General features: G+C 37.9%; 1 protein-coding gene across 1 annotated transcript; it reads left to right on the forward strand.

Moving 5' to 3' along the window:
• The first annotated feature begins 27,026 nt into the window (after window positions 1-27,026).
• Tacr3 (tachykinin receptor 3) lies at window positions 27,027-117,832 on the forward strand. The gene is made up of 5 exons (XM_051165628.1): window positions 27,027-27,677; window positions 61,204-61,392; window positions 63,567-63,717; window positions 115,199-115,395; window positions 117,467-117,832. The coding sequence occupies exons 1-5, from the start codon at window positions 27,172-27,174 to the stop codon at window positions 117,777-117,779; spliced, it is 1,356 nt and encodes a 451-aa protein (XP_051021585.1). The 5' UTR covers window positions 27,027-27,171; the 3' UTR covers window positions 117,780-117,832.
• Window positions 117,833-144,179: the final 26,347 nt, after the last annotated feature.

A 144,179-nucleotide genomic window follows, 5' to 3' on the forward strand; every position in this document is an offset into this window, starting at 1 on the left:
CTGGTGCTATCTCAGAAAAATGGGAATAGGGTTTCCTCAAGACCCAGCTATTCCACTCCTTGGAATATACCCAGAAGATGCTCCAGCACACAACAAGATCATTTGCTCAACCATGTTCATAGCAGCCTTATTCATAATAGCCAGAACATGGAAACAGCCTAAGTGTCCCTCAGTAGAAGAATGGATAAAGAAACTGTGGTACATATACACTATGGAATACTACTCAGCTATTAAAAACAAGGAATTCCCGAAATTTGTGGATAAATGGATTGAGCTAGAAATGATCATGAGTGAGTTAACCCAGAAGCAGAAAGAATCAAATGGTATATACTCACTTATATCTGCATACTAGCCCAAGGGGCATGTCCCACGAAAGCCTTCCCTTACCAGGAAACTGGAACAGAGGAGAGGACATCCTATTGGGACTCTAGGTGAGAGAAGCATGGGAGAATAGCAAGGTAGAAGGATCCAGAGGGTCCTAGAAACCTACAAGTAGAACAATATGATAGGCAGATTTGGGCCCAGGGGTCTCACTCAAACTAAGGCACCAGCCAAGGACAATACAGGCGGTAAACTTTAAACCCCTACCCAGATCTAGCCAATGGTCAGAACATTCTCCACAGTTGAGTGGAGAGTGGGATATGACTTTCTCACGTACTCTGGTGCCTCACATTTGACCATATCCCCTGGAGGGGGAGACCTGGTGGCACTCAGAGGAAGGACAGCAGGTTGCCAAGAAGAGCTCATATACCCTATGAGCATATACAGGGGGAGGTAATCCCCCTCAGAAACAGTCATAGGGGAGGGGAATAATGGGAAAATGGGGGGGGGAGAATGGGAGGATACAAGGGATGGGATAAACCTTGAGATGTAACAAGAATAAATTAATTTAAAAAATTATACTGTAAAAAGTGGAAATTATAACCATATATGCTTATGGTTAAATAAAAATCTGTGGTGCAACCTCACTTTTTACACCACTTCTGGGGCTCAGAAGACAGGTACTTAAACAGAAATTAAATTTGGCTTTCTTTCCCCCATACTACTGTTAAAGTTCTGCAAGATGAAGCCAATGGGGAAATTTTTTCCAGAGGCATAATACAATGAACATGTATCTTCTCTATGCCCAGATAATGATGGTAGCATGGGGAGAAAGCCCACTAAGAATAAAACCATTAGCGTGAAGGCTTTTATTAGACATTCACCAATCAAACCAGTACCCATGTACAGGTCATTACTTTATAAAATACAACTTTTAATACTATACTCTAATAATACATATAAAAAATGAGATTAAGATGAAACAAAAGATAGTTTCTGCTATAACCTCCCATGTACAGTGAATAGTTTTCATCACCACATGAAGATTATGACTTCGTTGGAGGCCACAGGTACAGGAGAAGGCAATGATTAAGTACATACATACTAACTTAAATGAAATGATGTTTACTTTCAATGCCACATAAAGTGATCATTTATAGGCACTTCTAACAAGTAATTTTTTGTACTTTCATGTTTTTATATTTCTATGTTTTATATAAAACATTTCAAAACCCTAAAAGAACATTGAACATAAAGATTCAACTTTTCTAGAGTATTGGTTTCCCATTATCTAGAAAGCAATATTTTCTTAAAACTTTTGAGATGCAGAGGGAGATAGAGATAGATAAATAAAGAGAGAGAGAGAGAGAGAGAGAGAGAGAGAGAGAGAGAGAGAGAGAGAGAGAATCTAGAATACAAGTTTATAAATCATATATCACATTTATTGTCTTAGTCAGTGTTCTGTTGCGGTGAAGAGACACCATGACCATGGCAATTCTTATAAAAGAAAACATTTAATTGGAGCTTGAAGTGGAAGTTTCTGCTTCCTTTTAAAACTCAGTTACATAATATCATGTTTTTCTGGAAACTGTCTTGTAAGAGGATATGTGATGCTTTGCTAAAAACAGACATGTGAGAAGGCTCATGATGTTTAGAACAATATAGACAGAGCCCTGTAGGCAGTTAGATGATGCTTTAGCATTGCTACGCTTTCATGGAATGCTTTACTAGTCTTTGCTTTGCTGAGAGAAATGTCCCAGAGAACTTCTCCTGGTGCTCTGGCTGCTTCTGGCTGCTCATTCAGTGGAGCCCTGCTGTTTCTGCTGGATCACACCACCACTACAGCCTCATGCTGCTGTTTGGCATTTACTATTGGACTGGACTGCAGTTATCCTGACAATGCAAGGTGGACCTGGCCCAAGAAACTACGTCAAAACATGTGCGCAACCCCTTTTTTCTATTAACATTCTTTCTCCCCTTCCTCTGCTTGGTGTGTTAGAAATGAAGTTGAAGTGTTTATGAATAAATAAAGCAGATTTTGAAAGACCTAAGCTTACTGGTGGCACTCAACCACGGCTTAGACATAATGGGTAACTTTGCTTCAAGTGTAGCAGAGTAGGTTTTGATGGGCTGTCAATGTTGTTTAAGGAGGTCAGTAAAACAGAAGCTGGTTTCACAGAGGTTTTTTAATTTTTGCTTCATAGTCTTCAAATACACCACACTGAAAAAGAGTGGGGCGGAAACTGAAAACTCAGAAGGTTCACTCAATTCCCTTGTGTTAGAAAGGATTGGTGAGTTGGCTATTCATTTAAAGAGCTTGTGGATAGAGGTTGAAGTGCTTGGCTTGCAGTTCAGAGGTTTAGTTCATTGTCATCATGGCAGGAAGCATGGCAGCACACAGGCAGACATTACTCAGGAGAGTACCTGAGAGTGCTACATCTTTATCCACAGGCGGCAGAAGGAAGACTGCTTGCCACACTGGGCATTTTAAAAACCCAAAGCCCAAACCCAGTGGCACCCTTCCTCAAACAAGGCTATACCTCAGAATCCACTCACTAATGACCAGGCATGCAAATATATGAGCCTCAGAGGCCATTATTATTTAACCTACCACATTTATATATTGACCAATTTCCTAGACATCACAAACCTGTAATTTTCCAGTAAATATGAGTCACCAACAGAAACCTCTTCAGAGGGACTTTTTCTCTGTGGGAAACAGACAGGATTTCATTTCCAAACAATAATGGCTGATATAAAAATGCCTAGATAGTATAAAACATATTAAAATATAAATTGAGCCATGACTAAGTTATAGAATAACTTCTTATATCTGTGTATTTTATATCATTTTACTTGCTTGATTTACTCAACATCTTTTGAACCAGTAAGTCACTAGACAGAGAACACATTATTTATTTACTGACCTCTCAATGAAACTGAAGGCAGAAAATGAGGTAATGATGATCATGAGCCACACAGGCACTGGCTGAATCCTGGCCCTGACTGTACCATTTCCAACTACTTCACTGTTCCTCAGCTTTCTCATTCAAAAATTAGAGATATTAGCCTGGAGGTGGTGGCACATGCCTTTAATCCCAGCACTCAGGAGGCAGAGGCAGGCAGATCTATGTGAGTGTGAGTTCCAAGACAGTCAAGGCTCCAAAGACAAATGTTTTTTTTCCAAACAACAAAACAGAATAACAACGAAAAACCCACCACAAGCAACAACAACAACAACAACAAAAATGTAGATATTAATATTAATTACACATAGGAATTTCTGTCATGTTAATGTAAATACTCATGAAGGACTTTCATGTTTGGGAAGGGAAGTTAATCTTAAAAAAAGACATATAAGGAAAGTAGGGCTGAAGACATCTCTCAAAACATATAAACCTAGTAACAAAGGCACTAACCAAAAAATGATAATGAATTCTCAGTACAGGAGGGGACTCAGCAAACAATTAAGGTATATGAATGTCCCAACCTATCCTAATATTCTAGTCACATGCAGCATGAGCACTTCAGTAGCTAAAGCAGTCTGTCAGCTATGTATATGACATGCAAAGATGCATAAATCAATATCATATACTTAATAGTTCATGCTTAACCAAATATTACTCTATCTAACATGTTATAGATAGTAGGATATGATTTATGTCTCAAAATTAATTATATTTGAAACTTAATCAAAATCATCTTTTTAATTGTAAAAATAGCTTTTATTCACCTGATGTAATTGTCATCTCAAAAAACTTACTTCTGAATAACTGGTCGCTTTCTCATTCTTTCTGAACTCTGGCTGGCTTGTTCAACTCAGCTCCTCTGGCTCAAAACTCCTTTCCAATCTGACTGCTTCAAACTGGCTTTCCTCTACATCTCACCAAAATGCTCTGCTTGGAAAAACAGCTTCTGATCTCCACGAACTAAACTTCACAAATGCAACTTGCTTTACTCCTAAACTCTACTGTAGTCTCTTCTTTCTTAAGTGTTTGTCTCTGACCCTCACTTCTTCTCCATTGTCTGTTCCTCTCCTTCTTATCTGGCTACTCTTAAGTAGCTCTCTTTCTTGTCTGTCCTCACAAGAGTCAGGTGTATCCAATCTCTGACTCATTCCGTCAAATCTTTCTCTAATTCATCACTTTGTACCTCAACTAGATGTCACATTCAAAAATGACTGCTTCCTTCTGTAAACTAAGCTTACATTCATTGCTTGGGATTGAAAGTATGTACTAAGGGTATGCCTTTATTCCATCTAAAGGGCTTAAGGTTGTTTATTAAGGGTGCGTCTATATTCTAGCTGGAACGTATAGACCTAGGACTTTGATTGTGATCCCTTGTCCTAGCAGCTATGTTGGTGGATTAAAATTACTCTATATCTTCCCCCTTTCAGATTAAGCTAGAAATAATTGTACGCAGTTTTACTATTGCAACAGAAACAATTATCAATCCCATAAACTTAAGAGTCCAAATGTCCTTATGAAGATCCGTTAATGTGATGAGCCTTCACAGCTGTATTCCTGATCATTTATCCTGTAGCAAATGTCCACTTCAGTATCAAGGTTTTCCAGTCTGCCAGTCTGATGAATGATCTATCTATTTTCAGCCATTTTGTTGAGCTGTCCCAATTCAAGGGGAATCAGCTTTCTGCTTCATCTGCATTGCTGTCTTTCTGCGTCTCTTCCTTCTTTGAGTGGTGTGAGCTTCTCTTATTCCGATCGGATCTTTATCAGTTTTGATGGAACACATAGTCTTTCATCACCTGTGGAATTATAGGCAAAAGCTCTTTCCCAGTGTAACACATTCCCTGACCTCCATTCTGATGTTACACTATCTCTAAACTTTACAAGTTGATCTAATTGATTACTTTTTCTTTCTATAACCCAATGTCTTTCAGTCAATCTTATTCCCCCTTTCTGCTTATCAAGGCACAATTATATATATATATATTTTTTTTTTTTTTCGGTGAATCCACATATATCAAGAGCTAGTATTTTAGCCGGTCATGATGGCACAAGCCTGGCCTACAAAGTGAGTCCAGCCAAGGCTACACAGAGAAACCCTGACTCAAGAAGAAGGAGGAGGAAGAGGAGGAGGAGGAGGAGAAGGAGAAGAGGAGGAGAAGGAGGTGGAGGAGGAGGAGGAGGAGGGAGAAAAGAAAAGAGCTTACTTTTTTTTTTTTTTAAATCTTTTAAGTTAGACACTAAGGCTCTCACATTCCATGCTGGCTCCATACCAGCAAGGCAAGCTTTTTACCTATTTAAGTACAGAAACAATCAAGCCATATTACATAAGAAGTCAATATACACTGTCAGTTAAAATAGGTATCTTTTTCTGAGATTGAAATAATATTAGTCTGAGCTCCCCATTGTTGTAGTATATCTCTTCCCCATAGTTTTATGGCTATGTCTGCTACATAAGGTCTTAATCGTCCTATTTGGCCACTGGTCCCACACATTTAATTGGAATGATGCTCCAATCATACAAACTGTGTAGATATCTTCTGAAGGGGCCAATGTGGATTCCAAGATTCTCATGAGATTATAGTTAATCAGCTTCTATATCCACAAAACCTTCAATTTCAATAGCATTTAATTTTAATTTTAATTTTAATTTTGGTCTCTATTCATTGATGACAGTTTGCCAAAAACCCCATCTTCCAGACTTCCAAATCCTCCTGTTCTTTTCATTGGAGCTGCTTTGCCTTCGACATATTTAAGCACTAAAAGATGAACAATCCTAGAGCCTGCTTTAAACTGCATACTTTTCTTTATGTAAGCCACAATCCCAATCTCGCCTTTGAAGTCTTCATCTATAATTCATGTATACACAGTGACTCCTTGAGATGTTAGGCTATATCTTCCTCAAACCATTCCTACTGTCTTTGGAGTTAGAGGTTCATGAACTCCAGTGGGTATTTTATAGCATTAAATTTTTGGCAACAGTATGAACTCTTTACTCATGGCAAAGTCTAGAGCAGTGCTTCCTTCTACATGTAGCATGCATTAGATCTCTAATACCTAGTTTTGTTTTCTCTAATTGCTCTGCAGATTGCTGACTGGAGATAACCAGCTTGTGTTGTTTGTTGCTATGGTACAATTAAACCCCTTTAGAGAGTTTCTCATATTTAAAGGATTATCTTATGGAGACTTTCCCATAAGTAATGGATTACCTTGCATATTTCTTGCTGATCTGCATTCACAAGTCCATTGCCTACTGTCACTACACCTTCTACAAATTATGGAAGGCTGAAGTCTTCTAGTAAAGTCTCTAGGAATGCCTTGCCTATAATCCCTTTTCAAATGACTTCATCTCACAGAATTAAAACAATAGATATTTTGATATCTAGGATTATTGGTCATTGCTTGTTCAATTTATATAGTCATTTCAGTCAATATCAGCAATAGCTCTAATCCAGCTTGAAAGGCCTAAGAACTATTGTACACTCTGAATTTGCATTTTCATAAGCTAAAATGTTAATTAATACCCATCTTGTATCTGGATCTGATAGTTCTCTGTCTACAGTGGATATTAATCTATGTAAAAAAAAAAAAAACAGCAAGTCTCTCTGGCTTGGTTTAGCTTAATCTTTGAGAATGACATAGATGCTTTTCCTTGTCTCTACACCATATCCCAGGCTATTGAAGCTACTAAAGAGCATTGTATAATAGTAGAATCATCAAATTGCATCTGCTTTCTTAAATAAACATATTGATCTTCATGTAACAGTTGATCTTTTACAATATTAACGGCTTTAGACCTGTTATGATTTTTTAATAATTTCAGCTTCTTCTCACCACTATGTCAGCCACTGTGATTGAGAACCAGATTCCAATACAGCTGCTGCCAAATCTTTCCAGTTTGGGAGTTTAATCAGGTTCTAGGTAGCCTAGGCATTTAACATCTGTCTCACATAGGGTGAGTGAATTCTATAAATTATTAATGATTCTTTAAAATGTTTAAGATATTGTATTTTAATAGGATTACAGGCTAGTTGCTCATTATGAGAATTTTCATCATTTTCTGGTGTTTGTTCCCTATAATTGGAAAAGCTAGTGGGGGTGCTTATTTTTCCTCAATTTCATTAAGAGGTGGTGCTGTAGGTTCAAGGGCCTGTCTATTTCAGTTCTTAATTTTATTAGCTATGATAGGTTCACAATTCAGCACTTCCTATTTTCTTACTTGCATTGTCTCTTGTTTCTCAAGCTGTTGTATTATTATAGCTAATTTTTCTTATTGTACATCTATTTTTTCTTGTCGTACAGTTACTATTTCAACTATTTTTGAGATGTCCTCTCTTCTTATCTGTTTTTTTTTCTACTTTTTAAGAAATAATATATAAAGATTGCAATTGAAAGTAGGGAGAAGGGTTACTCCGGTGGTCACAGTTGCAATAAGAATAGTGCTGACTTTTTCAACTAATGTTCTTATCCCCTCAACTTCTACCTTTGCTATTAAGGGATCTGAAATGGAGTTTCCCATCATGCAGCAAAGGTCTGTCTATATATTTGAAATTCTCTTTGGGGTGGTTTATTATGATTTGTTGTCTCAGGGGCTTCTGCATCATTCCCTGCTCTGGGCTCGAGGACCCTGCAGCTCCTGAGTCTCCTGAGTCTCTCTAGGCATCCAGCTGAACTTGAAAAACTAATCTCCTCTGAGAATTTCTGTCAGATGTGTTCTGTCCTCTGTGATGTTTCTGTCAGGTGTCCTCTGCTTTATGCAATGTTGGTGGGCTTTCTTCTTTCCCAGTCACATTAATTTTTTTTTCTTCCAACCAAATTGAGTACCAGAAGTAAATATTAGTTTTATTTCCTCAGAGGAAGATACAGGATAAGAGGCATACTAAAGCTTTACAAATACATGGCTTCAGATGAGCCAAGAGCATTTCTATCTAACTATCACTAAGGCTAGGCGTGGAAGTGTATAGCCTCCATACTATCTAATTTTCTGCCAGTCTGAACCTTGATGTTTTAAGCTCTCAACATCCATCTGCTAACCTAATCCTAGAATGCTTCAGTCTCTGAGACTTACTGCTATATAAACTCACCCTTTTTGAACTTCTGACTGCTTCAATAAAGATGTTCTGGCTCAAACTTCTAGTTCTTTCTGAACTCCCCTGGTTCAATTCAGCTGCTCTTGCCCAAACTCCTCTCCAAACCAACTGATTCAAATTGGCTTTTCTAAGCTTCTTACTGAGTTTCTTTGCTTGGAAAAACTGCCTTTAAACTCTGTGAGCTGAACTACACTAAAATTAACCTCTCTCTCTCTCTCTCTCTCTCTCTCTCTCTCTCTCTCTCTCTCTCTCTCTCTCTCTCTCTCTCTCTCTCTCTGTGTGTGTGTGTGTGTGTGTGTCTGTCTGTCTCTGTGTGTGTGTGTGTGTGTGCGCGCATGCATGCACATGCGTGTGGGTTGCTCTTAAGTAGCCTCTCTTTCTTATACTATTTTCATGAGAGTTAGGTGATTCCTATCTCTGACTCATTCTACCTACTCTTTCTCTGATTTGTCATTTTGTCTGCTCCTCAATTAGAAGTCACTTTCAAACATCTTTGCTTCCTTCTATAAACTAATCTTACTTTCATTGTTTGGGATTAAAGATGTATACTGAGTGCGTCTGTATTCCAGCCATAGCATAGTGTAATCCAAGGCATGTCTGAATTACAGGCAGGCAACATAGTCCTAGAAGGCCTGTAGATGTGATCCCTTCCCAAAGCAGCCATGTTTCTGGAATAAAATTCCTCTATATGTATGTGTGGATATAATCTTTTATGGTATATGTGCATGTAGAGATTGTAATAATGAAATAGGTCATATATAGCCAACACAGTGGCTCTTAACCGGCTCTAGATCATGGTTTCATCCTTAAATAAAGGTTTCTTTGGTCCTTCTTTTGTTGGAAATACCTCGAATCCAAGGATATCCTTTGCTGATTGTTTGTCTATTTGACTTCCAGCAAAAGCATTGTCACTGCTGTAAAACCCAAGTCCTTGCTGCTCCACTAAGTCCCTAGCCCATTAAATAGGGACACTCTTCTTCAGTGAGTTTTCTTTCTGGCTCAAGTCCATGACCTATGTATCAAGTGTTCTGGGAACACTATTTTTTTTTTTCAGATTGATGGAAGTTTATTTTATTTTATTTTTTTCTGATTAAATTTTATTTATTTTCTTTATTTTTATTTTATTTTTAATATATTTTATTAATTTATTCATATTACATCTCAATTGTTATGCCCTCCCTTGTATCCTCCCATTCCTCTCTCCCTCCCATTTTCCCCTTACTCCCCTCTCCTATGACTGTGACTGAGGGGGCCCTCCTCCCCCTGTATATGCTCATAGGGTATCAAGTCTTTTCTTGGTAGCCTGCTATCCTTCCTCTGAGTGCCACCAGACCTCCTTTTCCAGGGGACATGGTCAAATATGGGGCACCAGATTTTGTGTGAAAGTCAGACCCCACTCTCCACTCAAGAAGCATGGGAGAATGGGGAAATAGAAGGATCCAGAGGGTCCTAGAAACCTACAAGAAGAACATTATGATGGGCAGATCTGGGCCCAGCGGTCCTGCTCAAACTATGGTACCAGCCAAGGACAATCCGAGCATTAAATTTCGAACCCCTACACACATCTAGCCAATGGGCAGGACATTCTGGGAACACTCTTACAGACGTGTGTGTGTGTGTGTGTGTGTGTGTGTGTGTGTGTGTGTGTGTGTTTATGCACTTTGTCAGTTGTCTCTTGATCCAGTAAAGTCCTTAACAGAAATTAAACTATTAAATTTTCAGCTTGTATTTGCAGAGAAGGAGTTGGCCTGAGTAATCCATCTCTTTACCAACACAGAATAAAGTTAAAGGCTGTCTTCTGCCTTGGATAATGAGAAGCTTGGGTTCAGTTCTATTATTCTATTATTATTTTGATCATCTCCCTGGAAGTTAAAAAAAAATCATGCTTTATCACTCATCTCTTAGCTTTTATTTAATAAGATTTCTCTTGAAATCCCATGGCTTTCTAAGTCCAGAAAATGCAAAATTTTTCAGAACTATCTATAAGCCAAGTCATTATAGAATGGCCTGAGTGCACATCTTTGTATGTCATTCATTCTTCCTACCAACTTTGGTATTACAAATGGGGCTCAGAAACACTGTCTGTCAAGTTCTTTGTTTATTCTACATTCTAGAAAAATTATGAGTTCTACCAGTTTGTTCCCACTTGGTAGACACTCACTTAGTCTTCATATAATACTGAATTACATGTGCCAATATACTTTATTTATGGCTATCTGGAATTGATGCTATTCATAGATTTTATTAAAAGCTTTGCTATCTTCTTTTCCCTCACTTGTTTCAGGGGAAGAAGACCAAGGTAATATCTTTGGACCATTAATTTTTACCCAATAATGCTCTTGTTTTATTTTAAGAGAGTTTTGGTTTTGTTTTGCCCTTTGCTTTGCATGACTTTTATTTTCCTCCTGAAGATGATCTGACAACAGAATAAAAGAACATTGTTTCAAGTCTCACTCAGTTACAAATTGAACTTCACATCTGAACTGTTTTATTGATAGTATTTATTTTATTAGAGAGATGACATAATAAAATTATTAATGTTCTGGGCTCCTCTGCCTAATGTTGGGTATCATTCTGACCCTTATTATTTTATAGACAGTATACAAGAATTTGGCCATGTTATTTAATGTCCTTATCTTCTGCTTTTGTCTAAAAAATTGGAATGTAGATGACACAAGAATGAATTTAAAGCTTATAAATGTCATGCTTAAAATACCCATTATACATACAATATGCTCAATGAATGTAACTTCTGTTTTCATCAGACTAATTCTCTATGGGTTTAAGCATTCTATACTTAGCATGCAGTGTGCAGTAGAGGTTTAATATAAAAGATATATGTGTTAATATAATCATCACTATTTTATTGAACCAAAAACTGAACTAAAAAAAAAAAGTAGTTCTAAAAAAATAAGAGAGTGAGAGTCTTCAGTTTAACCTGAGCCTGTCAGTGTACAAAGATTATGTTTATTACCGCCATCCATAAAGAGTAAAAACAAAACTATAAAAAGATGATATACTTGTTGGTTGGTTGGTTATCTCTGAAGAATAACTTTCTGAAAATAAAGCACTAATTTTTCCTAGGTATGTACTGCCTTATTCTTGTTAATTATGCCGAGATATTCTTCAGAGAATACTAAAAGTAATATGACAATGCCATTAAATGTCACCTTATTAAATTAGCACATTATGTAGTTCTCATAAGACTTTAAATTAAAGAAAACTTTAATATTGCATCAAATATCCAAGTATTTGTGGTGTCTTCCTTTGCAAAGGGGGAAATCTATACCAGAGGGGGGAAAGCTGTAGATTTAAAGTATACACCCAGTTTTCTGAGCTCTCACTGTTCTGGTCCGGTCACCTTAGCTGTATATCTTTGCTTCCCATACATATGTTTCAGAGAAAGCAATAACTATATGGATGATAATTGATTTGACATGATATAAACTTAGGAAGTGATTCACAAGTAAAAGAAAGACAAAAATAATCAAAGAAGGATTAATGCCAGATTCCCTTTTTAGAAAAATTGTATACTTTAGTGAATGGTTATTATAAAATAATATCAACAATTGTTTCTTGTAGCAGAAACCTCTGAGGAAGTAATTATAGTCTCACTTCCATGGGAGATTCACTTAATGGCTCTTAAAAAACCAATATTTCCAAAGATTTAATTTCTAATATTCTCAACCACTATAATTTTGTACATTGCTATTTTGAAACTTTGCAAAATTTTCTCAGCCTATTGGAAAAAATATATATACATAGCTGTTTTAAAGTCACTACTTAAAATACAAACCAAGATGAGTACATGAATTGTATCTTTTCCTGAGCTTTATTTGAGAAAATATACATAGGAATTAGTGATGTTAGCATCAGTAAAACTGATAGTAACAGCCATACTGCCTGTTGTCACTCAAGAATGTTGACTAAAATCAAATGATATATGATGAATTTGCCACAGAACCCACAGCAAACTCAGGCGCTAAAACACCACCACTGGAAATAAAAATTTAAAAATTATGTTAACCATTATATTAAAAAACTGTTAATAATTTTTACTCTTATTATCAAAAGAAGAAAGAGAGAATACAAGGAAGTCTAAGGTAGCTCTCAGGGTTCTAATGTGGGCAATTAATAACAAATTTCAAAGATTCTAATTATATTCTAATTTTATTCTACTATATAGAGGTAATATAAAAATTGATTTTCATATTTTATTCAGTTTGTTACAAAGACACATAGAGTATTTGAGTGCTACAGTCCATATTTGTCTGTCTATAAAAATGCAAATTTTGTATTCATGATGGCTAATCTTGGCTGTCAACTTGACACACATAAGAAGAGGGGACCTCTTCAGTATGTATCAGATTGGTCTATAGGCATGTCTGTGGATCATTTTCTTGGGGTCCATTCCACTGTGAGTAGTACTATTCCTGCACAGGTGAACCTGAATGTATAAAAATAAAGCTTAAAATGAAGCTATGAGTGAGCCAATAAGATAAATTCCTGCATTATCTCTACTTCAGCTCTGGCCTCCAGGTTCCTGTCTTACATTCTTGCTGTGGCTTCCCTCCCACTCCAAGTTGCTTCTGGTTGTAATGTTTATCACAACCACATAAACCAAGCTATAACATCGTTCTGGGAAATACAGAGAAAAATGAAAGAACATTCAATGAATTTACCTAGGTTCAAAACAAAATTTAATATGATCGTCTGTGAATTCAGTAAAGATGGCAGGTTTCTTCTGGGCTTCTTAGTAAGAGGACACAGGACCAGTAAATGAGAAAGCATGCTAATACCTTTAAAAAACCAAAACATAAAGGAATATATTTCCAATACAATTTTAGATGCAAACTAACTTCTGCAATTACTTGCAACTGAGTGTTAACTTCATCCACAAATGACAAACACAATGAAATAATATGCATTGCTGAAAGGTCATGGTTTGCTAAACTTTCTGTGCCTAAGATGCCCAGTGTTAATTTTATGTTTGAAACAAGAGATGGTATGCTAAGCACATAGTAATTCAATTAAAATGATTATTGTTGGTTCTATGTTACTCATTTTTATAAAATTAAATGTGTTATAGTTTATTTGGGAAGAGAAATAGCTAGATTAATAAATTTAGTGTGGTGTGGAAAGTAAAAAGTTTGGATATATATAGTAGAACATTATAATGAGCTGTGCTGTCCTGAGAATTTCCCTTTATAATCAAATACTTGAAATTATATTGAAATATCAAGAAATGTAGAAATATGGCTGAAAAGAGTCTTCAAAGAAGATCCAAAATTGTGAGTGCATTGAATACAAACAGAATATTCAGGAAGCATCTTAAGCAAGAAAAAGTCTCTTTTGGCTGACAGTTTGACAATACAGTACATCACAGCTGGCAAGTATTGCAGAATATTTGATCACATTGTAACCCTGAGATTGTGTTGTTTACTGGAAAAACCTGTTTCTAGTTGTGGTGTTGTTTAGCCTTATTAAATACTTTTAAGTCAAGAACTTTATGCTTGAATATTGTAAACAGGATTAAAGTCCACCATAGGTCAAGAGGCAGAACAAGCAGTCAGTTGACAGGGAGTGAACATAGAAAAAAACATAGAGTCAGAGGAAGTCAAGAGTACAGATAAAGAGGCACATAAGAAATAGAAGGGAGGGACAGTCAGTTTGAGGATTTTTTGAGTCAGCACAGAAAAGGAGCATACCTCCTGGGCACATCTGAGGAGGAAGGTCATGTGGGTGCTTTCTCTGCCTCTCTGAGATAGAAGGCTTTCACTCCAGAAAAAAAAAAATGTTTGATGAAATAAAGAGAATTCTGTATTGCTGGGGATTACAAATTTCTCCTAATAAAATGCAAAGAGGAGATTCTATCAATTATCTAAGATATACAATAGGCTTACAGAGTTCAACCACGGAATGTACAAATAAGATCAATCACAAAATCTTAATGATTTTCAAAAGTTCCTGGGAGATATTAACTGGCTAAGGCTCATAATTAGATTAACTACCCAAGAGCTAAGTAATTTGTTTCAAACTTTACAAGGTGATAATGACTTCAATAGTCCAAGAAAATTATCAGCTGAGGCTGAGAGAGAATTGGTTCTGGTAGAAAAGAAATTACAGAATTCACATGTGAGTAGCTTAGATCCAAAGCTTTAGTTATTTTTCTTTTTACTCATTCTCCTACAGGAATTTTTATGTAGAATGAAGTTAATATTTTATAATGGATATTCCTAGCACGTAAACAGAATAAAAAATTTAAGATATGTAGAAAAGCCTTCTGAATTAATTCTGAAAGAAAAAAACGAAAATTTGTCAATTATCAGGAATAGACACAGGAGAAATTGTGGTACCCTTTCCGAATGCTGAACTTTCTCATTATGGACAGAAAATGAACATAGGTAAAGGGTATGCAGTAAATTTTTGGGAAAAATAAACAAATATGCCAAAATTTTGTGATATCTGGGATATTTAAAAACTGAGACAAGTCTATAAAAAGAGAAGTAATTGGATTCTTCCTTGTTTAGTAAAAGGAATACCAATTTCTGGAGCACCTACATTCTATACTGATGCAAACAAATCGGGAAAGGGAGTTATAAATCAGGAAAAATAAATAAAGTTGCTCTTAAAGCCTTTATAATTCAGTTAAAAATTCAGAGATGTATGCCATTCTTGTGGTATTATTAGATTTTCCTGAATCTTTTAATATAGTCACTGACTCTCAATATGCAGAAAGAGTTGTTTTACATAATGAAACCACTGAACTTATTCCAGATGATTCAGAATTAACTTTGCTATTTATTCAACTACAACAAGTAACCAGAAAGAGAAACCACCCACTTTACATAACACATGTCAGATTTCATACATGTCTACCATGTCATCTAGCACAAGGTAATGGTGAAAGTGATCAGCTGTAAATAGGGAATGTACTAGAACCCTCTGAATTTTATAAGAAATATCATGTTACCCACAAAGGTTTGAAGAAGATTTTTTTCTATCACTTGGCAATAAGCTAAGGAAATTATAAGATAATATCCTACCTGGTTTTTGTTTTGGTGTGTGTGTGTGTGTGTGTGTGTGTGTGTGTGTGTGTGTGTGCACGCACGCATGTGCGCTTTGTATAACCAAATTTTATTACCTGTAGAAAGTAGCCCAAAAGGTACTCAAAGAAATAAAATGCAGCAAATGATATGTTTCACTTTCCAGAGTTTGGAAATTAAAGTATGTATTCAATATCATAGATGCATATTCAGGATCCAATGGGCAACTGCTTTACAATCTGAAAAGGCTGATTATACATATATTAGAAGTTATAGCTATTATGTGAATACCTGTGCAAAATTAAAAGTGGCAATGCTCTAGCACATGTCTCTAGTAAAATGAAACAGTTTTATGCACAGCATAAAGCATATTACAAGTATGTCACACAATCCTACAAGACAAGCAGTTATAGAAAGATCTAAGTGTATTTAAAAAGATATGATTAATAAACAAAAAGTGGTAATAAAGACCCTCACAGGTAGATTACATAATGCTTTATTAACTTTAATTTTTTAATACTAATGAGAAAGAAACAACAGGTGCAGAGAGAAACTGGATAGTAGAAAATATTGCTGAATTAAATCACCCTGTGTATTTTAAAGATGTGTTGTTCTCAGAATGAAAAGTAAAATATGGGTTATATTGGGTAAGAGGTTTTGTCTTTGTTTCCACAGGAAAATAAAAGCTGTGGATATCATCAAAATTGATAAAGATTAGATTCAAATAGGAAAGATCTCCTGAGTATGGAGAGATAGTAGTTCATCTTGGCCATTCAGTCTAAACTATTTTAGAAAGACCAACAAATGCCTGTCATTTGATCAGGCATATAAAAATAGAAAACAATAATATTTTCGAATGATAACTTACAAAAGGTACACTTGCCTTACTGGCACGAAATGAAACATGGGTTTTCTTAAACCCATTATCTTAATTCTTAATTAAGATGTTAGACTGTAGATTGCCATGTAGCTTACCTCATCTTGGACATAAGTTTTGAAAAAAAAGAATATTTTCTTGTTTGGTATTTAAAATACAGTTTTTATATCTATCATTTTTGCTGATTTATTCTGAATTTATTTCCTGGCAAAATTTAATATTCTCATCTTAATTAAACATGATGCCAGTCTGGCCACTATTTCATTATTTTCAGATACTTTGCCTTTCTTGTATGAGCTACATAAAATTTAAAGAAATTTAAAATATTTTAAGTAAATTCACAGGATTCCTACAGTTCAATTTTGTTTTTGTTTTCTAAATTTCTAAGAGATGGAGTGATTTGGAGCTAAGAAAAATATTTGATCAGGGCAGTGGTAACCCATGCCTTTAATCCAAGAAGAGACAGGGAAATAGTTGTTTTCTAAATTCTAGAGTGTCAGTGAGCAAGGTGGTATAGCACACCAGTGGTACAGCACACATTTATTTCCACCATCCAGGGACAAAACTCAGATACAGCTCCTAACTGGTATGTTTGCACACTAGAAAAATCATATGCCATATTTACAGATTGATATAAAAACCCTCTACAGGGTTACTTGAAAGGCAGCTAATTTCCAATAGGGACAGTAACAAACAGCTTTTGCGACTGCCAGGAAGTTCATCAGCATGCACACAAACCTGACCAGTATTGAACCAGATGATATCCTAATTATGGGTATCATATTTATTGGTGAATTGGCAACTGGAGACTCCTCATAAAGCAAAAAGGAGCTCACCGACATTTGCCTGTTGGCTTCTATTGCAAACACTTTCCATACATAAAGAAAAAATATTCTCTCTTTGAGCAACAAATCTGGACGTTTTACAATACATGGAGAACCTTATACTCAGTCATTTTCAACCGCCTTATGGTCATAGAACACTCCTTACAATGATGGATTGTGTTCATTCAAAGGCAGAGTCCTTTGCAGGCTTAGCCATGAAAGTAAAGGCATTACAGTGGAAATGTAGCTAACTGAATTCCTTCAGGAGCAGGATGTGGTAGCAAAGGAGACTGTGCATTTCCTCACTGAGGAAATAACTCAGTAATTTATAATCCCCATCCCTAGACTGCTCACCCCTCCTCCAAATGAGGCACCTATTGAACTGTGGGGGCAAAGGGAATGATCACAACATTTGGCTTATGCATAGTTTGCTGATGACTCATCACCCACTGCTGGAAACAAAACTAAGGGAAAACGGCAGCCTCCAAACTAGAGGATGGAATGGCCGGTACTGAGAAAGGAACCACAAAATCAGGGCAGCACTATTGGCTGTAAGACAAACAACTAAGAAAGTAAAAGGAAAATCTCTGTCTTCTCCAATTCGTGGTGCACGTGCAATGGCATAACTATATGGTCATCAAAATGTAAAACCACTATCTAGCAGATAAATGGCAAAGATATCTGGTCATGAGAGACCTCAATGGAAATGGCAAAACCTAGAAAGACTTAGCAAAGACATGAAATTTTATGGAGCTCATACAGGCGAGACAGAGAAAACATCTGAAAATAATGAAATAAAGGGGAAATTGGCATCATGTTTAATTAAGAAGGGAATATTGGGCTGGAGAGATGCCTCAGAGGTTAAGAGCACTGACTGCTCTTCCAAAGGTCATGAGTTCAATTCCTAGCAAACACATGTTGGCTCACAACCATCTATAACAAGATCTGTATCCATAATAAATAAATAAATCTTTAAAAACAAAAGAAGGGAATATTAAAATTTGCCACGAAACAAATTTAGAATAAGTCAGCAAAAAAAGATAGATTACACATTTGAAACTTTGAAAGTTTATCCCTAACACTAAAAATTAAGAGGAAATGGAGAGTCAGATTAAACCAGGACAACCCTATGAAAATAACTATTGTAAGGAGTCCATAGCCAGGTGGTAGTTAACTCCTTTAATCCCAGCACACTGGAGGCAGAAGAAGTCACATAAGAATTTCAATGATTTAAATTTAAAAGCTGATTGCAAAATTTATGCTGAAATTCAAAGTCCTTTGTGATCTAAAAACAAATACAATTAAACTTTGAATTTATATACAAAGAAAAAGAAATATAAGTATACTTGTCCACATATTCTGAGGTATATTTAGTTTCAATTTTTCAAAAGAATTTTTGAATTTTAATTGAAAGATAATACTTTTTCTGTTACCCCAAACAATTTGTCCTAGGAAAGATATAACCTGCCAAGATATAACTCCCTAGAGTTTTGTCTTTCCAGGAGAATGAAAAAATTCATTGTAAGAATTTGGAGACCACTGGACAAACAAAACATTTTAATAAAGAGGATGCATCATCAAGAGACTATGTCCCAAGAAAAAGAGTAAACTGGCCAAGTTTTATCACTGCTCTCTACAGACAAAAGTGGCAAGTGATCTCTATGCGGTTCCAATTCAATTAAAAATTAAAGCTGTCTCTGGGGTTGGAGAGTGGCTCTCCTCTTCTCTAAATTCACACATGCTTGTTAAATCCAAATTCTCTGTTTCATATCAAAAAAGCCACCTGGTTTGGGCCTGAGGCAAACCAAAAATAAGTGACTATTCTATTGCCACTAATCTCATATGCTTTTGATTTTCAATTGACTCTCTAGAACCTTTGTTAAGGTATAAATATCATCGTAAAATCTATTATATATATATATAAAATCTTTCTGTCATAGTACTAGTAATCATACAGAGTACTAACCGGTTCTAGAAATTAGTTTGCTGTATGTGTGTTCAGGTTTATTAGTTCTCTCCCTCCCCCCCCCCATATCTCTCTGTCTCTCTCTCTCTCTCTCTCTCTCTGTCTCTCTCTCTCTCTCTCTCTCTCTCTCTCTCTCTCTCTCTCTCTCTCTCTCTCTCTCTCTCTCTCTCTCTCTCTCTCTCATAGAATGGATATCACCTGCATTTAGGGTAGGTCTTCCCACATCAGCACAGACTAGAAACACCTTCACAGATATTCCCAGAAACTTATTTCTAGATGATTCTAGGTCCTGTCAATTGACAGTTCACATTAACCATTTTAGAATCATTGTCAGTAGTTTTACATAGTTAGAGAACCGTGCCAGAGATGAGTTGATAAAGTTAAAGACTCAACAAGTGGCCAAATGTTGAATAACCTTGTTACTCACTTCTGAAACGTTTTGGAGAGATAAATGTTTGCTCTGGTTTATTTTTAGAAAGACCATGGTAGAGATGAGGGAAAGTGCAGCAAAAATCCATTATAAGCCTATAATGGAATCCACAAGAGAAGTAAGAGCATTTGATCTGTGGAAGAAGCAATGGAGTATTAGTTGTGCTTATTTATTGCTGCGATAAAATACCAGGACGAAAAGCCATCTGGGGAGGAAAAGATTCATTGACATACAAATCCAGGGTCATGTCCATTGAGAGGCAGCGAAGGAATGCATTGTCCCTCATGCATTGATCACACTACTTTCTTAATATCATTCAGGACCATATGAGGAGTGACACTGCTCCAAGTGAGCTCCCACACCAATCACTAACAAAGTAAATGCCCTACAAACCTGCCTAGAGGCCAACCTTATAGAGATAATATTTTTAGTTAAAAATCCCTCTGCCCAGATATGTTTAGGTTTGTGTCAAGTGAACAAAACCAAACAGCACAGATATGGAAATGAGAAAACAGATTTTTAAAAAAAGGTCCTACAAGGAACTTTAAATCTTTTATACTTAAATACTGGATTTATGGCAAAAGGGAAAAAGAAGAAATATCAAAGAATCTAATCCAATTCCCAAGATTTTAGTTTGAATAAGTAAATTTGTCTAGATTTATTCCCTTATCAATATGGAAAAATAAGAACAGATTTAAGGCCTTAAAGATGACTAAATTTAGATCTTGAAGATAAGATGACAGTACATCTGAAAGAGCATTTCCACACGAGACCTGAGTATACAAGAATAGAGAAGTTGTTTTGATAGACCTTACAGATCACAAAGCAAAGACATGGATTTGCACATGATATGCAATATAAGCAAGAATTCATACAACTTTGCAAACACCAATCATAAATGATAGAGGAAACAAAACCTAAAATTATATTGCTTAGACAGTGGGAAAGAGGAAGAAGATGCCATCATAAATGTGCAATGTCAATAAGAAAGCAATAAGAATTCTCTTGTGGGTAAAAGTGTCAGGTGGTGGATTGTTACTGCAACAATCTCTAGAAGTGGCTTTGGAATCACACCATATTTAGAGGATAAAAAGGGTTTGGAATATGTGATCAAAAATTTCCCAACCTTCCTGAAGGAGCTAAGAGAAATATACTGTCTCTGTTTCTTTCTTGGTTGCTGTGATAAAATATTCTTAGCAAAGAAACTTAGGGAAGAAATGGTTTATTCTGGCTCACCAGTCAAAGGACCAGTCTATTGCAGGAGGGAAACCAAAGCATCAGGGCTTGAGGGAGCTGCTTTCATTGCATCTGCAGTCAAGATGTAGCCAGGGAGGAACGTATGCATCCTGCTCCACTGACTTCCTCCATTTTATATAAGTAATGCTCAGGGAATGGCCCTACCCACAGTTAAAACTCCCCACATCAATTAACATAGTGAAGAAAAACCCCCAAAGATCTGTCATGAGGCCCATCTCTCATTCTTATGGTATAAATTGTAATTGCTGTAAAGTTTGCCTTTCACGGTAAAGGCATGTAGGCACATTGAAGGAGACTTCAGTGGGTGTCAGCAGACAATGAGAGATGTTATTGGAAACTGACAGGAAGATGGTTCTTCTTCTAAAGTGGAAGAGAATTTGAAAAAACAGTGTTTTCTTTTATGTGAAAAGAAATCACTTGTAAGAGATCCATGTATTTATTTATCTGAAGATATTTCCAAGAATATGGTGGAAAGCAGGGACTAGTTTCTCCTTGTCCCTTGTGAAGGCAGTAGATAAAATATAACTTGGGAGAGGAACTATTACACTAAAAAGAATGAGGACTTTTGGAAATATTTATTGAATTTTGATCTGTCCATATTGTATAGCACAGCAAAGCTATGCTCCAAATAAAATATCAAAAGATAATTTTTTATTAATTTATTCATATTACATCTCGATTGTTAGCCCTTCCCCTGTTTCCTCCCATTCTTCCCTCCCTCCCATTTCTCCCCTTCTCCCCTCCCCTATGTCTGTGACTGAGGGAGACCTCCTCCCCCTATATATGCTCTCAGAATATCAAGTCTCTTCTTGGTAACTAGCAAAAGATAAATTTTTAATAGAAGTCAAGTGTGTGAGACTTGTAACCTAACCACCTCATCAGGAAAAGTGCAAGGACACAGCAAAATTGAAAAGCTACTAAACCTGAGGATTTTTACAGGTAAGACACAAGAAAAGGCCAACTGTGGGTTGTGAGAAAGCTCAAATCATGGGTTATCCTTCATAGAGAAGGAAACTGTCCAACGATGTCTGATAGACCAATGGTGCTTCCAGCTCTTTTTGTGGGCAGGGAAAACCCATCACCTTCTTGCATGAAGAAATAACAAACTTAACACAAAAGCCCCAGAGGCAAAAACCAAAGAGCCTTGGAAGCCAGAGATATAAGAGCTGATATGGCTAGTACAGACCCAGAGGCTGGAGCATCAATCCATAGATGTCAAATGCCAGACCATAAAATGTAATAGATTTGTTTTGTTGGGTTGACCTGGCATTGATGTCAGGCTTCTAAATCCTTCTCTTGTCTGTTTTGGGAAGGGAATACATAGCCTATGCCTGCTTCTCTGTTCCACTTTAGAGAAGGATAACGTGAACGAAAGGAATTGGCCACATGAGAGACTTGGACTCATATTTTCATGCATGCCTGATTTAGATAATGAAGGATGGGGTGTTTCAACTACTACTTAAACAAGATTTTATAGCTAGTGTTGATACTGGATTGGGTAAGACTCTGGAGCACGCTGGAATGAGATGAATCTGTTTTGCCCAAGTAAATGACATGAATGAGGGAGAATAAAGACTAGTGTAGACAGAATTGAGGTCCTCTTCCTCCCAGAAATCTATGCTGAAGTCTCAAAGCCCAGTACCAATAAATACGATCTTGCTTCTTTAAGCTTTTGGGGAAAAAGAGTGGTTAATATGAGATATATGGTTTCAAGATTGACCTTACTCAAATGAATTTATATCTTTATATATAAAAACAGGAGAATTTGGGCATTTTTAATCAAACTTTTATTAAAAGCAGAAGAGAGATAAGAAAAGAATAAAATCACATCTGAGAGTACGAGTGTGGGTTTCTCAAAGGAGACTAAAAGAAAGAGAGAGATGCCTGGTAAATAAAAAAGATATGCCAGATCCTCTGTGTCTGGGATGCCTTTATTCTTTGGTGACTTCCATTTCCTCTCAATTTTACTCTCTTTCTGCCTCCTTTTCTGCAGAGTTGCCTGAGCCCTGAAGGGAGGAATTGATGGAGACATCTCATTAGGGGTGAGCACTCCAAAGTCTCTTACTGTCTGTACAATGTTCTTTCCAATGACTGCAGGAGGGAGCTTCTCTCATGATGGCTGAACAAATAAGGTATTTATCTATGAGTACAGCAGAATGTTATTAGAAGCTATGTTATTGCTATGCTCCTTTAGGAGAACCAGTAGTATTTGGAATTACCCTATGTCTCTAGTCTATCTAGTCTCAGGTTCTTAGCTACCCAAATAGTGTCAGGCATGTCTCACGAAGTGGTCCTTAAAACAAATTAGACATTGTTTGTTACTTCCACAATCTTTGTGCCATTACTGCATCAGTGTATCTTGCAGGCAGGTCACCATGTAGCTTGAAGGGTTTATAGCTGGATTGGTGTTTATGTTTCTCCTTCAGTAGTGTACAGAGTATTTTTCCAGTACCATGATCTGAACAATAGTCCATAGAGGTGAAGCCTCTATGTAGACACCAGTTCAACTTCTCCATGTTCAATTAGTTGTGTAAATGTTGGCTTCAACAACAGGGCCTTACCAAAGCTTTGTGGAGAACAGCCTTGGGAATAGGCAGGAGGGGGAGGGGTTTTCCCATGGTATCCCTTTGTTTGGTCAACAACTAGATTAAATGTAATCTATTTCTGGGACTGGAAGCTTCATTTGGTGACAAATGATGTTCAGTTGGTACTCTGTCTTCCCATTATTGATTTATTCCATTTAGATTGTTTTCATATATGTATATATATTTTAGGAACCTTCTACTGTATTAGGTTTCCATGTGATTCCCTCAAATGGCCCTTAGTTTTAGCTGTCTCTTCTTATGGTTCTTCCTTCCCTCCCTTTTATCTCTCCATCTCTGTTTACTTCTGCCATCCCAGTACCTGCTCGTCATTTATCCATATCTATCTAGTCTATTTCCCCTTCCTAGGGAGATCCATCTCTCCCACCTAGTCCTTACTCTATGCCTAACCTCTGTGATTATTCAAATTGTAGCTTGCTTATCAATACTTTAAGAGCAATCATCCATATACATACTGTATTTGTCTTTCTGGGTCTGGGTTACCTCTCTCAGGATGGTTTACCTAGTTCTATTCATTTATCTGCTAATTTTATTTTTTTAACAGCTGAATGGAGTTGTATTGATTAACTGGCTATGTTTGTTGCTATTCTATTGCTGTGATAGAACACCAAGACAAAGGCAACTGACAGAAGAAAGAGTTTATTTGGGGAACACGCTTCCACCAGAGAGTTCGGTCCATAATGGCTACATCAGCAAGCAGTTAACACTGGGATGGGAGCTGAATGCCTAGAGCTAAGGGTTAACATTTTTTTTCTTTTTCTTTTTTTTTTATTAGTTTATTCTTGTTACATCTCAATGTTTATCCCATCCCTTGTATCCTCCCATTCCTCCCCCCCCCCCATTTTCCCATTATTCCCCTCCCCTATGACTGTTCCTGAGGGGGATTACCTCCCCCTATATATTCTCATAGGGTATCAAGTCTCTTCTTGGCTACCTGCTGTCCTTCCTCTGAGTGCCACCAGGTCTCCCCCTCCAGGGGACATGGTCAAATGTGAGGCACCATAGTACGTGAGAAAGTCATATCACACTCTCCACTCAACTGTGGAGAATATTCTGACCATTGTCTAGATCTGGGAAGGGGTTTAAAGCAAAATAAAAGGATACAGAGGGTCCTAGAAATCTACAAGCAAAAATAAGGGTTCACATTTTGCAATGCAAACAGGAAGCAGAAAGAGTGCACTGGAAAGAACACGTGGCTTTTGAAGTGCTAAAGCTGGACTCTGGAACCATAGTTTCTCCAGCAAAGTCACACCTCCTAAACCTGCCCAAGCAGCTACCAACTGGAACCTACGCATGCAAATATCTGAGTATATGGGAAACGTTTCTTTCAAAACACCACACTGTCCACCAACAGAATTCATTAGCTTGGTGGGAATGGACCTGAACTCAAAAATCAGGAAAGAATTGATATTATTGCAGAGCAATTCTGATGTAATAGCAAAGAAAACTGTGTAAATTATGGACCAAAAGATAATGAGGATCTGAAATTAATAAGATACAAATATTTCAATGTGGAGGAAATAAACTGAATATACTGAAAAGGAATTATATGCAAAAGCTGTCAAATATAAGGTTCTTGACAAAGACATGAATCTGGAATTTACACAAATTCTCCTTTCCAAACAGGAGCTAGCCAGCAGCATTAGCTCAAATCCTATCTTATCATATGTGACACTCTGGCAACCAGTTAAGACAGGCTATAGCAACACCGGCAATCTATTGTTAACAAATAGCCCTAGCCCATTTCCATTGGATATTATAAGCAAAACGTGGGTAGCAAATAAAGTGTAGAAGAAATATACTCTAGATATAATATTTCATAATGAAATGTACAAATGCTTCTTGACCATTCACAGTAAGTAGTAAATATTCACACAAATGATAGAAAGGTTTATTATACTTATGTAACTAAAGCATTTTATTTTGTAATATGTAAAACCTATTACGATCTCAAGCCATGCTCTCTCCTACTCTGGCCATCCATCATCCTCCTATTCTGTACAGTATGAGGTACACACTTGTCATGCATACATACACAAAGGTTTTAAATCACAGCTCCTGCTCACGTAGCTTGCTTTTGATGTTCTACCACTTACTCTGTGTTTCTATTCCTTCTTTAAAGACTGTGACTTGTGAAGTTCTTAAGATAAGAGAAGGAAAAACATATTTAAAAAAAAAACAGGTGAGTTTAGACAACAGCAGGACTCAGAATCTGAAGCTACTCATGTCTTCAAAAATCCTTTAATCAGGAAATCATCCTTAGCTATGAACTTTATTTTTTAAATATAAATGTATACACATATGTATGTATGCACATATATACATATATATATGTATACGTGACATTCTGTATTTTAAAAACTTGTGCAATTCTCAAAAACTAATATACTAAGAGAAGTTGAAAGAATCCTAAAAAGACCTTTGGTTTTAGCATCCTTCCAATATTTTTTGAGTCTTTCTTTGTCCATCTAAAGACAATGTGCTGCTAGACTACAGGCCCCGTCATAGCTGCCTACTTTCATGCTCCATCGCCAGTACCTGGCATGGCATGGCATGTGGGAGGAAGTGTTCCCACCTGAATCCTTGGACATGTGCTCAGAGATTAATCAAGAAGTTTTGTCTTAGAACCCTCTGATCAATTTCCTGTAACGGCTGCGTAAGCGCAGACCACTGTCTGTGCTTTCTGCTCCAGAAAGAACCTGCTCAGCAGCTTTCACCAAGCTAAGAAGTGAGACCAGCAGGTCTCCCTTGGATGGAACGTTCGTGTCCTGAACACAAACGAACGCGTGCATTCCCAGTGATGACTGGGTGTTGTTGAGCCCTGGCAAAGAGACCTGAGCTGCACCGATTGGTTTTAAGATCATTTATATTCCTGGTTTGCATTCTAAGTTCTGCAGCATTCTATTCTTCTGACAAGACTCCTCCAGGAGAGAGGTGTGGGTCCATTTAAGGAGATTTCCAGTGACAAGAGTTAGGAGACTTTGAAAGCAAATGGGTGGACACTGAAAGTGGGAGCAAGGAAAAAGAATCTCGGACTGAAAATACAAACAGGATCCAAACGTTGAATTAAGTCTTAAAGCTGGTGACACAGAAGTATAGTCGGCTAGCTCATTCCTACACAGGGTCCCCCAAATTTACCTGTCATCTTGTCTTTCTACTCACTGGTAAATTGTCAGTTGTTTCGGGAAAATTGGTCTCACTGTAAAAGTCTGAAAGAAAAACCCTAAAGTTAAAAGCGAGAAGACAACATTGGAAAGATTTTGCTTCCAGGGAGAAAGCACTTTTTTCCCTTGCTATCAGCCAGCAGCTGCCTGGAGAGAAACAGAGAATGAATAAAACCCAGAATGTGGGCTACAGAAGCAAAGAGCGGGAGCTTATAGAGTGGGGAGCCAGCCGCCCGCGGGTGCGGGAAGGGGGACGGGCAGGGGGGTTGTTCGTCAGTCTTGCGACCCAAGACGTCACCAAGGCTGGGGTGTCCTGGAGACTATAAAGCACGCCTTCCGCTCAGATCCCAGCACTCCAGCTGCTGCCTGGGAGCTCCTCCCCGGCAGGACCCAAGCTGAGAGAGTCTCTGGCTCTTTCCTGGCCAGCAGAGAAGCAAACTCCCAGGACTAAGAGAGGCTCCTTCTCCGCCTCCTCTGCCCGGTCACAGGATCACAGGGGGCGGTACCATCCCTACCTGCTACTAAGCAGTATCTAAGAGCGCAGTGCCCAGGAGGTAAAGAACTTCAGGGGAGCCTGCTCCTGCTGGCAGAGGGACTGTGGCAGGTCCCAGACTGCAACCGCTGGCCATGGCCTCAGTCCCCACCGCTGAGAGCTGGACCGACGGGGCGGCAGGAGTGGGGACTCACACAGAGAACTTGAGTTCCGCGCTGGGGGTTACTGAGTGGCTTGCACTCCAGGCTGGCAACTTCTCCACTCTGGGGATGCCTGTGACATCCCAGGCACCGTCCCAGGCCCGGGCCAACCTCACGAACCAGTTCGTGCAGCCGTCCTGGCGGATCGCGCTCTGGTCGCTGGCCTATGGCTTGGTGGTAGCTGTGGCAGTCTTCGGAAACCTCATCGTTATCTGGATCATCCTGGCCCACAAACGCATGAGGACCGTCACCAACTATTTCCTGGTAAACCTGGCTTTCTCCGACGCCTCCATGGCTGCCTTCAACACCTTGGTCAATTTCATCTATGGTCTTCACAGCGAGTGGTACTTTGGCGCCAACTACTGCCGCTTCCATAACTTCTTTCCCATCACAGCAGTGTTTGCCAGCATCTACTCTATGACAGCCATTGCAGTGGACAGGTGAGAGGAGAAGGGGAGGAGAATGGGGGCGGGGGAGAGGGGAAGGGGCGAGGGAGGGACAACCAGGGAGAGGGGAGCACAAAGGGGCAAGCAGTCAGTATAGCTATAAAAGAAATGACAGCCCAAGGGGCTTTAAAGGTGTGGAGGCTGTGAGCCAGTTTCTGCTCCCATGACCTCTCCCACTTCACCCCTGATTCCCTGGGATAGGACATCCAGAGGGACAGCAGAAGGCCGATGACTGCTGTGAAAAATCTCTCATTCCAAGAAGGCAATCAGCTAAAATGACTGAACTATTGTTTAGAATTTGTGTTCATTGGAAAATTAAATTTTTTTGCCTTCTTTTTCTCTGTTGTTCAGTCACTACTATGCAAGCTTAAAAAAAAAAAAAAAAAAAAAGCTCAAAGAGTCAGTCACCCATCCCTCTTCCTCTTCTTTCTAGAGTCTTAGTCTTAATCACTCTCTGTTCTCAAAACCAAACCAGCACTCTCCTGCCTTACCTGCCAGGGTGCAACAGAGGCAGCAAGCTCTTGCTAAAAGTCTTGTCTGTTTCCATTATGCTCCTGATTAGACATAATGTCTAATAATCGAATGTAGACCTCTGTGCCTGGAAGCATGTAACTGAATTTTTCAGAAGATATAAAACACTACATTAAAATAATAAGTGATTACAAAATAAGATACATTACTTCATACATTCTCTCTCTTCCCTTCCATATATATATATATATATATATATATATATATATATATATATATATATTAAAGCACTACACTTAAAGAATAAGTAGTTACAAAATAAGATACATTACTTCATCTCTCTTGTACATATATGTATATGAAGTAATGTGTCTTATTTTGTAATCACTTATTCTTTAGATGTAATGTTTTGTATCTTCTGAAACACACACACCCATATATGTGTATAATGGAGAGAGAGACTCATCACCTAAAGTGGAAATTCTGAAATGCTTAATTAAAGCCTATTGAACCTCAAATATTTGTTACTATTCTCAAGTTTTTACAAATCCTCCATGCATTGGCTTTCCCTTATAGAACACTAAGAACTGTACATGCTTGGGGAAACACTGATGAATCCTTCTCTGTTAGTGAAAGCTGGTTACATTTAAATTCAATATTATGATAAGCATGAACAGAACATAGCCAGGGAATTCTGCATTCAGCTTAGTGATTGGCACTTGCATGGACCTTAATGCCTATTTTAACAGACTCAAGAGTGTGTGAAAAGATTGCCTTTTATGTTAACAGAGTTGTAAAATCAAAAGGACTAAATATTAATTATTATTACACTCAGATATAATTATGAGAAAAAAATATTTATTTTCTTGAAATATTGAACAAAGAGGTTTTAGTAGTATAAAGCTATAGAGATATTTCACTTGCCTGGACCACAGTTTTCACCTGAAGGAGCAATAATTGTATGTCTCTAAGTAGGCTAACCAAGTGTAAACACGTGTTTTAAAGGTCTTCAATGCTGTACCTTGTCTCTCCCCTCAGGCTCTGGTCTTCTACACATTGTACTGGGAAGGGGGATAAAATTGAATGCAAAGACTGAACAAAATCAGCCCAAAGTTTGGAAAGGTGAAATTCCCCTTAACCCTTGCTTGCCCCACAGAGACAGCAACAAATGCTTCCTTAGGTTTGCAAATCATCCTATGCTGTTTTGTTCTGGTTTCTTTTTAAACAAATTTCTTGTATGTAAGTTTTTATCATTGTGCTGGGGAAACGGGTAGCATATAAGGCCACAAAATGATCATAGTCTTCTTGAAGTGCCAACAAGGCAACAAACAATTTAAATTCTAGTGCATGTAAAATTGGTTTAGGAGGAGGAAACAATTTATTTTTGCAGTTTGATCTGGTCAACATTTCTGCTATGGCTTTGGGGTTATCTTAACTATTAATGCAGAGCTATTCATTATATTGAATGCTCTGAAATAATATGGTTTTATCACTTATTCTTTTTCATTTTTTCAGAGAAAACATCATAAAGCTAACTCTAAAACTTACACAGGGTACATCCTGCTATGAAACTGAAGTGAGCTCAGTTCATGTGTTGCAAATCTCTTTACTTAAAAGAATACATTTATTTGAGCAGACAGTTGATGTAAAAACCATTCATGTGGGATGGAAAACTCCATTTGAGATAATTGTAGAGCGAAGAGTACAACAGTTAGTAACACAGTTAGTAACAGTGACAGTTGCCATCATTCCATGTACCCTTTCAACAATGATACCTTATCAACTGCAGACCAGAGGAGCTGCCCGTGTAGTGTTTGAAGCTCTATCATAAATTAACCCTGGCACGATTAGTCCTCCTGTGGTTGCAGGAGCATCATGACTTCTCAGGTTACAGTTACACGGATGGACTGCTACATGTTGCTGACAGAGTCACTATCAGTACATGTTCACAGAATGTATCGTTTCCTGTATAATTAATGTTTTATTAAATAGCAGTTAAAATTAAATAAACTGAAGCTGCTTCTCATTAATAAAGAAATCTGTCACCCAGTATATCCAACCGGTGACCGTCAGGCTTCGTATTGCATATGTGGCTCAACACTTTTGTAGCTGACCATCAGCATCTCATCGTGATGTGAAACTGGCACCCGCCAATGTAACTTAAACACCAGGCGTTTGATGGTACATCCTCTCCACCTGATATATTATAAACTGTTTTATGTGATCCCTTTCTGAATGGAGAGCAGACTCACTTCAATCTGTTTCTCTACATAAATGTAAACTGTGGAAGAAGAATGAGGTTTGATTTAGGCATGTGACCTCCCATAAACTGCAGCAAATGTTTGCAAGCCCCTTGCAGCCCTTAGAAAACTCAGGCTTCAAAAGGGTTATTCCTTTAGTAAGCAATTTACAGTAATGGCCACACGTCTATTCAATAGAAAAAAAAATCATTGTGTCTCTTTGAAACACATTCTGTGCTAGTAGAATTATTTGTTTTATATTTCCACTCTGTAAATAACTCCACCAAAGACTTGAATGTGAACTCACAAGTATTAGCTTTCTACTGACATTAATAATATACTTACTACATTATTAAAAATTCCTGGAAACCTGTTTTGTTGCCTGAAAGGCCATTTACCTATATTCATTGCCATCTTGTTACGCAGACTCCAAATTCAAAGTAGAATTACCTGCCACTACGGAGTTGTAGTTCTCCAAATATGCATTTCTGAAATAAAATATTTGGCTATAACACACATCCTTAAGATGTCAAGCCTTTCCAAGGTCATGCTGAGGAGCCAAGATTCAAATAACTTCAGATTGATTGAGTCTGTGCTCCTCTGAGCCTCTACGCTATGGTGCCTGGAGTGTTGGTTAAAGCAAAATTGACTCTAAGACTGTTAGGATCTAGCACTTATTTATATGCCATGTGTTGTATGAAAGCACATAACAAGTTCTTTGTTACCTGTATTTTAGTCTAGTGTGTAGGAGGTAGAAAATTACTAATATAACAGTATAATAAAATGTGATTTCAGCTCACTTATTGCATACAGCACTTGATTTGGGGAAATAAATAAGCAATATATTCTTCTATTTTCTAGGCATGTATTTCTGAAATTAAGTTAAAAATTCCAAGAAGTTTTATTACTGTAGTAAGGGATTGTCTCTGGGTACATGGCCTTGTTTGATCTGAATATTCAAATAGCTTTATAAAAAATTTAATTCACTGTTTCCTCATGATAACCCTTAAGGATATAATTTCATATGTTTCATGTAACTGTCCAAAAACAGTCACAACAGAGAATAGTTTATATTCTTTAGACTCAGATACAATCCAAATTCATAATTATTGAAAGGTATGCTTAAATGAATAAAAAAGTGTTTATTGAAATAAATGAAAAAATGAATCTATTTCCTGTCTTCTGTTTTTAAAAGTGATCTTCTGTTTTACTGTTTCATAAATTGTTTTGTAAACCACTGTATAAATAAATTCCTTCAAATTATTCATGAAGTGTTTAGGGAGAGCTTTTAAGATAGAGGAACAAAGGCAGTATTGGAAAACAGTGAAGAGTTGGTCTAAAATCAGACTTTGAGGGTATAAAAAATTTTATATTATTTCTAAAAAATAATATAAGTTTAATATATTTTTGTAAATATTTCTAGAAATCTTTTTGTCTATCTTAATTGAAATCCCTGAGCCAGTGTTGCTCTACTCCTGGGGAAAGCCACTCTCTGTGAAGTTACAGTTCTTTATCATTATCCCAGTAACAGGTGAAACATTTAGTTCATAAGATGAATTTGATGATGTCAACATAAGACCAATCACTTCACATCATCAAATTATTTACAAAATAGCTCTTAAAGATATGCTTTGGGAAATATTACCTTTAGGAAATATAAACCTTTGGCTCTTGTAGTTCTTTTTTAAAGGATTTTAAAACATCTTTTTAAATGTAAAAATTATTGGTCTACAATAGTTAATGGTAGAAGTTCTGTTACAGTGCCAATTTTTAACAGATTTATCTCTGTGTGTCTGTGTGTGTGTGTGTGTGTGTGTGTGTGTGTTACAAGTGTTCATACAGGCATGCAGGTGCTCACAAAGGCCAGAGGCATTGAATTGTTCCCAGATTCTGGGAATTGAACTCAGTAAGCCTTTAGCTCTGAGCCAGCCATCTCACCAACCCCTTCAATGCCAATTCTTATAAAATTAACCATCAGTGCATACTGAAAACAATAAATACATGTGTATTCATTAGATGAATATGTAAGGTCAGCAGAGCTTAGCTACTGCTGTGTTATATAATTAGGAGACCACTCATAATCCTAGGAAGCATATGCGCCCAGATAAACCATAGTAAACAAATACTGCTGAGGACTGGTTATGTAGCTGTTCTCCTATAGCTTTTGAAAACAACCTCTTAGCATATAATATATCAATATATCTCAAATGTAGAAAGAAAAGAGACAAATAGACCATTTACAAAATAAAATTAAAATATATAACAAGCATCAATCTTATCCATTGCTTCTACTCAAAACTGTGTTTCCTTATCAGCGATTTTGCTCAGTAAGTAACTCAAACCTGATTTCTTTTCCTGTTTCTGTTAGAAGAGCCACATGATCAATCCCCACAACCATGTCGGTTCTCTCACCTTCCAGACTATTCAGCAGGTTCATCTAGGGCCTCCGCCTGCAGGTCTCTCCTCAGTTGCCAGCTCACCTGGCCCCTTCCTTCCACCTGCAAAAAAACAACTGCATTTTAGGCTCTTCTGCTCCAAATGCTGAGTCTGTTTTTTACTGCTTATTTATTTATTTTCTTGTGTTTCTACAAATTATCTCATCAGATCTTACATTTATCATGTTGGAACAAAGTGGGGAGTCATTGTTTGTGTTTTGTTGTTTTATATACAATTAGTTTTCTACAGATTATACGTGGCACAAGATACCATGCAAACACATATAGACAAATTTAAATTAGTTAAAAATTGAGAGTGGATAAAAATACTGTATACATACATAAATACTTATTTGTCTCTTCTAATTTTATACAAACATAAAATATGAATGAGATAATGCAACATTGGGGCAAAGGGTCCTATTCCCTTGAGAAACTTCATTATCTGTTCTGTCATTCAACTTCATATCTGAGACTTTGTTGATACTCTAATGACCTAAGTTTCTTGATTGCCACATACAAATAAAAGGAAAGAAATTATTAACATGGCTGACATTGCCCATACACACAGTGCACACATGCGTTGGGTGCTAAAGAATTGGTTTTAAGGAATTCATTGTATGGATCAAAAAGACAATACATTTTTAACAATATTTTCATTAACATGAAAGCACATTCTCCTGGCCTGGTCCCTCACCTCTCATTTGGAAAAACGGGCCCTGCACCTCACCTGAGCAGCACAGTGGAGCTGGCCCTGATGGTGAGGATGTGGATGAGCCAACACTGAGATCATGAAAAACATGCTCTTGCTGGCTGCAGCATTGGATGGGCCAGCATGGGAAAGGCAGGAGAGCTCACACCAGTGGTGTGGGTGCTGGAGATCTTGTGGACTGGCCAGCTCAGGTTGGACCACCCCAATATCTACCCCATTGATGAACTGCTGGAGTGCATGAAGGGGCCTGTCCTAGAGATACAAAACTACAGGATCTCCATGACACAGGGCAGCAACAGAGTATCCACAAGGAGTTCAGTGAGGTTCCTGTATTGATAGTGCAACAGAAGCCAGAGACCTCATACCAGATCAATGACTCATGGCAATGAACATTCGTAGGCAAAGAAGTGTGGACAAAAATGGTATACTGTGGGACACACTGTGGCACACAACTTCCACAAGTTTCCCCTGTCCTGGGGAGGTTGCAGGGGTGGAGAGCAGGCATGAAGGGAGAGAGAAATGAGTGGTATTGTGGTGCGTGATTCATAAAGAACTAATAAGTGTTTTAAAAAGCACATTCCATATAGGTTTTAACTATCATGTAGCTGAGTGACAAAGTCATAATACCAAGCAGAGCTCAATGAAACATTGCTGGGGTACTTACAGTTTCTGGATGATCTTGTCTGACCCAAGGTCAAATGCAAGAAAGAATAAACTACTGTTTTCTCTAGAAGTATTTGTCTTGCCTTCAATTTGAACACAGAATGACAAGCAGAAAAAATCAAAGCTGTCATGCATGGCCAAAGCTTTGCAAATCTTCTTCACTCTGGTCCCTGTCCTGTCATCCTGATTCATCCATTTTCCCACTGTAGTACTCAAATCTGTTTTCATAGTTCATTGTAAGAGTCACATTCAGAGTGAAAAATAACTGTGTGTGTGTGTGTGTGTGTGTGTGTGCTGATGTAAGTCAGAGAAATGGGCATCTTCACCTCCATATCCAGTCAAATTTGAGTTTTCTTTGTTTGAGGCATGAGTCCAGTTTGTGTTTCTTTATTAATCTCAAGAGTTGGACCTGTCTTGGAGTGTGGTAAACTGACCAGGGCTCACATCATTAAAGAAAACTGATCAACACAGAAACTCACAACTGTCCAACGTGCAAAGAATCAGATACTGTATAATCTTAGGCTCCACAGAAAATATGCACACTGTTCCCCTCCTCCAAAGGCTCAGAGATCACTGCAGACAAGGGAACAGAAAGACCACAAGAGGCGGAGATAGATGATGGACCACTATAAAGAAACAGTGTCTTCTGGACACAGCTGCACACACGACCTCACAAGTCAGACCTAATTCAAGCATGGAGAGGAAAGTGGGGCACCACTTCCCTCCATAGCCAAAGAGCCATTGCCAACTGCTCACTATTGGCAAAGAACTTACTTACTCTAAGAGTGTAGTCCCTGATAAATCAGCCACATGCCAAGTGAGGACGGCCACACACCGAGGAATATCTGGGCATCACAAATTGCCCTTAATGGTATGAAGGGTGACCAGTGAGAATCTGGGAAGAATTGCAAGAGGGAACATGACTATGATCAAAATTTAATGTTTTAATTTTCCCAGCAGCTGTCGAATCCCAATAGCTCCTCAAATAGGGATGGGATTTCACGCTCACTTCTCCACCTCCCTGCTGGGACTTGAACTTGTACAGAGAGCGCATATGCTGCCAAAATTCCTTGAGTTCATCTGTGCTGCTGCAGTATCATGTACAGAAAGTGTCCTTGAAAGTATCCATAGCCTCTGCCTCCTACAACATTTGTACCCATCTTCCTCTAAATTCCCCGAGCCTTGAAGGAAAAGAGACTAAGGACATCCCATTGGGCACTAAGTACCTCACTGGTTCTTATTCTTTATACGTTGGCCACAATTTTAATGTCATCTACTGCAACACATCTCTCTGATGAGGGCTGAGAGATCCTCTGATCTATGGGTATAGCCGTAAGTCTTTAGGAGTCTTCTTAATACAATGTCCACTTAGCCGAATAAGAGTAATAGGTTCTCCCATAGGGCCTATGACCTATCTAACTGCTTTAACAATACCCATTATGGGCTCCACTACATGGACTGGGCACCAATCCCAACATGATTGGTTACTCCTAGAACATTCCTGTGCGAATGCACCAGTAAACATGCCTTGTTGACCAGTTATATCTCACAATGAGGTTAATAATCGTGTTGCTTCTCTGGTGGTAAACTTAGCACCTGCCAGTACCATGAAAGAAGCCTCCAAGTGAGTACCAGATGATTTCTTCAATTCTGTGACTCAAGTATATGGTATCTTCAGTGAGAGGGTCTTTCATCGGGTTCTGAAGGATGACTAGGAGTATTGACAATGGGCTATAATAATTGGGGACTATATGGGACCCCAATAACCAACAACTCCAAAATAAGTAATCCATTTCTGGTACCGTGGTTTTCGTTTGTTAGGATGTGTTTTCTAGTTGGGATATCATCCTCGCACTGTATGGTAACTTCACTAAAACTCTTTTTATATGTGTATATGTATGTATTTTAGAACCTTTCTACAGTGCTAGTTTTTTTTTTATATCACTCTTTTAAAAAGATTTTTTTTAAATATTTCCAGGTGTGTGTGTGTGTGTGTGTGTGTGTGTGTGTGTGTGTGTGTGTGTGTGTGTGTGTGTGCTCTGCATAGGAATATGTGCTTGTGAGACCAGAAATGTCAAATCCTCTGGGTTCCCTGTAGAGAGGGATCTAATTCAGGACTCTAGAAAAGCAACATGTGCTCTTAACCACTAACCATATGACTTTTTCAAAAGGCCTTTAATGTATTTGTACAGTCCCATATTTTCTCCTCCTAATCCCATCCCAATTTAACTCTCCTGTTCCATTGTCTTTAACCCTTCACACTACTGTGTTTTGTTACCCCTCTCTTAAGACAACCCCCCATGGTCTTTCATTAATTTCTTGGCTTCTGTGGGCATTCCAAATGAAGGTTCAAAAATATTTCCAAGAGTGAGAGAAAGCATATCTCTTTGTATTTGAATTGTTTCACCTGGAATGATTGTTTTCTGCTCCATTTATCTGTGAATTTCTTAATTCCATTTTTCTTAACAGATTAATAACATCATGGGCTACCAGCATTCTATGCATAAATTCCACTCCTGTGAAGTTCAAATGTAGCCCCTAGTCTGCCAAACAGACAGAATCAGTTCTTATATTAAGGTCGTTGGTCTGAGCTTTGTGTGGATGATAGACATGAACAAATTTTCATTCTTCTACGTGTACCTATCCAATGTGACCAGCACCATTTGTTGAAGATATTCTCTTTTCCCTACTGTGTATTGTTGGCTTCTTTGTCAAAAATCAGGTGTTTTAGCTACTATGCCTTGTTTTCTTTTTTTTTTTTTTATTAATTTATTCTTGTTACATCTCAATGTTTATCCCATCCCTTGTATCCTCCCATTGCTCCCCCCCCCCATTTTCCCATTATTCCCCTCCCCTATGACTGTTCCTGAGGGGCATTACCTCCCCCTATATATTCTCATAGGGTATCAAGTCTCTTCTTGGCTACCTGCTGTCCTTCCTCTGAGTGCCACCAGGTCTCCCCCTCCAGGGGACATGGTCAAATGTGAGGCACCATAGTACGTGAGAAAGTCATATCACACTCTCCACTCAACTGTGGAGAATATTCTGACCATTGGCTAGATCTGGGAAGGGGTTTAAAGTTTACCTCTTGTATTGTCCTTGGCTGGTGCCTTAGTTTGAGCGGGACCCCTGGGCCCAAATCTGCCTATCATATTGTTCTACTTGTAGATTTCTAGGACCCTCTGGATCCTTTTATTTTGCTATTCTTGCATGCGTCTCTCATTTAGAGTCCCAATAGGATGCCTTCCCCTCTGTCCCAGTTTCCTGGTAAGTGAAAGCTTTCGTAGGACATGCCCCTTGGGCTAGGATGCAGATATAAGTGAGTATATACCATTTGATTCTTTCTGCTTCTGGGTTAACTCACTCATTATGATCATTTCTAGCTCAATCCATTTATCCACAAGTTTCGGGAATTCCTTGTTTTTAATAGCTGAGTAGTATTCCATAGTGTCACCTTGCACAAAACTCAAATCCAAGTGGATTAAAGACCTCAACATAAAACCAGAGACACTAAGCCACTTAGAGGAAAAAGTGGGAAAGAGCCTGGAACATATTGGCACAGGAGACAACTTCCTGAACAGAACACCAACGGCCCAGGCCTTAATGTCAACCACTAATAAATGGGACCTCATGAGGCTGAGAAGCTTCTGTAAGGCAGGAGACACTGTCAAGAGAACAAAGTGACAGCCTACAGACTGGGAAAAAATCTTCACCAACCCTACATCTGACAAAGGTCTAATATCCAAAATATATAAAGAACTCAAGAAATTAAACACCACCAAACCGAATAACCCAATTGAGAAATGGGGCTTGGAACTAAACAGAGAATTCTCAACAGAGGAGTATCAAATGGCTGAGAAACACTTAAAGAAATGCTCAACCTCCTTAGTCATCAGGGAAATGCAAATCAAAACAACTCTGACATTCCATCTTATACCCATCAGAATGGCTAAGATCAAAAATTCAAGCGACACCACATGCTGGCGAGGATGTGGGGAGAGAGGAACACTCCTTCATTGCTGGTGGGAATGCAAACTAGTACAGCCACTTTGGAAATCTATCTGGTGCTATCCCAGAAAAATGGGAATAGGGCTTCCTCAAGACCCAACTATTCCACTCCTTGGAATATACCCAGAAGATGCTCCAGCACACAACAAGAAAATTTGCTCAACCATGTTCATAGCAGCCTTATTCATAATAGCCAGAACATGGAAACAGCCTAAGTGTCCCTCAGTAGAAGAGTGGATAAAGAAACTGTGGTACATATACACTATGGAATACTACTCAGCTATGCCTTGTTTTCTATCAATACTATTCTGTTTTTATTACTGTAGCTCTGCAGTATAACTTGAAATCAAGATGGTGATACTTTTACCAGTTCTTTTTATTTTAGAGAGGTTTTGGATATTATGTTGGTATTGTTGCTGTTGTTGTCAAATTCAGTTTAAAAGCATTATTCCCAGTTTTGTGAAAAACTCCTTTAGAACTTCGATGGAGTTTGCACTGAATTTGTATATTGGTTTTGGTAGGGTAACCATTTTCACAGCTTTAATCTTAGTAATTCATGAACATAAGAGGTCTTTCTGTCCTTGGAACCTTGTTCATTTTCTTTTTTAGTGTCTTATGGCTTTTATTGGATACGTCTTTCGCTCCATTGTAGTTTTTGAAACTACTGTGAAATTGATTATTTATCTGATTAACACTTAATATGTTTTCCATTTGCATATAGGAAAGCTAAGGATTTTTTGTATGCTAATTTTGTATTCCACTACCTTGCTTAAAGTATTTATTAGCCATGGGAGTTTTCTGGAGTCTTTAGAAGCATTTCTAGGGAGAATTAAATGCTTTGCAAAGGGGGCAGGAGAGATGGCTCAGACGTTAAGAGCACTGGCTGCTCTTCCAAAGGTCCTGAGTTCAATTCCTGACAACCACATGGCAGCTCGCACCCATTCATAATGAGATCTGGTGCCCCCTTCTGGCCTGCAGGCACTATATGCAGGTAGAACACTGTATACATAATAAATAAATAAATAAATAAATAAATAAATAAATAAATAAAATTTTAAAAAAGAATACTTTGTAAATAAGGATAATTCTACTTCTTTTCCTATTTGTGTTTCTTTCATCCATTTCACTTGTCTTACTGCTGCAGACACAACACCAAGCACTACACTGAACAGCATCCTAGTCCAGTTTCTGCTTTTTATGGAAATGATTTGAATTTTTCTCCACTTAGCATGATGCTATCTGTGGGTTTGTTGGATGACGCCTTTATTATGCTGAGATGTTCCCACATATCCCTAGATTTTCCAGGACTCCTTTTGACAAAGAGATTTAAGACATAGGTATAACTTCCAGCCTTGTAGTAAAGTTCTGAGGGCTTAGAAGATCCTCTCCTCTGATCTTCAGAAGTCTGTGGATGTCTCCCTGGATTCTGTAGGCCCTAGGAGTCTGGGTCAGATTAAACACTGTGTTGGTTCCAAGCACTTGGTAGATATGTTGCCTGATAAACAGGCAGAAAAATTGATCTGAGTGATCTACCTGGATTTCTGGTATCAACTGTACTCACTATCTGTATTGAGAGTGTCAGTGACTGACAGATTTTTTTATTTTCTTATGTATACATTTCTCTATTAACAGTGAAGGTAAATGTAACTTTTTGTAAGCAATAGATTATTTTCCCACAGATTTACAAGAAACTGAAGGTTCACATGCTTCTTGTTACCCATTCTGAGGCCAGTTTACTCCTAAAATGTCAAGCAATGACACTGGCTTCGCATTTTGGCCTTTACAACAAAGATTGACTATGTGTGTCCATTCCTAAATACTTCTGAAATTTCGCCATTAAGTAATGATGGGCTGGAGAGATGGCTCCTCCAGAAGTCCTGAGTTCAATTCCCAGCAACCACATGGTAACTCACAACCATCTATAATGTAATCTGATGCCCAATTCTGGCATGCTTGTGTACATGCAGGCAGAGCACTGTATATGTAATAATTCTTTTAAAAAAGATAAATGATAACACATTGTGTCATATTTCCATTTGTTCTTATATAGATATGGTTCAACTGTTGGTTTAATAATTTTAAGGGGAAACAGACCAAAAAAATTAAGAAAAAACTTCTTACTAGACATATAATCTGGCATTTAAAATGAACAGCATTATTCATACACATGTCATAATCACTGTCATTTTCATTATCATCATCATTACCATCTCACAACAAGATTACTGCTCATAATGTACAAAGGCTTAGCACGTTCACTAGTTTTATTATCTCTCTTTCTACTTCTATTGGCTGCTTGCCGGGGATTGTTTCTCAGTTTGCCCTGTACATTTTTTGATACGGCATGTAACTTCAAATTATATTACTTTACTTTATTTTCACACTAAATCTAATAAACTTATACAACATGGTAGATTATGCTTTTAATTCCTTAGATTGGGAGGTTGAGGTAACAAGACTGTAATTCCCAGGTCAGCAATGACTATCCTGAGTTTGAAAACATCCTTTTGCTACGTAACAAGACACTGTATTCAACAAAAAGTCCAGTTAAAATTTATTTTGATTGCTATAAAAATCTAGGCTGTTAAATATATGAATAAAATCAACCCCATCAGTTCATAGACTATTTTCATCATCACAAAAGAACTACCTTCCATAAGTGTGTATTCACATCCTGAGCTTTCCCTAAACTCTACCAGTGACAAATTCATCATCCATCACTTGGTCTTTCTGTGAAAGGGTCATATCAACATAAGCATTCGGTGGTGATCATTGAGGTGGGTACTTAGGCTCACCAGACCATCTCTGGTAATATCTAAGTGACTGAGTACTTCACAGGGATAGTCACATTTTCTTTTCTATTGTGTCCCATTGTGGAGCTGTCCTGGAATCTGTTCATACACTCTCTGTGGGGCACTTATGGTTTCCTAATTATAAGAAATTATCATGAGAGCTGCTATGAGCATCTGTGGACTTGGGTCAACTATTAATTGAACAGAATGTTGGATTTTTATTTCTGGGCCATCCATCCATACTACCATACTTGGAGTCATATGCTCTGTTTACAGAATTCTTAATAAGTTTCAATATTTTCTCCCATTTTAAGATTTTTTTTTTTCACTTCTAGAACCTTTGAATTCCTACCTGACTTTAGGATGAGCCTTTATATTAAAGAGTTAGATTTGGGAGATTCATAAGAATAGTATATATGTTCTGATCAATTTGGAGGATGTTGTCAGTTGACAAATTATGAGCTATCAGCCCATATTCATTTCTTGTTTTTCAGTTCACTCAGCTCTTCTTTGTTTACTTGCAGCAGTGTTTTGCACTGTGTTTCTTTCTTTCTTTCTTTTTTAGTTTTTATCTTAAGTATTGCTTTTTAAATATTATATTAAATACCATTTTTTTCAAGCTTACTGTCAGGTATTTCATAGTTAGTCTATATTGACAACATGTCCTAATGCTTGTCTGGTCTGATATCAGTGTAGTCAGTCTGGTTCTTTCATTTTTCCTCATTTATTCCAATGTTTTCATGGACTCCCTTTTTCCATTGCTTTATTCTCAACCCACAAGTCTATCTAGTTCACATGGATTTGAGGCAACATCTGTTGCTTTTCTTTAAGCCTGAAGAGCACCATTTAGCATTTATTTAAGGTGGATATGTTTCAGCAAATTCTCTCTGTCTTGTCTATCTGATAATTTCTTTTCTTTTTTCTTTCCTTCTTTTTTTTTTTTTTTTTTTTTTTTTTTAGAATTTCTTTAATTAAGCTTGCAGTGTATTTTGTGTTTTACATTTAGGTATATGCTTTTTTTAGTTACTTATTTAATAAAGCACAAGGTTGAGATCAGGTTAAGTATTTTTTACATATAGATGCCCAATTGTTTCAAAATATTTGGTGAAAAACCAATCATTTTTCACTTAATTGCCTTTTCACCTTTGTCAAAAATCAATGAGCCATATTTTCAAAGGACTATTTCTGCACTCTTGATTTTGCTTCATTGATCTTTGTCTATACCAAATCCCACAGTCTTGATTACTGCAGCATAGACCAGGTCTTAAAATTTGAAAGTGTGATTTGTTCTACTTCAATCTTATTTGAACATATTTTTCTGTCCTACTTCTTTGTCTTTTCATATACATTTCAGAATGAGCTTGTATACTTACAACAAATTGTACCTTATAATATTTATATTAAATCACTTTGGAGACTAACATTTACATGCTAAATTTTCTAAACAGCATCCCTCTTCAGCATATTTAAGACTTTTCAAGACAATATTTTGTATTTTTCAAAGAAATAGGTCCTGTGTTTTTTGTTAGGTTTGTGTGTGAATGTTTTTAGTTTATGAAATGATATTTAAAGTTTCTGTTTCAAGTTGTTGATTGCTAATATATAAATGTCATTATTATTTTGTTTAGAGACTCTTGATGAGCACACTAGTTTTAGGTACAGAATTTCATGGATGTATTTGTATCATTGAAAGTATTTTTTCATGAGAATAATATATTAATTTTTCCTTTAAATAAATGTGTCTGCCAATGTTTATTCATAGCTTATTGTACCATAAGCACCATGTTGGATAAAGGTAATAGAAGTGAACATTCTTGCATTATTAATTTTATTAAATATTATTACAAATATATACCATAAACTACCTACAGCAAGAAGAACAATGAAACAATCAGGAATAATATAAATGTTACATTCATAGTGTTTTGGCTTCTTGTATTTGGCAGCCTTGAAGAAAACATCATTCCTACCTTGGTGAGTCTAAAATTCTGAATGTAAATCAATATATATCATATCTCATCTTTGTCAACTTAAAACATCTATCTAGACCTAAAAACATCTTAACCCCTAAACAACTAAGCTTAATTGTAAAACTAAATTATCTGGTCTTCAACCTGATCAGAGACTTAAGAAGGAGTAAAATTAATTACCTGAGTATATAGGGGGTGCAGGTTAGCAGCTTTCCAAATGAGATGACAGAGACAATTTGCTGCCTGAACAGTAACACAAAATTCTCTATAAGGTTGGAACTTCATCTTCAGCCTTCTGGCTCAATATATTTGACAGACATATTTGTGAGGTAGTAACTATTAAGGACTTGCTTACTCTGTCTTGGCAGTTTGACTATCAACTCTGCCTACTTCCAAGCTTGCCCATTTTTAGGCAGAATTCTGTCTGTGGTAGAAAGGAGGACCTTTTCCCGAATGGCTGGTTGGCCACATTTGAAGCCATCTCCATAAGGAGGTTCTTTGATTCTCATTATCGTCTTTGAGGTAGGCTGGGTGTTGCCAGGAATTAATGTATCTCATTGTAAAAGTATCTTTGAAATAATAAAAAACATCTTTAGATGCCATATTCCATATGTCTCTGAGATTTTTGAAGACCTTATCTAACTATTTTATCTTGTCTTTCTAAAGAAGCATACCTATCTGTTACACCCAGGATGCATATTCTTGTGATAAAAATAGACTAGTAATTGATATGACCATAATTTTATCAACTAACAATTCACTTGTATAACTTACTTATCCTAAACAGCCTGCAATAGCACTTTCAAAGTATTGGAAGTAAACCTTGTATTATAATTGAGTTCTTTGGGTACAATACTGCATATTAGAGTAGAAATATATAAAATGTGTGTAAAGAATAATCTTACATTTGAATTCTATAACCATGTATCTAAAATTAAACTTATTTTGCATCTATGTACAAAATTCTATAACAGTGAATTAAAAAATGACCTTATGAGTAATAATTAAGGCATTAAGTTGTGGAGTAGATTCATTAATCTACTTTTTGTCCTATAATACCTACATATTTCTATATTACCCCTTATTTATTTTCAACCTCTATCTCCAAACCTAAGAATGAAAGATAAAGGAAAGGCGAGACATCCCTGAGTCCAACCTTGTTTTCTCTAAGACCAATAATAACTTAAAACTAACTCTCAGTGAAAATGAACATCTATCACCCAAAAAGCAACCCCAAAACTACCCAACCACCCTTATGGGAAATGGGGCATCATTCTCTTAAGGTTTTTTTCTGGCTGATCTGGGATGCATAATACCTTTACAGAGGCTCAAATCAAATTGGGTAAAATGGTTAAACAAGCTAGGAATAGCATTTGTTGTCCTTTTCTAAATGTTGAGCATTTTTCTTATAGTAGGGAAATGTACAGCATTTTATTATTTAAAATGTTAGAAAATTGAGATCTATAGATTCTCTAGAAGATTTAAGAAACTATTTTATATTTTAATGTGATAAGAACTTATGCATTTTTAAATCTTATTTGCTAAGTTGTCTGTATCACTTGATATGTTCAAATGGTTAGTTTAGATTAAATTGATTAATTGTTTTTCAAGACTGGGTTTCTCTGTATAGCCTTGGCTGTCCTGAATTCACTTCATAGGGCAGGATGGGGCAAATAATTCTGGGAATAGAGTCCTGTTATGTGCCTAGGAAGAAGAGAAAATTGTCATAAGTTACCAGCCCCACACAAACAAAATGTAAAAGAACCATATGTGGAGCCACTGGAAAACACTGTTAATCAGTGAGGCTTACTGGACCCATCCTTAGGATAGAAAAAAGGCAAAGATGTATGACAGGCCCTGCTAGGTTTAGAGGATCATGACTGTTATGATTCAAGTTTATATCTAACACATCTGATCTAGTTTTAGGCTTATGAGATTTTTTTGTTTAGTTTTAGTAAAAGGGAGTTTTATGCGATTTCTTTAAGTAGAGGACTATGAACAGAGTAAAAATCCGGCCTGTCTTGTCTTTTGCATTCTCCTAGAAGCAACTCAAAGATGAGGACTTGAGCTGATAGTTTTCATTTGGGAACTCATGCTAACGGGTAGATACTTTCTTAGTAGTACTGACCTCATGTGGAAAGAGGACCCTGAAGAAAGTAGAATCAGAGAAAGAAACAAATTCTGTAAATGCAATGAGAGCTTCTGATTAAATGTGGTATAGCTCACATATCCTTCTCACACTCAAGGGAGGCAGTGTCATGACAAGCTTGCTGAGTCCATTTTTCACTAGTTTAAGGAAATACTTCAAGGGTTCATAATAATTTAATTGATAGTGAAAGTGCAAAATCCAAAGTGGACGTCTGCAGGTTCAGAATGTCAATTCTAATTGTATGGAAGTTCTTGAGATGTACATAACACAGAGAAAGTCAGGATCCCTTCTTAGGATTCTTAGTTTCAGTAGTAAAATAACTTACGGTGGACTCAAACAGACAAGGATAATTTCCTGAGGATTTAAAAGCAAGCTGTGGGGGATTACCTCCCCCTGTATATGCTCATAGGGTATCAAGTCTCTTCTCAGGAACCTGCTGTCCTTCCTCTGAGTGCCACCAGGTCTCCCCCTCCAGGGCTGTCCTTCCTCTGAGTGCCACCAGGTCTCCGCCTCCAGGGGACATGGTCAAATGTGAGGCACCAGAGTACGTGAGAAAATCATATCCCACTCTCCACTCAACTGTGGAGAATGGAACAGTCATAGGGGAGGGGAATAAGGGAAAAATGAGAGGGAGGAAAGAATGGGAGGATACAAGGGATGGGATAGCCATTGAGATGTAACAAGAATAAATTAATTAAAAAATTATCTATTTGAAGAGAAAAAAATAAAAGCAAGCTGCAAAGGCTTGGCTGCTGTGAAGACGAAGTAGGTGAAGAGGGAAAAAGCCATACCAACTAAGCTGATATGGATGTCACATCCGTGATAGACAAGCAGTCACATGGTGGGGAGGAACGCTTTAGAGAAACAGTAAGAAAACCCAAAGAGTTAAAAGTGTTTTAGAAATATTTGGGAAATCATGATTATAAAAGAGAATATTAGATTTTCTGCACAATTCATGCAGACAAACCCTTATGTGTTTGAAGTCCATATGTCACTGCTAATTGATTTTTAAAATCATTAGTAAACAAGTCTTGAGGAGCTATGGGTCTTTCTTAATAGTGTAACTTTCACTAAGAGTGTGTAAAACCCTGGAATTGATCCCCCCAAAACCACACAAACACATGCATACACATATGCAGAGTTGAATTCTGAGAATAAATACTGTTTCTAGATGGAACATGTCTGTCAGGTAAGGGTAGGGAGGGAGCAAGAGAATGACACACACACACACACACACACACAGAGAGAGAGAGAGAGAGAGAGAGAGAAAGAGAGAGAGACAGACAGACAGACAGACAGACAGACACAGAGAGCCATATAAATAATTAGAATTTATATTAGGGCTTTGTGTCTAATTTCATAATAAATGTTGGTTTGTAGTTTTATTTTTTCTATCTTTATCTGCCTCTGGCATCTGGCTAATATTAGCGTCAAAACTGAATCATACAGAGCCTCTAGTTTTCAGTTCTGTTGCACTATGCCTCGCATTTAGTTGTAACTGGTCTTTGCTATTTTATGGGTACGTCTTCTTCTTCTCAACTCCCCTGAGTGACCACCAACCACCGACCCTGCCTCTCAGAGCCCGAGCCCAGAGATTCCCAAAATTCCAAATGTCATACAATCACAGAAACTATCTGCAGCTGGCAAAATCATATCTCTGCTAGAGCATGCGGCAAATCATAGTCAGCTGCTGCAGACAGTCCAAAACAGCGCCACATCCCCTAACCTTTGATTAAAACAAAAGCATATTCTTATAGTATTTCTGTGTTTTTAAAAAAGAACCAAAATTTCAGAATTCTTACTACATTCAGTGTTATTTTTCTTTTAAATTTTTATAGTGTCCAAAAGTGAAACCATCCACTCCTAGATGAATAATTATTTATTTAATTAATTTATTCATATTACATCTCAATGGTTATGCCCTCCCTTGTATCCTCCCATTCCTCCCTGCCTCCCATTTTCCCCTTAAACCCCTCCCCTATGACTGTGACTGAGAGGGACTTCCTCCCCCTGTATATGCTCATAGGGTATCAAGTCTCTTCTTGGTAGCCTGCTATTCTTCCTCTGAGTGCCACCAGGTCTCCCCATTCAGGGCACGTGGTCAAATATGAGGCACCAGAGTACATGTGAAAGTCAGACCCCACTCTCCACTCAACTGTGGAGAATGTCCTGTCCATTGGCTAGATCTGGGTAGGGGTTTGAAGTTTACGGCCTGTATTGTCCTTGGCTGGTGCCATAGTTTGAGCGGGATCCCTGGGCTCAACCCTGCCTATCATAATTTTCTTCTTGTAGGTTTCTAGGATCCTCTGGATCCTTCAACTTTGCCATTCTCCCATGCTTCTCTCATCTAGAGTCCCAATAGGATGTTCTCCCCTCTGTCCCAGTTTCCTGGTTAGTGAAGACTTTCATGGGGCTGGTTGATCAGTGGAATCGAATCAAAGACCCAGATATGAATCCACACACATATGGTCACTTGATTTTTGACAAAGAAGCCAAACCCATTCAATGGAAAAAGGATAGCATCTTCAACAAATGATGCTGGTCTAACTGGATATCTATGTGTAAAAAAATGCAACTGGACCCATATTTGTCACCTTGTAGATGAATATTTAAATGAATAATAAACATGGATATTGTTTGGAGTGAGCCTCTATAATATTAAAGGAAGTACTCTATTTCTTCTAAGAAAATATCTACAATATTCTCTTATGTTTTCAAATACATCTCCATATAGATATCACTTATATGTTTATAATTTTATATGTCACTCACTCTTTATGGATTTTCCATTGCATTATCACCTTCAGGTATTTTTCCAGAATCAGCTTTCAAATTCATTGATTTTATTCTCTTGTTTTGTTGGGTCTGTATCGATTTCCACTCATTTGATTTCCTTTCTTTTCTCTTGCTGAATTTGATTTTCTCTTCCTGTTTTCTAGTTTCTTAAACTTACGCTTTTCTTTAAAAGCTTTTCTTTATTTCTATAATACTGAGCCTTTGGTTCTAATTTTCATCTAGGTGTTACTTGAGGTGATCTCACTGATTTTCATATTTTTATATACTTGATACAAGATATTCTTTTAGATTACTTTGATAATTCTTTGACCCATTTTGTGGCAGGCAGACTTCAAGGCATTTCTCATTATCTCGGTCTCCTAGTAATATTCCCTTTTAAATTATCTTCTATTAAGTGATCAACCTTTGATTTGCATCTATCCAACAAACTATGGCAAATGCCATAAGTTGCTATCATGATAATTATCTAACATTATGACATGCAGACCACTAGCTGATATCTCTACTAGTTGCCTTTATTCTATTGATGATTTTAAAGAAACAAGTTCACATGAGGATTATGGCCACAAGGACATTTTACTGACATCCTTAAAAGAACAGACATAGCTGTTTTTGAGTCAGCATCCCAGATGCAAACGTGCTCAAAGCTGATGGGATCTACATAGAAGAACCATTGAAGTTGTCCACAGATGTCTGAATCCTAGAAATTATATCTTATTGACTCTGTCTCATTTAAATTACTGAGTTGATGACAATTTGTTGCACTACCTGAAACTGAGACATAAAGTGACAGTATGTTGCATATCAGCTGGGTTATAGCAGAGTTTTTCGTAACTCCCAAACTAAGAGATTTTTCTGTCTTGCAGAACAATCCTCCAAGCATCACAGTTGTCATATTCATCAAGATATCTGTGCCTACTTGAAAGAGACCTTGAAATTGAGTTTGTGCACTGTTGACATTCTACTTAGAAGGAAGGATAGAAGAGAATTACTGGACCAACTCTTGAGTTTCTCAGGACCCTGCAACCAATTGGATATGTTTCCATTGTAATGGCGTGTGATATTGTGGCCATATGGTTATGTTATAAGGCTATAAAAAGTTGAATACCCCTAGTGCAACACATTACTAATGTGTTTCTGGCTTTACAAAGTTAGGGAATATACAACTATGTTCAGTGTGTTACTTGATTATGTTTCTAGTTTATATATTCTCCATACAGTACTTTTTATTTTTGTCTTAGAATACAATCCTTCTACTTATTAAAAAAAATATGGTCTGGAGACTTAAATCAATGGTAGAGTGCTTATCTATCAGTGCTCTGGGTTTGATCCACATGCCATATATGCATGTGCACACACACACACACACACACACACACACACACACAAATATACACAAGAGAGAGACAGAGACAGAGAGATGGGGAGAGAAAAAATACTAATAAAAGTTTTAAAGGTTTGCTGTAAATCAGTATACAAAGTTACATGAAAACAGCCTTATGTATACAAATGGATAGTTAACTTTTACTGCCGTTTGGTGAGCAAGTACATTCTATAATTCTTGTAAGTTCAGAAATACAAATGCATATCTCAAAATGCATTTATGTCATTAAGAGACTCATGACTTTACAGAATAACTATGTGTAATAAATTTCCACTGGTGTATTTAGGACATGAGAGAGAAAATGTTTTGGATAAATTTGATAACATTTGTAAGTAAATCAGTTGAAAGACCCCCTCAACGTGTTAAAAAATAAATTTTAATGGGAAGAGCATAGAATAGTATGCAATGTGAACCCCTTTTGTGTTTTAACTATGTTTCATCCTCAGTTTTGCAAGTCAATTTTTAAATATCCTATTTTACCAGTTTGAAATGCAGACAAAACAGGAGAATCTGCTGTGCATAATATTTCATAAGTAAGTATAGCAAGAAAACAAATAAATTAAAGTAAAAAGTCTAAAAGGAAAAAGAATAAACTTAAAATGGAAGTATGAAGACTACCAACACATTAAAATCCCTTCGCAAGAAGTTTGCAGACTATGGTATCAAGCAGGTGGCAATACAGAATAACTGTCAACTTCCTAGTAGCCCTATTACACTATGTGAGAATACAAATGATACAGTTATTTGATCTTATTCTAGACACTTGAAAAGATCCTCACATGGTGAGAAAACAAAGCTGGAAAATCTATAGCCCTCATCAATAATTTCAGGTAATATATCAGTTAAGTAAAAGCTGCTATGAGCTGAGAAACTGGCCTCCTAATCAGCATTCTAGTGTTAGGAACAAAAGAAATGCTATTGTGTATAGAGCAATGATGAAATGCTCACTTAGTGATGATGAAATCTGACCTCCTTTTATCCACAAAGACAGAAAGGTTGGTCAGCAACCTACTCAAGGGTTCCTGTGGGCTGTATGTGATTCACAAATCCTCCCTCCTAGAAAAGGCGAAAAGCTTGGCTATCAAAAGGGAACTTGTATCAAACCACAGCTGAGTATCTGAAAGTTTTTAAGTACCTATAATTTATATTGAATAGATCTGGGAAGGGGTTTAAAGTTTACCTCCTGTATTGTCCTTGGCTGGTGCCTTAGTTTGAGCGGGACCCCTGGGCCCAAATCTGCCTATCATATTGTTCTACTTGTAGATTTCTAGGACCCTCTGTATCCTTTTATTTTGCTATTCTCCCATGCGTCTCTCATTTAGAGTCCCAATAGGATGCCTTCCCCTCTGTCCCAGTTTCCTGGTAAGTGAAGGCTTTCGTGGGACATGCCCCTTGGGCTAGTATGCAGATATAAGTGAGTATATACCATTTGATTCTTTCTGCTTCTGGGTTAACTCACTCATTATGATCATTTCTAGCTCAATCCATTTATCCACAAATTTCGGGAATTCCTTGTTTTTAATAGCTGAATGGTCAGAATATTCTCCACAGTTGAGTGGAGAGTGTGATACGACTTTCTCACGTACTCTGGTGCCTCACATTTGACCATGTCCCCTGGAGGGGGAGACCTGGTGGCACTCAAAGGAAGGACAGCTGGTAGCCAAGAAGAGACTTGATACCCTATGAGAATATACAGGGGGAGGTAATCCCCCTCAGGAACAGTCATAGGGGAGGGGAATAATGGGAAAATGGGGGGGGGGGAGGAATGGGAGGATACAAGGGATGGGATAAACAGTGAGATGTAACAAGAATAAATTAATAAAAATGCAAAAAAAATAAATAAATAAAAATAAATAAAAAGAAAAAAATTTATATTGAATAGATCAGGGGATTTTATCAAGCTAACCAATCACCATATATCTTAACTGCTTGAAACCTTTAAGCCACACAATCTCTAACACAGGTCTGTTTGATATCCATTTTACGGATAGGCCTGTTGGTATTTCAGCAGTGGCCTGAAAAGTAACTTTTATTCTCCTGGCTCAATTGTTGTCTGGGAGGCTAACTGCCACCTTCTGCTAACCTAAGCCTAGTCATGGAAGCTTCTAGACTCTGCACAATCTAATCTAGGCATAGAGTGCTTTAGCCTCTGAGACTTACTGCTGAATAAGCTCACCCTTACTTGTTCTTTTTGAGCTCCAGGCTGGCTGGCTCAATTCAGCTGTTCTATATCAAACTTCTATCCCAGTTGACTTATTTAATCAGGCTTTTCACTTGGTCCACAATTGTTCTGCTTGGCCATAAACTAAGGCCAAATCTACTCTAATCTTGCTTCTTCTCATTTTCTGGCCCTTTCCGTCTTCACTTGAGTTCTCTCTCTGCAACCCATCTCTATTACTGTCCTTGTAAAACTGCCCCTCCCCCGCATTACTCTATTAATTAGGTTTCCTTTCCTCTCTCCTGAGAGTTGGGTGTATCCTATTCTGTCAAATCTTCTCTGATTTGTCACCTTTTCTGTCACTCAATTAGACATCTCTTTCAAACATGGGTGCACCTTTCTACAAACTAACTTTTTAGCTTCATTTGGGATTAAAGGCCTGTATCACCATGTCTGGATCTAACTTTTTCTTTACCTGATACTTACTCCATACCAGTCTGGCCTTAAACTCAGACCCATTTGCCTCTGTCACATGGATTAAAGGCATGTCTGTATTCCACCCAAATCACACAGACCTAGAATATCTTCGGATGTGATATCTTTCCAATTATGTTCTGAATTAAGAGTCTCTACGGTGGTCCTTCTTATATTTGGAAATTTAATCCCTGTGGTGTACTGTGTCTGGACAATGAACGAGCTTGACCTTGTTTCTGATTACACATATCAATACCTTCCCAAAGGAGCCTCTATCATTTCACCCCTAATCTCCTCATTGACTGTCTCCTAACCCTTGTTGTAAAAGATTCCTTTCCCATAAATTTATGGATATGTCAACCACATAGGGTTTAAACTTCCCTGTTTGCCCTCCTGGTCCCACACATTTAATCCATCATATACTTTGTCTTATTTGAGATAACTGATAAATTCCTATAAGCCTTCTAAAGTGGCCATTCTAGATCCCAAGACTTTTGGGAAAGAATCATGACATCTGCTTCTATATCTGCTGAACCTTCCATTTTAACACCATTCCTTTGTAATACTAATTTGGGTATCATCAACCACTGTTTGACAGAGCACACATTGATCAGTACTCCCAAATGCCCCTGTTCTTTCTACTAATGCAGTTTTACCCTTGATGTAGGGAAACAGTAACAGCTGAGAAATTCTATCCCTTCCATCTCCTTTTTTACATATGCCATGATTTTAATTTCTTCCTTGTAATCCCCATCTGTCATACCTGGATGCACAATAAATCCTTGAGAAGTTAGTGCTATTCTTCCTAAGATCATCCCTACTGTCACTGAAGGCAAAGGAGCATAAACACCCGTGGTTATTTTGTAACATTTAACTCTGGGAGCTAGGGTGAGAGGTTGATCTGTGGCCAGATGCAAAGCCACACTGTTGTCAGTAGCACGAACGAGATCAGCAATGCTTAGTAGTGCTATTTGCTTCCCAAGTGCTTCCATCTCTACCAACTCTTCCAACATTCCTGTTGCACAGACAACTCTGCAATCCTGGGTGACACTTCCAGTTTTGTTTTCCAGCAATTTTCCCAACTTTTAAAAAACAGAATATAGGAAGACAGCAAAGCAAAAAATAGAAAAATTGCCTCTGTGAGTAAAACAGGAGAGAACCCACCAATAGTAGCTGCCATAAACGTTATGCTGACATAATGAAACAGTATTTTCATTCCTTCATAACCTGCTGTCTACAGCATTAGAAACCAAGTTTCCCATTATGCCTAGCCATATCTGGGTTCCACTTTTTAGCACTACTTTTAACTCTATTTTATTTTGGTTTCTTAACCTCTACCTCTCTCCACCAGTGCCCCAACACTAGGTAAGAGAGAAGAAAGGCTAGAAAGAAAAGGATGTAGACCTCGTTAGACTTAGCTACTTCTGGTTAGGGCTGCCAGGTTCTTTGTGGCAATAGCAATCTCAGTCCAGTTGTCAGAATATCTAACAGCCCAGCAAAACAGCAAATAGCAAACAGCAAACACAATAGCAGGATGAATCAGCAACCTTCTTCCTCCTCCGACCATCTCCTTGAAGCATTTCTCAAAGCATATTCTCTCTCTCTCTCTCTCTCTCTCTCTCTCTCTCTCTCTCTCTCTCTCTCTCTCTCTCTTTCTCTCTCTCTGTCTGTCTACCTATCTATCTCTCCCTCTCTCTCTATGTCCCTCAAATCATCTTTTTCTCCTCTTGTACTCTGGTACTTATATCCTTTCAGAGTCCTCAGAAGTAAACTAACAGCAGCTGGCAAAGACCATGCCCCTCTCGAAGCCACAGGAAGCAATTATCAGTTGTAGACAAACTAAAAGTAGGCCCATATCCCACACTCGGGATTAAAACAAAAACATTATACGACGGGGTTTTAAAGAAACCAAAACTTCCATGACAGGGAGCCTAGCATAACTGTCATCTGAAAGGCTTCACCCTGCAGCTGATGGAAACAGATGCAGAGACCCACAGGCGAACGTTAGGCAGAGCTTGGGGAATTTTGTAGAGGAGGAGGACAAAGGATTGAAGCAGCCAGGCAGGTCAAGGACACCACCAGAATCATCTGTAGGGGACTTACAGAGACAGTACCACCAGCCAAAGAGCATGTGTGGGTTGAACCTAGGCCCCATACACATATATTACAGGTGTGCAGCTTAGTTTTCATGTGGGTTCCCTAAAACTGGATCAGAGGCTGTCTCTGACTCTGTTGCCTCCTTTAGATCCCTTTCCCCTAACTGGGATGCCTTGTCTTGCCTCTATAGGAGGAGATGTGATATCTATGGGAGGCTGCCCCTTTTCTGGGGAGAAAGGAGGAGGAGACTAGGAAGAGGGGGAAGAGGAAGGGACTAGGAGGAGAGGGGAAACTTAGATCAGAATGAAAAGTAAATTAATTAATGAAAAATATCATTCTATATACTCTTAGCACAGTCCTCTAGAGCTGCCATTGCATTAGAGAATAAGATCACATAACTTTAAAATTGTATCAGAAAGTTTAAAATTATTTTATTTTACTTTGTTAAGCAAGCAAAACACAGTGTAGAAGATTCATATCCCTTCAAATTCACAAGAAATTCCACACTATGACTGTTATTGACCATTTTATAATTTATCTTTTTAAAAAAGTTCGTCTGTATTAAATTTGTATCATCCCCCTCCTTCCCACAATCCTCCTATGTCCCTCACAGTCCTCAAAGTCAAGCTTTCCTGATCTCTAATTACAATTGTTTTTCATACACATATATAATACAGAATATGTAACTATAACTTGTTTCAACTCCTACCTCTTGAAAACAAGACATGATGGCTGCCTTGGAGTATTGATTATGTGAATGAGTGAATGGGCGAAGGCAACTTTTAAAATCATTTTGTTAAAATATGTGCTCCCTTTAACTTTAATAGAACATGAATATATAACTAAGAGACAAAACCAACTACAGGAACAGCCTCCACTTCTAACCTTCATTCTGAGTTTTGATGTTTAATAGCTGCTTTCACCACTTACACACTTAAAGAAACATTTGTACCATCACAAGTTAAGAACTAATCAAATCTGGAAATTCTAATAACTGTTATTTTTGTAGGTTTAAAGACAAAATGTTGGGACAACTGCAGGCAGCTATTCATTTCAGAAAGGAATTTGATATATATAGATCCACATTAAACAACATTAAGGGAATTGATTCCTTCTACACCCAATGAAAATTCAATGTCTTCGGATGTAACATTATTGCATTGAGTCACTGAACACTAGAAGCACTTGTTGAAGTTGCATAAAATGTCTCATTAATCTTCATTTAAAAAGTGTTATTTTAAAAGGAATCTAGCTTAGAAGAAATTACACTGCATCACCCTGATTAAATGAATTTGGATTGAAGAGCTAGGGACTACATTAAAACCACATTTCTTTTTTAATCCTTAGACCAAAATTTAGGCACAAACATTTTCTTTCCATGCCAATGACAAGATTCATTACTTTTAGTTTTCACTTAAATTTACTTCCATAGAATTGTTATTTGCAAATATTAAATTATCTGTGTTTAGTGTTGTTTAGAATACTTATTGTTAAATCTTTACTACAATTATGTCGTTGAATTCTTTTTTAAATTTTTAAATTAATTTATTTATTAGATTTACACCCTGACCACAGTTTCCCAGCCCTCCTCTTGTCCTAGTCCTCCCTCCCACCTCCTCTTCATCCCCATCATTTTTAACATGATGTGTTATTTAATATAATATAAAAATTAAATAAGTGAATAACTGATTTATTTCTTCTTAAACAATATTTTAACTTACATGTTCACAGTCATGTGTGGTGTGGTGTGTGTATGCGTGTGTGTGTGTTTTAGACGATGCTTACTGACTTTATAATCGATCACAACAGGGCTGACATGATGGCTGAGCAGATAACTCTTGGAGCAAAAGCTCAATGGCCTGACTTCTATCCCTGAAATCCATTGTGGAGGAGAGACCTCACTCTCCACAGTTATCTCCTGACCTCTCTACATGTGCCTGAACACACACACACACACACACACACACACAGAGAGAGAGAGAGAGAGAGAGAGAGAGAGAGAGAGAGAGAGAGAGAGAGAGAGAAGCAGATGAGTGAATGAGTAAAATTTCTTAAGATAACATGTATAAAATTTATTATCTCATTCTTAAAATTTGGGAGATATTAAGGTAATTTAAAATACACAAGTTGACCTAGGAAGTACAACTTGAGTAAAGGTTGCTTATCTCTTAAATGATCTGTCAAAGCAGAAAGTAACCCTAGCATGCAAAAGTCAGAAGTTGAAATTTCATGACGCACTATACATCATTGGCAGCTGTAGTTAGATATTCAGGGCACATATAACATTGGGATCTATAGTCTAGAGCGTTCGTTGTGGTCATCTGCAAACTGAGAATAAGTGAAACCTATATTGCTTCAGGAACCTTTTCCTTACAGAATTTGTGTAATCAAGTAAGCATCTGGGGGTTGTAGTCTTCAGTGACAAACTTTCAGTGTGCAGAAAACACAGAAGTGTCAAGAAAGAGATTATTAAAAGTATTAGCAATACTTACAAAACAGAAAAGGCTGACTTGTGAAGAGTAAATAATCAAGTTGCATCAGAACATTTGATTTTCAAAAAACATCAAAGTAAATACTAAGACTCCCTCATTACAGCAGGAAAAAAATGGTAATAAAGACAGTCTAGTATTGGGGGTGGGGGAGGCAAACTGAGGACAGGTACAGACATCAGAGTCTAAAGAATGCATACAAGAATTGTTGCCTCTGTAACAGAATAAAAACTTGAAAGTGTGATGATGATGACATGCTAATTGGAATGCCAAATGAGCCTTACGTATGTATCTGTTACGACCACACTACAGAGACTAGTGTGCATGAGAATCAGGTGGCAGGGGTAGGGGTAGGAATGAAATGGGGACAACACATGACACACAGCATGGGGAGCAGCAGTGCCAGCTTAGCTAGGTGTCCAGAAGAGGCCAGTGTGCTCACATGAAAGGATGGGGTTTCTTTAAAGGAATATATTGCTGACAATTGTTAGAATAATATATTTCTCAATTTGACTCTTTAGTCTGTCAAGGTTCAGAGTTGTTTTATTCCCATGAGCTTAAGCATGTATTTTCTCTATTCATATTGGTGAGCACGTCACTATCACTGGGGCAAGATGCCAGACAGGAAATGTTAGCAGCAGAATCAATTTCCAACTGGTCTTCAGCAGTGAGAAGATGTTAGTGCTCTTTGTCCTGCTGGGTCTTCCTTTCGTATCTTGTTATTTCGTTACCTTCATCAAGCTGTTCGCTAAATGCCAAGGTCAGAGACCAGGCCTTGTCCTTGAAGAATCATCTCTATTCCAAAACAGAGCAGTCTCTACAAATCTTACTGTCTCCATTCTCTCACCAAGCAGTCTCCAACGTAAACCTAGATACTTTCTTTCCATTCCCCCATGTCTCTGTATTTCCAAATTCCCCTTTTTTATGACATCAATTATATTTAACTAGGACCCATTGCAGTCTACATCCAATATACAATATAAGCATAATTTAACTAGTCAATGGACTATCTTGGCCTTGCCTTTGTGGCATTTGTCACTTTGTAATTGATATCCAGTGGAGTCGTTTGTGTAGATTCTGCTGTGGTTTAGATACTATTTGTTGCCTAGAGATTGGTGTCTTAGAAGTTCAGTTCTCGAAACACGGATATTAAAGGGTGGTGGAACCTTTAAGTGTGAGCATAATGGAATGTGATGAAATGGAAGCAGCCCCTCAGTGGCTGCCCCCCATCATACCTGCGGTCTCTTCTCTTTCACAAGTTGTCCTTCCACAATGGTGGCCCACCAGGGCTCTCACTAGCTGCTAGCAGCACCCTGTCTTAAGCTCCAGCACTATAAGAAAACTAAACTTTTCTTCTTTATAAAACACCCAGATTTCGGTTGTTATATAAAGCAATAGGAAATGGATTAATCCAACATCTGTTGACAGGCTGCAAGCAATTGAAATGGCATTTATGTTCCCTGCTACATTATCATTTTGTTTGGAGTGCCACAATAGGCTTTAATTTGATGTTTTATTGAAAAAAAATGAATACTTATTAATAGGCTATAAAGGGCAAATATGCATCCTTTAAGTTTATAGAGCTGACAGGATGGCTCCAAAAGTACAAGTGAATTCAACCCCAAAACACACATTGATGCAGGAAGAAAAACAGACTCCATAGAGCTGTCTTCTGACACAAATAGTATACTCACATGATACAGATAATAATAAATAAAATAAAAAATTTTAAAGCTTATTAAAGTTTTAAGATTGCATACACTTTGTGAGAATGCAAATTGCTTCCACGTAATCAAAATGAAATAATAGTCTACCTATCAGGAAATAATTTATCTAAAGTTAGGGTTACTATACAAAAGGGTCAATGAAAAATTTAGACTTTGTTTTGTCTGTGTTATAGCGTCTGGGAAGTTCTTCAAGCATATCGAACCAGTTGCATAAAGACCTGAATGGCATTTTTAAACCTGCAGAGCCACCAAAGAAGACAGATTGTGACATAATTGAGTAATACACAGTTCGGTAGTAGAGCAAACTTTATTGACAACTGTGCCTGGCTCTGGAATCACCCATAAAGCCAAAACTAAATGTGCTGTGACACACACTCTGAACTGTAGAAGCAGCAGGAGTGAGAACAAAAACACGCCTGCCTACAGTTCTCGCTAGTGCATAGCTGGCTTCAGTGTTTAACGTCACACATAAATGCTTTGGGACTTAGAAAGTAAAAACGTTGTATACGGTGCTTTGTTAGGCTCCCGCTTATATCCATTTGCCTCCTCTTCCACAGGATTTATATGCATATTATATCCATAGTTCTATACATTTGGACTTTGACAACTACCAGAACACCCAGAGTTGAAAATTCCACTTCTTTCCATCCCCCAATAGAAGATAGACAAGAATTTTCCACTTTTGTGTAACTATGAATGATTTTCATTTCTTTAAACCTCAATTTTCTGTTTTATTAAAATCAACCTCGTGGTAACATTTACTGATGAGATTATTTCAGGGTTTAACATATGCGTAGTGGAGTGCCTGGCTATACTTAGTACTTGGTGATTGCTGGTCATGTTACCTCCAGCACCAAGAACATGAGGGGCGAATCTTAAGTAGCCTTCCATTCCAACTTTGAATTATATTATCTTTATGGTTCATTGTGTTTCCTTAGCATACTGTGCTATTTTTATAGTCGTGCTTTTCAGTTTTCTATTTTTAATCTTCAATAATGTATAACTGATATACAGTTTTGAATATATGCATATATATATTTAATGTATACACTTTCATGAGTTTGAGAGAATGTATTTAACCATGATACAATCCCTATAATCAAGTTACTAAATACATTCAACGCCTACAAAAGTTCTTTGTGCTTTTTATGTGTATAGAGTTTGTTTTTCACAGTAGAAACACTTAACATGAGATCTGAGCACTTAACACATTTTCAAGCTCCTAATATCACTGGGCACTATAAATTCTATGTTGTACAGCATATATGTAGGACATTATTGCTTGCATAAATTAAACTTTATGTCCAGTAAACATGGATAAGTAATCACCCATTTCCTTCACCTTCCACTATCCTATCTTCTACTTCTACAAATTTAACTATTTTAGATGCTTCATATTTGTGGAATCTTGCAGCAAAGTGAAACAATTACAAATAGAAAAATAAGATGTTTGTATTGAAGATTCTTATATATCTATTCTCTATCACACATACTGAAGTAAGAATCTTCCTTTAAGTAAATTATAACTAATGTTAATATTAATGGCAATTCATAATTTCTAACATATCTACTTAAAGACTCAATTTGCCTAATAAGTTCATAAACAACTAACGATAAACAATTGCATTCTCCTTACTCTCAAGGTTACAATGGTTAGTGTGTGTTTGGAGGTGTCTGGGTGTGTGTTCATGTGCAAACCAGTATTGTAATATTTTCTGCTTCACAAATTCTTTCTAAGCCTGAAGTATAATTTCTGAAAACCACAAATAAATAAAATTACACTTACAAAACACCAAATGGACCACAGTAAAAATGAGACAGTATTTTTGTGTTTATTGGTGGAAACATGAATTAAGTTGATCTTATAAACAATATGTTTTTCTCTAATCACTAGCCAAAATCTGGTAATTAGCCATATTTCACCCAATTTAGAGCTGAAATTGTTTTTCTGAGATACATGTTTACTATCTATACTGCTGGAATAAGATGACTTTTCTGCCCTAAATCCAAAGAGTAGACTTTAATAGCCATGTGTGAGTGTCCTATTTGGGCTGCTAGTGAACATTCCCAGACTAGGCTATGGACAATGATGTAATGAAAACCATGAATCTTCCCAGGATGCAATAAGATTCAGCTTGTTGGACAGCATGAAAGCCAAACATCCATCCAGCTTGATGCGGCCATCCTAATTGACTCCTGAATCCTTTTGCTGCTTTATAAGTGAGGGTGTAGGCTACAGCCTTCACATTGCGGTTTCCTGTCCTTGTCAACCATCTGATATTATTCATGTTACCTGACCCTTTTCTATCCAAAAGTTAAGCCAGCTGAGACAGAAAAGAAATGACAATTGGTGGCTGGGGACATAGCTTAGTAGCAAAGCACTTTGATGGCTAGCAGCGGTAAGGACCACATTTGACTCTCACCACTGAAGACAGAAAGAAAGAAAGAAAGAAAGAAAGAAAGAAAGAAAGAAAGAAAGAAAGAAAGAAAGAAGAAAGAGGAAGGGTGGGAGAGAGGGAGGGAGGAAGAAAAGAGAGAAGAAAGAAAGAAGAGCGGTTGTGATAGCATGCCTGTATTTTTAGGCATTCAGTAGATACCCTTTCTTTTCCATCCAGCAGACACTTATGAATTCAGATAGTGTGCTAGGCAGAGCACCAAGGAATCAATACTTCCACTTACATTGTTTCCATTGATCCTCACTGCACCCCCTAAGGCGTGGATGTTCTTATTTCTATTTTAAAAATAATGAAGCTGCCTTTCAAGCTGTTAAGCAAGTCTCAGAATAGAATTTGACCCTAGATCTGCAGATTCCTGAGAGCGTCATTACTATCTATCTCGCTGCCTTTAGGTGCAAAATCCTTATCTACCTGAGTACTGAGTCGCATCTATTAAAGCACTTTGAAGCTCTACTTTAAATGAAGAAAATGACAAAATGCTCTTGTTTATTTCACATAGGTATATGGCCATTATTGATCCTTTGAAACCCAGACTGTCTGCCACAGCCACCAAGATTGTCATCGGGAGTATTTGGATTTTGGCATTTCTACTTGCCTTCCCTCAATGTCTTTACTCCAAAATAAAAGTCATGCCAGGTCGAACTCTTTGCTATGTGCAGTGGCCAGAAGGTCCCAAGCAACATTTCACGTAAGTTAATTCTCCTTGATGATTTTTCAAGGTGGCCTATCAAACACTTAGAGAAATAAAGAGTGGGAAAAAAATTATGCAGGTAGGACACAGCCATTCCCCCTCATATATTACTTGGGGAAAGAAATGTGAAAGCACACTTCATGTGATGTGGTGGTTTATAAAGCTAGAAAGATTTTAGCTGGAGATTTGATGGTTTCTGTTGGAGAAGCAGTAGCATTTCCTAAAGGGAGGGATAAAGCTGGAAGCAGTGTGCCAGGGACAGCAGGGTGTTATTGACTGAGGAGCTGAGAAGTGGGGACTGAAACCCAGTGTGTTGATTGCTCCTTTAGGAAGCCTGGCTGCACTGGAGGGAAGTCCTGGCAGGTGTTTTAATTTTGTTTTGCTTTCATTTGTATGTACTTGTTCATTTCAGCATGAGTAAACCTGGATGCTAAATTGAAAAGAAATAGGTATTTGATAGAATTGAAATTTCATGTTTCAGACCTAAGAAAAGTGAGAGAGAAAACCAACATAATTATGTAACTGATTTTTTTTTCTGTTCCTGTAAATTTCAATAAAATTGTTTGTTTTCCTATTTTTAATGACATTTAAAAATAACAAATATTGCCAATAGCTATCAGGTTTTTTTTTTTTTTTTTTTTTTAAGACAGGGTCTCCCTGGTTAGCCTTGAACTTCAAGAGATATGCATGTCTCTGTATCCCAAGGGCTGGGGTAAAAGGCCTGCAATCACCTTTTAACCTTTTATTTAACTCTGCTCTCCCAGGAGTCCAGATTTTTTTTTTTAAGGGAATAAAAGATAGTTTACTCTGGAGCCATTTTGAGTGACCATGACCCATGAACACAGCATTAGGTTACTCCGAATTTCATGTTCCAATGTGAAAGCAGTTTCATGAATTTTTATTGTCTTAAGGAACAAAGAAAGTCATAAATTAAGGAAAATTTAAAATACATTGGAGGGTACATCAGAGAGGCAGGTGGACGAAACTTTTCTATAGGCCCAAGATGCTATCTGATGACATTCTTAGCTTTTAGGCTAGTGGAGGCTAGTAGTCTGCTAAATTAATAGATTCCAACTCATTTTTATCTATCAGCATGAAGGCGTTAGTGCAGACACAGAGACGGTCGAGGAATGGCTGTTCCAGAGGGCTAGAACTGGCCCAAGATAAGGAAAGTAGCCTCTGTGCCTGCAGCATTCCAACCTCCAAATTTTCTAATCAGTTAGTCATTCAAACATGCCTTTATTTAAGGTGTTTTCATTCCCAGTTCCCCTTCTTGCCGAAGCAGGAAACACCACTAACTGGAAGGCAGGCAGGATTATTAATCTGTGTGGTACCTGACTGTTATTACGAATAATCATAACTGTAGTATGGTATCATTATGGGTCACTTCCCCGTTGTCTTAAATTAGCACTTAGCTACCAGGAAGAAGGTAAGCAATGAGCTTTAATGTTTATCTTAGAAGACAAACCTCAGTTATAAACTTATTAATTAATTTAAAGTCTTAGAAAGACAATAGAAACCATGTAAAATTGTGTGCGGGCCAGAATAGTGTGCAATGTGCTCCCATTTCTCCCTAAGGGAATCGCTGTCATTTTGATGGAGGAATATGGAATCAGGATCAGAGTTGGAAACTTATAGAAGTGCGTGTTTAACATGCCTGGTGCTGATGTGCTTGTATGTAATCTACCAAGTTAATAAGGCAGTCAACAAGATGGCCATGGAGGCATGCATGCAGATCTTCTTGCCTGTTATTCTTGAAATCTGTTGTGGAATAAAATACACAGCGTGCCTGGCTTATGCTATCCTGTACCTTGACCTTTGAGGATCCCATTCAATAGTTTAGCTCAACAATCACTTAACAGAGAAGCAAGTGGTGCGGATAATTCAGCCTTGATTCTAAGTGAAGGGAAAAGGTAAAAACTTAAGAGCAGACTTAGTTTATAAATTTTCATTCATAAAATAAATTTCGGAAATGCGCAATTGAAACATTTGGTGCACGACTCTAGGCGGCAATGTTCATAAGCTATTTGATAAGTTGGCGAGATGAAGACATGTAGGCAAGATGAAAATAAGTGTTGGCATTTGTACTGTGATTTAAAGCTCAACAAACTCAAAGTCCTACACCGTTCAGTCCAGAGGATTCCTCAGCCCGTGCGCATATTTCTTTGCAGGTACCACGTTATCGTCATCATACTGGTGTACTGCTTCCCGTTGCTCATCATGGGCGTCACATACACTATAGTTGGAGTTACTCTGTGGGGAGGAGAGATCCCAGGAGACACCTGTGACAAGTACCATGAGCAGCTGAAGGCGAAACGGAAGGTATTGTCCATAGAGCTGACCTTGGTACAGACTGAAGGGCCACTTCCGAAAGGGAAGGAAGGACTGATTGGTGTCATTTCTTAACGCTGTGTTTTCATATCCCACTTCAGCCTTTCTGAATGCCTCCTTTGTTTGACGGGACTTTCCTTTTACATAACCTTTTTCTTGTTGACGGCATTCTGCAGAACCTCAGCCCCTGGAAGGTTCATGTCCCCAGTCAGAATCTTGTTGGTTTTACTTCTGCGGCTGCGGGTGGTTTTTATGGTGCGTGATCCGACTACCTCTGCTATACTCTGAAGTCTGCTCAAATTCCTCTTATCCCACGAAACATGGTTCCCTGAAAGTTAGGATGCTGGAATTTTCGCTTCCACTTTGCCTATTCTCCCTCACTTTCTTCTCAACCCTCACCTTCTCCCCCCCCCCCTTCTTTTTCCATGCCCCTACCTCTGTCCTCCCTATATTTCCTCCTCCGCTTTCTCTCTCTCCTTACCTCCTTGTCCCACCCCCGCCACTTCTCTACAATTCACTGAATGAGATGGAAAAATGTTTTTGATCATTTACCTTAAACATTAAGTCCCCTAAAAATTACTAGGAAACAGACTTTTGTTTTTTGCATCCTTTGATAAGCATTCCAGGCCCTGTTATGTATGCCATTTAGGACTGTTTAATTTATTTCTAGGACTGTTTAATCTATTTATTGGACTACTACCTACCATATGAGAGTCCCTTTAAAATCTTATTATAATCCTTTGTAATCAACTTTTTAAAAAAAATTTTTGAGATTATAATTCATTTCCTCCTTCCCTCCTTCCAAATCCCTCCCATGTATCCTCTTGTTCTCTTTTTAAAATTAATTAATTTATTTACTTTACATTGTGGTTATATCCCCCTCCCTCCTTTCCTCCCAGTCACTTCACCCCCACATCCTGTCCTAGTCCTTGGAAAAGTGGAGCCCCCTACCAACACACCCCAACTCACCAAGTCACATCAGGACTGAGTTATCCCTCCCACAGTGGCCTGGCAAAGCTGTCCCATCAAGGGGAATTAGTCAAAAAGTCCATGTCAGGGACAGCCCTGTTTTCCTTACTTGTGGACCTACATGAAATCTGAGCTGCCCATTGACAACATCTAGGTCCAGTCCATGCATGGTTCTTGGTTGGTGCTTCTGGGCCCTGGTTAGTTGGCTCTGTTGGTCTTCTTGTGGAGCTCTTGTCACCTCTAGGTCCTTTAATCCTTCTCCCCACTTTCCCACTAAACTCCATCTTACCTACTACTATGTCTATAAAGATCAATCCAATCTTTAAAATATTATGTAGCAAATGGCTCTGTTTTGATACCACCACATTCCCTAATAATAGCAAATGACTCTAAACAGCACTATGTCTAGTTAATATACATCACAACCTTTTATATTTAAAAACAAGAAGCATGATCTATTTCTAACAGATATGAACATACATATAATTTCATTCTATGTTTTTCAAAAACTCATCTTAAAAATGATGTGCAAAAACAATCAAACTATCCTTTTAACATTTGAAGAAAAACAACTGTAAGAGTCTGCTTCAACGATATGCTAATTTTACATGTATCATTATTTCCTTTGAAATTATTCTATTCATCATCATCATCATCATTATTGAGAAATACCACTATGTGTCACAGGCTCTATGTAGAAAATTAGAAGACAAATTTTTAAAAATCCAAGTCCATAGTTACAGATTTTAATTTTATTTGTTCTTTTTTTTTTTTAAGTGAGAAAATATATTAACAAGATAAACCATTATAACAATTCACAAATGATTGTCTTCAAGTTAAAAAGAATCACTTAGATCAATTTAAGGCTGAGAAGATGAACAACAAAAGAAATACAATCAGATATGGGAATAAATAAACATGTCATTCTTTTTTTCTTAAGGCATTTAAAGATGTATTATGGGTTAAAACAAAGAAAATGAAAAGTGCATTTTAGAGTTTATAAAATATTCCTGCAAATTCAGGAGACAGTGTGGAGGTAGTCATCATCTTTTAGGTTTCTCATACAAGTTAGCACTTTAAAAATTCACGGAAGGTTTTGTTAACTAAAGTCTCATTGAGAATAAAACCAAGATGAATTTGTCTCTTTTTCCCTTTGCCATTATTTGTGAAAATATGACATAAATATGCCCTTGATTTCATTGCCTATACTTTCAGAGTAGAAATACCAACCAAAACAGGAACATGGCTTTTCTAGAATATTTTAGAAGAGAGGACAATTAAAAGTACTTATCCTTTTATCTTTCTCTCATATTTTGTACTGACTGAAATAATTTAAAATGACATCTTGGCCATGAGTATCTTATAGCCAGTCATCTTGACCTTGGATTTTTTTTAACAGCTTATCCATGGTTCTAACGAGTGTCTGAACAATAATTCTCATTTTTCATTAATTTTAAAATAGATATATCTTAATTTCTTCTCATTTTAAAACATGGCTACTGAATTTAGTTTATCTAAAAAATATCAATTGTATATATTGTATATATAATATATACCTAGATTATTATATGTCTGTATTATGTTATATATACAAATATATATGTGTACAATTATTATGGATGTACATATAATAACTGCATATATAGTATATATTATTTATATAAGTGGATCTCTGTGAGTTCAAGCCCAGTCTGGTCTACAGAGAGAGTTCCAGTACCAGGACAACCAGGGCTACACAAAGAATCCTTGCTTTGAAAAACCAAAAAGAAAAAAAGAAAAAAGAATAAACACACTTTAAATATACTTAAATAAAACTATCTAGCCATGCATGTTGGCACCTCAAATCTCAGCACTCAGAAAACTAATCAAATTCAATGCCAGCCGGGTCTACAGTGAGTACAAGGACAGCAAGAATTCAAATGAAAGACTAGAGCGTTCTTTACATCTTCCTCCTATAAACTTTAGAGATGTGATATATTACATTCTTTGAAGAACAGCGAAGATATTGTATTTTTAAGTCTATGGGACCTAGTATGTTCAAGCCTTAAATGCTAGGAAACGTTCAGATAGACTGGGATTAAGCACCCCCTATATATACATGTATAATTCCTAAGTATATGTATGAACTCTGAGAGTCATAGCATTGGCCTGTAATCAGCCCTGGGTAAAAGAATTAGTCTTGGGAAATAAATTAATACCACCCCTACCCCTCCAAAATGACACACCATTAACATTATAGTGTTAAGCTGAAAGTTAGTGTCTATGTTTTATGGGCCTATGAAATTTAATAAGAGCTAAAGGGCATAGTTATATCAGAAGCTATACCTATAAAGTCTCTCAAACATGGCTGCTGAAGGATGAGCTGAACAAAGACAATGGCAATAGACAGACGTGCTAAAGTGGAAAGGGGAAAGCCCAGGAGACCTCAACCATGAGAGCGAGAGAGAGAGGGAGAAAGAGACAGACAGAGAGAGAGAGAGAGAGAGAGAGAGAGAGAGAGAGAGAGAGAGAGAAGTAGTCTTCCTGAGAAGAGCATACTAATTGACTATACCATAACAAATGGCCAGCCCTGAAAAGATACATTCAAGTAACGTTATAAGACTTAACAGGATGTATTTATGTAAAAGTAAAAGCTTAGCCAGATGTAAAGTATAAATAACAGACATATAACAAAATTGCTAAAGCTTGTCTACATTTTTATTGTGTGAACCCTGGGTGACAGTTGATTAATAATCCTGTCAATGTTCTTCGAGGAACAGGGACTATTCTGAACACTACTGTGATATGCAATTCAAAAACAGAAATGACACTTTTATAAAAGGCTTAAGGGAAATGTTTTTTTGCTAGTTGTCCCTCATTTGTATATCTTCATATCACATTCCTCATTTCCATGGATTTTTGCCCAAAAGTTTATTAAAATATCTGTATTGTTATTCTTATTATTTTTTATAGTAGACATGGTTTTCTGAATGGGTTTTCTTCTTTGTCATTGCCCATAGGAATTTAAAAACTTGTAGTAATATTCTGTTATTTTTAATCATAATAGAAAGATCTGCTGTTCAACACCTATATGTCTTACTTTTTAAATACATATAATCATATATATATAGTCATGTATAATCATATAACTATACATCAACTATTTTAAAGTAAATTTTCTAGGAAAATGAAGCTAAGAACTGAAAAACAGCTTTTGAAGTCTCTGCCATATATCAAAATGTCTTCAACAACAAGAAAAGATAAATATAAGAATTTTGAATAGAAATGAAATGATTTTTTATCAAATATTTTTTCATTCAGCTATTTTACAAAACATTTTTGTTTGGACTGGTGAATAAGTGAACACTGTTGGAATATGTTTGCTCCATATCTTTCTAAAGTTATGCAAATAATTTACTCCAGCAGGGAAAGATGAAACATGTAGTTTTTTCTTTTAAAACTGTTTTTGTTTTTTGTTTGGTTTTTTTGTTTTTTTGTTTTTTTGTTTTTTTTTTTACTGGAAAAGAAACAAAAACAAAGCCATAAACATCTAAAGTTTCTGACAGGACTGAATCACATTACCCTTCTATGTTTTTAATTGGGACAACGAAGCTTAAGAACAAATAGCTATCTGTGCACTGTGGGTAACGTCTGCTGTTCCTTGTGCTGCAAGCTGAGATAAAAGAACCCTTTGCAGCTAGGTTATGCATTGATGGCCAGCACCACGGGTCTAACCCCTTTGGTTGACTAGTACCCTGCCCTCCCAGGCTTGTAGAAAGCCTAGAAAAAGTTTCTTTGTTTCTTTTAGGTTTTCCAATAATGCTTGAGAAGTAAAAGTGTTTATTCCTTTATTAAAATATTTAAAAAGTAACACTATTAAGAGAAGTGGTGTATAGGTCTTGACCTTGCAACAATGACTTGAAAAGATTTCTCTAGATTACTCTCAGCATTTCACATTTGGCAATTACAGGTCCAGGGAAGACAGACTCAGATCGGAGCATCATGGATTTTTATTTAAAAATAATAAATCTATCAAAAAATAAACTTTTATATTAAAATATAAACGTGAAATATATAACAATTGCCATATTTATCAATATTTTATGATACACTACAACTGAACACAATGTGTTCTCGTGTTGGTGAATTAAAATTGAAAATAAGCATTGCTAAGACATTTAAAAAAAGGAGAGATTGATATATTACCTGCAACCAGCAAGAACACTGAAGTTATTTCCAAAACAATACTCTCCTTGGACAATGGAAGCATCAAGATTTATTCAGGAAGATTATATATATTCACATAAAGGTAGAGCTTGTCCTAATCATGCTCAGTTTAAGATCACAGAGACCGAAATGCTGTGGAGGAACGTATACTGTAATGACTTATTAATACAAAGAGTCTGCCCTTGAAAGCGCTTGCCTCAGCATGGCTGCAGGCAGAGTTGACAGCCAAACTCTGCTGAGACAGGGTAAGCAAGTCCTCAATAGTTCCTGCCTCACAAATATGTCTGTCAGATATATTGGGGCAGAAGGCTGAAGAGGATGCTCCAACCTTATAGAGAGTTTTGTGTGACTGTTCAGTTAAGGCAGCAAACTGTCATTTCCTCATTTTGTAAGCCGTTTACCTGCATTTCTGTGTACTCAGATAATTAATTTTATTCCTTCTCAAGTCTCTGATGGGGTTGAAGACCAGATAGTTTAGTTTTACAATTAAGCTTCGTTTTTTAGTGGTTAAGATGTTTTTAGGTCTAGATAGATGTTTTACGTTGATAGAGGTGAAATATGATAGATATTGATTTACATTCAAAATTTTAGACTCACCAAGATAGGAAAGATGTTCTTTTCAAGGCTGCCAGAAACAAATAGCCAAAACACTATGAATGTAAAATTATATAATTCCTGATTGTTTCATGGCTCTTCTTACTGTAGGTAGCTTATTGTATATATGTGTAATAATATAAATTATGTGTAAAAAAAGAAAAAATGAAAGTGCTTTCCTCACTTGGCCTAAGTCATTTTATTACTCATCAAGTCATGGATGGCTACCATTCTTATGGATGATAGGGATGCCAAGTGACTGATAGAGATGCCCTACCTCTGGGTGGTAGAGGTGCTGTGTGACAGTGGTATTCTACTTCTGTGTGATGGGCATAGTATATATTAGGAGCAATCTACCTCTGGGTGACACAGGGATGCTGTGTGATATGGTTATTCTATCTCTGGATGTCAGGGATGTTGTGTCAGGAGTCAAGGGACTGGATTCTCCTGATGCTAAATCAAGATAGGTGTCAGAATGACCCAGGGCAGCCTACTATCATAGCTGGAGAAGGTATATTTACGTGTATGTGTTTATATATATAAACATATATGTAGTAAAATACCTAATACACATTTAAAGTATTAGACAAACCATAAATTATCAGTAAATCAACATTGGTAATTCATGTACACTAAAACAGATTAAATGTGCCAGAGATTACAAGCCAACGCGCAATGAAGTGGTCAGCTGAAGGAAGAAGACACAGAACATAGTGCTATCTCTTATACTATGATGTATTATGTACTATCTTAAGATTTGCTAAAACACAAAAGACACTTCATATTTATATTAAAGCTATGTGAAAATGTAAACTAGAATAGTAGGATAGAAAGAATCATTTATTGCTTCATTTCATTATTATTTTACTTATTTTAGAATAGCTATAGGCTCTGGTACAAAGGAGTGAACATTTTGAGCCTTACCTGAGTCTTGTCATTTATTGCTGTCTCTTTACTCTGGTATGATGGGATTAAGGAGTCACACCTTGTGCTTTCAGAGAAGAGTTCATAATTAATAGGATTAAATAAATGTTGCCCAAATAGGATTAGGCTAAACCTGGCAGGGCCTTGTTTTCCACGTTTTAATATTCTTAATCTCCTGTTTTGTAGGGATAAAGTCTTACCTCTGATGAAAAAAGCTTTGGGTTTCCATGTGTCTGAAGGGGCAACATCATCTGAACTGAGATTTATTATGTTTTATTGTCAATTTAATTTTTACATCAGAGTATATGTTAGAGCTGTCTTGGTTTGGGTTTTTTTTTTTTTTTTTTTGGACAGGGCCTTTTATATAGGATTTTGAAGTGGTCTGAGATTGATTTCCCTTTGAAAAGGTGTCTATGTAGTCAATAGATAAAGTTTTAAGTAGCTTATGTGAGTTTCTGATACAACTTGGCCAAGGTAGTCTTATGTGTATGAAGTGTATCTTCATGTTACATGTAATGCACATTTTATACACGTCAACTAGTAAATTGTAGCTATTGTCTATGAAGTAAATGCAAGTCCATTGTCATCTTGAATAGGTAGAAATAATCTGAATCTGAAGATTAATAATTTTATAATAAGTTGAATGAATTGTGGGAAAATTTGACAACTGTCTAGGCCAATTTTTCATAACCAAATATTTTCTTTCCTACATATTATTTAATTCCTTCTGAGATAAGAGGCATACTGTAAACAGCAATCTCATGCCCAGAGAAATAGATTGGAGTCATGGAAGGACAGAGGACATACTTTAAATTCAAAATAGGGACACTTTCTTCAACTAGCATGTTTTCTAGTATATATAAAGAACTCAAGAAATTAAACACCAATAAACCAAATAATCCAACTTAAAAACTGGGACACAGAGCTAAACAGAGAATTCTCAATAGAAGACTATCAAATAGCTGAGAATATCATAAAGAAATGTTCGACATCCTTAGTCATCAGAGAAATACAAATCACAATGACTCTAAGATTTCATCTTACACCTACCAGAATAGCTAAGATGGAAAAAAACTCAAGTGATAACACATGCTGTTGGGGTTGGGAAGAAAGGGGAACATTCCTCTGTTGCTGGTAGAAGTACAAATTTGTGCAACCACTTTGGATGTACAATCTGGTGCTTTCTCAGAAAATTCAGAACAGCTCTACCTCAGGACCCAGCATACCACTCCTGGGCATATACCCAAAAGATGCTCCACCATACAACAAAGACATTTGCTCAACTATGTTCATAGCAGCTTTATTCATAATAGCCAGAATCTGGAAACAACCCAGATGGTCCTCAAGAATGGATACGCTCAGCTTTAATCCGAGCACTTGGGAGGCAGAGGCAGGTGGATCACTGAGGGTTTGAGGTCAGCCTGATCTACAAAGTGAGTTCAGGACAGCCAAGGTTACACAGAGAAACCCTGTCTCAAAAAACCAAAAAAAAAAGAAAAAGAAAAAGAAAAAAAAGAAAGAAAAAGGGAAAAAAAAAGAAGGAAAGAAAGAAACTATGATACATCTACATAATTTAATAATATTCAACTATTAAAAACAAAGACATCATGGAATTTGTTGGCTAATGGATGGATATGGAAAAGATCATTCTGAGTGAGGTAACCTAGACCCAGAAAGACATGCATGGTATATACCCACCTATAAACAAATATTAGCTATACAATACATGATAATCACACTACAATCCACAGACCTAAAGAAGCTAAGTAACAAGGAGGACCCTAGGGAGGATGCTTAATTTTCATTCAGAAGGGCAAATAGAATAGACACCGGAATCCACTGAAGAGAAGGAACAGGACTGTAGCCTTCCATAGAGATCCTCTGAAAAACTCTACCCAACAGGGGACTGAATCAGATGATAAGACTCACAGCCAAACTTTGGTTAAAGCATAAGGAGGAGTCTTTTTGGAAGAATAGGGGGATAAAAGGACACATAGGGAACAGAAGCTCCACAAGAAGACTAACTAGACCATCAAATCTAGGCCCAGGGGGGTCTGTGGAAACTGATGCACCAACCAAAGACCAGGCATGGAGAAGACCAAGGCCTCCTACACAGAGGTAGCCGATAAGAAACTCAGTCTCGATGTAGGTCACCTAGGAAGGGGACCAGGGTCTGTCTCCATCATGAACTCTATTGCTTGCACTTTGATCACTTCCCCTGAGTGAGGTGGCCTTCACAAGCCACAGAGGAAGAGGATGCTGGCACTCCTGAAGAGACTTGATAGTCTGGGATCAGTTGTAAGGGAGGATATTTCCCCATTTCTGAGGGCTAGGGAACAGGGATGAGGAAAAGAGGCAGGAAGGGTGAGACCAGGAGACAAAAGAGGGGGCCACAATTGGGATGTAAAGCAAATAAATTAATTTTTTAAAGGGGAAAAAATGATGTATTTGGCAGACATGTAGAATAGTTGTAGCCCTTAAAGAAAAGATATAAAAGGCATCACTCTATATTATTTGACAAAGAAAACCGAACATAATGGGGCTACTTGTGTCCCTTCTTCCACAGGAAAGAGCCAGTTAGTTGCTTTGCAGCTTTGGGGCTGTTTTGAGGTTTACTGCAAACTGTAAGACTTGCCACTGGTACAGTGGAGAGAAATGATCTTGGCCTCTTTCTGGATTGTGCCAGGAGCATGCATCACCAAGAAGGCATATCTGGAATCCACACAGAAAGTTAATGTTTTCCCTCTTCTTAATTTGAGTGTGTGGGTATTATTTTAGCTTTTTAACCAAAATTTTGGAATATGGAAAGCATTTCCCTCAGTGTGAAGAAGCTACTGTAGAATCAACCCAGTGTGAGCCATTAATTATAAACTTGTTCTTGCAGACAACCACACATTTTAGCATTTATCACAGGCTTATTCTGAATATCCATTTCGTTTGAATTTGCCTAACCTATGAGTTCTGGGAAATGATGTATTAGATGCTCTGATGATGCAGGCAGTAGAAAAATCTCATTGTCAAGCAAGGTTTTACTCTCCGGGTGGGGGTGGGGGATGTGGGGAAAGTGGTCAAGGACTGAACCAGCTATCTGCATCAGATACTGCTTGAGAGCCTTAGCAAGTGGGTGCAACTGCCCCATAATGTAAGGTAGCTATTAAAAAGCTCTTAAGAACATAGAAAGTAATGCTGTAAGTATATATATAGAGAGAGTATATATATACATACATATATATGTATGTATTTATATATACTCTATTTCCTCTCTGTTGTGTGTGCTTGTTGGCAGTCAGCATAAAGTATGTGTTTCCAAAACTGAGTAATATCGGTACCACTTTTACATTTATCTGTGGTAACCCATAACTCTTTGGAGAAAATCTAGATTGTGCCAAAGGAAACAAATGGGGAGCCCTGTGGCTGCATCAGTTGTATCTGCTGAGGAGGGAGTATGAATAAAATTGGCTCCCTTCCTTGTTGTAGTGTCCAACTGGCTTATGGATAGCCACTGATAAGGACACAGCCTTACTGGTAGCTAATGGGTCATTCCCTGGAAGCTGATGATTCTTTCTTCCCTTCAAGTTACCAGTTACCGGGAGGACACTGGAAGACAACTGCCAGAGGACATCTTACTCTTTTTTCTCTTTAGTCCACATCTGTGCTGTTGAAAGTCTCAGATGCAGTCTCTTTCAGCTGAGAAGACTAGTCTCTCTCCATGAAACTCTAGAAGAAATTTACTTTTGTTCTTTTTAAAATGTTATTATAATTTATACAAATTACATCCCAATTGTTAGCCCCTCCCTTGTATCATCCCATTCCCACCTGTCCTTCATCCTCTGCCCTATTCCTCTTGCCTAGACCTCTGACAGAAGGGGACCTGCTCCCCCACCATATGGCCACAGCCTATCAGATCTCATCAGGATAGCCTGCTTCCCCTTCCTCTGTGTGCCTGCCTGGCCTAGTCATCAAGGCCATCAGAGTTCATCAGGGGCAATCCCCATTCTTGTCACAACTGTATAGAATGAACTGGTCATTGCCTAGATCTGAGCAGGGTGTCTAGGTTCTCTGCATGCATTGTTCTTGGTTGGTGCAAAGTTTGTGCAGATCTCCCTGGGTCCAGATCTGCCAGTCTTGATGGTCTCCTTGTGGGATTCCTGAACCCTCTGGGTCCTTCCATCCCCCATTCTTCCATACCACTCTCAGCACTCTGTCCAGCAGCCAATCCCAGAATCTGTCCCAATTCCTCGTTGGGTGGGGTCTTTCAAAGGACATCTATGTGGGACTAATAGCCACTTATAAGTGTATATATACCATGTGTGTCTTTCTCAGTCTGGGTTACCTCACTCAGGATGATCTTCTCTACTTCCATCCATTCGACTGCAAATTTCAAGATTTCCTTGTTTTTAATAGCTGAGTAGTATTCCATTGTGTAAATGTACCAGTTTCTTTATCCAGTCTTTGGCTAAGGGGCATCTAGGTTGTTTCCAGATTCTGGCTATTACGAATAAAGCTGCTATGAACATAATTGAGCAAATGTCTTTGTTGTATGGTAGGGCATCTTTCAGGTATATGCCAAAGAGTGGTATAGCTGGGTCTTGAGGTAGAACTATTCCCAATTTTCTGAGAAAGCACCAGATTGATTTCCTAAGTGGTTGTACAAGTTTGCCCTCCCACCAGCAATGGAAGAGTGTTCCCCTTTCTCCATGTCCTCACCTGCATGTGCTGTCACTTGAATTTTTTCTCTTAGCCATTCTGGTAAGTGTAAGAAGGAATCTCAAGAGTTGTTTTGATTTGCATTTATCTGATGACTAAGGGTGTTGAACAGTTCTGTACATGTTTGTCAGTCTTTCGATGCCTTTTCCCAAGGAAAAACATCAACAGAACACATTTTACCATATTAATAGCTTTCTGTATATGAAATTACATGTCTCGATGTTAATTTAAAGTTTTTAGTAGCAATTGTTTATAGTGAAGGCCCAAGAAAAAGGCAATTTTGATTATCAGCTATGTCAACAATATGACAATAATATGTCATGTTTCCTAATAAGGCCTAATATATGTTGTTTCTTCTCTAAAGCATAAGAAGCTAGGGTTAATTGTGGATTCCATGTAGGAACAAATGGCTGGGTTGAGCTACCTTGCCTCAGAGCCAGGCAGTTGCTGCCTTTGAGCAGGACTGCTCTCTACTCAGGGTTAACCATTGCAAGCCCTGGCTGCAGACTTTCTTAAGGCATCTTTGCTTTCTCTGTCTGAGAATTCCACACTTTAATGAGCAGTCCCAGGGTATCTGAAGTCTGGCCTCTACTGACCCAAGATGCCTCACACAGATAAGTGAAAGGAAACAGCTTACAGTGTGAAACTCATTTTTTCAGCAAAATAATCAGATGTCTGCCTACCCATTTACATATGACTTATACACATGAGTCTCACCCAATAAAACTTAAGAATATTCTCTTAACTACTGTGAACAGAACTTTCTGTCTCTTAAATGGTGTGATCTCCTATCTGGATACAGGGAAAGCAGTGAACAGAATAACTTAAATATCTAATAATGAGATATACCCCAACCAACAACACAGGCAAAACAAATGCTAACAATTCTGAAGATATCTTTTTGGATTTGTTTGTTTTTGTTGTTTATTTGTTTTGACATAGGGCCTCATTATATATCCCTAGTTGACCTTGAACTCACAAAAATCTACCTATTTCTGCTTCCCGAATATTGAGATTAAATGTGTGAGCTTTGATGCCCAGAAATCCTTATTCTCCCAATAGGTCAAAGTTAATTTGTTTGTCAAATTTTTAAAAGTCGTATAAACTGGAAGGGTTTGTCTTAATGTAATAGTTTTAATTTATGTGTGTGATTATTTACCTATATGCAAATTTGGTACCATGCAAACTGTGAACACAAGCAGATATGTAGAAATAAGATACAATAGGCCTATCCACATAAACACATACAAAACACATTCTAAGAAATATATTTATAATCTTGTTAATCATTTTATGCTTTTAGACTGTTACTATCACTTTCTCAGTAGGTTAATATATCCTTTTCTAGCCCCAGGTCTAACCTAAAATCTAGCCTTTTCAAGGTTTAACGATCAGCTGAAATCAGGAAGAATATTTATCTCCTTTGTGGGGCACTAAACATAAACATGATTCGAAGCACAGTGGGAAGCAAAATGTCAAAAAGTGCTGATTGATATGTAGACTGCATGTCTTACATCTTAATTTTAAGAAGGAACCGAAGAAAGGAGTAAGTGTCTTTAGAAGCAGAAATTCATTTTGTAATGTGTTTTAAAATGATCAACCAAAATGCTGTGATCATGCTGTGGAGACTTACATGTAGACTCCTTTGATATAACTTGTGTTTAATCAGACATATAAAAATGCTTTTTTGGATGTTTATCAAATCCTTACTTTTGTATTACTTCTTTTATTGTTTTGATATTATGATATAGTACATCACTTCTCCCTTGCTTTTCCTCCCTGCAAATCCTCCTTTATACCTCTCCTTGTTCTCTTTCAAATTCATGGCCTCTGCTTTCATTAACTGTTGTTATGTACCTATATGTATATGTATACACCTATACATTCCTAATTACAATCTGCTCGTTCTGTACAATGTTAAGTGCATGTGTGCTTTCAGTGCTGACCATTTGGTTATGGTAAGCTTTTGTCTAATAAACTGTGTGTGTGTGTGTGTGTGTGTGTGTGTGTGTGTGTGTGTGTGTATGTGTGTGTGTACATATATATATGTACTCATGAAACTCAAAGTCAGTGATATGCAGAATTTTCAAACCTTGCAGTACATATGACTTGCTTCTTATTGTTACTTTTCTAACTCTTTTTTTTTTGCCTCAACACCATTCTCAAGCTTATATCGTGATCAACACATTTTATACATAAGCTCCTATCTATTTTTATTATTTCTTTGAAAATATAAATGTTTGCTCATATTCAACTCCCTTTCCCAACTCTTCCAAAATGCAGCCCCCTTCCCAACATATTCAATTTTATGTCTTGTTTCTTGTTTTAAACTCAAACTTAATTTGTGCTGTGGGCTTATTCCTGTATGTGCAGCCTTCCACTGGAGAAGAGTCAACATACCAGAGATTACATCTTAAAGTGCCCATAACTGCCAACAGCACAGATAGGACTTTTCTCTTTCACCCCCCCTCCATGCTGGGGTTCTAGTCTGGCATGAGCGTGCACAGGCTTTCTACATGCTGCCAAAACCATTGTGATTTCATATGCTCAAATACCCCACTGTGTCCCAAAAGCACTGCTTCCTTGTAGTCACATAACAACTCTGGCTCTTACAATCTTTTCACCCATATTCTTCAATAATCCCTGAGCCATGGAGAGCGGAGCTTGTGTATCGATTTCCCATTTAGAGTTGAGCATAATTTTCTTATTCTATGCACTCTGACCAGTTGAGGGTGTCTGTGGTAATTGCTACTGTAAGTAAAGGCCTCTCTAATGAAAGTTGAGGGCTGCATTAGCCTTTGTATCATAATAAGTCATTAGGAGTTAGTTTAATACTCTGTCCATCAGTCCATTTGGACTGATAGTATTGCCAGGAATAGGACAAGACTTAATTTCAATCAGAAAGTGACTGGTTACTCCCATGATGTTTGTGCCACTATTGCATCAGTGGGCATGGCTTGCCAGGCCTGTAATTACTGTAGCTTGCAGCTTTCACAGATGGGTAATATTTATGTTTGTTTTACTCCTCCAATAAGATACATAACAACTTCCAGGACTGTGAGAGCTGGCCAGTAGGAATGAAACTTCCAGGCCAGTACAAGCTTGATCTCTCCATGTCCTATGGGTCAGAATTGAAAGCCAGAATCAGTAACAGGTCACCTTTTTTGCAGTTGCTCAACAGTATGGTCCCACAGATGCCAAATATTAGAGACTATTACCAATGCTATTCACCACAGACTCAAGACTCCTAGTGATTTTTAAAAGCTTAAATCCTTCTAAAGTTTAATTCCTTGAGCAATTAAGTAGACATCCTGATCTACTTTAGAAGGATTTTAAAGTTTCTGAAGCTCAGATAAGTTATATTACAAGTGGTATGTGTCAGAACCAATAATTCAACTTTCCACAATGATTATAAGCTTCTGATTTTGTGTTTTCCCACCAATATTTATTTATCCATCTTTGGCAACAACTTAAATGTTTAACAACTATATAACTATATTCTAAATCCACAAATATATCTAAATATCAATCCATACTTCGACCTCTGTTTTATCACATATCTGACTGCTTATATTTTTAACAATACACTGGCTAATATTGTTTCACAATTTGTATCTGGCAAGTCAACATTCTACCCCATTTACTCGGTTTTGTGCAGGACTGTCTTAGATTTCTTTGCCTTATTTATGCATAAAAGTCTAATTAAAAGATTTTTAAGATATATTTAATGAGCTGAGCAGTGGGGGTGCATGTCTTCATTAATCTCAGCACTCAGAAGCGAGAGGTAAGCAGATCTCTGAGAGTTCAAGGCCAGCCTGATCCACAGAGTGAGGTCTAGGACAGCCAACACTACACAGAGAAACACTGTGTTAAAAATAAAAACCAATATGTATTTAATAGGCCTGGAGAGGTGGCTGAATGGCTAATAGTACTTGCTGCTTTTCTACAAGATCCTCAGTTCAATTTTCAGCACTCACATGGTGGCTCACAACCATCCATAACTCCAGTACTAGGTATTCAGAGGACCTCTTCTGGCCTTTATGGCTACTAGTCACGCAGGTGAGGACGTACATGAATAACGTCCACACAAACAAAATGAAACTAGATTTTAAGGATCCAGAGGGTCCTAGAAATCTACAAGTAGAACAATATGATAGGCAGATTTGGGCCCAGGGGTCCCGCTCAAACTAAGGCACCAGCCAAGGACAATACAGGAGGTAAACTTTAAACCCCTTCCCAGATCTAGCCAATGGTCAGAATATTCTCCACAGTTGAGTGGAGAGTGTGATACGACTTTCTCACGTGTTCTGGTGCCTCACATTTGACCATGTCCCCTGGAGGGGGAGACCTGGTAGCACTCAGAGGAAGGACAGCAAGTAGCCAAGAAGAGACTTGATACCCTATGAGAATATATAGGGGGACGTAATCCCCCTCAGGAACAGTCATAGGGGAGGGGAATAATGGGAAAATGGGAGGGGGGGAGGAATGGGAGGATACAAGGGATGGGATAAACATTGAGATGTAACAAGAATAAATTAATAAAAAAAATAAAAAATAAAAAAAAATAAAAATATATTTTACACTTTAAATGGAGGGATCTGTGCCTATGAATACAGGCAACACAGAGGCCAAAAGATGCCATCAGATACCCTAGAGTTTGAAATAAAGGTGGTTGTTAGTTGCTCAGGATAGATCCTGGGAACCAAACTTAGTCTTCTTCTCTCTCTCTCTCTCTCTCTCTCTCTCTCTCAGTCTCTGTCTCTCTATCTTTCTCTCTGTCTCTCTCTATGTCTCTGTCTCTCTTTCTCTCTATATATCTCTGTCTATCTTTCTCTCTCTGTCTTTCTATTTCTCTGTCTCTCTGTGTGTCTCTTTCTCCCTGTCTCTCTGTCTCTCTCTCTGTCTCTGTCTCTCTCTGTCTCTGTCTCTGTCTCTCTCTCTCTCTCTCAGTCTCTGTCTCTCTCTCAGTGTTAGTTTCTTTTTATAATTTTTTATTGAAAATAGATTCTTCTCTTATATAGTATATCCTGATCACAGTTCTTGCTCATTCTGTTTTTTCCAGCTACGCCCTACCTCCCTTGTCCCCAAGATCTACTCTCTCTTCATTTCCTTTTTACAAAAGAACAGGCCTCCAAGAGCTGACAGCCAAACTGGACAAAACAAAATACAATAATACAAGAGAAAAGTCCGTATATTGAGGCTTAATAAGGCATTTCAACAGGAAGAAAAGAATCCTAAGAGCAGGCAAAGGAGTCAGAGACACACCTGCTTTCATTGTTAGAAGTCCAAGCTAACAGCCAATACATCTTTCCAGCCCAATACTTATATTTCTAATGTGGTTATAAATAGTTTTAAAATATGAAATGTGTGAAATATGCTTAGTAAAGAGAAAAAAGGAAGCTATATTCATTTGATTTTAATATTATAAATTTAAATACCAATGTTTAAATATAGGTAATAATTCTCTATTGTCCAGTGCAATTCTAAAAAAAAAAAAAAGCACAACAATAAGTAAAATACAAAAGTTACTGCACAACCAGTGGTCATTGATTAATATTGATAATGTAGTAAGATAACAAAATCAGAAAATCTACCATTAATGTTTTATTAAAGTTCACATCTATTTATAGAGTTTGTTTGTAGGATTAAAATGTTTATCTTGTCTTTTTAATTAAAACATAATAATATTTATGGGTATTTTTGGTGACTGACATATGGGTATTTTTGGTGACTAACATATATGTATATAAGGAATGAATATATTGATTATATAATGGTTATAAAAATAGTATATTATATTAACATACTCAGTCTACTTCACTACTTTTATATACTTGCCTCTTTTGGATGTTTAGCAATTTTGAAAAGCACAATATGATACTTATGATATTCACAGGCTGCACCATAGAGCTTAAAAATGTATTTTTCTCTCCAATTGAAACTTTTGCCAACAAGCCTGTTTCCCAACCTCCTCTCACCTCCATTAACAACTACTCCTCTCTGAACTTCTACAAGTTTGACTTTTGCACAAACAAGTGAGATTATGTGTCATTTGCCTTTCTGTGGTTTCTTTATTTAACCTGGTACCATGTTCTATAGTTTGTTTTTTAATGGCAAACATAGTCCTTTCACCAGGATAAAAGCATTTCATTGTGTGTGCGTACTGCATTTTAAAACCACTTTTCCATTAATATGTACTTATGTTTCCTGCTCATCTTGACTGATGTGAACAACTTTGAAGTAAGGTAGGAATTCCAAGAATGCTACTTTTTAATTACGTGTGTGTGTGTGTGTGTGTGTGTGTGTGTGTGTGTGTGTGTGTATACATACTTCCAGAAGTAAAATTGCTAAATAATATGGACTACTAACTCCAGTTTAAGGTGGCACCAACATACTATTCCCTAAAATGGTGTGAAAATTCATATTCCTACTGACAGCATACAGGGTTTTCTTACCTCCACAATTTTCATTTTAATCTTTCTGTAATATTAAATGTGAGGTCATAGTTCACTGTGGTTTTGTATCACATTTACTGATGATTAGTGATACAATACATTTTATGATAAGAAAATAATCTGGGAGCATCATACTGGAATAAAAACATATGTGTGCCAGTGGGATGAATGATGAGCCCAGAAATGAACCCACACATGTATCTATCATCAATTCATTTCTGGGAGGAAAGGATGTTCTTTTCAAAACTGACTGATGAAATTATTTCCCAAGACAAAAACAGCAACAATAGAAGCACTGGATCCTTATTTAATACCATTCACAAAATCAACTCAAAATGGAGTGGAAACGTGAATGCAGGCCTGGAAACTGAATGTCCTCATGGGATCTGTAGCAGGAAAACTTCACAGGGCAACTTCTTTATTTTCTTCTAAAACACATGTAATAAAAGCAAAAATAGACAATAAGGACTTGGGTGAACTGAAAAGGCTTCTGCACAATAAAAGGGGATAGGTGGGGGGAGATGAAACATATATGCTGGGTGACCTGGAAAACTTTAATAATGTCATAATTTGGTGACCGCTTATAGTCACAGAAAGAGGAAAGGAAAATATTCTATTTTGCTGTTCAATTGTTAAGAAAATAAACACATCTCACACACACAAAGCAGAAAGCCTGAATCCTGAATCAGGAATTGTGGCCAGTATCTGCAATCCCAGTATTTAGAAGGATGAAAGAAGAAAATTAATTTGCCTTGGCTATGGAAAGCTGAGAGGGAAAGAGAGAGAGAGAGAGAGAGAGAGAGAGAGAGAGAGAGAGAGAGAGAGAGAGAGAGAGAGAGAGAGAGAGAAGAGAGGGAGAGAGGGGGGAGAGGAAAGAGAGAGATAGAAACAGAAGTAGAGGCAGAGGCAGAGACAGAGACAGATCACCTGTATAACAATCCAGCAGGTTTTCATGATAAGGAAGATGAATTTACTATAGGAGAATCCAGCAAGTTTGAAATAGCTATGTACAAGTGAGAGTATACACCACCTTACAGCTTCAAAAGAAAACCTGATGGTAACCTATAGACACAGGTTCATATTAACCTACTCTGTTCTCTGTTTAGAATTTTTCATAATAACCTCCTATCATACCTCTAAATTATATAGCAACCATGAAGACAAATATCTAGCCTACCAGAAATCATAAACACCAGTTCCTTCCTGCATCCTCCATCAGCCTCCAACTCCCTGAGCCTCAAATAGAGAAGGGCAGAAAACAATCATTTTGCTACATTATTTTTATTTTCTCACTATTTTGCCTTTTATTGATAACTAAGTAAAAGAAATATTTCCAACCAATAATTAAAATCCAGATAGAATTGTATTATAGAGATTATCAGATGGAAACTAGTTAAACAATATCCCTGAAAAAGAGACGAATTAATCACTAACAGATCATGCAGCTATTTGAGACTCCCATAGGTAAGAAAGTTGTACCACCTGCCTTGTATTTTTGGCCTGGTAATTATATGGCTTGTGTGAATAGCAGTGTGTTGTCTCTTAGCTCCTGATCCATTGCCAGCAGGACCTGCTTTTCTGCCTGTTTATTCAGCATGGTGATAAACTGATTGGTACTGACTAACAATATTTTCTTCAGCTTCTGTTTTTGAAAGATTGTTTGAAAAGCACTGGCTGAGTTTGAGGAAATCATTAACCACAAATAGAACAAGTATAATTAAACTATGCAAAAATTAAGCCCCAAGATAGCACTGGGTTCAAGAAACTATGTGGATATTTTTTAGTGCCTCAATCAACAATAAAATTATCACATTAAATTCATAGAAGTAATCTACCCCATGAGCCTCTGTTATTTTATTCATTTAGCCAGGATTATAAAATCTGGCTTTTTTTTCTCTCAGATGTTCAGTTCCTTTCTTTAATTATTTTGAGTTAAAATGATGCCATCTGCCAAATCACAGCTGGTCACATATGTCCTCTGACTTAGACTTATTACCAGTTTGAGATAATGATTTACTTAAGTTGGCTGTGCAATAAATGCTTAAAGTGTTTGGCTTGCTTGAAATTATGGTGTCAAGTAAGTGGAGAAGGAAAGACGAATTGATTAAGTGCCTTTATACCTCCTTTTATAGTGCATTATATTTAAAATTAATGTAATGGAAAATGGGGGTGGGGATGAGCTTTTAAAGGTGGGAAAGGGTCTGGAAAGACAGCTCAGTGGTTAAGAGCACACACTACTCTCACAGATAGCTCATTTGGTTTCCCGCACCCATATCAGGTGACTCACAACCAACAACAACTCTAGTTCCAAAGGGCCCAATGCTTCTGGCTCCCAAGGGCAGCTGCACTTGTGTGCACTTTCCCGCATGCAAACACACACTCCTACATGTAACTGGGAATAACATCTTGGGGCTGGATAGAGCCTCTGTGGTTAAGAGTGCTTGCTGTCAGTTCAAAGCACTCGGGTTCAATTTCTAGCATCCTAATAGCAGCTGACAACTGTCTGTAATTCCAGTTCCTGAGGATCCAGTATGGTCTTCTGACCTCCTAGGCACTGCACACCCATGGCCCACAGATATATATCCAGGCAAAACACCCATACACACAAAATAAAATATTTATTTTTAAAAATAAATAATAAAGATGAAGGAAACAATGACACTTCTATGTTTTAGCACTTTATACAATATATTCTCAAAACAAAATTTAATAAAACAGATTTTTTTTTCATAAACTTCATCCCTTTAATGCCATTGCCTGTAATTAATGATGTATTTTCTTCCTTGGAAGAACTGCCCGTTACCCCCTCTGCTCTCTGACACCCAGGAACCATATTTTAACTACTTTTGTCTATGCCATGGTTTCTAAGCGTTTTGTTTCCTGAATGAAAATGTTTGTTTTGTTGAGGATTTTCTATGCTGCGCCCAACAGAACTTTTTCATCTCAACAAGAGAGTTCTTCAGTGTTCTCCCAGCTCAGTTCCCAGACAAATGTGTGAGTGTGCTGTTCTCTCATTCCATCTCCTCTGCCCTCTCTTCTCTGAATCTCTTTACTTCATGCTGTGCATCCTTGATCCATTCCTCAACTCTATTTTTCTTCTCTCTCTGTCTCTGTCTCTCTCTGTCTCTCTCTGTCTCTCTCTGTCTCTCTCTGTCTCTCTCTGTCTCTCTCTCTCTCTCTTTGTGTGTGTGTGTGTGTGTGTTTGCATGTGTGTATTATATGTGCTTGTATGTGGTCTACATGCAAGCCATGGTGTTCATGTGGAGATCAGAGAATCATCTTGGGTGTCAGTCCCCCCTTCTGATTTGTTCTGAGACAGATTATTCTTTCTTCTTTGCTACTAAATGTGCAAGGCTAGTGGCCTGTAAGCATGGGAGATGCTCCTGCCTCTGTCTAATGTTTTCACAAATGTGGCTTTACCAGGTATCAGGGAGTTCAAACCCAAATCCTGCACTTGTGTGTTTAGTGCTTTAACCATTCACCAATCCCCAATCATCTATTCAAGTTTTTACTAAAAATTTGAACTTCTGATTAATCTATACAACTACAGCAAATCCTACAATAGTTTAAATGTGAAATTTGGCAATCCCAATCTCATAAAATTACTCTACTCACAAATAAATTGCCAAATACAGTATTTGCAGCTTCAGTTACCTTCAATCTGGATGAAGACTATAAAGGCAGAAACCGTGTTTCTCTATCATGTGTTGCACAAATCCTTTATTTATGTGATTACAGTTATTTACTCTGTTGCTTTTCAGATGCCTTTTGATCACTTGCTGCACTCTTATTTCATTTCAGCGGACATCAAAGAGATTTTCCTCTATAACTTTGCTTAGGTATTAGAGTCCCCAAGGATTCCTATTCCTTGCACATCTGCAGCTCTCCCCAAGTTTATGACTTTGTCAAATCATTCATATGCCTCCCAAGCCATCTTTAATCTGTTTGTATTTAGAAATCACGTGGTTTGATTCTCAGGAATTATCCTGAGATTACTTCTGTCTAGTTATTTTATCATTCTCCAAAAAAAGTGTGTCAGTCCTCTATAAACCTCCGAGATAGGATTCCTAAAGCCTCCTACTATGGCTATCTAAGCCCAGATGAGAAAAAATTATTTTTATTGGTACACACAAAGAACACACACGAGTTCCACACAGTGCATCAGCAAAGGAAAATAGCATCTTAAACCCACTGAAAATTATATATAGAATAGTAGCTTCATACCTAAGGATAGGAACTTGAGTATTAATAAGAAAAACAAGCCCTTCAACTGCTACCCATCTTAATTAAAAAGCAAATGAAATCCTTTTATGTAAATATGCTGAAAGCTAGTGAATAGTGGTCAAAATTGTATACGTCACAATTAATCCACTTTCGTTTGGCTTCCAAACGTAGCTTTATAAAAAGTGGGGAAAAACTTCTTGCTTGTGAATACAATCCAGTACTCTAACACCTCAACATCTTTGAACAATGAGGTTTCACGGAGTATTTCTTCAAACACTTCAGTGGACCAGAAATTTACCAGGAATGGCCCTGCACAGAGACCTCTCAATGGTGGTCTGAGGTGATGAACAAGTCAGCTCGTAAATATTTACAGCTCACTGTGACACTAAGAAGAGGCTGTCTCATTGCTGTTTTTACTGCCCTTGCTTTCCTAAAAGATTTCCTAGGGTTACAGCATATTTAAACAAATGACTCAAAAATGAGTAATTTTACTGTTCCATCCTCAAGTATCATAACTTAGACGAGAAGCTTAGTTCAGAAATGTCTTTACTAAAGTAGTTTCCATCAAAATTTTAATATGTACTTAAACCACAAAAACTGCTTTTTTATTGTAAACCAAAAGAAGAAATTCTATAAAATAAACAGAATGGGTTACAGTCTAACACATAAAACGATAGGTGTTTTTTGTTTTGTTTTGTTTTGTTTGTTTGTTTGTTTGTTTTTTAAGGAAAAGAACCTCGGTGTGTTGGCAGTTTAAGAGCATAAATCGAATTATGCTCTTATGTAGGTATGCACACATATTTCCACCCAACTAAAGAACAGGGTTATATTATTTGAATGGAAATTGTGTTTATATAAATTTAGCACAAGGAAAAGGCATTCATGTATTCACTTTCAATATGTTTTCCGAGATAGACAAGGACAGACAGATCCAGGATATGGTCTCACATATGTACATCCATCTTTCATTTTGACCTGGAACTCTTTGAGATTAGAACATCAGCATTTGCTCCATTTTGCTTTGAGCTAGTGAACACCCTTACCCATGGCTTGATGCGAATCCCTTCCTCATCTGCCTCCTCTCTCGGCCTCACTGCTCCACAGTAGAGCAGTTCTTGGTGAATTCCTGAGTAATTCTTTTTTAAATTTTTATTAATTTATTCATATTACATCTCCCTGAGTAATTCTTAGGTCCGAATTTTGCTGATACCGCCCAACAACCTCCATAAATCTAATGAACAGAGTTTATGTCCTATTCACCATTAGATGCGAGGCTAGGCTGGGGCCTCGCATAACTCACAAGTGAAAAGTTGATTTTTCTGATTTCACAGACAAAGCAACTCAGAATAGTGTGTGTGTGTGTGTGTGTGTGTGTGTGTGTGTGTTTTACTCCCTTAATTATTTTTTCACTGATGCCAAGGATTATAAGGTCGTAGGTAATGTTTTTCTTTCCTAATTACATTTTCTCCAAGATTAATGATAAACTCTTTCAGAGTAGGGATGCCCATTAAATTCATCCCTCCATATTCAAGGGAGAAATCATTTAAAAGTAATTATTAAATGGGAAAGCTTAGACTTGACATAGAGTGTAGAATATTTCCAAATGCTTCTAAATCTATCTTCTTAATAAATGACTCAACCGTGTTGTTCTAATATTTATGGCTCAAATGCATCAATATGTCTAAAGATTGTGATATTTTGTTCTCTGTAAACCTATTCATTTTAATAGTGAATTATATACCAATTATTATGTTTTATGAGTTACTAGCATGTATAAACTCTAATCAGAAGACTCATGATTAATAAAAACTTAACATGTGATTTTTCCCCAATTTAGGGATCTGAAGTTACTTTTCTTTTCTGTTGATGATTTTAAAAATGAGAAAAGTCTTATTCTGAAGGTATGAGAATTCTAGGGTCCTTACAAAAAAAGTATAAGATTTTTATGGGAACAATATATATTAATAAGTCCTTATTGTATATTGCATAATCAGAACTGAATGGAAAGATTTAATGCTTTGTATTCATTTCAAGTGTTTTTTCTTTAAGGATTTATATCTGGTTGTCTATTTTTAACAGTTTTTTAAATCTTTTTCTGAAATTCTTTCTACAGCAACATTAATATATCTATCTAGCTACTTAAAGATATATCTAAAGGTAAAACATACTCATTTTGTTGAGTGTCAAGTCATTTTTTATTTCTTTTCATGTTTAATAATAGGTAGTTAATGCATACTGCCTGACAAAACATTAAAATTCTGAGTCACATTGTTATCTACACAATTCTGTGGTTTCTCTTTAAGACATTGCTATTACCACTGGAGCAACTCAAATTTACTTATACTTTATGAGCATAACTGTTTTATGTTAGCTTTGCTCTCAATTGTAAGGTTAATCTTTTCAATCTTGACACAGTTTTGTTTCTAATGCACAGGCTTTCTGGGAAAAAAAATCTAAGTATTTTACTTAAATCCTTTAATTTGATAGAATTCACACTCTAAACTCTGTCTCTGATAAGGAATGAATAATGTTTTATATGTGTGTGTTGCAAGTGAAATGTGTTATATAATAGATAAATAGATAAAAAAAAAATAGATGAGACAGATGACAGACAGATAATAAGCAGGTAGTAAATTGAAAGATAACCATTTAAAGCAGATCCCTTTGTCTCTCTTACTCAGGTTGTCTCTTGTCATCATGGAAACTGTAAGTTCTTCCCTTACTCATAGTTTGACTGGCATTCAACAAGATTGGTAGTGTTCCTTCCTACAAGAGGGAAAATTTCTTATATTGGCTTTTTTGGGCTGTTTCAGTTGCTTTCTTTTCAGTCTCTGTTAACTTCCTTATAGTCTTTCAATTCTTTCCCTCTATCTGCCAGGCAAATATCTGTACTGCTCAGGGGTTAGTCAGAGCAGTGTCTCACCTTTCACTCGCTATAACTTATTTCATCTTCCTTGATATAAATATTATGTGTGTATAATGAAAAGAACATGAGTGGTTCAGTCCAGTTCCTCCTCTATGAACAATACATTTACATAGCCAGCTACAGACTCCATGTTTTCATACATATTTAAATATATATATATATATACATATGTATATATATATACATATACATATATATACATATGTATATATATGTATATATATATATCTGACCTCTGAATTTTAGTCTCCGTGCCTGATATGAAAATGCACTCTCCTTGCAACTACCCAAACACCAGTACGCAGCATTTCCACTCGCCAGATGGTGTAGTCATCCAGGAGCAAAGTTGGAAAGGAGTCCATCTGGAGTGTTTAACTTCTCTCTTAGCCTCATCCAACCCTTCACTAAGCTCCAGTGATTTTCTTCCCTAGGCTATCCCTCATCCCTTTTTCCCACCAACCTCACTGTGGTTCTTCTTATCCTGGATGTGTCTCCTGTCTGCCGGACTTTCAAAGAAATCTCCTCACCCATTGGGATGTTAAAATGCATATATTCCTGCAATCTGTTTACAACTTCTGAGTGGTTTTCTAAGGTATTTAACAAAGTAAGTCAAACACATTTTGATATTTGACAGTAATGTATAAGACCCCAGGGAATCTCCTTATACCATACTCTGCCAGCATTGTTTTGTAACTTTATCGTTCACACAGAACATCCCAGGCATGTTTGCTCCATCACGCTTTCTTCCATGTTATTCACCCTCACTGGTGTTAGGGCCAGCAGTGATGTGAAAGTCTTCTCTACCAGAACATTCTCCAGGTTTCCTCCAGGAGCTCTCATACTGTATTCTGCAATCTACACATGACTGCACTCTCTAAAGAATTTATCATAATTCTAATTGCATTCACATATTTACTAATGAATAAAAAATAAGGTATTTTATTAGGAAATTATTGTTCAAATAGGTTTTTTTCTTTTTAAATTCATTAACATATTCCATATTATTCATATTGCCTTTGTTACTTTAGAAATTCAGCATTAGTAAAAAGCAATTATGAGAAAAGTTAGTGGTTGATTTGTAGTATATGCTTTTCTGTAGCTTCAGACAGTTATTTTTTCCAAATGTCCAAATAACGCAGGACATAAAGATTATTGAATTTGAATGTAAAACATTTTATTTTGTTCACCTAAATAATTTTGGGGTTCATGCAGTGGACATGTTACAGACAAACAATAGCGATGCAGAGTGTAGCTAAACAGCAGTTCTTTCAGTTAAACTGCTCATGGCATGATTTGGAGAAAGCATATGGTCTTATTCAACAGTTATTTGTCAGCATCAAGGGGTGTGGTAATTTCTAGGGACACAAAGATGAATGAATGACACATCTATCCTCCTCTGGATTGGAGGAACAGAAACATTTTTCATGTTAGCAAATAGGTGTGGTAGCTAGAAAGCGTAAGAGCAATATGCTAAGTCTCCTTAGACATTGCCTGCCCTGCCTGAGAGAGAAGGAAGCAGTGCAGAAGAGAGGCCAGAAGAGACAGGAAAAGTACTTTCCTGTGGCAAGGGCAACCACAGGGGATTCTGGGGAAAAAATATGTGTGTGCACATCATGTAGCTTTACTTCACTGTAAAAAGAAATAAGATCATTATTAACACACCCTGCTGACTCAGTTCACAGGGCATTGGAGAGAAATAGACCAATCTAATTTTCTACTGAATTCAGCACAAGAATGACTAATCTTAAATATCCTATATTTGTGCAACTTCAAAAGGCAAACGAAATTATGGGTTTACGCTTTTAAGATGAAAGGCCAGCTTCAAAAGCACATTAAAAAATTAAACAACAACAATAAAACCTAGCCTCCCCCATAAAGAAAAATCACAAGGAAGCAGTACTTGGCTCGGCATTATATTTCAGACCACAGGATATTGATCACACTACATTTTAAAAAGAGAACTAGCGGATTCAAAATCCCTAGGAGAAAGAGATGTGATTTGGATGTTGTAAGCCTGAGCAGTCCACAGTCTTTTTCTTAATAATTATTTTTTATTTTATTACTTTATGTTTATAGGTGTTTTGCCTGCATGTATATGTACCCCATTTCTGCAGTACCCACAGAGACCAGAGGAGGCATTAGATCCACTTGAACTGGAGTTACAGCTAACTGTAAACTGCCATGTGGCTGCTGGGAATTGAACTCAGGTCCTCTGGAAGAGAAGCCAGTGCTCTTAACCATTGAGCCATATCTGCAGCCTCACTCCATAGTCCCCTTTTCTTTGCATGTTGGCCAGTTGCCATCTACTTAAATAAGAAGCTTCTCTGGTGAGAGATGAGAGATGATGTGATCTATTTGAGCAAGATGAGGAAATACAATTGTAAGAACCAGAACTCATAGGTAACATCATGAAAAAAAAAGTATTTTCCTGACACAAGGCTATAGTACGTATGAACTCAAAATGGTTGCGACAGCATGCACAAGAATTGCACAAGCTCAAGACAGACAGAATCCCAGCACAGGCAAGGGAGGTGTGCACAAAATTCCACCACTAGCTAAACATTTGTTAACTACTCTGAGAGAGTCAATTTTCCTTAATGATATGAGTTCTAGTAGGTGGACCACATCAGAAAAGACCCATTCTCCAGACTAGATGAGAAACACAAACTGGAATCCATGTGGAAAGAAAAACCAAAAAGAAAGAAAGCTCGACACTGAGTGGAAAAGGAGAGGAGAGGAGAGGATATTATAGGAGTAGTTAAGGGAGGCGTGAATTTCTTTTAAAAAACATTATATGAAGTTCTCAAAGAATTAATGATACTTTGCTAAGCTTGTAGACAGGAGCCTAGAATAGCTGTCTTCTGAGAGGCTTCATCCACCAGCTGATGGAAAGAGATTCAGAGACCCACAGCCAAACAATAGGCCAAGCTTGGGAGTTCTGTGGAAGCATAGTAGGGAAGGATTGAGGGAGCTGGAGGGGTCAAGGACACCACAAGAAGACTCACAGAGTAAATGAACCTGGGTCCATTGGGGGCTCACAGAGATTAAATCACTAACCAAAGAGCAAGCATGCACTGGACCTGGACCCCCTACACATATGTACAGATGTGCAGCTTAGTCAACATATGGGTCCCTAACAGTGGGAGCAGGGGCTGTCTCTGACTCTGTGACCTGTCTCTGATCCCTTTCTTCTAGCTGGGATGCCTTGTCTTTCCTCATTGGGAAAGGTTGAGCTTAGTCCTGCTGCGACTTGAGATACCAGGGTGGATTGGTACCCCTTGCGGGCCTCCCCTTCTCTGAAAATAAGGATGGGTGGAGTAGGGTTGTGTGAGGGTAGAATGGGGAGGAGAGAAGGGAGGGGGCTGGGGTCAGGCTGTGAAGTGATTAGATAGATAGATAGATAGATAGATAGATAGATAGATAGATAGATAGATAGATAAAATGCTGTTTTTAAATTTAAAAAATAGAACTAGGTGATATCATCATATAGAAAAACAATATGAGATTCTGACACATCTTGTCAGCCTAGGCTTTTTCTGCCCATCTAAGCAGTTTTGGATTCATAGATCTGTTCTTGCAGCTCCTGGGAGAGAGAGGGGGATGCGAAAGCTCTGCCATACTGCCAGCAGCAGAGAGGAGATCATAGCCTCTTCTCTATTGCACTGTCTGTTCAAAAAAAAAAAAAAAAAAAAAAAAAAAGTAAATGAAGCTCATTTTCCTTTTGTGCATCTCAAGCCCTGATAGCAACTATTTATCTGGGACTAAAGTTATCCTTCCAGAAAATCTTCTGTACGGCTTCAAGCAATAATGAGTATACGTGAGATTGTCAAGGGTTTACAATCTTATCCATATGCCTTCAGATAAATGAATGATGTGAAAATGCATTGTACTATATAAACACATAAAATATTGCAAGTGCAGTCTGTATTTCATGCTTATTACTCAGAGAAACCTGTTCACATTCATGTAGATTTAAGCTCTCCTTCAACCTTGAGCTGCCCACACCATCTCATCTACTTTTCCCATTCTTTACCATTTGTCTTGAACAAAATATCTCAACCCGCGTGAGACTTTTATTTGATATTCTTGGGAGAGAAATATTCTGTACAGTCTCTTCTACCTAAAGTTTTGATGACCATGATAAATGAGGGATGAAGTAACTAGGGCTTTTTCTAAAGATCTCATGAAAATGAGCTTTTGGGGGCGGGGGCTAGCTAATGAAGAATTGAGCCCCAGTGATAATAGCAAGGGCCTTGCATTTGGGATCTTGAAACATTACTGCACTTCCTTGTTTTTAACCCTTCCTTGCAAAAATAAAAATTAATTTCTCTGTCAAAGGTTTGACGGAAAAATTAGGTGAGCTCACACATTTGAAAGACTTTTAATGTATTTGTTAAGTTGGTATTTTCACAGATAGGTGTTATAATTTGCTCTTACTCTTCCTCCTCACACACTGCCCATACCCATCCCCTGTCTTAGCCAGTGTTCAGTTGCTATGAACAGACACTATGGCCATGGCAACTTTTTTAAATAAAAACATTTAATTGAGGTTTGCTTGCAGTTTCAGAGGTTTAGTTCATTATCCCCATGGCAGCAAGTATTAGTGGGACATAGGCAGACATGATAGCTGAGAGTTCAACATCCCGATATGAAGGCAGCAGGAAGGGGAGCCCTGGGTTGAGCACTTGAAACCACAATGCCCATGCCCAGTGACACACTTCCACCAACAAAGCCATGCCTCTTAATCCCTATCAAGTAGCATCATTGTATAGTGACCAAGCATTCAAATATATGAGCCCATAGGGCCACTCATGTCAAAAATACCACATCGCATCTAGTCTAGATTGCTGGTCCCACTACTCCCTAATAGTCCCTAATATGTGTTTTTTACATTATTGTCAAGAACTAGATAGCTGTAGCTGTGTACATTTATTTTTCAGTCATCTATTCCACTGTTCTACATATTTGCATTTGTGCTAATGCCATACAGTTGTCTTACTATGGCACAGTATAATGTAAGATTAGGTGTTGTCTATGACACCAGTAACACTGATCTTTCTGCTTAGGATCAAACTATCTATTCCAGGTTTTATTGATATTTGACTCCATATGTACTTTAGGATTTCTTTTTCCAGATCTTTAAGAATATAATTGAGATTTCAACAGCACTTTTATTGACCCCTTAGATTTTTTGTAAAATAACCACTTACAGTATTGGTTTTGTTTTACCAATCAATAAGATCCCCATCTTCTAATGTCTTCTATTTTCATCCTATGTTTTAAATGTTTATTATAGAAAAAATCTTTCTTCTCCTTGTTTAGGTTTTATTTTGTTTTGTTTTAGCAATTGGGAGTTCTTTTTCCTTTTATTGTTCTCTCATTGTTCATCATTAGTATGTAGAAGGATATTGATTTTTGTATGCTGATTTTGTACCCCGGTAATTTACTAAAAATATTTATCAGACTCAGGAGGGTCTTCTGTGGACCCTATAGGTATTTTAAAATATACAATAATATCATCTGCAAATAGGGAACATTTTCTTTCTTTCTTACATGCATCCCTTGTATTTCTCTGTATTTAACACCCTAACACTTTAAGTTCTGCAATTAGAGGGAAAATAGTGGATATAGGTCTCACTTCTTGATTTTTTTTTCTGAGATGCTCTGAGTGTTTCACCACTTAGTATAACATTCCCTGTAGACTTGTCACATGGAGCATTTCTTATGCAGAGTAGTGTTTACCCTACTCTTAGTTTCCTCATGATTTGTACCATAAAGGGATGCTGAAATTTGTCAAAGGCCTTTGCTGAAGATACTGAGATAATCTCATTGTTTCTGTTCTTGTGTTAATTTATGTGCTACTTTCCATTTATTGATTTGTATACATGGAGTGATAATAAATAGTTACAATGTATGGTGCTATTGTGTTCTTGAATTCAGCTACAGGATCTTTACTGAGAATTTCTGTATACAAAATCATCAGAGAAATTGGTCTATCAGCCTTGCTACTGTTGTTGTGTCCATATCCAATTTTAATAGAAGAATATTGCTGCCTTTGGAGAACCAGGTTGGAAGTGTCCCTTCCCTTTCTAATGTATAGAACACTTTAAGAAGTTAGCTCATCTTTAAAAGTATGGTAGAATCTGGGGGCAAACCTGTTGGTCACAAACATTGTTTCTTATTATCATTACTTTTTGTAGATATATTTATATTGTTCATGTACCTTCATTTGGTTTCCTATGTGTCTTTAAATTAATTTTTTCCGTATTTTCTTGTTTGGGGACCAGAAATATTCAATGAGCTCTTTAATTATTATCTGGATTTCATTGGTATCTATTGCAACTGCCTCCTTATCATCACTATTTTTTTCATTTCAGTTTTGTTTTCTCCGGTAGGTTTGGGTAGGGGCTTGTCAATCTTGTTTATTTCTTCATAAAACTTTTATTTCTATGCATTGTTCTTTTTGTCTCTGTTTCATTGATTTCTGCCCTAGCCTATCTTTTTCTTGCCTCAACTGATTGTGAGTTGGATTTGCTCCCGTGTATCTAAAAAAAAAAAAAAAGGTATAACACTAGGCTAATTGTTTGAGATTTTCCTGGCATTTTAATGTAAACACTCATAATGTAAAGCTTTCATCTTTAGAACTGCCTTACCTATACCACAATGGTTCTGATAAACTGTGCCTTCATTTTCATTTGATTCATGGATTTGTTTTTTAATATCCTGCCTGATTTCTTCAAAGATGTACTGGTCTTTCAGGAATGTTCTGTTCAGCTTCCAAGTATTTGTGTAGTTTTTCTTGCTATTGAATTCTGGGTTTTACTGCACTATGATCTAAGACGGAAGAAATATTCTGAATCTTTTGTATTGGTTAAGAGTTGATTTGTGGACAAGAATGTAGTCTGCTTTAGAAAAGATTCCATGGGCTGCTGGGAATATATATTCTGTCCCTGCTGCCTGGAACATCCTGTAGATATCTGTTAGGTCTTTTTGATCTATAGTGTAACTTCAGTCTGAAGTTTGTTATCTTTTACTTTAGAGATCTAACTGAAGGTGAGCATGAGTCAGGATTTATCTGGCTTTTGATTCCTATTCCTATTTGTTGCATAAAATTGGATGGCCCTAGCCTGGTCTACATAGAGTTACATGGCAGCCAGGGCCACATAGAGAGACCCTGCTTCAAAAGGAGAAAGAAATTGAAAGTCCCAATATTTGAAAGATATTTATGTTTTTATATCTTCATGACGGGTGATTCTCTTTTATTGATATGCAGTAGCCTTCTTTTCCTTTCTTGTGTAATTTTGGCAATAACTTTGGCTATTTTCCTGATACTAGAATGGCTATGTTGGCTACTTTGTTCTCATTCTCTTGGTAGATTGACATCAATTTTTTGATTCTCAGTCTGGGTTGTACTTACTGGCGAGGCTCACTGCTTGACAAGAACAGAGAGTTGGGTCTTGTTTTTCAGCCCAGTCAACCAATCTGGGGCTATATTGTTGAGCTGAGGCCTTTTACATTCAGAGCTATTGCTGAAAGATGTTCACTAATTCTTAAGAATCTGTTCATTGTTTTCGTAATCAACTGCTTCACTGTTTGTTCTCTGATCCATCTCCCCTGTGACTTATAAGCATTTGCTGCTACATTATGTTGGGGATGATGGATTCCTTCCTTGCACAGCTTTGTTAATATCCTCCTCTAGTGAATTCCATTTGTTCTCCTGCTTTCATGATGGAGTCTCTCCTCATCTTTGTCCATTATCCTCTTAAATATCTTCAGCATTACTGGATTGGTAGCCATGACCTACCTTAGTTTGTAATTGTCTTGACTATATGTATTACTCCATCAATTGTAATAGGCAGTTTTGATAAGTATTGCAATCTTGGTTGATTATTTGCTTTCAAGCCTTGAACTGTATTGTTTCATGTTTTCCTGGCTTTTAGAGTTACTGATGAGAAATCTGATATTATTCTGACTGTCATTGTAGATGAGTCAGCCTTTATCTTTTGCAGTTGTTAATATTGTTTCTTTGCTTTGTATTTTGGCACCTTGACTATGTCATGTAGAGGTTTGTCTCTGGACCTGTGTTTTGCAGATTCTAAATGTCTTTTGGGCTTGAATATTTTTTCCCTCTAGAATTTGGACACACACACACACACACACACACACACACACACACACATACATATATTCTCCATGACTTTTAAATCTCAGACTCTTTCTTATATCCCATGTATTCTTAGGTTTGGTCCCTTGATCATACTACACAGTATCTTAAGATGTTGTGGTCGTCATCTTCTGTTTCCAAGACACTACAAGGATGAGTTTCCATGGTGATTTTCAAAAGGCCCATAGGAACCACCTGAATGGTGTACGGAGCAAAGAGAGAAATTAGTACTGGATTTCATACAACCCCAAATATAATTGAAACTATTATTTGAGTTTAGACTGAGAGAGAGAGAGAGTCCTTTTTTGTACTAAACAGTATCTTCAGCAGTACAGAGGTATAAACAGAAATTTGTTCAGGAAAATATTAAGGAAGGAAATTAAATAGTAGACACTTAAATGGTGGAATGGAAAAATCCTTAAATAGACCATGAAATGAAAATATTAAAAATATTGCTGTCCCATTCTGAATTTTTTAGAGGAAAACCCTAAAAGGAAAAAACAGTGACTGACTCTCTATTTCATCTGTTACCATGTAACAAGCTAGCTCTCTCCTTAAGTAATGCGGAACTGTGATGCACACCTGTAAAACCAGCACTTGGGAGGCTGAACAAAGAGCAGCACGTGATCAACACCAGCCTGGGATGCAGAAAGACATGACAGAAACAACAAACCAAAAAGAGGCAAAGTACTTATCAAAAATGGTCAACCTCCTCCAGTAAAACATGCCCACTGGTGCAATAGTGGCAGGAACCTTTTGAAAGTAAACAACCACTTTCTTATTGGATTCAAGTCCTACTCCACAAATGAAAGCAATCCCTGACACCATTATCAGAAAAAGAACCCAGGGCTAGGCAGGTCATAGGCTCTAAAGCAGAACCTGTTACTACTATTTTGCTGAGTAGACATAGTATAAAACCCACTCTTTGTTGCTTATTATTATGCCCTTAGATTAACGCAGCTCTCAGCTTTCATCCGAGAAGCTTCTATTTGAATCAGATATTGATTAACATACAGACACATAACTGGCAAAAGCACAGAAAAGAAACCACCACAGAATCTTCAGCCCTGAACGGAGCATACACAACCATCCCTCTGGCCAAGGCTCAGGGATCAATGAGGAAGACAGAGTGAAGAGAATGTAAGAGCCAGAGGCAGTGGGTGTCTACAAAGAAACGGTGTCTTATGGACACAGCAGGGCAGCTGCATGTGTGGACTCAGGGCTTGTGACAGCATGCCGAGTCCTGTTTGAACCCAAGGCCAAATCGCAGCACAGAGAAGGGACCTGAACGCCAATCCCACCCTAACGATGGAACTCGTGGCTAGCGATTGTTACCTAATAGGTGGGAGAAGGGGAGTAAGTGATTTTTAAGAGTGTAGCTCCTCTGTTGAGAATTCTCTGTTTAGGATAAAGAAACTGTGGTACATATACACTATGGAATACTACTCAGCTATTAAAAACAAGGAATTCCCGAAATTTGTGGATAAATGGATTGAGCTAGAAATGATCATAATGAGTGAGTTAACCCAGAAGCAGAAAGAATCAAATGGTATATACTCACTTATATCTGCATACTAGCCCAAGGGGCATGTCCCACGAAAGCCTTCACTTACCAGGAAACTGGGACAGAGGGGAAGGCATCCTATTGGGACTCTAAATGAGAGACGCATGGGAGAACAGCAAAATAAAAGGATACAGAGGGTCCTAGAAATCTACAAGTAGAACAATATGATAGGCAGATTTGGGCCCAGGGGTCCCGCTCAAACTAAGGCACCAGCCAAGGACAATACAGGAGGTAAACTTTAAACCCCTTCCCAGATCTAGCCAATGGTCAGAATATTCTCCACAGTTGAGTGGAGAGTGTGATACGACTTTCTCACGTACTCTGGTGCCTCACATTTGACCATGTCCCCTGGAGGGGGAGACCTGGTGGCACTCAGAGGAAGGACAGCAAGTAGCCAAGAAGAGACTTGATACCCTATGAGAATATATAGGGGGACGTAATCCCCCTCAAGAACAGTCATAGGGGAGGGGAATAATGGGAAAATGGGGGGGGGGAGGAATGGGAGGATACAAGGGATGGGATAAACATTGAGATGTAACAAGAATAAATTAATTAAAAAAAAAAACTTTTTGAGAAAAAAAAAAAAAAGAGTGTAGCTCCTAGTAAATCAGACATGCTCCAGTAGAATACCAGAAGCCCACGAATATTCAAATAGGAAAAGTTTGACATTTTATAAAAAGACATGATATTGTGTATGTGGGGAAGACGGAGTGGATCTGGAGGAAGAACAAGAGGAGTGGCCTGATCAAAACACAACACATGAAATTCTCAAAGGATTAAAGAATTTTTGAAATATGATCCATCTCCTGTTCCTATTACAAGATTTTTAATTTATGCTCAATTATGTGGTTTACATATTTTAACTATATACACTCCGAATAATGTCTATTTACTACATGCTTATATTTATTAGTCAGATACATAACTTCAAAATAGATGGCACTTTTAAGCTATATTTGACATCTAAAAATTATTAAATGCCTCAAAAATAAGAGTCTGTCACAATATTTATCATATTTAGGAATTTCATCTAAAGTTTATTGTTGAAATTGGTTTTATTCTAATTAATACAGTACTGGTAAATAAATATATGGCGGTTGCTTTAAAATCATGGAAGTTGTGTCATCTGATTTCTGTGTCAGCTCTTTTCTGACAGCCAGCATTGTCAGAGGTGAATACCTAAGTGTGATAACTAAGAAACCTTCACACCATCTGAAGGACTCGCTCTTCCATCTGAGCTCAAGTGACAGATTCAATTTGACTTCTGAGTTGTATGAAAACCAAGACTAATCTGTCTCCACTCAGAAAAAACAAGCCTTTGGTGTGCTTGTCATTGCTTTTCTATACAGGAATTAGCATGGAAAAGGAGCAGTATGAGAAAGACCGTATTTAACCTAATAGAGGCCAAACTGATAGGAACAGATCCCTGCTCTATCTTAGACACTGCTCTAAGAAGCTCCTCAGGACATCTATGCTACCGATCCGTATTCCACTAACACCCTGTACAGAAATTTGCTTCCTATTTTACTTGAATGAAGCTACATAGGGTTCACCAGCATTTGAGATGCCTTCTCAGATAACCACAACAAAATACCATGGGATGGCTGCTTTAAACAACAAATTTATTTATTTTCTGACAATTTTTGAAGCCTGTAAATTTGAGACCAAAGTGTCATCAGGCCTGATTCTTACAAACAGCTACAACTTTCTCTTTTCACAGGGTCATTTGTCCCTCTGTGTATGCTAACTGTCAGATTGGATCAATGCCCACTCCAATGACCTCATTTCAGTTCAAATATCTCTTTAATAAGCCTCTGTGAAAATAAGATCATACTCTGGGTTACCAGAAACTAGGATTTTAATATGAATTTGAGGAGGCTTCGACGCAGGGCATATGACTCTGTGCTCTAGTTCCTCCAAATTCTGTCTTACATGCTAAATGCGTTTGCCTTGTCAAGTCTTAAATTTGAACTCATATATATAAGAATGCATATATATAGATAGATTAATAGATACATATATACAAAATGCATTTATCTTGTCAATTCTTGAATTCAATTTCATATTTATAGGTATATATACACATACATTCACATATGTATACACACACATATATATGTGTATATGTGTGTATCTGTATATATATATATATATATATATATATGTGTGTGTGTGTGTGTGTGTGTGTAACTTGCTTGAAATGTGAGTTGGACTAGAAGGAAGACCCATTCCGATATAACTTTTGTCTACATGTAAAAGTGTTCGTGAAGATAGGTTCTTTTAAAAAAAAGTTGTTGTAAAAGCTATACGTAAAAACTACGCTCCGAGTTAACACGTCCCCTCCAGTATGGAGGAGAAAACTCAATGAGACTCAGGAGGTAAACAAAGGTCACATGTCTAAAAGAACATAAAGATTCTTGATGGTCCCTGTCCCGGTATACAAAGGAATAAGCCCCTACTTAGGCAGCAGCTGGCCAGCTGCAGACAGAAGTTGTCACTGTGAGAAGAGACATCCTGGGCCTACAGATTGCTTCCAAGATGTCCAGAAAGCTTCAGGCTTGCAACTTTTGGGAGTCCTCCTTCACCTATGTGAGGGTGGGCTTTGCAAGACATACCTAATTTTTAGGCAGCCCTGTTTTGTGAGTAACCTTTCACCCATACTCCAGGTAGTAACCTCCAAAAACCTCATTGGTTCGACAACTTTGAAATTGGTACTATCATTATTTGGGGATTTCACAGGTTCGTGTGTGTGTGTGTGTGTGTGTGTGTGTGTGTGTGTGTGTGTGTTGCATCTCCCTAGGAACAGTCTGTCACACAACAGTTATGATGCCAGACAAGTTACCTGTTTCTAAAATACAGGGAGTGGAGGGGAGCAGAAAGGGCATAGGACAGACCTTTCCCCTCTCAAGAGGAGAAATCAGGAAAAGAGCAGGGATGGGCCCCCAGACTCTTCGCATTTTGACATACTTATTAAACCAGCACCCCGCTCTTCATGAACGAATTCCACATTTGTTTTTCTGAGTAGCGGAACGCCAGACTGGAAGATGTAAATGAATATATTCACTTTCTCAGAGTTCTGAGGGTTAGAAAGTTTGAAAGCCAGTAGGACAAACTCCGATGCATTTACAGGATTGAGCAAGAGTCTCTAGATCCGTGTGTCTAGGCTGGTGGTAGCCATGCTGCCCTGTTAGCCTCTGAACTGTGTTCCTTCCATTGTCTTAAAGGGAAACACACTCGTGCTACAGAAAAGCTCTGCTGTCCGACTGTAAAATGCCCTTTCTGCTGTGATTCCATCTCTGATCCCAAAATCATAGTTAACAGATTCTCTACTGCCCAGTCCTGTCCTCTACTGAGACACAGTTACCCCTGTGACCACTTCATCAAAAGATGGTGTGGCAGTGCACCTATGTTCTCTCCAGAAAACCCTTCTGCATTTTTGTGATATTGATAGATTTGCAGTTTTCCTTTGTAAGTCCCTTTTTATCTACGTCCTCTCAGATTTTGATAGAAACAGCAAAAGAACCTGGGCCATGCCTTTAAACTGTGTAAAATTCTGTTACTATCCAAGTTCCTCACTCACAAGCTCTACTTCCCACAAACGTTAGAACATTAACTGGCTATATTGTTCGCAAGCTGTCTTTCCTCCATTGTCTAATAACACTGCATTTTATCCCAAATTTTACCAAATGCAGCTTTACAATTCATATGAATATTCTATCTTCTGTTATACATGCATATCTCCACAGCCCTAAAACCCTTCCCTAGTGTTCTCATCTCGTTGTGAGCCCTCACTACCGTTCCCTTTCATATCCACTGTTATATCAATAGTCTCTCAGAGGAAATCCAGGCTCTTGATTACACATCAAAATTCTTTCACCCAACATCAATAGCCTAGTTCCAAAGCCTCTTTACATTTTAAAATATTTATGACATCAGCACCCCACTCTTCATGAACAAATTCCACATTTGTTTTTTTCGGAGGCAACATAATGCCAGACTGGACGGTGTAAATAACAAAGTTCACCTTCTTGTGACTCCGAAGGTTGGCGGAGCGGGGGCTGGGGGGCGGGCGGAGGGGGGGCAGGGGACAAGCAAAAGAACAGCACTGGTTGCTTTCTTCTGAAGCTATTCTGCTTGAAGGCAGGGTGCCGTCTTCCCCCTGTGCCTTCACATGTTCCACAGATATATATGTCAAATCATTTCTTTTTATAAAAATACAAGTTGTGTTGGGTGGAGACCCACCATTGTGCATTTTGACCAAATTGCATCTGCAAAAACTAAAAAATAAAAAAATGAATTAAAAAAAAAGCATCTATCTAAACAGGATTACAGTTGTGGGACTTAGTATTCAGATTTCAAAATATAACATTTGGAGGGCACATAATACAGGTAAGGGCAAACCTCTCAGCTTTCTATAACTTACTGTCATAATTCCATAAAAATCAATCTTTCTTCCCTTTGCTTTAATGTATTTTTATAATGCCATACATCTCCTAACTATGGCTGCATCCTTTCAATTATTTTAATGTCATGATAGTACTAAAATCTTACTATGATCTCAAAGACTATGTTTCCAATTAGAAGATAAATATGACATTGAAATTTGTGACTAATGATTGCATAGGTTGCAAGTACATTATGTATATATAAATGTTTCATCTGATACACGAGCATAGACATTTGTTCATTTGGGTTTCATATAACTTCTTATAGACAATACTTTAGGCATCTGTCATTTAAATGTCCACATTAGTTAGATTCGGAATAGTGTCTAATTTTTTTGATGAGCTTAACATCACTATCATAATATGTTCATAATATGCCTATATCTTTACCTTTTCTGAACTAACTGATTAGGTTCAATTTTTTTTCTTACTTGGAATAAAATTGTTAAGCATTGTTTTTCAAACTAAAGTGTCAAAACCAAGCTTAAATAACTGGTGGGATCATATTTTAAGTTTAGATGTTTCCACTTTGATTAGCCATTTGTAGTCCAAATAAGAAGGCTTACATTTTTCAATGCAATGTTTACTCTACGTTTCTAATGCAGAGAACAGGTTTAGGAAGGGATCGGCTGTGGTCTACAGGTTAGTCCTGCAAAGTTTATGCTCTGTAGAGATGCTAATCAAAATCCTTTCTTTCTCATAGGGTTGACTACTTAGACATTCAGAAAGAAAAATTCTTCCACTGAAAAATATGATTCCTTTGGGTTTTTTTTTTCTAATAGTCGGCAGTATTTTAATTTCCTAGGCTGATTCTCTCTTTGTGACCTAAGCCACAAAATCATCCATCGTGCTGTAATTGAATGTGAGAGATAAGAACAGCTGCAGGCATTGCAGTCTAACCTGTGCAAGGCAGAAATCTAACATCTCATTCTCCCTTTGATAGGTGTAGAAAAAGTGGGTGCTTGTCTTACCAGCAGATGATCCGTGTTTCAATCCTGCGTGGGTGATTAAAGTGGATTTTTAACTACTAAAAACAGGCACTTGGCAGGGAGATGGTGGTTCAGCTGGGAAATGTGTGTGCCACCAAGCCTGATGAGCTGAGTTGGATCCCAGGTGTCTGTACAGTGGAAGGAGAGAACCAGCTCGCAAAGATGTCCTCTGACCTCCATGAATGCCATGGCACACATGTGCCCACACACATACAAACACACAAAAATACATACTAGATAGATGGTAGGTCCGTAGATAGATAGATAGGTAGATGATATGCAATTAAAGTAAATAAATAAAAACAGGCATCGCAGCCTTTTAAGATCTGTTACTTGTCTGTGCATCTTTCCTGTTGCTAGTAAAATCTTATACCAAAGGCCAGAGATGGTATGCCACACATACTACTATGGAAAATTCCATTGCCTCAGAAGCAATATATTCTTTTCAACTTCAAAAAATACTCACTATTGAGCTGTAGGCTCAATTTTCTTTTTTTTTTTTTTTTTTTTTTTTTTACATTTTTTTTTATTAATTTATTCTTGTTACATCTCAATGTTTATCCCATCCCTTGTATCCTCCCATTCCTCCCCCCCCCCCATTTTCCCATTATTCCCCTCCCCTATGACTGTTCCTGAGGGGGATTACGTCCCCCTATATATTCTCATAGGGTATCAAGTCTCTTCTTGGCTACTTGCTGTCCTTCCTCTGAGTGCCACCAGGTCTCCCCCTCCAGGGGACATGGTCAAATGTGAGGCACCAGAGTACGTGAGAAAGTCATATCCCACTCTCCACTCAACTGTGGAGAATATTCTGACCATTGGCTAGATCTGGGAAGGGGTTTAAAGTTTACCTCCTGTATTGTCCTTGGCTGGTGCCTTAGTTTGAGCGGGACCCCAATATGATAGGCAGATTTGGGCCCAGGGGTCCCGCTCAAACTAAGGCTCAATTTTCTTAACAAATTATATTTTATTATGAACTCAGTAACAGCCTACCTCACTTACAACCCGACTAGCCCATACAATAGGAAAAGGAGATTAAAGAACACAATAATGAAACCTTAAGGATATCGGTTCCAAAGAACGATTCTCCAGTAGTAGTCAGCAAGACCTCAGCAAACCCACAATGCAACCAAGGTGGCTGCTGGAACCTGGAACAGCAGCTGAGACCCAGACCTCAGATGGAGCCCAAAGCCTTGACGCCTTCTCTGAAGCAGTTCTCTCTAGGAGTGTCTCTCAAAGTGTTGATGAAGAGCCAAAACAATCCCAAGTCCTCTCTAAAGCCTCCTATTTTGGGCATATGCATATATCCTTTCAGACTCTCTACTAGGGTGTTTTCAGCTGGCAACATCCAAGCTCCCCGACGAAGTGGTTCGGCTTCTAAGTGGAAAAACATCCTTCTCTCTCACGAGTCTGTTCCCAATCCCACACTTGGGATAAACACAAGAACATGTTTGTCTCCTCTTCATGGAGCTGCCTCTCAGTCCAGTTGTATTAAAATATGTTAAGGCATGATGCAGGATTTTGGTATCTCCATCCCAGACACCCATCTTACCTAAAGTTCACAGGAAATGAAGGGTCCTACCAACTGATGCTCTTTCCTGGTTGGCTTTTGTGGCCTGTCTATGTTCCAGCCCATCCAGCCCTGTAGCACGTGATGACAACTGCTCACAGCACTCATGTTTGTCATTGCTCAAACTTTGGGCTTCAAAAAGTACTTTTCCCTTTTTTCAGTTTACAGGATTTTTTTAAAGTATTTCTTTTGTTGTTTTTCTTTTTAGATCAAAATGTAATTATATTATTTTCTCAATCTCTTTTCTCCCTCCAAACCCTCTCATATACCCCTGTTTGCTCACTTTCAAATTTATGGCTTCATTTTTCATTAACTATTATTGCATATATATGTGTACATATGCAAATATTCCTAAATACATAAATATAATCTGCTCAGTCTATATTTCTTAGTATTTTATGAGGAAGACAATTATAAATTTTAACAAATGCTAAAAAGATACACATGCATACACAGTTGAGTAACACCAAGATTTTCATAAGCTGAGAACTAGGTAACTGAATCTTCTAGAACTAAATAAGTGAAAATATAAGAATTATTTCACTTTAGAACAATCTTTTATGGTCTTTTTTGTTTTCCTAAGACACGCTTCCTATGCATTTCAAATACACTTCTAAATTCTTTGCAAAGAGGCCTGAGAGGCCTATGTGTGTGAGTTGGAAGTTATTTCAAACTTCGGCTCCGTCTCCACACACATTCCAGTTGTGCGCATCTTTTACAAGACCTTTCCCCTGCGATGACTGGGATCCACTTACAAATACACTATGCCCTCAATGGATCTTCATTCGGGTGTTACAATTTGATTCGCAGGCGATCTGTGTCTCTATGAAGGACTCCAATAGGGTCCGCATTCCAGGCTCAACCATGGTTTCTGGCTCTTTACAATTACTCATAGTAAAATGTATTGCCTCACATGAAGAGTGTATTTTATATTAATTGTATACTTGTGCTCTCTCTTTACCTAAGCTCATTTACAATAAAGAAGAAATAGCAATAAATAACTTGTATATTTTATATACACATCAACTCAAAACTTAAAGAGTAAGTGACACCCACAACTCATTACTATATGTAATCTCGAACACCATTTAACCAACTGTGTGCCCCTTAATACCATTCCTTTTGTATTCTCTTCCACTATCTTATTTTAAAAGTTCTGAGCACTCATTATATGTTAGTTCTGTCTATGCGTCTAGAATACATCAGTAGACTAGTAATGAAATAAAGAGCAAACCTAACAAATAAAAGGAAAAAGGCACAGACTAAGTGGGTCTGGCTGTGCTAGAAAGACAGTAGGTCACATTATTAAATAAGAGTCTTGAAAAAGACTGACAGCCAACCAAGGGTTTGAAGGAGATGAGAGCATTAGCCATCAAAACATCTAAAGCAAAGCATTGGGGGTGGGGAGGGCAATCAAGGAGAATCATGCAGGGTAGACGTTTGCACCCTTTGCCTGAGGGATGAAGGATGTTCTTGTACCCAACTTGATCTAGTGCAGTATCCCTTCACAATATACCTAAGTCTTGCATTCAGCTAATTGTTGCAATGTCAAATCCATGTTCATAAATATTTTTATTTTATTTACAAATGTCTGTATCATTGCATTGCTATGCACTTTTATGAGGCTCTTACATTGTTATTTTCATCATCCTGTAAGCATCAGGATAAGGTGTTTGCCCTCTATCCTGTTTATCAATATGTTTATCTGAACTTGAGAAATGGAACAAATGTTTCCAGCTTGAATAAAGAACAAAGTTATAACAGTTTAACTATAAACACCCTATTGTCATATCATAAATGACAGCAGTTAAACTTTTTAGACTTTCATTTCCTAATGAAGGATAGGGAGACCATAACCTATTGACGTATACAATGCTGAATTAATTTAATAAAGGGTGGTCCTTATTTGAGTTCTACAAATACATCAGTAAGAAACATGAGGCGAACTGCAGAAATTTGATCTTTGGGTAAAATGAATATTTAAAAAATAACAACAAAGAACAAATGACTTCACATGGTGGAGCCAATGACATTCTTTGAGCTATTGACCTGGATTTTCTGCTCTACTGGACAATTTCCCACCAGGTCAGCACTAACTACCAGTACCTTAGTGCTTAGGCCCTAAGGGAAGCTTTACCTTCCACATTGATCCATTTCAGGCTCCGTCTATTTCTAGAATAATGTCTGTCATGATCCTTAACCTTGCCAACTTGCATCTAAATTCACAGCTTGCAGTCATATGGCAAGTGGAGTAAATAAATAATGTATTTTTCTATTTCTAAGATGCCTCATGGGCCATATATCAGGATTGTCCTTTGAGTTGTGCTAATCTGACTGTGGTTATACCTCAAAATTGTTTTGCTGGAAATATGTTATTCTGAACATATTTTTAATTTCCAAAGGAAATATGAAGAACTTTATGTTGCTTACGTAATGAGAAATATTAACGAGATAATCGTGTGCATGAAGATATGTGTGGAGATGCTTTTCATTCTACCTTATAGATGAGATTTTACTTCCTTTATAGATACATAAAATCCATTCACTTCCGTTTACTCCAGTTGTTGCTCACCATGCATACATTCTTTGCCTGCATAGTTATCTTCAAATCCATTGGAGAGTGAATGCATGTTGAATTATCTCTGCCTTTTATGGAATCTAACGCATGTAGAGGAGAAATAGAAGCTGGCATTATTGTGAGACCTTTCCTGGGGAGGCGTGACACAAACATTTGATGCCAAATAGAGAGCCAAAGACAGACCAGAGAGTAATGATTACAGTAGGTCCAACTTGGTGAACAAGTGGGTTTCTTTAGGTTCCATGTGGGAGTATGGAGAAGACAGTACCTACAAAAGAGATGAGTCAAGGCAGCTGCATCACTGAAAAGCTCACTCCAGCACTGTGGGTGATGTCTCTCTCATGAAGGCTGCATCCCGGGAGCTCTCTATATGACGTGCAGACACTCCAGTGTGTCAGAGCATCTCTTCTCCAGTGACTGTTGTGGGCTTCTATAGCCTTGGGCAGGCTTACAATTTCCAACTTCCCTGCATGTGTGAAGCGTGTTTGCTTGCCGAGTCCTCTAAACTCATCTCCTCCCTCCCAGAGGTCATGTTTCTTTCTTTTTTTTTTTTTAATTATTAATTTATTCTTGTTACATCTCAATGGTTATCCCATCCCTTGTGTCCTCCCATTCTTCCCTCCCTCTCCTTTTCCCCTTATTCCCCTCCCCTATGACTGTTCCTAAAGGGGATTACCTCCCCCTGTATATGCTCATAGGGTATCAAGTCTCTTCTCGGTAATCTGCTGTCCTTCCTCTGAGTGCCACCAGGTCTCCCCCTCCAGGGGACATGGTCAAATGTGAGGCACCAGAGTACATGAGAAAGTCATATCCCACTCTCCACTCAAGTGCGGAGACTGTTCTGACCATTGTCTAGATCTCGGTAGGGGTTTAAAGTTTACCTCCTGTATTGTCCTTGGCTGGTGCCTTAATTTGAGCGGGACCCCTGGGCCCAAATCTGCCTATCATATTGTTCTACTTGTAGGTTTCTAGGACCCTCTGGATCCTTCTACTTTGCCATTCTCCCATGCTTCTCTCATCTAGAGTCCCAATAGGATGTCCTCCCCTCTGTCCCAGTTTCCTGGTAAGTGAAGGCTTTCGTGGGACATGCCCCTTGGGCTAGTATGCAGATATAAGTGAGTATATACCATTTAAGTCTTTCTGCTTCTGGGTTAACTCACTCATTATGATCATTTCTAGCTCAATCCATTTATCCACCAATTTCAGGAATTCCTTGTTTTCAATAGCTGAGTAGTATTCCATAGTGTATATGTACCACAGGTTCTTTATCCATTCTTCTACTGATGAACACTTAGGCTGTTTCCATGTTCTGGCTATTAGGCTGCTATGAACAGGGTTGAGCAAATTTTCTTGTTGTGTGCTGGAGCATCTTCTGGGTATATTCCAAGGAGTGGAATAGCTGGGTCTTGAGGAAGCCCTATTCCCAGTTTTCTGAGATAGCACCAGATAGATTTCCAAAGTGGCTGTACTAGTTTGCATTCCTGGAGGTCATGTTTCAACTTCGAACTTTTCAGGACTCACAGAGCCTCACATCCAGACAGAATATTTCAACGATGCAACACTTCATGCCTTCCTCCAGCTCTTATATTCTTTCTGCTCTCTCTTCTATGATGTTCCCTGAGCCCTGAAGAGGTATTGTAGATAGCCATCTCCTATCTTAACCAGTATATGTGCAATCCTGGGCATAGAACTTAGGGCCTCTTGCATGAAGTGCTGAACCACTGAGCTATATCACATCTACATATGCATCTAAGTGTAAGCATTGGACCACGATGCCACAGCAACAGTCACCTGTTCTTGTGGCTTCACCAGTGCTCATGAGTCTCTAGGATAAGAGACTGCAAAAAAAAGAAGAGAATTTTTTTCCATGACTGCAGATAGTGACCTGTAAGTATAAGCACAAATGTTTCAAAGACATTTTGGTGAAAACATAATATCCACTTAACAGAATAGTATTGCTGGTGAAAGAAAAAGTCTCCACTCAGGACCCCCAAGATCAAATTCTCAGCACAAAAAAAAAAAAAAAAGATGTATTTGCCCCAGAGAGACAGAGGGCAGGGAGTAATAGGCAAAGACAGGTGATAGGGAGAAGGAGGATGGATATTTGTTCCAGAGTGGGAGAAAGGACCGCCTCTGGATAGAGAGGTAAAGGATGGGGCCCATAGGCAAATGGTGGTTCATAAAGATAAGATGGGAAAGCTCATGTTAGGATGAGGTGTTTAATCATATGTAGGCATGTTAATTAGTCACGTTAATGTGAGCCAAAGGGGGCTTTTGATTGCTGGACTTCAATACTTGGTAGCTGAACTTTGGCCAAATAAGGGAATAGACCTTGGGGATAGCTTTAGGGATATAATATAACAGTTTTTAGCCATGTGGAAGGAATGGAGGAGAAGGGTAAAGCCTGCCAACGTCATGTTAACCATGCTCCAGTTGGCTATAATCCCTTCCGGTAGCTTTCCCACTGAGGCTTATAGGCTCTCCAGCCACAGGTGTTGTCCTAGTTTATAGCACCAGATACGAATTACCTCCTGTGGAGAAAACCTTAACTTCAACCAGAAAGCTACCGATTGCATCCACAGTAGTCATACCACCATTGTAGCAGCCGACACCTGCTGCTGCATGATATTTTGGTGCTGTAGTATTCAGGGACCATAACTGAGTAAACTGTTGTTGACAGTCAGGGCATTTGGTTAACTACTGGGTTCTTACCAACTCGGTCTGACACACTACTCACTGGAGTGATGATAACCTTTATAGTCTGTAGGGCCTTGGAGTCCTCCCTGGCCAATAACTCATAACAAGTTAGCACACTTCTGACACTATGATTTTTATGCCTCAGCCTTGTAGCTTCGGGGTGCCTCCTACAGATCAAGTCTGGTTTACTTGCTTGTTTAGGGTTTTGTTGTTGTTCGTTTGTTTGTTTGTTTGTTTGTTGAGACTAGGTCTCACCATGGGACACTGACTGAACTGGAATTCGTTGTGTAGACCAAGCTGGCCTCGAACTTATAGAGATCCATCTGCCTCAGTCTCCTGAGCACTGAGATTAAAGGTGTGCATGACCATACCAAGAAATGTAATTAAATTCTTTATCTATTGTTCCAATAACCCACTCATTCTCATAGTTGACACAGCCCCATAGAGTGATAAGATAAGTGAAGGTCCCCTTGCCCCTGGCTGTTCTTTAGTCCCATTCTGCGCACCAGTGTTTGGGAAATAGCTACCGCTCTCACTGTCAGGAAGTGAAACCTCTAAGGGTGGCTTCACCTGTTTCTCACTCACATGAAAATGATTCTAAGAGGCCTGTAGCCGTGTCCTCACTAGTGAGAGCATATCTGAGTCTCTCGTTGGTAGGCATAGGCCCGATGTCATCTAGTTGCCAGACTCTTGTGGGATTAGTCAACTGATGTGCATATCCAGGTAGTTATAGCATCCGTGTACGGAGGCTGCAATCAGAACTAGGCCTCACATGACTGGATAGAATCTAAAACGTTGAGTACTTTCCCAGCATGCGAGTGGCTTTAACTGTTCTCCGTTTCATGTCGGTTCCCCTGTGATCAGATCTTTGATGTGAACCTAGTGAGCAGCCTCTAGCGGCACCTAAGAGCAGATGGCCTGTTCTTTGGGTTTCCAGGAGGACTCAGTGTGCTGGGGCCACTAAGTGAATTTCCTGACTCCTGATGAACATATGTTTCCCTCTACGTCTGTTGTACCCGTACAGTGGTGAACCCAGTACCTGTTTATCCAGTAGGGCCAGTCATAAAGAGAGGCCTCTGAATGTGGCCTGTTGGTATAGATCATCACTGGCCAAGCCTAGGCTTACTGGCTACTTTTTTTTCATTCTTTCTCTAGTCACATGGTGTGTGTTTGCATTTATATTGTACCCATTCTTGTGTGATATTTGTGTTCATGCTATCTCTGTTCTGGACCTCTACAGAGATGGATGCCGTCCATTTAAAACTTTCATCTGATTTAGTTACTGGCTCAATTATTTTGTTTTTTCAAATTTTTTAATTTTTATTTTTTACATATACATTTATGTTATTCCACATATATACAATAAACTACCTATAGCAAGAAGAACCATGACACAATCAGGAATTATATAAATGTTGCATCCTTAGTGTTTTGGCTACTTGTATTTGACACCAGCTCAATTATTTAACAATGTTCAGTGTCTTAAAAGGCCCCTGATCTCAATACAGCCTGTATGGCATTAATTACACGGTTTACAAACAACATGCCATACTGCTGTGAGCATGCATGTCACTACTACGATTGGCACTGACAGTGGTACTTTGGATGCTTGTCATAAATGAAGAAAGCCTCAGCTCCAGAATGCACTGAAGTCTCTCCTACTTCATAAAAGTCATGCCCTAGCATAGGGCTCAAAACCACCACTAAGGCTACCTACCAGTCCCATGCTCTCTTCCTGTATAACTGTGAGCATGGTTCTATCTGGCTTGGGGAACTGGACACCAAACACACTTTTTCTATTATCAGCTCCTTTCTTACCATTTACATCACTGTTTTCCCTCCACTATCCAAAACTCTTCCCTGAGATCCAAGGTATTTGTTTTGTTTTATTTTGCTTTGTTTTGTTTCACTGATCCCAGGAAGGGCTCTTTGGGACAAATATAACTTGTTCTTTCTTTTTCTTACATCCTGCCAACTTCAAAAAGCCAATACCTTCACCTCGTTTTTCTTGTTTTAATTCAATTTCCTTTCCAAATAACAGACAAATGCAGGGATGTTAAACACACCTCCTTTTCACTTCCTAATCCTCCCTCGTCTTTAATGTGAATAAGTTCCCTTTGGGCTGCAAATAAATAAGTGTAATATTTGTGATTTCCCTTCAATTATTCTCAGGGTATCTCTGTGATCATGCAGTAGACTCCACTCATCAGGCTTGGTGTCAAGCAGGCATAACATTGCATATCACAAAAAGTAGGACAGCTCCACTGGGATTCTCCCTAAGGACTCCCCACCCAGGCTTTCCCTCTGGGTGAAAGACTCTGCCTTGATTGCATGTCCTGTCACCCAAAGCACAGCCCATGAAACTATCACCACAGCACAAAGGTACATTGTTCCTTTCATACCACATGGAGACTGGTACCATTCTAGGATTTCTCCTGTGAATTTCCCACCATTACACAGACCTGCCTCAGTTCCACGTCTCAGCACTCCTTGCAGAGGAACCATTCCTCCCCCACCCATCTCTGATTCTGTTATCCCTTGTTTAAGCACAGAATATGTTTCATGGACATTAGCTGGGGAAGCACGACACAAACTTCTGTTCACCGCAGATAGGGAACAAATGACAGATCAAAGTAATAATTACAGCAAAATCCAAACCAGTGAAGCAGTGACTTTATTCGTGTTGCTGACAGTAGAATGGATGAAGGGTTGTTTATAGAAGCAGAGGCAACTCAAGGCAACTCTACCATCAAACCCTGGCTCATGAGAGCTGCCTCCCTAGAGCAATCTGCATGCCTTGAGGCACCTAACAGGTCAGGTCTCCAGCAACTGTTTACTATTTCTACAGCCTGAGGGAGGAACCATAGGATTTTCAATCTTCAACTTTCTGGGATATGTGAATTGTTTGCTATGCAGTCTCATGAGCCCTCCTTCTCTACTTCCTGAAGGCAATATTTCCACATAGAGCTTCTTTGGCCTTAAAGGTACTTCCTCCAGGGTGGAATGTTTCAACTCTGAGAGAACAGTTACTCAATAGCATCCTACACAAATGAAATAGTCTAGGATACTAAATTTCAAAATTATGTAAACAAAAAATGAAACTTTGTATCCTAGAAGATACCCTTTGAGATTCTGTGGGAAGGACAAGGGTTCTTCTTGCTCTGAAAGCAAACATCCATCTCTACCTAATAATAAATGATGCTAACAAATCAACCATAGGAGCCAATCACATGTATAAATTGGAAGTTAATGACATTTCCTTCTATTATTATATTAGTAATCTCTAATCAGAGAAAGTGGGTCTAATACATAAAAATCAAAACCCAGACAGTTGTTTAGTAAGCATAATAACACAATTTACATAATCTATAGCTCTGAGGGAACTGTGATAAAAAGGAAGAACCAGCCTATCCCTGGTAGGATAATATACCTCCATAATTACTTAGTTTCCCTAAATATATTTTCACTATAACACATTACAGACTATCACAGCCTAACCTAGCTCCTGCTCTCCTCTTCACAGGTTTTTGTAAACACTTTCTCCAGATCAATCTGTGTGTATGTGTGTGTGTGTGTGTGTGTGCGCGCTCGCGTGCGTGCGCAGGTTTTTTTGTGCATTCCAGGCAAATACTGTAGCACTAAACTACATACCTAGCCTTATTCCAGATCAATGAAAATATACTCATTTATATTTGTGTTAGTGTCACTTACTCTTAGGTAGAGATGGAATTGTGGTGCAAAATACCTTTGATATTTAGCTTAGACAAGCATGTCTGAATATCAATTAGTATGAATTAGTCTCTACCACTTACAGTGCTTCAGCTATTCATTAAGAGTGCTATAATCCCCTAGGCTAAAGAAGTATGGGAAAAAGGGAAAATAGAAGGACCCAGAGGGTCCTAGAAACTTACAAGAAGAACATCACAATAGGCAGAACTGGACCCAGGGGTTCTGCTCAAACTACTGCACCAACCAAGGATAATACATGCAGTAAACATTGAATCCCTACTAAGATCTAGCCAATGGACAGGACATTCTCCACAGTTATGTGGAGAGTGGGGACTGACTTGGACATGAACTCTGGTGTCCCATATTTGACCACTCCCCGTGGTGGGGAGACTGGTGGCACTCAGAGAAAAGATAAACAGATCACCAAAATGAGACTTGATAGCCTATGACCATATAGTGAGGGAGGAGGTCCCCCTCGGTCATAGACCTAGGGGAGGGGAATAGGGTGAAAGCAGGAGGGAGGGAGGAATGGGTGGAAACAAGTGAGGGGGGAAACAATTTAGATGTAATCTGAGTAAATTAATTAAATAATAATAAATGGAAATCTAAAAAAGAGTGCTATAATCTTATGCATTTAACTATATTACTTTAAAAGTAATTTGTAGAGAGCTATTTAATCTATTCTAATGGCTTTTTAACTTGCTTAGAGTGATTTTATTCTTTCTTTCCAGGTTGTAAAAATGATGATTATTGTCGTGGTGACATTTGCCATCTGCTGGTTGCCCTATCACATTTATTTCATCGTCACTGCAATCTACCAACAGTTAAACAGGTGGAAATACATCCAGCAGGTCTATCTGGCTAGCTTCTGGCTGGCAATGAGTTCAACCATGTACAATCCCATCATCTACTGCTGTTTGAATAAAAGGTATGCACAGGTTCCGTAGCGCCCCCACGTTTCCTGGAAGCACATGTCATTCTGGTTTATTGGTGCTAATTTAAAGTCCAGAAGTGGGACAGTATGTCAGAACCCAGAGGCAAACACTGAGCTTGCTTTTCGTAGGCTTTTCTTACTTCACAAAACGCCCACCTTAAAACTTAGGGACTCAAAAAATGTCCTAGAGCCATGCTTCTCAACTTTCCGAATGCTGTGACCCTCATGCTATAGTGACCCCAAACCATATAATTATTTTGTTGCTAATTCACAACTGAAATTCTGTTACGGTTATGAACCGGAATGTAATATAATTATCTGTGTTCCCCCGTGGCTTTAGGCGACCCCTGTGAAAAGGTTGTTTGAGCCCCTCCCCCAAAGGGGTTGCAACCCACAGACTGAGAAGCCCTGCGCTAGAGGTTTTTCACTCAGTGGACTTTACACGGGCCAACTTCTCCCCTTAAAACCTTCAGAATTTTATCTACCAATGTAAAAGAAACCCTCATGAGTGACAGTTCAGCCATATTCCAAAAGACATGAGATTTCTTCAAGGAAATTAAAATACTCCTTCTGCGAGTGGGAGAAATAACTGTACGCCGATAGATTCAGCTCAGAAAGTTCTCCAGTCAGCAGCCTGCAGAGCGGGTGTTGCTGTTGGAGGAATGAGAAGCCAGGTCTTCCCATGTGGCCTTGCAGGGTGGTGGGAGGGTGTGGGTTCCTTGGGGAAGTTTGTGAAAAAATTAGAGAGTTCAAGTAAAAGATCTTCTTAAAGATCTTTTCTAGCCAGGCGTGGTGGCGCATGCCCTTAATCCCAGCACTCGGGAGGCAGAGGCGGGTGGATCACTGTGAGTTCGAGGCCAGCCTCGTCTACAGAGTGAGTCCAGGACAGCCAAGGCTACACAGAGAAACCCTGTCTCGAAAAACCAAAAAATAAAAATAAAAATCTTTTCTAAGTAACAGTATTCATGCCGCATGTGGTGGCTGGCACATGTCGGTTACCTCAACAGTATGGAGACTGTGACAGGATATTGTAAATTTGCATTGAGCCAGGGCTACATAGCAAGATCCTGTCCAGAAAAAAAAAAAAAAAAAAAAAAAAAAAAAAAAAAAAAGTGAGATTTTTATAACCAAATTTAACACTCTAAAGGAAATTAACTGTGGCCTCTATATTTAAAAAATTTTTAATTTTAAAACCAAATCCCACTTTGTTGGTGTGTTGAACACATAGAAGACTCAGGTTAAATTTTAGGTGGTTAGCAGTCCTCTCAATAAACCAATGGATTTTACGTAGCTGCACAATCTAATTTTTCAGCTTGGAAAGATATCAAGAGACCTGTGCCTCATGTTGGCTAAATAGTTAATTAACTCTTTTTGAAGTAATTGCATAAGCCATATCTCAATTTAAGCCACTGTACTAGCAATAAATCTGCTTTGAATCAACTTCATTTAATGGTGTACAGTTCAAGGATTTCACACATGTATATGATTAAATAAAACCATTAAGATTAGCAATTAACTCTAACATTAAATGAGACTAATTTGCAAATGTGCAATTATTTGTAGGAAAGCCTTTTTGAAATAGAGTATGCCGTTTTAAAATATGTTAACTTAGCAGTCTCGAGAGATTAGTTATATAAATATATGAGGTCAATGCCAACAAGCAGTTTGCCATGTTGATAACTCTCATGTCATGCTTTTCTGATTTGCTAAGTTATTTTTCCCTGTGACAGGAAATAATATTTTTTGAACAAGAACTCACAGGATGAATACTGTAGCGTAGACTCAAGCCTGTGTCAAAAGACAAATTTAAAGCTGGAGTTAGTACACGTGCTTTCTGGGCAACTAAAGGAAATTTCCACTTGAAAATGACCTTTCGGCTGGGCGTAGTGGCGCACACCTTTAATCCCAGCACTCGGGAGGTAGATACAGGTGGATTGCTGGGAGTTTGAGGCCAGCCTGGTCTACAAAGCAAGTCCAGAACAGCCAAGGCTATACAGAGAAACCCTGTCTCGAAAAACAAAACAAACAAACAAACAAAAAATGACCTTTCTCTCCTGTTTCTCAGATTCCGTGCAGGCTTCAAGCGAGCCTTTCGCTGGTGTCCTTTCATCCAGGTTTCCAGCTACGACGAGCTGGAGCTCAAGACCACGAGGTTTCATCCCACACGGCAGAGCAGCCTGTACACCGTGAGCAGGATGGAATCAGTGACCGTGCTCTTTGACCCCAATGATGGAGACCCTGCCAAGTCTAGCCGCAAGAAGAGGGCGGTGCCCAGAGACACGAGTGCCAACGGCTGCTCCCGCAGAAATTCCAAATCTGCCTCCACCACGTCAAGCTTCATAAGCTCACCCTATACCTCTGTGGATGAATACTCGTAAATCCATGTCCTGAGGTGAAGGCTGTCGCCAGGCCACTGTGATGCCAGCTTAGCCACCCCTTCCCAATCTCCTAACCATGCCAAGTCCTGATGTAGGTACTCTGGGGAAACAGAAAGGCAATTCTTAGATAGGGATGCTTAGTGTGAGAAATGTGGCATATAAATATAGCAAAACTACCAACATATCAGTCAGCACAAAGAAAACTGAGTCTTTAATTTAGTCTTTTAAAACTAACTGGTCATATGAAACAAGCACAATGTGTGAATCTGAAAAAAAAAAAAAAAAAAAACCCTAAGTGGCCAGTGTCTGTCATTTAACGATGGCAAAGAGCCTTTATGACACAGGAACAGCAGAGGGGTGTCCCCCCAAGAGATGAAGGAAGTTCTAAATACAACAGTGAGCAAAGGGTAACAGGGCCTAGACAAGGCAGAAGTTATACATTGCTGTGAAATGGAAAGGGCAAAGGATGGAGTCTGCAACCCAAGTGATGGAAAATCAACCTCAAAGAGTAGGAAGATATGGAAGGCTTTGTTCAAGAGAATTTATTTTGTAGAATGAAAACTTTGAGGAATTCCCTTGGCAGACAAGGATATATAGTCAAATCATTGCCCAAACATAACATGTCTTTCTCTGGGTTTTTTTTTTTCCCAAGAAAATAATTTTAAAAAGAAACAAAGAATTATTTAATTTTGACTACTGGGTGTTTTGGGTGCTAAACTAAGTTGCAGTCAAATTTAGCACCTTAAAGGAAAAAGAGAATTCTCCTGATGGTCTTTTTTGTTTTTGGTTGTTGTTAACATATTTTTTTAATTAAGTAAATTGTAAAACACTAAAGATGCCTTCTAATGCAAAAGGAGAGACTCCCATTTGCCTCTGTAACTCTGTTACCTTGATTTAGGTAACAATTTAATAGTACTTATAAGTTATATCAAGCCAGACACTAGCATCTCCAAGTCCCCAAGCCAGCTGCTTCCCATTGTACCAAAAAAAAGTTACAGCCATTCACTTTATTGGTTGTGTCATGTTGTCCTCTTCTTTCCTCACAGAGAATGCGGGGGGGTGGGGGGCAGGATATCACAATATATTTCAAATGTAAGTCAAGTTACAAAAGGACATATTGAAAAATATTAATATATGTACTGATAAATCAGAGAAGATTCAGACCTGTAAGTATCTGGTCAGAAAAGGAGACTGCACAGTAGTCTGGGGGCCTGAGCTAATTATAGACAAAGGAGAGGACAGTTCACAAGCTTCTGGACACACAACTCTGATTGTCTGTGACCTCTTAGACAATGTAAAGTCCCTCCAGAGAGAAATGAGGTGGTGACACTCATGTGTGTGCGTATGTATGTATGTATGTATGTATGTATGTACCTATTTCTACAGCTTGTCTGACTTACCTGATGTATATTAGTGGGTTTTGGCAGTCTCCTTTCTTACCCTTACAACTTCTTCCCTTTTTAACTTATGCTTGGAATACATTGTGATGCTGCTCCCTTCCCAGTTAGATGGTCTGTCACATGCAGGCACATTTCTGAGGCCCAGAACAAATCGGGGACGTCTGAGAATACAGAATGTGTCCTCCAGACTGAATTCTTTACAAGTCATCTGTCCTTAGTCACTACAGCTGTCGATTCTGTTCACAGAATCACAAGCTGCCTGGGAAGGAGGTGTGGCCTATACACATCTTTTCCAATGCTCAAGTAGGGTTTTTTCTTTTTTTAACTATCCGTCTAAAAGAATTGCCTTTAAAACTTTTTTCTTTTTATACATTATCAACATAAGAACCAAATATATTTTTTGAAGAATGAAGCAAGAAATGCTTATCTGATGGTAAATCATGGAGGATTATCATAGCGTTAGTCCTCCTTTGAATCCCAAACCATAAATGCACAATTGTTGCACAATTTCAAGTCTCTAAAATATCAAATCATATATGTTTGAGTTTACTTTAATAATGTCAGTAAGCAAGCAGAGCACCAGACACATATATGAGTGTGCAGATATACACTATCAAAAATGAATGTAGCTACTTCAAGGATTAAATCCAAAACTACAACTGAAACAAAAGTGGTCACTACAGGATTGCCATATGGCCACTCATCGAAGTCTATGAAGCTTTGCGTGCATGTTTCAACTTACCAATTGTATGAAGTATCTCGCTGTTTGAACCTAGTGTTTTCAAATGTTTATTCTTAAACTATGTAAGTGCTTATCAAATGTAAAATTGACATGAGAAAACCTGAAATGTGTCATTTTCTTCTTAATTTATGCATACGTAGAGCTTGTGTGATTATGTTTGAGGTACTGGGGGACATATTCAGCCTTAGAATGTGGATGCAAAGTTGTCCTTCAAATTCCATGCAATCAGCCACCCCTAAAACACATTAGAAAACCATTAGGCAAGTTCAGCAGAATTTTCTAAGGCCTCCCTGAGGTGACTGTTGCCACAATCAGTTGTTTTTACCTTTGTTTGGAATTTTTTTTAGCAAATCTGTTCTTGCTTTTCTTACCAACCATCTTCCATTCTGCTGGGACTGCTGCCCCTGTGGCCCACACACTAGCTTTTAGGACCTTTTAAGGCAAGCTGACACTATTTGCTCAAAGCTCGTGGCTAAACCAAGACTTAACAGGCAGACACTTTTAAGATCAGAGGTTTAAACAATAAGGAGACACTGAGTAGATGGATAGATAAGACATAAGCCTGTTTCATTGAATGTCAACACAGAACTGCAGAATGAAACACGTGGACTCTAAAGAAGGCCACATCTGCATATTTGACAGAGTTTATGTGACTTTGCCTCCAAAATCCAAGCTACCCTCTAATATTAAAGTTCAGACTGTATCTTTTTCACTTTTTACAAACACTGACTCAGAACCCTAGGTAGGTGGATAAAATATCCTAGGCTTTTATATTTAAGTATCAGGGGAAAAAACTAAACTAGTTTGAGAGAAGCTAAACAAATAAAATAATTGACTAGTATTTTCAATTTCTCTTTTGCAAGAAAAAAAAAGAATCAAAAATAAGCATCCTGTCTTGTTATTTTACACTTGCAGAAAGCAACAACCCTAGTTACCATAGAATCCAGTCTAATATATTTTCAGTGCTTTGGTAAACTGCTGTATTATTCCACCTCCCGATGTTAGGGTGCTGACATTTCTAACCCAGCAGCCAGTTCACATCTTCTTTGGTGTCTGAAAGCCTCTCAGAGACAAGCATCTGACTGACTGACTTCAAAGCGCTTCCATCTTTACATCATACACCAAATGCTAGAAGGCTTGATACTGAACCCAAGAAACACAAAATAAATGTGAAAACAGCACTGGCCTGCTCAGACTCCGGGATGGGCTTTATGTTACTGTATAACTCGCTCAGAAAACCTGATTGCTGCCTGCTCAATTATTCCATCAAATAAAGCAGCATCAGTCTGACAACCAACAGGACCAGCCAGCTTCCTTTGTCTTTAACCATGTGCCAAAAGTTAAGGGAATCAAGCATGGCTCTAGCCATGTAGAATAATAAGATTTGAGTAAATGTCCTTCAGGCCAAGCAGGAATTGAGAAGATATCCATCAGGGCTAAATAAGGTTACTAACTGTTTGATTTTGTGTGTGTGTGTGTGTGTGTGTGTGTGTGTGTGTGTGTGTGTGTGTGTGTGTATTAGTAAAAAGTCTGTGCTTATAAAAAAAAGTTCATATATATACAACTTGTAACTAGTGAATAAAGTATTTTCAAGTTGTCATAATTATACTGAATATATTTAAGAAGTTCATATTCTTTGCATATGTGGTAATAGATGGCAAAGTTAGTTTCTATGTTTTCGTTTAGATGTATTAAGAAAATATAAAAAATGTTATATCCCTAATATCTTCCTATGTGGTTATTAAAACACATCTTATGGGATGTTCTATCAGATCTAAGCATACTCAATCATCTGTCAGACTACATTGTATTTATTTTCTTAAGTTCCTTTGATTCAGGAAAGAAAGGGTATTTAGGAGAAGCACAGTTATCAAAGTAGGGAGGATTACCCTTCAAAGAGGCATGAGTGGAAGAATTGAATTAGTGCCACAGTGTACATGCCTGAGGGTAGAGCACTGTGCTTCAGAACTGTGGCCACCAAGCTCTTCCACCTGAGAGTCTAGTCTTAAATCCAAGCCAATAACAGCTCTCTGGCACCTAGGGAAAACTGTTACCTCTTCTGAGCCCCACTTAACTTATCAATAAAAATAGAAAATAGCAATATCCTCATCATGATGATGTTAGGATTCTTCATTAATACATGAACAGGACAGAGCTAAACAAAAAGAGGTGTGTTTAAAACATCTCATTATTGCATGTGTGGGGACACAGGGAGGGAGGCTCCCTTTTGTCTGTATCATTCTTTCCCAGTGCTAAGTTTTTTTCAGGGCCTTTCACTGCCCTAGGGCTATTTCCAGAGCTCTTATATGGTCCCATGCACTGTATATGAGTGTTCCTAGATTTTGTTCTTGTACCCCGGCCCCTGGGGTGGGAAAGCTATACAAGTAAAGAGTTAGCAGTGGCCAATTGTCAAAGGAGTAGTTTGGAACATGAAACTCTCACTTCTTTCTTTAGAAAGAAGTTAATTATAGAATTTCAACATATTCATTTAGGACACATACAAATATTCAGTTTAAAGTGATACAATAACATATGAAATTTTGCAAGACTCTAAGTGTATATGCCTGGTTTATTTCAAAGCTCAATGGATATTTGATAGTGTCCAGCAAGTCCCAGCAGAGATCTATGCTGTAAAAACCTCTTTTAAAAATAGTGCACCTTAGAAGCATCTATTAGTCAAACAAATTATTGCAAAGCACTAGATGAGAATAATTTAAATGTAAATGCATTGAGCTCTCCAAACAAAAGGCAAATATAAACATAATGAACAGCAGTAGCGGCCCAGCTGGAGGTTGTCTACAGAGACTAAACTCCAAAGTAATGCATGGGTGGGGTGGAAAAGTGTATTTCACATAAGAAGAAGCCATGAAAGAAATGAGTTTTATATATATAAATAATAAACAATATAGGTTTTAAGTCACTTATTACTATACTATACCAAGATGCATGCTGCATAGGCATCTGTGAACAAATCCCAAATATGTGATGTAAAATTAACAGAACTAGATATGTGAAAAGCTTCACAGCAGTAGCCAGATGCTTCGGTATCATCTACATTTGATAATGGGGAGCATAGATGGATAAACCATAACAAAAGAGAGAACATGAGTGCTATAAGCAAACTAGATATATCATACAGCTATAAAATCCTGGTTTCAAAATAAAAGAATGTATGTATATATATATATTCTATGTATACATAGGACAGTCCCCAGAATAGGCCATATATTCTATAATTCAATAAGTCTCAAAACTTAAAAAGATGGACATCGTACCAAATACCTTCTCCTACCAAAATAAAGTAGAAATCAACAACAAGGAGAACTGAAAGAATCAAAGGTTTAACTGCAGAGATTAAACACTATAGTATTAAACAGCTGAAATGGCTAATTGTGTCATATTAACTGGATTGCTGGGTGCCTATATGTTTGGCTAAACATTGGTTGTTGGCAAAACTGGCAATGTTTCCAGGGAAGTTTTTGAATCTGAGTGAAGCAGGACTGAGCTGCCATTGTAAGTGAGCATCACCTCATCAGTTCAGGACCTGAAGAGAACAAAGGCAAGAGGAATAACGTGAGCTTTTCCTCACAGAGCTAGGTTTCTGGGCATTCTAGCCTGACATCACACACCTTAATGCTTACGCTGTTGCTCCTGTTGTTTCTCAGGCATCAGGCTAGGACAGAAAGGCATCATTGGCTTTCGTAAGTCAGCATCTTACAGCCAATAGAGAATGAGATGTCTCAGCCCCCATCGCAATTTGAAACATGAAGAAATGAAAATCAAATCAATGATGAGAGAGAACTTCAGACCAACTAGGGTAGCTACAGTCAAAAGGGCAAAAAATAGCTAGGGGTGGTGGTGCACGCCTTTAATCCCAGTACTCAGGGAGGCAGAGGCAGGCAGATAGATCTCGGTAAGTTGAAGGCCAGCCTGGTCTATAAAGTAAGTCTAGGACAGCCAGGATTACACAGAGAAACCCTGTCTCAAAAACAAAACAAAAAAAGAAAAGAAAAAAGAAAAGAAAATGGGAAAAATATAAACAAACTGAAGCAATTAATGTGAGTTTACCGAAATTACATTGTTAGAGTGAAGCCACTCTAACAAAAATTTGGCAGTGCCTTCATGTCCTAAATATAGTTACTGCAGGACCTCAGACATTCTTACAGGTAAAAATAAATGAGGCTTAAGAGAACCAAAAACCATGGGCAAAATTAGTACTCAGCTGTTCATTCCAACATCAGTCATAATAACCAAAGTGTCTAACTGAACTCAACCATCAGTCAACTGAAGAATGACAAGCAAAACATGGTATTTAAGTAAAATCAAATAGTACTGGCAAATAATTTTTGAAAATTAAATACTGATCTATGCCAAAACATAGATGAATCTCAAAGCCATCGTGCTAGATGAAAGAAGTGAGCTGCAAAAGATAGCACACTTATGTGTGTAAAATGGACAAATCTACAGGGAAAGGGTAGATTTACGCTTCAGTGCACCTAGTCTGATGGTGCTGGACAGGGATTGCCAAAGTGCATGGAATTTTCTTTGAGAGATGATATGAATGTTCTAGAATTAGGTTATTGTATTAGGTACACAGTCCTATAGATAGGGATTCAATCATTTAAACATTGAGACCATATCAATAAGCTACTTTTTTTTTTTTAGAAAAGGGATTCTTTTTTAAAGAAAAGGGATTTCTTGGTAAGTAAAGATTTTCATGGTACATATCCCTTGGACTAGTGTTTTGATATAAGTGAGTATATACCGTTTGTCTCTTTTTGCTTCTGGGTGAACTCACTCATTATGATAATTTCTAGATCAATCCATTTGTCCACAAATTTCGGGAATTCCTCGTTTTTAATAGCTGAGTAGTATTCCATCGTGTAAATATACCACAGTTTCTCTGTCCATTCTTCTACTTAGGGACACTTAGGCTGTCTCCATGTTCTGGCTATTATGTATAGAGCAGCTATGAACATGGTTGAGCATATGTCCCTGTTATGTGGTAGGGCATTTTCTGGGTATATTCCAAGGAGTGGGATGGCTGGGTCTTGAGGAAGCCCTATTCCCATTTTTCTGAGAAAGCGCCAGATAGCTTTCCAAAGTGGTAAGTGGGTCAGAGGAGAGGACATCCGGTTGAGACTTTAGGCAAGAGTAGCATGGAAGAAAGGGGAAATAGTAGGACCCACAGGGTCCTGGAAATCTACAAGAAGAACTTTATGACAGGCAGATCTGGATCCTGGGGTCCTCCTCAAAGTAAGGCACCAGCCAAGGAGAATATAGGCAGTAAGCTTCGAACCCCTACCAAGACCTAGCCGACGAACAGGATATTCTCCACAGTTGAGTGGAGAGTGAGATCTGACTCTCACACGAACTCTGGTGCCCCTTTTCTGACCACGTCCCCTGAATGGGGAGGCCTGGTGGCACTCAGAGGAAGGATAGCAAGTTACCAAGAAGAGGCTTGATATTCTAAGAGCATATATAGGGGGAGGAGGTCTTTCTCAATCACAGACATATGGGAGGGAAGAAGGGGAGAAATGGGAGGGAGGAAAAAATGGGAGGAAACAGGGGAAGGGCTAACAATCGAGATGTAATATGAATAAATTAATAAAATTAAAAAAAAAGAAAAGGGATTTCTTGAAGCAATGGGCTAATGACAGTATAAATGGCATACTTTACTAAAACAGTCTGTGTAAAGCATCTTCAAATCCTCAGACAAAACAGTTAATTGAATAGATTGTAACAAAGAACTTAGCAAAAGAGTAGAAGGACGAATTCAGCTCTTCACAAATAAAACTGGCGTGTAAAGTGAACCAGTCCAATACAAATTTCTTTGAGATAATCCTAGTCCACATGTAGAATTTACTCAGGATTCAGAAGCTCCTTGTAATTTCAGCATACATCAAAACAATCCACTGGGGATAGAGAGGTGCCTCCAATCATTTGCAGTTCTTGCGGAGGACCTGAGTTTGGTTCCTAACACTGATGTTGGGCAGCTCGTAGCCACCTGTGGTTCCAGCTACACGGGAAACAATGTCTTTCTCTGGCCTCCATAAGTGCAGACTAGTATGCACTTACACTTAGTATACATAAAGACACCAATGCACACACTGATGATGATAATGATGATGGTGATGATGATGATTGCTCTATCTTGGTGTTTTTATTTGTAAGTGGTAATCTTAACCTAGTGGGATTTTATGAAACATACTAGTAACTCTCAAACTCTTTCCAAGTGTTAGGACAGGCCTAAGGTTAGTCAGTCACTGGCCCATGTTACATCCCAGGATATTACTGTGACCAGAACTGCGGGGCAAAATCACTATTTTTGGCAAAAATTTTGTCACCCAAACACAATGGCTTGTTTTTCTGTTGTTTTGTTTCACAAGCTCTCAAAGTCCAAGTCCACTGCATCAGTCTCTTGCAGCCTAAGCAAATGTTCCTCATCCCAAGAGCTTCTATTTGTAAAATGGGACACAGGATCTACCTCATACAGTGGGAAATCCCCAAATATAGAAGGTGGGGTATTCAACAACTACGTTTGAGCTAAGTGGGTGTCTTCAACTGGTAGAAGCACAACTTCGTCCGTGTTAAACCTACATATTTTCATTTTATTAACAGACAAGTAACAAAAATATTAAACAATATTCTGAAGTATGAGTGTTCTGTTTAAACTGAATTCACAGAAAATACCTGCAGTTTTTCAAGGTTATTTTACCCTGATCTGAAAATATGAAAAACAATTATTACAGGTTTTAAAGGTTAAAATTGCCTGTTGACAGGCAGCCGATGTCACAATTAGGCACAATTAGCATAATTACGTCTAAACAGAATGTCACTTTCACAAAGGCGCTGTATAAATTAAAAGGTTACTACTGTGTTCCTGACATGTCCGACAGGCAATGATAGACCACCCAGTCTTCTCCTAAAGAGCTTTAAATTGCTACATCGAGGTTTTAGGACATGGGTCAGACCTCTTTTGACTATGCAGTTTATTATAATACGGTGTTCTCTCTTTACAGCAAGATGATCACATTCTAAATGTATTGAAAAAGCCACTAAAATGATTTTCATTTATGAATAAAAAGTCATTAGAATTTATTCTAATTACTAAAACATTGATCCTTTCATCATTTGATTATTCTACGATGTACATACATATGTCAAATAGCACATTGTACTCCATAAACAACTATTATTTTTCAAATGAAAATAATATTTTAAAAATTCTGCTTCATACAAAAAAATAGCAATCAGATTAAGTTCCTTTCCCATCACCATCCAAATAACTGAGAGCAAATTTTATGAGGTTACTCTGAGATTCTGAGAGAGCAAATGAATTTCAAGGAGTTCAGCTCAGGAGTTGCCTGAGTACACCAGGCTAAGAACAACTCTACAACGGGCTTCAATTCTACCCACCAGATAGAAAGTAGCTTCAAATGGCATGGCCTTTACTGCAGAGAGCATCATAAATTCTTTGCAGGTAAATGTAGTGGGTAGAGAGATGCTTTGTAAGACACATAACTAGATGGATTGATTTCAGAATATGTACTAGTAGCAACAAATTCCAAGCATAAATAATCCACTGAGAAACTGAAATAGAAGAGAAAGCAAGTAGAAAGTCCCAGTGGTGTAGGGTCCAGCAAAGACTCTGTATCATTGAAGAATAAAATAGAAAAACAAAAGGAATTATTACCAAAAAAAAAAAAAAACTGTGTGATGTCAAATTGGAACACAGAAAAATTATTTGATAAAATTCAACACCCTTTGATGAAGGAAACCTGGAAAACCTAAGTATAGAAGAATCATATGTCAACATAATAAAGGTTATATATAATAAGCCCATAACCAATATCACACCAAATCAAGAAAAGCCAAAATATTTCTTTTAAAATCAGAAACAACTCAAAACTTTCTATCATCAGCAATCTTTTTGTTTTGTTTTGTTTCCACCAGCACTCGTATTCAACATAGTACCACAAATTTTAATTTAAGTGAGAAGCAATAAAAAGCATGCAGATTGTCTGTTACAAAGGACCTTCTTGTTGAGGGATGAGAGCAAACGTTTAGATTGTTGTCGGGGGTTATAATAGTTTAATAAAGTATTGCTTGTAGGCTCTCCTCCATGAATTCACTAGCACAGGGTAGTTGGCTAGGTTTCTCTCTTATGGAGCAGTTCATAGACCCCTGCTGAAAACCACAACCTATCAAAAGGCAGTGTTGTGGGTCCCAGTCCCAGTCAATACTTCTACAAGACATTCCCTTAGGCGAGGCTCAGGGAGCATTGGGGGAGGTGGGAAGGGATGGAAAGACTTAAGGGCCAGAAGACCAGAGTAGTTTGCTGTGAGATTGTGCTCCTAGTAATGTCAGAAGCTACACATTAGCCTCATCAACATGGTTAGACAAACATGAGTTTGACATGGATGAAGAAGAACACCAATGAACACACAAAGTTAACAGGAAAGGCCCATAAGCCCAAAAGCCCTCAACCCTACACAGAGAAGAACCCCAGGCAAATGAAGAAAGCTGACTCAGGAGAAGTGGTCTTCCCAAGAGAAAAGCCCATTACCTTGTTGTTGAGTACCAAACGCTCATCCCTTGAAAACACACATACAAGTAACACTATATGGACTCAACAGGTTATATTTAGGAATATATGTATATATAAGTATATCTGTGTGTGCTAACAATTAGTGGCGGGGGGGGGGAAGAAGCCTGGAATTCAAAAGGAGGGGTATATGGAAGGAATTGGAGAGAGGAAAGTAAAGCGAAAAGTGTTGTAATTATAATGTAATCATACTCTCAAATATTAAAAAATTAAAAACATTTTTAAAAAAGGAAACCAACAAATCCTGGTTATAATGTGGAGAGAAAATCATTCATATACTGCTGGTGGGAATGTAGTTAGCAGCATGGAGTTTGATGACCCTACCCAGGTAAAAAAATATATATAACTAGATCTACCACATATAGTCGGCTCTCTCATTTCTGGAAATATAGCCAAAGGAAGTGAGACCAGCATACCAAAGAGGTACCTGGACATGCATGTTCATGCAGCACTGTTCACAGCAGGTAAGATACAAACTCCACCTAAGCAGTTATTCATAGAAAGATACACACACATGTGCATGCTCACATGCATGTACAGGCACATGCACGCACATATACACATACACACACACACACACACACACACACACACACACACACACACAGGTGGAGAGAGAAGGAAGGAAGAGGAGTATTATTCAGCCACAAAGAAAAGTAAGTCCCTGTGGTTTGAAAATAAATAGATGGGACCAGAGGATAACCAGTTGCATGAAATAAACCAAACACAGAAAGACAAGTACTTTATATTCTCTTTCATGTGTGGAACTTAAAAAAAAAAATAATGTTGGTCTGGAAGTAGAATGTTTATTGCTACTAACTAGGATGAATATTTGGAAAGGAAATGGAAAGAAGTGGTTAGATTTTATTAGTCCTGTTGTACACCTGTATGGACATGTCGCACTGAGCTATTTTAATACCAAGGTACTTCACTGACGAGAACTAAATTCACAGTGTCATTCACATGCAAGGGATTCTGGGTAGTATAGAGGACTGCTAGGCATCTAGTTCTCAGTAATAGGTTTGCATTGAAGGAGCACAACATAACTCTTGAGTATAAGTCTATCATTATGGTATAGATTCTCCTTTGGCTATGGAATATCTGACCAAAATTTGCATCCATCACAGAACTTACTCCAACATACTTCATTTTTCCCATCCCCAAACAGCACTCACTTACCTCGTCCAACTAAAAACACGGACTATCAATCTGATATGGAAACCTCTTCAACTGCTTGGACGTAACTGTCTATGATTCAGCAATCCACCATCTAAAATGGCAAGGTGTATCCAAAATATATAAAGAACTCAAGATATTAAACACCACGAAACCAAATAACCCAATTGAGAAATGGGGCTTGGAACTAAACAGAGAGTTCTCAACAGAGGAATATCAAATGGCTGAGAAACACTTAAAGAAATGCTCAACCTCCTTAGTCATCAGGGAAATGCAAATCAAAACAACTCTAAGATTCCATCCTACACCCATCAGAATGGCTAAGATCAAAAATTCAAGCGACACCACATGCTGGCAAGGATGTGGGGAGAGAGGAATACTCCTTCATTGCTGGTGGGAATGCAAACTAGTACAGCCACTTTGGAAATCTATCTGGTGCTATCTCAGAAAAATGGGAATAGGGCTTCCTCAAGACCCAGCTATTCCACTCCTTGGAATATACCCAGAAGATGCTCCAGCACACAACAATAAACTTTGCTCAACCCTGTTCATAGCAGCCTTATTCATAATAGCTAGAACATGGAAACAGCCTAAGTGTCACTCAGTAGAAGAGTGGATAAAGAAACTGTGGTACATATACACTATGGAATACTACTCAGCTATTAAAAACAAGGAATTCCCGAAATTTGTGGATGAATGGATTGAGCTAGAAATGATCATAATGAGTGAGTTAACCCAGAAGCAGAAAGAATCAAATGGTATATACTCACTTATATCTGCATACTAGCACAAGGGGCATGTCCCACGAAAGCCTTCACTTACCAGGAAACTGGGACAGAGGGGAGGGCATCCTATTGGAACTCTAAATGAGAGACGCATGGGAGAATAGCAAAATAAAAGGATACAGAGGGTCCTAGAAACCTACAAGTAGAACAATATGATAGGCAGATTTGGGCCCAGGGGTCCTGCTCAAACTAAGTCACCAGCCAAGGACAATACAGGAGGTAAACTTTAAACCCCTTCCCAGATCTAGCCAATGGTCAGAATAATCTCCACAGTTGAGTGGAGAGTGTGATATGACTTTCTCACGTACTCTGGTGCCTCACATTTGACCATGTCCCCAGGAGGGGGAGACCTGGTGGCACTCAGAAGAAGGACAGTAGGTTGCCAAGTAGAGACTTGATACCCTATGAGAATATACAGGGGGAGGTAATCCCCCTTAGGAACAGTCATAGTGGAGGGGAATAATGGGAAAATGGGGGGGAGGGAGGAATGGGAGGATACAAGGGATGGGATAAACATTGAGATGTAACAAGAATAAATTAATAAAAAAAAAAAGAAAGAAAGAAAAGTTTTGTAGAAAGTCTCATCCTTTGCTCTTGAAATAGAAGTCTTAAAGAGTACAACCAAAACTCATGTAAGACAAAAATCAAGTAACTGATTAGATAGTCCTTTTGACCCTGGTTATGATGACTAAAGTATACATGTTCTGGGCTTGAAAAATCCATCATCCTGTCCTAAGTTCAAAGACATAGCCCCTTCCCCTCTGTGGATTAGCCTTCCTTAGATTCCACCTCTTGATTCCTCTTAGGGATTGAGGGAAACTCTGCCATTTCTCTTGTATGCCTGTCAGAGTCCCTGAAAATCCTACTATATGGAATGCTGCCCACCTATTTCATGATAACTGCCTGGGAATACTAATGATAACCCTTAGTGGATGCAGGTGATAAACACTGAACATTGCTAAGGACAGTACAGTGGCACTGCTAATGCTCTCCAGTGATCACATGAAATGTTACTGTTAAGAATTAGCTTGAGAAACAATGACTAGTCCAACTTGAGACCCACCTCATGGGAAAGAGCCAGCCCCTGACAGTATTAATGATACCCTACTATGCTTGCAGAGAGGAGTGTAGCATAACTTCCCTCCAAGATCTGCCATCTGATTGAATCAGATGCTGAGACACACCGCCCAACAATAGGCAAAGCTCAGGAAGTTTTATGGAAGAATTGGGGGGAAGGATTGAGGAACCCAGAGGGGACATGAACTCCACAAGAAGACCAACAGAGCCAACTAACTTAGGCCCATGGGGGCTCATGGAGCCTGAACCACCAACCAAAGAGCAGCATGGACTCTCCCAGGCCCTACATATATGTAACTGATTGTCAGTCTGGTCTTCATGTGGGTCCCCTAGCAATTGGAGTGGAGGGGCTGTCTCTGACATGGACTCTCGGCCTGCTTTTAGATCACTTTCCCCTACTTGGGCTGCTTTGTCTAGTCTCAGTGGAAGAAGATACAATTAGTACTGACGCAACTTGATATGCCAGAGTGGGTTGGTATGGGGTGGGGGTGGGAGGTGGCTCCTCTGAGGAGAAGGGGAGGAGGAAAAGGAGGAAGAGAGTGGGATGGTAGGACCAGGAGGAGAGGAGGAAGGAGGGGGCTATGAAGAGAATAAGTAAGTGCATAAATAAATAAATAAATAAATAAATAAATAAATAAATAAATACATAAATACATAAATAAATAAATAAATAAATAAATAAGAAAAAAAGAATGGGCTTGAGACCACAGTAATATTTCAGTTTGTCCTTGTGACACTCCTCCAGAAAACAAATATGTGTACAGGATTAAATGTCCATGATGGTCATGTAATACCAAGGACATAAGAGCTCTGCTGACATTGTCTTAGTGGTTGCTTAATGTACATTATAATGCTGCCAAAAGAAAATACATATAAGAAAAGAAAACATCTACTAAGGTTTTTAAGTTAGCATATTTATTTCAGCAAGTATAATACATCCTCATTTCCAATCATCTTTGCTTACTTTTCTGCTAAAACAAGCACCGGTGTTTTGAATGATTTATATTGCTTATGAACTTTGACACAGTTTTTAACTTATAAACAAAGAGACTTTAGACGTCTTCCTTAAATTTTAGTCTGTTACTGATGAAAACTGAGTTCAGACTGTGTGCAATTCAGCCACATAAACCCGAAGTAAACACCATGTATTCCTGTCTTCGAGTCTAACAATAGTCCAAGGAAACAATGACCTGACTCATGTCCTGTTCAAAGTGCAGGTGTTTTGCATTTCATGCAGAATTTTAAAGCAGACCGATCCCTAGCTCCAAGGTTTGCCCAGTGTGTAGCCTTTTCAGAGACAAGTCTGACTATTTGTGGTCTTGATATCTTAAACCAAGCCCAGTTCTGGTTCTCATTCTCAGCCTTGGAGTATTCCAGGATAATTCTAACTGGGGGTATTTAAATAATATTATAATGTTTGTGGGAGAAAACAGCAAAATGACAGCTATTACCTCTTCTTCCAATATGGAAAGGAAATTACCCAAAGCATTTGATGAACGTGTAGTAAGAACAAGAGGCCCCATGTTATCATTTTCTTTTATTCATTTTTAATTGTTCCTTGAACAACAAATGTTATCTATGCCAAAGATACTGATCATTAATACATCATCAGTCCCTGTTGAATCTATCTTACTGAATCATCAAAAGGCAAGTTACACTCAGTTACAATGATGAACAACTGACTTCAGCATAATATAATAAGCAATTAAGAATCAATGGTTAGGATGCCATGGGAACTACCTGGAGGAAATACTTCAGTTTAGCTGGAAGAAACAGCAGGAAGAAGACGAAAGGGTCATTTTCTCAGAAGAGAAGACTCCTGAACTGAATCTTAAAGGATGTGCAAAAACACTGTGAGAAAAGAAAACCCCAAGCATAAGAAACGATGTGTGCAGAGATAATGGACCAAAATATGTACAATTTTCATGTTACTGAACTGCTTTAAAACTAAGGGGAAAGCAAATTAATGGTTATTATTAGGCAGATGTTTGACAAGACAAACCAATTAATTCCCTCCATGAGATATAGCTCATTACCTTCTATAACTGTGGTTCTCAACCTGTGGGTTGAAAGCCTTTGGGGCCACATATCATATATTTATATTACTGTTCATAACAGTAAAAAATTACAATTATGAAAGAGCAATGAAAATAAGTTTACGGTTGGGGGGGTCACCACAACATGAGGACTTGTATTAAAGGGTTGCAGCATTAGGAAAGTTGAGAACCACCATCAATTTAGAGACAGAAGAAGAAATGCTAACATCTCCTTGGAATACTCCTCGGACTTTCTCATCTGAGTATCACACTCCTGTGAACAGGTAGTAACCTAGTTACAAATGATTAAGGACATTCCTACCTACAACACTGAGGGTGAGAGAGCACTGAATCCTGATTGGCAAGCAAGTGTGTACAATCTTTGTACAATTTACTACAACCATTTGATACTTAACAGTGGGCACAGTGGTGTCAATGCTGTCACTTTTGTTTCAGGAAGACATTGAAGAAGTATCCAGCTTTTTAATGGCATATAAGTGTTAATGCACAAGTGCTCATTTCATGTCTGAAATGTACCTTGTATTCAAAGGTAAAATGGGAATAAAATTAGGGTCCAGATTGGTGGAGACACTAAAGGCTTGACCTGAAAAGAAGAAAAACCACAAAAACAGGAATAGAATAAGAACCAGTCCAGGGTGAGAGTAAAAGTTAGGAGTGAGAAACATGTATACAGGGAAGGGATGAGTCATGACATTATGCACTGCCTCAGGACCACAGAAAAATAAATGATGCTGAGGCATCACTCCACTAATAAAATATCTTCCCATGTTTGCCATTCATTAATATTCTAAAATTGTAACTATATGAGAACATACGACACATGGATGATAGATAGATAGATAGATAGATAGATAGATAGATAGATGATTGGTTAATGAGTAAATAGAAGAACAAAAGTATTGTTTTGCTATAGAAAGATATGTAAAGTTATATAATCCTTAAAGTATTCTTATTATTATTAAGTAGATGATACATTTCAAAGATTCCTGAGATTTTTATAAACAAAAAATTCAGCACTGAAACAAATAATTTCATTAGTAGAAATACTATCAATAAAAGATGTAAACAACCATACTGGGAAAAATAGTAGAATGCATTTTAATTTTTTGTCCCTATTTCTTAATCTATCCATTATATTTCTAATTCTAAGAAAATCAACAATGAAAACAAATGGAGACAAACATTGCTGGGTAAATTTTTCCACCCATTGCACAAAATGAAGATGGAAAATGTAACTAATAAAGAACCAGTCAGATTTTTCAAATATGCCTCACTTATTTGCTATTACTCTATTTTACTAGAAGTACTGTGAAGAACATATTCTTCAGAGAGTGTGTCTTCATAGCTTTCAGAGTACAGTGAAATGACTGCCAGTGCTTGCACTCTCCCCCATTTTCTCAGCCATTAAGTGTAGGATCATCACACAAAAGCTTACCAAAAACTTGGTTAGAATCAACAAAATCAAGAACTGGTTCTTTGAGAAAAACCAACAAGATAAAGAAACCTTTAGCCAACCTAACTAAAAGGCAAAATCAACAAAATCAGAAACAAAAAGAGAGAGATAATAACAGATACTGGGGAAATCCAAAGAATCATTAGATCTTACTTCAAAAGCCTATTTGCCACAAAATTTGAAAATCTAAATGATGTGGACAATTTTCTTGATAAATTCCCCTTACCAAAGTTGAATCAAGATCAGGCAAACAAATTAAAATAGTCTTATATCCCCTAAGGAAATAGAAGCAGTCATCAAAAGTCCCCCAACCAAAAAACAGCCCAGAGCCAGATGGATTCAACACAGAATTCTACCAAACCTTCAAAGAACTAATTCCAATACTCCTCAATTTCACAAAATAGAAACAGAAGGATTACTACCAAACTCATTCTATGAAGCCACAGTCACCTTAATACATAAGCCACACAAAAACAGAACAAAGAAAGAGAATTTCAGACCAGTTTCCCTTATGAACATCAAGGCAAAGTAATCAGTAAAATACTCTCAAACTTAATCCAATAACACACCAAAAATATCATCCACCATGACCAAGTAGGCTTTATCTCAGGCATGCAGTGATGGTTCAATATATGGAAATACATCAATGTAGTCAGCCATATAAATAAACTGAAAGAAAAAAAAACCACATGATCATCTCCTTAGATTCCAAAGAAGCATTTGACAAAATCCAACACCCATTTATGTTAAAAGTCTTGGAGAAATCAAGAATATGAGGCACATACCTAAACATAGAAAAAGCAATAAAAGAAATATACAGCAAGCCTATAGCCAACATAAAACTAAATGGAGAGAAACTTATGTCGGTTCCACTGAAATCAGGAACAAGACAAGGCTGTCCACTCTCTCCATATCTCTTCAACACAGTACTTGAAGTCCTAGCTAGAGCAATAAGACAACTAAAGGACATCAAGGGTATACAACTTAGATAGGAAGAAGTCAAACTGTCACTATTCATGGATGTAAGTACATATAGGTACTTACACATAAGTACTACACATAAGTAACCAAAAAAAATTCTGCCAAGGAACTTCGACAGCCCATAAACACCTTCAGCAAAGTGGCTGGTTACAATATTAACTCAAAAAAGGCAGTAGCTCTCCTGTATGCAATTGACAATGGGCTGAGAAAGAAATTAGAAAAACTACACCCTTCATAATAGCCACAAATAATGTAAAGTATCTTGGTATAACTCTAACGAAGCAAGTGAAAGACTTGTATAAAAAATTTCAAGTCATCGAAGAGGAAAATTAAAGAAGATATCAGAAGATGGAAAGATCTCCCATGCTAATGAATTGGGAGAATCAACAGAGTGAAAATGGCCATCTTACCTAAAGCAATCTACAGATTCAAAGCAATCCCTATCTAAATACCTACACAATTTTTTACAAACCTTAAAAAACAAAAAACCCAGAATAGTTAAAAACAATCCTGTACAATAAAAGATCTTCTGCAAGAATCTCCATCGCTGATCTCAAGCTGTACTATAGAGCAACACTAATAAAAACGATATGGCAATGGCATAGAAATAGTTTGGTGGATCAATAGAATTGAACTGAAGACCCAGAAATAAATTCCGCATGCCTATGAACACTTGATTTTTGACAAAGGAACCAAATCTATGCAAGGGAAAAAATACAGCATCTTCAACAAATGGTACTGGTATAATTGGATGACTACATGTAGAAAAAATGCAAAGATTTCCATATTTATTACCTCAAACAAAGGTCCAAGTGGATTTAAAACCTCAACATAAAACCAGACACACTAAATCTGTTAGAAGAAAAAGTGGTGAAGAGCTTTGAACTCATTGGCACAGGACACAACTTCTTGAACAGAACAGCAATAGCTCAGGCTCTAAGATCAACAATTAATAAATGAGACCTCATGAAACTGAAAAACTTCTGTAAGGCAAAGGACACTATCAAGAGAACAAAATGATAGCCTACTAACAGACTTGGAAAAGATCTTTACTAACCCTACACACAACAAAGTAATAATGTCTAAATTTATGAAGAACTCAAGAAATTAAACACCACCAAACCAAATAATCCAATTTTAAAATGGGGTATAGAGCTAAACAGAGAATTCTCAACACAGGAATATTGAATGGCTAAGAAACACTTAAAGAAATGCACAACTTCCTTAGTCATCAGGGAAATGCAAATCAAAATGACTCTGAAATATCTTACATCTATCAGGATGTTTAAGATCAAAAATTCAACAGCACATGCTGGCAAGAATATGAAGAAAGAGGAACACTCCTCCATTGTTGGTGAGAGTGCAAACTTCTACAGCCACTTTAGAAATCAATCTGGCACCTTCTCAGAATTTGGAAATAGGGCTACCTCAAGACCCAGCTATACCACTCCTGGGCATGTACCTGAAAGATGCTCCACCATACAAGGACATTTGCTCATCTATGTGCATAGCAGCTTTATTTGTAATAGCCAGAATGTTGAAACAACTTAGATGTCCTTCAACTAAAGAATGGATACAGGAACTGTGGTATATTTACATAATGGAATACTATTCATCTAATAAAAACAAGGAACTCTTGAAATTTGCAGGCAAATGGATGAAACTAGAAAAGATCATCCTGAGTGAGGTAACTCAGACCCAGAAAGACACGCATGGTATATATTCACTTATAAGTGGATATTAGCCCAACACTAACGTCCTCTGAGAGACCCACTCAGGGGGAGGTTGGGAAAAATACTGAGAGTCGAAGCTGAACTCTGGGCAGAGTGCTGAGTGCTGTATAGAAGAAGGGGGAGCATGTAATAAACCTGAGGGGTCAGGAGCTCAGCAGAGAGACCAGGCTGGTGGATCTGGACCCAGGGGTGCTGCACAAACTGATGCACCAACCAAGGATGACGTATGCAGAGAACCTCAGATGTAGCTGATGGGTAGGTAATCCTCCACATGGTGGCAGGGAGACTACCTCTGGCATGCACTCTAGTGCCCATAATTTGATCATTGTCCCTTGGCTGAACGGCCTTGCAGGCACACAGAGGAAGGGGATGCAGGCTATCCTGACGAGACCTGATAGGCTGTGGCCAGACAATAGGGTTGGGGGTCCTCCCTTGTCAGAGGTCTAGAGGAGAGGTATACATCAGAAGAGGGAGGGGAGGTGGGAACGGCAAGATAAGAGTGAGGGGATAACAAATGGGATGCATTGTGAATAGTTTATAATAAGACTATTTTTTAAAACAATAAAATAAATTCAAGCAACAAGAGTAAAAGCTGACGATGACTTGCTGGTCACTTTATTTTTAATATATTTTATTAATGTATTCATATTACATTTCAATGGTTATTCCATCCCTTGTATCCTCCCATTCGTCCCTTACTCCCATTTTCCCCTTACTCCCCTCCCCTATGACTGTGACTAAGGGGAACCTCCTCCCCCTGTATATGCTCATAGGGTATCAAGTCTCTTCTTGGTAGCCTGCTATCCTTCCTCTGAGTGCCACCAGGTCTCCCCCTCCAGGGGACATGGTCAAATATGAGGCACCAGAGTACGTGTAAAAGTCAGACCCTACTCTCCACTCAACTGTGGAGAATGTCCTGTCCATTGGCTAGATCTGTGTAGGGGTTTAAAGTTTACTGAACGTATTGTCCTTGGCTGGTGCCATAGTTTGAGCAGGACCCCTGGGCCCATATCTGCCTGTCATAATATTCTTCTTGTAGGTTTCTAGGACCCTCTGGATCCTTCTATTTCCCCATTCTCCCATACTTCTCTCATCTAGAGTCCCAATAGGATGTCCTCACATCTATATCACTTTCCTCATAGGTGAAGACTTTCATGGGACATGCCCCTTGGGCTAGTGTCCAGATATAAGTGAATATATACCATTTGACTCTTTCTGCTTCTGGGTTAACTCACTCATTATGATCATTTCTAGTTCAATCCATTTATCCACAAATTTCGGAAATTCCTTGTTTTTAATAGCTGAGTAGTATTCCATAGTGTATATGTACCACAATTTCTTTATCCATTCTTCTACTGAGGGACACTTAGGCTGTTTCCATGTTCTGGCTATTATGAATAAGGCTGCTATGAACATGGTTGAGCAAATGATCTTGTTGTGTGCTGGAGCATCTTCTGGGTATATTCCAAGGAGTGGAATAGCTGGGTCTTGAGGAAGCCCTATTCTCAGTTTTCTGGTATAGCGCCAGACAGATTTCCAAAGTGGCTGTACTAGTTTGCATTTCTACCAGCAATGAAGGAGTGCTCCTGTCTCTCCACATCCTCGCCAGCATGTGCTGTGATCTTCACCAACCCTACATCTAACAAAGGTCTAATATCTAAAATATATAAAGAACTCAAGAAATTAAACATCACTAAACCAAGTAGCCCAATAGAGAAATGGGGCTCAGAACTAAACAGAGAATTCTCAACAGAGGACTATCGAATGGCTGAGAAACACTTAAAGAAATGCTCAACCTCTTTAGTCATCAGGGAAATGCAAATCAAAACAACTCTGAGATTCCATCTTATACCCATCAGAATGGCTAAGATCAAAAATTCAAGATGCTCACTTTAGAACCCACATGGATAATATATATATATTGCTCTCCTGAGCAATCAAGCCATGGTGAGACATAAATGAGGCCACATGGTTGTGTAATGGTACCTGTAAGTATGCTTGCAGAGCTGAGCATTTGGTTTTAAATACAATGTATTTTCATGTAGTTAAAGTTACTAGTAGATGAAGTCATTGCTATTTACCCTTTTCTTATTGGTTATTTTTAGAAAGCAAACCATTCCTGTTAAAACAATGTATCAGTTCTCTATCACACAGTTTTTTTAATTCTTTAAGTATTGTCATAAGGAAAATTTATCTAAAATTGCTCTCTACATGGTTTTCCGAAGGAACTTGAAGGTCAATTAGTTTTATACTTTGTGATGATGTATATATTTGCATTAAGAAAAAAATTAAAATGAAACTTTAAAAGGTCACCTTGGTGACACTGTTTTTGAAGCTAAGACTGACCTTAATTACTTCATACAGACTTACAAAGAAAGGCCTTCATGATGCTTGCAGCAATGAAATGATTGTCTATGTACATCAGTAAAAGATTTACATTCGGGCTTGATTGCACCATCACAAAATGTCAAAAATGACAGTGGTCTTAAAGGAATACACGAGGAAACCTAACGCAGCCATGGCCGCCATTACGATTCTCATGCATCCAAGTAAAAACTATATATTAAACAAGAACCAACTTGGGGTAAAACTGGTATCATTTGGATCTCTATCAGAACGCAAACAACACCTCAGATAAACCGACATATCAGAAACACAAGAAAAAGAATTTATACTAAGTCAAGTCAGTGACATAAATTACCATAATGAAATATCCAGGAGCTGGAGAGATGACTCAGAGGTTACGAGCACTGTCTGTTCTTCCAGAGGTCCTGAGTTCAATTACTAGCAACCACATGGTGGCTCACAACCATCTAGAATGAGATCTGGTGCTCTCTTCTGGCATGCAGGCATGCATGTGGGCAGAATACTGTATAAATAATGAAATATCTAAAGTGGCCTAAACACACCCACACACCCACACACACAATTTTCAAGCCCTTAAATGTCTGTATAATACCTCTTCTCTCCACTTGCTGGGCAAGATGGCACTTAGCCTACAGTTACATCACTGAAAAAAAAAAAAAAAAAAAAACCTCCTGTTGTAAGTTGAAGTTTCATTTATGATTTCCAAAGCCAGAGTTCAGAAAAATGTGAAACTGTCACAAAGACAAACATTATATTTTTGTCTAAATCATTAAATGTGCTTTATCCTTAACAATGCATAAATGTTCACTTGTAAATGCTACTTTTGTAAAGTCAGAATTTGATTCTTATAGACCTTAAAAAAGAAATACCTATCACTGTTTCTTCAACTTTTTGCAATTGTATGTGTTCTACTCTTTCCAGATCATTTTGCAAAATATGTTTTGTCTTTTCCCCTCAACTCTACATAATAGATTATTAATGTCTGTACAGTTTTATCACTAATGTCTATCATAGGTTCTAAATTATGACAAGTACTCAATAAATTATATTAAATCTTTATTTCATGTAAGGCATAATTATTATGAGCAATTTCCACAAATTAACTTACTGAGTCATCATAAGTTCCCCGTGAGGAAAGTCTCAGTTATCCTCAATTTGAACTCATGCAGTCAGTGTCTGGGAGCTTGCTGCCTTCCCACTGTGGCAGCTTTCCTCAATACAAAGGTCATTCTCCTAGGGATAGCAGCCTTTGCATGAAACAAAACAAAACAAAACAAAATTAAAAAACCATTGAGTGCCATAAAATAAAAGCCCAAGCCCCAAAGATTCAGTCAAGCTGTGGAGGCTCTATGTGAATTTACTTAACTTTTGGCAAAGATTCCAAGGCCCAGGGGTAAGACTGTACTGTATTCATCTCTCTCAGCTTATTTCTTTTTTACAGTTGAAAAGTAATTTTTAAGAAGCCATATGAAACATGCTTGGAAGAACTGAGATGTGGTAGAGCATGGCTTCATCTCTCGGACCTCATCCATCTGTGATCTGAAGCTTCACAAGATCTGTGCATTTTGTTTGAACACCTGCTTGGTGAGTGGTGCTTGGGGAAAACACTGAGCGATGAGGTGCTGTGGAGAGTTGAGAAGGGAGGCGTGTTCTCCTCTGAAAACAGGGAAGCACTTTTCAGTAGATACTGTACAGCAAGAGGACATGATGAACCTCAGCATTTGGGGTGTTGTTTCGGTGAGAATGCCTTAGAGTTTATGCAGCATAAGTGAAGGAAAGTGGGGAGCCTGAGCAGCTAGCAATCAGATGATGGAGGCCCAGGGAGGACCATGATGTCGAAATTATATTGATTATTCCTTGGTTTGGCTTTAAGGAATATTTAGACTTCCCCAGAGCCTTTAATCAACAGAGGGAAAAGTGCATTTGGTGACTCAAGATTTCCCACAGCAGGACAGAGGCGACTTTGAAAGCCATGCTTTATGCCTGTTTTGCCAGCCTTCGTGTGTCTGGTGAGAGCTCCTTGTCTCTTAGAAACCACAGACACCACACAGAACAAATATTTAGCATCTCAAAGCTCAAAAACAAGTACTGAGAGGAAAGTAGCCACTTCTCAAGCATTTCTCTAGACCAACTTTTTAGGCTTCATTTCTCATAAATATTTTATTCTGTTATCTCTGGTCAAGGTAACTGGATTTACCTTGGGCCAATAGAGGAAAAGTGGGATTGAAAAGTAAGGTCTCATCAAAATTACTGCCCAAACATGAACTGGGCAATAATATTAAACATGTGACCATGGATCAGGGGAGCAGCAGGCCTCAACCCTACTCTAAGAATTGCAGGCAGGTAAGGAATGCTGAGAGTGAGAGAAATAGTCTTCCCCAGTGAAGAGCACACCAACTGCCTACCCAATACCAAATGGCCAGCTGTGAAAATACACATCCAGGTAACATTATACACACAGAGCAGGTTGTGCTTATGTAGTTACAAATAAGTATATAAGTATGTATGATTATGCATTTATTTTTAAACAATTTATGGTTATATATGTGTGTGTATACATACTACACATACATGTGTATATACACATATATGTATATATGCGATTAATGAAAAAAAGAAGGCATGAATTTAAAAAAAAGCAAGGGGGCATATGGAAGGATTTGGATGGAGAAAAGGGAAATGACAAATCATGTAATTATGTTATAATCTCAAAAATGAGATATATTTTTTAAAACGTAAGGTGTTTCCAATTGGCTATCCCTGTCACCAAATATATCTTCATGTTTATCAACCACACTTCCTACCAACGCTCAGGAAACACTATAGAAGGGAAAGCAGAAGGGAAAAGCATGGAAGAGTATGGTAGCAATGCTATAAACTGTCTGCTGGACATGGCATGACTACTGCACTCATGAACTCCTAGGAGGTGTGGTTACCTGCACAAGACCTGCACAAGATATATATATGTATATGTATATATATGTATATATATATATGTATATGTATATATATGTATATATATATATGTATATGTATATATATGTATATGTATTTATATGTGTGTGTATATATATATATATATATATATATATATCTTCGGTATAGTACTTGAAATTCTAGCCAGTCCAATAAACAGCTAAAGGAGATCAAGGAGATACAAGTTGGAAAGAAAGAAGCTAAAGAATCACTATTCGCAGATGATATGATAGTGTACATAAGTAGGCTGCAGGGCTCCAGTGTCTGAGTCTGCTATCCCAGCAAAGAAACATGAAACAAAATCAAAACCACTCTGAGACTCTCTTTTACAGCCATGGATGGCTGTGATCAAAAGCTCAAGTGGGCTAGAGAGATGGCTCAGAGGTTAAGAGTACTGTCTGCTCTTCCAGAGGTCCTGAGTTCAATCCCAGCACCCACGTGGTGGCTCACAACCATCTACGACACGATTTGGTGCCCTCTTCTGCCATGTATGTGTACATGCAGATAGAGTACTCACACACATAAAATAAATAAATAAATCTTTAAAGAAAAAAACTCAAGCAACAGCACACACTGGCAAGGTTGTGGAGAAGGGGAAATACTCCTCCATTTCCGGTGGGAGTGCAAACTTGTACAACCACTGTGGAAATCACTCTGCTGGTTTCTCAGAAAATTGGGAATACATCTACCTCAAGATCCAGCTATACCACTCCTGGACATATACCCAAAAGATGCCCCACCATACCACAAGGACATTTGTTCAACTATGTTCATCGAAGCTCTATTTGTAACAGCCAAAAACTGGAAACAACCTAGATGGCCCCAACTGAAGAATGAACAAAGAAAATGTGGTGCATTTACACAACGGAGTGCTGCTCAGCTATTAAAAACAAAGACATCTTGAAATGTGCAAGAAAATGAATGAAACTAGAAAATATTATCCTGAATGAGGTAACCCCAACCCAAAAGACATGCATGGTATGTATTCATATGTGGGTATTAACCATAAAGTACATGCTTTATGCTACAATCCACAGACCCAAAG

Source organism: Acomys russatus, chromosome 23 (genome assembly GCF_903995435.1).
Source record: "Acomys russatus chromosome 23, mAcoRus1.1, whole genome shotgun sequence".
NCBI lineage: Eukaryota > Metazoa > Chordata > Mammalia > Rodentia > Muridae > Acomys > Acomys russatus.

Excerpts from the sequence above, each read along its gene's own strand:
- Tacr3 (XM_051165628.1), top strand. The coding sequence starts at position 27,172 with ATGGCCTCAGTCCCCACCGCTGAGAGCTGGACCGACGGGGCGGCAGGA. Across the intron at positions 61,393-63,566 it reads GGTCCCAAGCAACATTTCAC|GTACCACGTTATCGTCATCA; the intron begins GTAAGTTAATTC and ends ATTTCTTTGCAG. Across the intron at positions 63,718-115,198 it reads AGCTGAAGGCGAAACGGAAG|GTTGTAAAAATGATGATTAT; the intron begins GTATTGTCCATA and ends CTTTCTTTCCAG.